At 44.4% G+C, this 107,391-nt stretch overlaps 1 protein-coding gene across 1 annotated transcript; it reads right to left on the reverse strand.

Moving 5' to 3' along the window:
- Nucleotides 1–10,364: 10,364 nt before the first annotated feature.
- SEMA7A (semaphorin 7A (JohnMiltonHagen blood group)) lies at nucleotides 10,365–72,300 on the reverse strand. The gene is made up of 14 exons (XM_069765650.1): nucleotides 72,141–72,300; nucleotides 35,973–36,103; nucleotides 35,846–35,878; nucleotides 35,630–35,725; nucleotides 34,296–34,386; nucleotides 30,149–30,271; nucleotides 22,755–22,891; nucleotides 21,802–21,974; nucleotides 20,843–20,951; nucleotides 20,113–20,305; nucleotides 17,411–17,526; nucleotides 16,788–16,939; nucleotides 14,662–14,708; nucleotides 10,365–12,168 (listed from the first exon to the last, which is right to left on the reverse strand). Exons 1-14 carry the CDS (start codon nucleotides 72,241–72,243, stop codon nucleotides 11,888–11,890), a joined length of 1,785 nt encoding a protein of 594 aa, XP_069621751.1. The 5' UTR covers nucleotides 72,244–72,300; the 3' UTR covers nucleotides 10,365–11,887.
- Between the last annotated feature and the right edge of the window lie 35,091 nt (nucleotides 72,301–107,391).

Consider the following 107,391-nt stretch of genomic DNA (forward strand, 5'->3'; position numbering starts at 1 on the left):
AAGAACTGAACAAACGAGAATAGAAGTTGTGAGGACTATCCCGAGTGCTCAGCAGGGAAGCACTACAACACACAGGCGCTAGTGGTAGGCAACGATTTCCACCTGCAAAGGGAACTCTGGATGTGCCTTTGGACCGGCCGGTCTCAGACAGCCCTGTTGACAGTGCTCTGGATTGAGGATCCTGAAGCCTTCAGTAAAGAGGTAAAGAGACTGCAACCCTGTGTCCTCGTTATTGACTGCACGTCACACCATCGCCACCTACACTACTGGGAAGCCCTGGGGATATACTTCACCTGTGGGAAGGTATACCATCTAGCTGCCATTCCATCACCCCAGCGGACCCCTAAGCAGCATCGGTCGCCCTGACTGAACACCACAGGTGGTGTCACGATCCCTTGACAAACTACCATCAACTCTTTCATTGGATGCCCCTTAGCAGGGTCACGGACTGGGTCCCGCCACCGTGACAACCCCAGAACTGAGACAGAGAGGACCGGTACCGAGTAACCCATGGCCCTGTGTCTGGGAGCGCTCCACTATTAACCCTGTGTGACCAACTTTTTACTAATGATGCTTACTGTGCAGCATCAATAGTAAAAAGTTCTAATGTTAAAAATAATATATATTATATACTCACCTTCTGTCGGCCCCCGGATCCAGCCCAGGCCTTTCCCGCTCCTCGCGACGCTCTGGTCCATGCATTGCAGTCTCGCGAGATGATGACATAGCGGTCTCGCGAGACCGCTACATTATCATCTCGCAAGACGGCAATGCACTCTTGGGACCGGACCGTCGCGAGGAGCATTGGTAAACACCTGGGCTGGATCCGGAGGCTGACGGAAGGTGAGTATATAACTATTTTTTATTTTGATTCTTTTTTTAACAGGGATATGGTGCCCACATTGCTATATACTATGTGGGCTGTGTTATATACTACAACTCTGTGCTATATACTATGTGGGCTGTGCTATATACTACGTGGCTGTGGTATATATTACGTGACTGGGCAATATACTGCATCGCTGTGCTCTATACTACGTGGCCTGGGTTATAAACTGCATGGGCAGTGTTATACTACGTCTCTGTGCTATATACTACGTGGCTGTGCAATATATTACGTGGCTGTGCAATATACTACGTGGCTGTGCAATATATTGCGTGGCTGGGCAATAAACTATGTGTCTATGCTATTTACTACGTGTCTGTGCTATATACTACGTGGCTGGGCAATATACTACGTGTCTGTGCTATATACTACGTGTCTGTGCTATATACTACATGGCTAGGCAATATACTACATGGCTAGGCAATATACTATGTGGATGGGCAATATACTACGTGGCTGGGCAATATACTACGTGTCTGTGCTATTTACTACGTGGGCTGTGCTGTATACTACGTGTCTGGGCAATATACTACGTGGCTGTGCTATATACTACGTGGCTGTGTTATATACTACGTGGGCTGTATTATATACTACGTGGCTAAGCTATATACTGTACAACGTGGGCTGTGTAATATGCTACGTGGGCTGTGTTATACGCTACTTGGCTGTGCTATATTTCTCTGCTGTATCTGTGCATCATGAATCATGGAATGTGTTAAAGAGGGGGGCCCACTGAGACTCTTTCACCCGGGGCCCTCAAAAACCTGGAGCCGGCCCTGGCTTCACTGATTGGTCACGCCCGGCCGCGAACAATCAGCAACAGTCACAGTCCGCCCGCGAATTGGCACAGAATTTGAACTACGCTTCGCTAATAGGACGCGGCCAGCCGAATCCTTTGTATAAATTGCATTATTCTGAAAACTTCATAAATAAACTACATACATATTCTAGAATACCCGATGCGTTAAAATCGGCCCACCATCTGGTTTATCATAAATAAGCATTAATACTATTATTTATTTCAACATACTATTAAAGGGAATAACCTCAGAAAAAATACATGCCTAGGAAAGGCAGCTTTAGCAATAGATAAATACATCAAAAAAGAGAACAAGAGAAAGCTATGGCCTTAAAATTATTAACATATTTTATTTCAATCAATTAATAAACAAGAGGAAACAGTATAATAAAGATTAAAAGGGCTTATGCAGATACAAAGTGCGACTGATATGATCGATCCAGACTAAAAACAGGCAGTGTCAAGGGTCATTAAATATAACGCATATAAGGTGCAGATTGCAACCAAGAGCGTAGAGGCGCTTCTGATATTTTAATAAAAGTGCTGATGTGCTTTAGTGCAAAAAATCTAAGCAGCAAAAGTAGGCTGATAGGAAAGGGACTATGGGACTTCACATGAATAAGAATGATCTTAGTATGATATGTGGCCTAGCTAGGCTCCAGAAAAGTGAGCAAGTCCTATTTCAACAACCATAGATAATGACCCTAGAAAGGTAAAGCACAGTGGCAGAGACACATTACCTGTGAGCCGTGGAGCGATTCCCCGACGCGCGTTTCGCGTGTAGCTTTTACGAGGGGTGAGGTGCAGAGATGGCGTGTTTGCAGCTTAAAGGGACACTGTCACCTGAATTTGGAGGGAACAATCTTCAGCCATGGAGGCGGGGTTTTGGGGTTTTTGATTCACCCTTTCCTTACCCGCTGGCTGCATGCTGGCTGCAATAATGGATTGAAGTTCATTCTCTGTCCTCCGTAGTACATGCCTGCACAAGGTGCAATCTTGCCTTGTGCAGGCGTGTACTATGGAGGACAGAGAATGAACTTCAATTCAATATTGCAGCCAGCATGCAGCAAGCGGGTAAGGAAAGGGTGAATCAAAAAACCCCAAACCCCGCCTCCATGGCTGAAGATTGTTCCCTCCAAATCCAGGTGAAAGTGTCCCTTTAAATAATGTGCGGACATAATGGGCAGCGGCTGAGGCGGTGCTCCCGCCGGGGGAATCCACAGACGTCATCGGGCCTCGGCGTCATGCGGCAGCGGCGCTCCTCCCCGCTCGACGCGTCAGAGCGGGGAGGAGCGCCGCTGCCGCATCAGGCCGAGGCCCGATGACGTCTGTGGATTCCCCCAGCGGGAGCGCCGCCTCAGTCGCTGCCCATTATTTCCGCACATGATTTAAGCTGCAAACACGCATCTCTGCACCTCACCCCTCGTAAAAGCTACACGCGAAACGCGCGTCGGGGAATCGCTCCACGGCTCACAGGTAATGTGTCTCTGCCACTGTGCTTTACCTTTCTAGGGTCATTATCTATGGTTGTTGAAATAGGACTTGCTCACTTTTCTGGAGCCTAGCTAGGCCACATATCATACTAAGATTATTCTTATTCATGTGAAGTCCCATAGTCCCTTTTCCTATCAGCCTACTTTTGCTGCTTAGATTTTTTGCACTAAAGCACATCAGCACTTTTATTAAAATATCAGGAGCGCCTCTACGCTCTTGGTTGCAATCTGCACCTTATATGCGTTATATTTAATGACCCTTGACACTGCCTGTTTTTAGTCTGGATCGATCATATCAGTTGCACTTTGTATCCGCATAAGCCCTTTTAATCTTTATTATACTGTTTCCTCTTGTTTATTAATTGATTGAAATAAAATATGTTAATAATTTTAAGGCCAAACTTCTGTTAAGCACTTGGGGGCTCAAAGTGCTCACAACACATCTAGATAAGTTCCTTAAGGGGTCTAGTTTCCAAAATGGTGTCACTTGTTGGGGGTTTTCACTGTTTAGGCACATCAGGGGCTCTCTAAACGTGACATGGCATCCAATCTCAATTCCAGCCAATTCTGCATTGAAAAAGACAAACGGCGCTCCTTCACTTCCAAGCTCTGCGGTGCGCCCAAACAGTGGTTTACCCCCACATATGGGGTATTGGCGTATTCAGGAGAAATTGCACAACAAAATTTATGGTTTAATTTCTGTTTTTACACTTGCGAAAATAAAAAAATGTCAAACTTGGTTATTTTCTATCATACAGACCCGTCAAAATAACTTCAAATGTGATGTGGTCCCTAAAAAAAAATGGTGTTGTAAAAATGAGAAATTGATGGTCAACTTTTAACCCTTATAACTCCCTAACAAAAAAAAATGTTGTTTCCAAAATTATGCTGATGTAAAGTGGACATGTGGGAAATGTTATTTATTAACTATTTTTTTATGACACATCTCTCTGATTTAAGGGCATAAAAATACAAATTTTGAAAATTACAAAATTTTAAAAATTTTCGCCATATTTCTGTTTTTTTCATAAATAATTGCAAGTAATATCGAAGAAATGTTACCAGTAACATGAAGTACAATATGTCATGAAAAAACAGTCTCAGAATCAGCGGGATCCGTTAAAGCGTTCCAGAGTTATAACCTCATAAAGTGACAGTGGTCAGAATTGTAAAAATTGGCTCGGTCATTAAGTACCAAATTGGCTCTGTCACTAAGGGGTTAACGCTCATCATTCTCCTCTGCTTGCAGAGCAGGAGAAAATGATGAGAGCTGGCTTCAGCACCAGCCGCCGGGGAACAGCACTTACTGTAGCGCTTCTTCCCCTGCAGCCATCCGTGTCACACGGAGGACATCAATGTGTTTTCTCCATGTTTCAAGTGTGTGGGACGTTTTGCCATCCGTGCTGACGGTATAAAATGGACATGTCAGCGGTGGATGCACTGTTCTATTGGGATAGGCTCTATTCCTGGACCGAGCTCTGAAGCCATAGTGCTTTCCGTGGACCTGCTGTCTGCATGATGCTAGCCACTGCTTATTAAACATAGCCCTAGTCCTACCTTTATCAGACATATTAATTAGTTTAATGGGTGAATTGGAAAGAAAGGCTGTAGTCAACCCCATCCAACAAAAGTATTCATGTTGTGTGTTATTTGTGTTAGCGGGAACACTAACATTGGTAAGAGTTAAAATTTGGCTTCTGCACTCTATTCAAAGCACTTGTATTCTAAGGTATTTGTCATCCTTTTTTCTAATGATGTCAGATGTTCTGCAATCTGTATCTTGAATCTCCTTGTTGTGCAACAACGTAATTGAGGCAGCTCATTGCACAGGATGAAACATATTTCCCAGGATTTTTCACTTCCTCTGGATCAATAGCAGGCCACCCCTTCCCTTCATCCCCATCCTCTCCCTTCTTGGATTGTCTTCATGGACATGTCTATTTTCATAGTATTAATTGTGTCTAAGTGCTTATAATTACTGTACAGTATATAAGTGCATACAGCAAACTGTAATATACATACACACAAAACTATACACATACACTATATTGTTTTGGTAATATAAGTTTTTTGTTTTGTAACAAAAATAAATGAAAGAAATGCAGTTATAAATAAGTCTATAAATGTAACTTTTGTGCAAAAAGATAGATCCATCATTTCCATTGATTCCTGCATTATAGGAACTGATTAAAAAAAACAGTCCAAAATAGAAGTAAAGTTTATCTAGCAAAATAATTTCTTTATTTTATCGGTCAAAAACTTTCTGAATAAAGTAAACATTTAGAACACAGAAAAAATAGGAAGCTGTGTGAATGAACACTTAAAAGAAACATTTTGAAAGACGTTAACGAAGTTGCGTATGCAAAACAACATAAATTATACAAATACAATAATAGAAAAATACTTTACTCTCTGTACATGCACGTTCTGTTAAAACACTGCCTACAGTTTCTATTAAAGGGAATCAGACAGCAGGTTTTTGCTATGTAATCTCAAGACAGCATGAGATAGAGGCTGAAACACAGAATTCAGGGATGTGTTACTTGTCAAAGAGCATGTTGTTGCTTAGTAACTGTATATTATTTATCACAAAGAGATTTACACCTGTGATAAGCACCTCACTGTCTATGGGCTTTGTACACAGAGAGGCTGGTGTGGGCGGGATTAGCTTTCTCACCTCTGCTTCATTCTAAATATAAAAGCTCTGATTGGGTCAGAACTGCTGCACCTAATAAACTGATATATTCTCGGATTATGGGTCTCTGCCTACTTTAGCAAAAACCTGCTGACAGATTCCATTTAAATAGTCAAGTGGAAGTAAACCCCAAACTATGATTGCCTTTAATGTTCAGCTTTAAAACTTAAAAAGATTTTTTATTTTAATTTTTACTTATATCTGGTAAATAGAGTAGGCTTTCCACTGCTCAAGCTAAAGTCTTTTTTTAAGGGAAACTATGACTCGATTCATGCTGACCAAATCATAGGAAACAGAAAAAAGAGTCTGCCTACCTCCGGCATTGTAGAGGAAATATAGTTTGACATTCGGGCAAGGAACCATACGTAGCGACGAAACTAGTCCGATGCCGCACCTAGACAGCTTTTCCGAACATCATATCAGATGACTGACAGGTCTCTCCAGATGGACACACATGGGGTAGACATATCAATCACCTAGGAAAAAGTCATCCTAGGATGGTGCCAGATTAGCCTTGTCGCTCTGCAGGTGGATCTTCAAACTATATATTTTGCTTCAGAGAAAAATATACCTGTCTGCAATCATATTCGGGGTTTGGGCACTATTAATTAGCTCACATGTTTCCCATAACGGACAGTCCCAAGGAATGTTACTACAAACGAGTCTGTCCTTTGAGTGCACTGAGGCAAATGCGTGGAGGACATGGTCGGCTGTTTCTACACAAATATGCTTTTAAGAGAAAAACTTCTAGTGGTCAATGCGTCTGTCTTTTTATGTACTAGTCATATGAAATCTGTCAGAAAAAAGTACATAGGTCTTCATATGAAATCTAATGCTCATGCTCTTGCGCTACAATGGGGGCCTTGGTCTAGAAAGCCTGTTCTGAAATGTTCTTCTAAGAGGCCTGGTTCTTCTGAAGGTCACCCTGGAATAAATATTATCAAATGCATGGAGACTTTCACTGACACTGACGTTCTTCTGTATTTCTGCTACAGCTAAATCAGCATGCTGTTGTGGCTTCCTGTGAGCAGTGTATTTTGGGAATTCAGCAGCTGATACACAAATTCCACTATAAGATAACATGATTGAGATAAACCACTGTCTACTTCCAAGGAACTCGGCAGGGTTTTAGGGTTCGCTCAGACTAGTGTATAAAAAATCAGCCCCATTCTCATCCAAGAGAATAGGACGATCTTTTCTTTCTTGTCATCCGTGTGCAGTCTGTTATTTTTGCTAAGCAGCTATTAATCATTCACAGGAACATTTACAGTTTCCTATGTACAGAACTGTAATGTATTCGCAAAAATCGGATGCCACGCTGATTGTCCGTATGGCATGCAATATTTCTCTAGCACTGTACCGATTCTGGAGTGAAATCGCGGTGTGCTGCAATTTTTTTTTCTCATGCCAAAAACAGGTGAGGAAAAATATGCAGATCTACATGGCCTCATTGAATAACATTGGCCCCAGTGAAATCCGATTTTTACGCTAGTGTGAGCGAACCCTTATAAGAAGCTGTCTATAAATGGAAACCATAAGAATATGGAATAGTGCAAAAAAAGTGTAAAAATAATGAAGCAAAGTTATTCAACTTCTAAGGCTTAGCAACACAGATGTATTGTACATATTCTTTGGTTGAATCATGGACTATCGGTAGGAAAATAACTTTAGTCCTCCAGGCAGCCTCTCTGGCTTTCAGTTACAGAGGCATGCCAGTGTAACTTCAGTCACCGCTCAGTCACTGCCCATGATTTTGGCCCTGTTAAGAAAAAAGAAACCTACACTCACCTCTGGTGATGACGCCATTCCAGTGGAGTCAGCAATCACGTTCCTGGGGCTCACGTGAAGTTGTTATGTAATGTGTGCCCTGCTCCCAATCAGCGCTGGCATCATTGGCATCATTGTCCCCACCTTTAAACAAATCGAACATCAAGAGGAAGTCAGAGAGCAGCCTCAATAATGACTTCCTGTTGATGTTCAACATGTCTGAAGACAGAGAGAGTGATGCTGGCACTAAATGGGCACAGGGCTCGTGTGATGTAACAACTTCACGTGAGCCTCGTGAACACGAGTGCCGACACCGCTAGAACGACGCCTGCACCGGAAGTGAGTGTAAGTGTTTTTATTTAAACGGGGCAAAATATGAGGAATGAGAAGGGGCTGTGCAAGTAGTGGACAACCCCTTTAAATTGGCTGTCACTTGGTTGCTTATACTATATACTGCAATCTTCCACATATGAAGCAAGTTTAATTCCTAAGCCAGCTTTATACTGCCCTTAGCGAACTAAGAAAAATGTACTTCATAGATTGTTGAGGAGTTGCTCTGGTTTTTATAATAAACATTTTTAATCAGTTTTAATACTGGCTATTAGAGCACTTAACTAACATATCCTACTTTCTGTTGATCACTTGCCAATTTTGCTGTTTAGATTGGAACACAGAGAGCAGAGTCATCTCATTATTCTAAGAGAAAATGACACATTCATGTCTGCTCTATCAACTATTGAAAGTCTAGATAAAACAAGATAGCAACACCAAACACTCAGATTAGGCTAAGTCTGTATTTCGGTATGGTGTTTTTTTTTCTGTGGGCGAGAGGCATTGTGGAATTACTAACTGGATTTGTTAAAAAAAAATAACTGATACTTAAAGAAAAAACATTTCTTCTCTATAGAAACCTAGGAAACAAACCTTAAATATATTGCATTATATTTAACATTTCAAAAAAGACCACACTTTTATGTGTTGATAAGAAATCACAGTTGACTGACTTGTCTTTTGACCGACCCACAACAAAAATATAAAGTGCAAGGAGCCAATAGAGCAGTATTCACTGTTAATGGTCCCATACTGTTCACTAAGTTTTAATGGTGAGATTTTATGAATCCATCCGCTATTGCAGCAATGATTCTCTGCTCCATACACTAACTTGGGACAGAGAAGTGAGTGAGTAGACTCTGCCCAGAAATGCAGAATTTGATGGCTCTATGCAGGCTCGGACTGGCCCATAGGGTAACAGGGGAATCCCTCGGTGGGTCCCTGTGCAGATCTGGGTCCCCAACCCCACTATATGGGCATTACCGTATTTTTCGGACTAAAAGACGCACTTTTTCCCCCCCAAAAAAGGGGGCAAAATGGGGGGTGCGTCTAATAGTCGCAATGCAGGCTTACCTAGGTGGCAGAGGTGCGGTGGCAGAGGTCCTTTGGCAGAGGTGCGGTTGCGGGGGTGTGGCGGCAGAGGAGGCGCAGTAAGCGGGGTCCCTTTCCCCGGTATGATGAGGCAGCAGGCCCGGTATGCTGCAGAGCCGGGTGAATCCTCTTGTTATCGGTGGTGGCGGCCATTTTCCGGAGGCCGCGCGTGCGCAGATGGAGCGCTCTGCTTCCCGGGGCTTCAGGAAAATGGCCGCCGCGATCTCCATCTGCGCACGCCCGGCCTCCCGCGGCCATTTTCCTGAAGCCCCGGGAGCAGAGCGCTTCATCTGCACACGCGCGGCCTCAGGAAGATGGCCGCGCCCACCGATAACAAGAGGATTCACCCGGCTCTGCTGCATACCGGGCCTGATGCATCACCATACCGGGGAAAGGGACCCCGCTTACTGCGCCTCCTCTGCCGCCACACCCCCGCCACCGCACCTCTGCCACTGGACCTCTGCCACCGCACCTCTGCCACCTAGGTAAGCCTGCATGGTACGCCAGGGACCCCTCTCACGCCATACCTCTCACTGCACCTCCTGATCCCAGCACCTCCTGATCCCAGCACCAACTGATCCCAGCACCTCCTGATCCCAGCACCTACTGATCCCAGCACCTTCTCATCCCAGCACCTCCTCATCCCAGCATCACCCCACCTCTGCCGACACCTTGCCTCCTGTGACCCTGCTCTGCCACCGCCATAAGATACTGTAAATTCGGACAATAAGACGGACCCCCATGTTATAAAAAATCTTTTTTTCTGCAATTTTCACCCCAAATTTGGGGTGCGTCTTATGGTCCGGTGCGTCTTATAGTCCGAAAAATACGGTATTTGGTATAATTCAATTGATTAACTCTGTGCATAAGAAAGCAGCATCTCATCATTCATTAACCAAACTACCCAGTTTATTATTACATAGAGATATAGGTAAGTTTGTGAACGAGGGTAATGTAACATTTGTATGCAGGTGAAAAGTGGGCCCCCACAGTCAATGTTACTGGTGGGCCCCTAGCATCCCAGTCCGACACTGGCTCTATGTAGGCAACTGTCTGCTAGAGACAAAAATTTCTAAAAATATAAATCTCATTCACCAATTTACTGTAAATCCTAGGACACCGGACATTGATGAACTAGCTACTCCAAAGTTACTTTCAATATGCCGCTTTGTGCATGCTGAAAAAGCATACTAAGGCAAGTCCATTAAGAAAGAAAATCACCCCATTTTCTAGCTGTTGGTTAGAGAGGAAAAACTAGCTGCAGTTCTTTCATAAAAATGATGCATTGATGCTATACTTTCAGTGGAATCAACATTAGTTTTATCTTAATGACACTTCATACATAATCTCTACGTACGGAAACAATCCATGTAAGGTAAGGGTACATTCATACGACGGAATTTTTAGTCCACATGCTGTCCGTAGAAGAAACACTGACATTACATGGACATCACTAGGATCAATTTTACTGAACAAGGCTGCTCAGATGACAATTCACACGTGTAGAAGAAACATTCAGCATGCAATATTCTCTTCTGTGTTTCAGATAAGACTCGCCTATTCAAGTCTATGGAAGCCAAAAAAATGGATCCCATATCTGTATAGCATCTGATTTTTTTAATTACTATATACAGTATACTCAAGTATAAGCCGACCAGAGTATAAGCCGAGACACCTAATTTTGCCACGAAACACTGGGTAAGCGTATTGACTTGAGCATAAGCCGGGTATGCATTGTCCCCTCATCCCTGTCCGGCTATGTGTGACTCCCCCCGTCGCTGTCCTGGTATGTGGCTCCCTCTTCCTGTCCTGGTATATGGCTCCCAGATTTTGTCCTGGTATGTGTGGCTCCCCCAGTCCTGTCCTGGTATGTGTGGCTCCCCCATCCTGTCCTGGTATGTGTGGCTTCTCCATCCTGTCCTGGTATGTGGCTCCACTGTTTTGTCCTGGTATGTGTGGCTCCCCCGTCCTGTCCTGGTATGTAGCTTCCATTTTTTGTCCTGGTATGTGTGGCTCGCCCATCCTGTCCTGCTATGTGTGGCTCCCCCCGTCCTGTCCTGGTATGTGTGGCTCCTCCTGTTGTATGCTTGGCTCCCCCAGTCCCACATGGCTCACCCCCCGTCCCATCATTGTATGCAAGGCTCACCCCCGTCCCACTCACCTTCGCACCGCTGCCACATCTCCGTTGTCCCGGCGCCGCAGCTCTAATGTGCTGAGCGGTCACGTGGTACCGCTCATTAAGGTAATGAATATGCGCTCCACGCCTATGGGAGTGGAGACGCGTGCATATTAATTACCTTAATGAGCGGTACCACGTGACCGCTCAGCACAGGAAGAGCTGCCGGCGCTGAGAGGGAGATGCAGGGACAGAGATGCAGCGATGGCGTGAGGAGGGTGAGTATGATGTCTTCTGTTAGCCTGCTCCTGTCTATGCTATTCCACTCCCCCCATGCCCCCCCCCCCCCGCCGCCGACTTTCTGGACAATGACGCGTGTATAAGCCAAGGGGCACGTTTTCAACACAAAAAAAAGTGCTGAAAATCTCGGCTTATACACGAGTATATACGGTAACTGCTGATGTATAAAATCATATGTCAGACAGATGTAAAATACGTATGTAGCAATAGCATATGGATAACAATACAGATGAAAAGTCATCTGTTTTTTTCCGGATGAAAATCAGACGTTTTTTTTTTTCACACACTTGGGTGAATTTAACCTACCCAATTTGTTGTCGCAACATTGCTTTACACAGTAAATCGTCCATCAGCAATTATATACATTGTGCTCAGAATAATTAGCAAAGCAACTAAAACCTTGGATGTGTCACATCATTATCACTAATTGAACAGTCAATACCAAAAGCCAGATGCACTGAATCTTTGTAGCAGTGTTATCATGCAATTCTGCATGTGCTGGCTCCTTTGCTGTACATTCTCTGGGGTTTTTGACACCCTTGATGATCAGCTTGCAGGCGTCATCGTTGCAGTTTTGGACCATTTCCATCTTGCCATCTTTCGAATTGAAGGAGGGGAGCTTTGATACTTCGAGACATGTCAAAAAAAAGTGAGGTTCCTGATCTCCCTCTTGGTACTCTTTTGATGGCTCTGCAAGAAATTGCAGATCCTGTTTTTAGTATTTATATTTCAGATAAATATTCTAAATATTCGACATGCGCTCTCTTTTTACGTTATCGTATCTCTAATGTTGCAAGCTAAAGCAGACAAAACACATAAAAAATAAATAAATACATTTCAGCAGATACAGCTCTTCAAAGTAATGAACTAGGGAGATTTTTCTGGCTGGTTTCCTGCAGATGCGCTCCAGTACATGTGATACCCTTAACTTGGGGTTTAAGCTGTATCTGGCTCAGAAGTAGCTTGTAGGAGCACAAAACTTAAGGTACCTTCACACTAAACGACGCTGCAGCGATACCGACAGCGATCCGGATTGCTGCAGCGTCGCTGTTTGGTCGCTGGAGAGCTGTCACACAGACAGCTCTCCAGCGACCAACGATGCCGGTAACCAGGATAAACATCGGGTTACTAAGCGCAGGGCCGCGCTTAGTAACCCGATGTTTACCCTGGTTACCATCCTAAAAGTAAAAAAAAACAAACGCTTCTTACTTACCTTCCGCTGTCTGTCCTCGGCGCTCTGCTTCTCTGTACTGGCTGTGAGCACAGCGGCCGGAAAGCAGAGCGGTGACGTCACCGCTCTGCTTTCCGGCCGCTGTGCTCACAGTGAGTGCAGGAAAGCACAGCGCCGGAGGACAGACAGCTGAAGGTAAGTATGTAGTGTTTGGTTTTTTTACTTTTAGGATGGTAACCAGGGTAAACATCTGGTTACTAAGCGCGGCCCTGCGCTTAGTAACCCGATGTTTACCCTGGTTACCAGCGAAGACATCGCTGAATCGGTGTCACACACGCCGATTCAGCGATGTCAGCAGGAAGTCCAGCAACGAAATAAAGTTCTGGCCTTCTAGCCCCGACCAACGACATCACAGCAGGATTCTGATCGCTGCTGCGTGTCAAACTGAACGATATCGCTAACGAGGACGCTGCAACGTCACGGATCGCTAGCGATATCGTTTAGTGTGAAGGTACCTTTACCTCACACCTTTTTTTTGCAATGAGAGTCCAATACGGAAGGCATCAAAAAAGTCTTATTGAGAGTCTGTCTCATAAAAAGACTGTTAAAACAAAGCACATGGACTTGGCACACCCTTGGTGTGATTGAGTATTTCACTGCACCTTCACATTGGTTTTTCATCTTCCTCCTCCCTTCTCCAGCTCCTGTAAAGCCAGAGCTGTCCATCTAATAAGAAAAGGTTGGAAATAGATGGAAAGCAAATAGATAGGAAGGTGCACTGAACTGTTTGACCACACCAAGGGAGCAAGAAGCGCCTGATTTTTGTTTAAGAACCATCCACAACTCCCCCCTTTCTATGTGCTTGGATTGAATATTTGTGTTATATTATGCTAAACGATTCCCTTTAAGTCATTCCCTAATGGTTGCAAAGCAGTTGCATATTATACATAGTAGCATCTACGTTACATCTTCTTATAGTTCCTCAGAACTAATTTTTCAAAAACCATATTGCAAATTTGTAGAAGTTTTCTGAAAGGGGCAAAGTGGTATTAAATGGCAGAATACTTAGGTCTGAAAAGTTATGAAAATTTTATAAAGAATTGGAGCATTCTATATATTTTTATTATACAAAAAAATTGTACTTGCTCAATTCATAATAATTATTTAGAGCGTAACTCTGGTTGTAGGTGAACGCCATCCTGCCCCCCTCTACCCTCTCCATAGACTTTTATGAGCAGCAACCTCCGATCCTTCAGTGAGCAGAAAATCTGTTTTCACTGAAGAGAGATTATATCAGTGAAAGGTAAGTGAGTTTTCTGTCCAGGGGGAAAAAGAGAAATTTTCTCTAACTAGATAAATTAGGATAGGCTAGACTGATGTGCTGTGTTGTTAATAGCAAAATCAGTCATTTTAAAGGGCCTCTGTCAGAACAAAATGACTGTTCAGTTCAAACCAAGTACAGGCGCTTGGTACATCCTAGGCAGGGACAATTATTTAAGTACATCTTCCCACGTGCTTTGTTTCCATCTATCTCCACTCTTCTATGGCTCTAAAGCTAGAGCTGTCAATCAAGGAAGAGGGGGGTGGAGGTTGAGGAACAACAATCAGTTGGCAAGGTGTATGTAGATGATTGGCCACGTCTTAATGCATCGAGCGCCTGTACTTGGTTTGATCAGTCATTCTGTGATGACAGAGTCCCTTTAAAATTTCTATGTCCAACATTCGTCAATAGGAAAAACTACAAATAGTAGTGAAAAGGTTAGGAGAAGCCAGATTGTATTTTTTAAGAGATAGAGAGACACGTGTGTAATTGTACAACTAATATTCTCCATTCATGCTATTGTAGCATGTCCCAAGTGGAAATAAGCAGCCGAGCCCACCATATAATGTGGTAGTCCACTCTGCCTTGGCATTATGTGGTAAAGATCTGTATAAAATGGCACATGACTTTGAATGGAAGTTTCCCTTAAACAGTGATATTCTATCTGTCCATCCTAATAACGCATACTCACCATTTTGCAATTGACATGTTGCGTTCAGGTTCTGCCCTTCCAAGGAGCTGTTCATGGAAATGAATATGTTAGTTGCCTACTACTATTCAGTAGTCAAAAATGAAACAGTTTTTGCAGCACAGCGAATCCAACATGACTAGGACACGCAGCAACATTTCCATCTCCGTTTGACCCATTTTTCATTACATAGGGCTACGTTCAAATATGTTGCTTTCAGGAGATGTATTCTGATTTACAAAAAAAAAAGTCAGAATGCTTGTCAAAGGAACGGCAGTAGGCCTAGACAAGAATCGTCGTGGTCACATTAAGGGGAAGACGTTAAATAGAAACTTCCTGTAATGCTAAAAAAAGATAAGTAAAACATGCTGAATTTTGGTGCTTTATCTGAAAAATAGGAAATGGCTGTAGGCGGTATAGAGGTAGCAGTAACTCGTAGGCCCTGGTGCGTGATAAGTCCAAAGGCTGAACATTTCAGATAAGGCTTTTTCTACCCACATTACAGTTCTTTTCAGGGTAGGAGGAACATACAGAAGTATTCAGTTTTATTCTTGATTCAGGAGTACAAAACTTACAGAATTAGATCATGGCAACATTAAATTAGCAGCGACACCCTGCAACATTGGAGGTAATAATTTCCTATGGTGTCAGTTTGCAACCTGCAATATACCGTGACAGAGTCGCAAATGTTTCCAAAATATGTTGGATTTTTTGTCACTGGTCAGATGTCGCACACTTTCCATAGACTTCAATGCAAGTCACCTTTCTGCAACATCACAGCTCTAAAATAGTCGCACGACAGCAAGTCACAGACAAGTTGCAGACATTTTTTTAGTTGCACGACTTGTCCAAGAACCGCCATCACACGACCCACCTCGCCATGAAGCCCCAGCCTTAATACCGTATATCACCTGTAGGAGAAAAAGTATGGACATACACTGCTTTATTGCCATTGAAAAACTCTGGAAAGCAGTTTTACAGCCCATAGGAGCTGTCTAATAGCTGTGCTTGTAAACAAGCACCTGTTATATCAGTGTTTTTGAGCCTGCGTTACAGAGGTCCGGGGATATGTGGTTGACGCTCAGAGTTGTAGACAGTCTTCAAACACCATGGTTTTATTGCAGTTTTTCCAAGATTGTCAGAAAACTAAGAAAGCTGCTATTTTTTTCTGCAATATAGTCAGAAATCATGGCAATACTGTGATGTTGTGTCTGTCATCGTCTGCGTATTCAGTGTAGGAAAACCCTTCTTGATGCTTTTGTGATTTGTGAGCAGAGACTGTAAGTACGATGGCTCCCTGCTGCGGGATCTTAACCTAGAGAGGGAGCTGCTTTGTAAGTATACCCGTGTGGTTGTACGTGTTCCTGTACGGGTGTGTATACCTGTGTACTAAGGTGTCTGCATGTATTTGAATGTTTGCATGTCATACATTTCAATATGCCTTATAAACACCAGAGCTTAATCACACATAGCAGCTTTGACTTCTTTAGTCTCTTTCTGATATAAGACTAACATCCTCCACTAACCTAAGCTCTTGCTCATGTCTTCAGGACTTTTCTTAACCAGCACTGGTCTGTGGCTCCTTTCACACTGCATTTTTGCCAATATAACCACAATATTTCAGTTGGAGCACAGCTATTGTAAATATACCCAATATACCCACAATATTGTGGTTGGAGCACAGCTATTGTAAATATACCCAACATACCCACAATATTGCGATTGGAGCACAGCTATTGTAATTATACCCAATATAACCACAATATATCAGTTGGAGCACGGTTATTGTAAATATACCCAATATACCCACAATATTGTGGTTGGAGCATGGCTATAATACACTGCCGGGCTCCAGGCACAACATTCGGCATCCAAAACAAGCCCTTAAACAGCAACATTGAAAGAGGAAATTATAAAAAGCTATTGTTCAGTGATTACTGAAAAAAAATGCCTTAGTCACTAATAGATTTAAAGACCAAAGGCCTGGTCTTTATTGGGTTAAGAGGCATCTGAATAGACTAAACAGAGCATTTTGCTCCTATAGTCATTTCCGGGGCTGATCTCATTCATGTGCTATTCATAGGGCTGCGGTGTAATGAATATGTGGTGGGGGTCACTGTATTACGTACCTGTTATGTTTTAGGACTGATTCACATTTCCCTTCATTCCAGCCACAGAAGGGGTCCATTGACTTAATACAGCCTGTGCAATTGTTGTAGGCAGTACAGTTATCCAGTAATAGTCTGGAAAATTCCCGAGTAGTTCCCACATACAGGACGTGCTACACAAAGAGAACTCAGATGTCAGCAACAGAACAATCATTTCATTAACCAGATCTCTCCTCCTTCTCGGTACCACATCCAACCAGAATAAATAATTTATACTTCCATTTTTGTACAAAAAGAACCTACGTCTGCTGACACATCCATAGACAACAGGAGCATATCACGTTACAGAAACAAAAGATTTGTGATGTTTCTTTATAAAAAAATAAAAAAAAGAAGAACTGAGTCACAAACCACAATCAGTCATATCCTACTCAGAACTAAGGTCACAACAGTCATCAATACACTGTTATATCTATATTCCTCCAGTCATCGGTCGTTATAAATGTATGAAACATATGGGTTAATATTACGGTTAACTTTAATCTGGTACAAATACCCTGCAAATAAATAATTGCACATCTTCCATTTGAGCAATTAGCTGAAATGTTGTCTCTGGAGTATCTACAATGTATTGTACTTCTCACCTCATTCGGCTTCAGTTCCATGAACTGTAGTTTTGCTTTTAGTTTGAAAGGCTGCACTTCAATAATTGAAAAGGGTCCATCTTCCCGCTCTAGAGTCTTGTGTACAGCTCCATCATCTTAGATAATAAAATGAAAGGGGATGTTAACTAGTTTTCATCCACCATGTACTATAGCAAATAAATATCACCACAAATATATGATATAAATTCATGACTTCTGCCATTAAGGTATAAAGAATATAAAGTGACTTTTATAGGGGTTGTCCAGGCAAAATCAAAATGTTACTGTTGGCTTGGTGAATTAAAAAAGAGCAAATGAAGCTATGCTACTGGCACTTTGTGGGATCCAGCACAGGCTGCTCTATTAAGACGAGACTGTTCAAAGAGGCAACATGATCAATTTTCACATGTGATTGTCTGCTGAGGTCAGGTGTCTTCAGCAGGTGTCATTGGTGATATCAGCTGCCACTTTGAACAGTGACAACTTCCTTAAGGCCGGTTTCACACGTCAGTGGCTCCAGTACGTGAGGTGACAGTTTCCTCACGTACCGGAGCCACTGACACACGTAGACACATTAAAATCAATGCATCTGTGCAGATGTCATTGATTTTTTGCAGACCGTGTCTCCGTGTGCCAAACACGGAGACATGTCAGTGTTCGTGGGAGGGCACGGATTACACGGACCCATTAAAGTCAATGGATCCGTGTAAAACACGTACCGCACACGGACGTTGTCCATGTGCAGTCCGTGTGCCGTGCAGGAGACAGCGCTACATTAAGCGCTATCCCCCCCGCTGGTGCTGAAGCCGCGATTCATATCTTCTCTGCAGCAGCGTTTGCTGTAGAGAAGATATGAATAATTGTGTGTAAAATCAAGATCCAGGAGCCGCATATTCATGACTGTAATCGGCGGCCCCACGTGACCGCTCATACAGTAGAAGTAGCGCCAGCCAGCGAGGGAGCTGGGTGAGTATTTTCATCACAGCGGGGGGGCGCACAGGGGGTGGGAGGGGGTGGGGACCTGGATCTTGATTTTACACACAATTATTCATATCTTCTCTACAGCAAACGCTGCTGCAGGGAAGATATGAATGGGGCTTCAGCACCAGATGCAGGGGACAGCGCTAAACTTTAGCGCTGTCTCCGGCACAATGCGTGTGGTACCCAGTGGGCACACGGGCGGCACATGTGCCACACTGATGTGCCACAGAAACGCACCGGCACACGGACACGGATAATTCCGGTACCGATTTTTCCAGTACCGGAATTATCTGAACGTGTGAGACTGGCCTAAGTTTGTAAAAGCTGACCACAGAGCAGTCTCTGCTGGATTCTGGTAAGTGGGTTCCAACACTCGGCACCCTTACCAATCAGCTGCGATCAGCACCAGCAGAGGTCAGATGTAAACAGCTGCACAGTTGAACAACTTTGTCACTTGTTTAATGGTCAGCTCCATTTTTTCAGAGCATTCGACCTGTTTCTCCATTTTAAAAGTTCCCCATGTGATATAAAAATTCCTCTTTTTGCCAATCCCAGTATTCAGACCTCCAACAAGTCATTAAGATATCACCTATCCATAACATGCTTGTTACATAATGTTGGTTCACTGGGTGAGGTGGATTCACTAAGCCCAGGATCCGGGTAGGCAAATGGGCCACGAATGATTGTGCAGCAGCTAAGTGGAGCACTCAGATTATGACAGCAGAGGGAATTGCTGGAAACAGCAATTAGACAGGTAGAATGCTGGATGCTGGAAACTGCAGACATGTAGGGAACGTCAAAGAGACCACAGGCAAGCAGGCGGGATGCTGGAAACTGCTGGCAAATGCGAGAAATCCAGGAGATCACAGGCAAGCAGGTGGGATGTTGGGAACCATTGGCAGGCGGATGATGTCCAGATCACATGCAAATTGCAAAGTTACAGAAGACCTCAGACAGTTTGCACAGTTACTGAAGAACATAGGCAGTCTGGAGACTCAAGAGACTTGGAGCTGAAGGCAGATAGGAGGCATCATGGAGATGCAAACAGGTGCAAGACAAAACTCTGGAGCAACAAGAAAGTCCAAATGCCACGGAAGCCACAGGTGGGTTGGAGACGTCCTGAAAACTGCCATACATGCAGCAGTGGTCTTGGAAGACCGGGAACATGTAGTAGAAAGACCTCCAGAGTAACAAGAAAGTATGAAAACCATGGAACCCGCAGGCAGGTAGAAGAAGTCCTCCACTAACAGGTAGCAAGTTTACTGAAAACCGTAGACAAGCAGGCGAAGTCCTGAACTCCACTGAGAGGTAGCAAAGTTACTGGAAACTGCAGACAGATACCTCACAGATGGGAAACCACAGCCAGCCAGAAGATGTCCTGAAGAATGTGGACTGGAACTGTACACAGACCAACTAAAAGAGTTGCTAGAAAGTCTTAATACAATGCCAAGACCCAGGTGTGCACTTTGGGAGGCTTTACATAGGCCCACGAAATACAGCACATTATTCTAAAGCCCAAAATGGAGCACAAGAAAATCTACCAGATCAGAGGTATGGCATAACAATGTTTATCTGCACAACCCTATTAATTATACAGGACAGCTGGGGCCAGAATACCTTTACATTTTGATTGCTATGATGTAAATGAAACAATTTAATAATCATCTGTCTCGCTGCATGTGTCATTGGATATAAAGTTGGATTTGATTACCGTAAGTTACCTGTGCCTAAGATGAGAACCCTAGAGATATTCTGGTTCACGGCAACTATTTCATCCACCACTATCTTCCTGTAGAGGACTAAATTTTGGAAAACAGTCCTATTTCTTGATGGCCACAACCATTTTGTCAGTTCTGGGTGATTGGATACCTCTTCTGAAGTGTCCTCAGGGGTCAAGGTAGGAGGTGGAAGGCACTGAAGGACAAATAATGTTAAGTTAAAAACAAAAACTATAAGTGAATTAATAAAGGGAGCACAGCATAGCAAAATGGTGGCAATTTTAAATGATATTCCAATACACTTAATTTGTGTAATGCATTAGATAATATTTATACTATATGCATTCATTAACCATAACGTCATAATTGCTAGGAGTAGTTTTATCCATGTTCATTAAACGTGCAGCCAGTATAAGAAATATATACTACAGAATCCAGAAGCATCAGAAAAGGACTTTGCCTATATAAGCAATAAATGTCAAGAATTTTTTTTAATGACAGGCATAGACAATTTTGAGGTATTGCCCTCTTACTGCAAAATTCAACCAACTGAAATGAAATATACTCAGTCTAGGAAAGGAGGCTATGTCCTGGTAGAACCTTATGCATCTGTGCTTTCTTTATATCTGTAGCCCTCTTAGATTACTTGAGATGCTGATTCTCACATAAAATATACATCTTATGGTATCGTTAGTATTTAGAAGAAAAGAGATAAGTAGCAATCATGTGTTACCGTCCCAGGACGAATCTTTAGTTCATTTTTAGAAGAGCCCAACAAAGTTGAAGTGTTGAAAAGAAGCTCAATATCCTGAACCTTATAGGAGCACACAGCACTGTGGTTCCTACAGAGATGAAAAAAAAACATAGTCAAATATAATATGTTGAAAAGCCAAAGAAAACAGGGATGTTGCTTGTAATGACAAATCACGTTCCTGCTGTTATATCCACCAAGGCACACTAATTTAAAAGGGTGTTACATCTCATAAAATGGTGGCATATCACTAAGATATGTCATCATTTTCTGATCAATTGGGGTCTGATACTCCCAACCATCCTGACATTGAATGGGTAACCGAGCTGCTCTAGTTCAAATCAAAATTCTCTCTCAAAACCCCAAGACTTGTCAATAAAAAAGAACTATGAGAACCAAAATGCCCAACCCACAACAGCTCTTTTTAAATACAAATTTCATATAATATCTCACTAATTTAGATCCAATGGACTATCTGTTCTCATACTGATTTCATAACAAGCAGGAACTGTTATAATGTAAAAGACTATGTTTTGCCCTGTGGCCCCATTCCCAGTGGCAGTCAAGGCCACCGGTCATTGGACATGCACATTTGTACCATAGTCCCTTCATTCTCAGAAAGGAAAATTTTATGAAAGAGTGGTAATAGTATATCCCAGCAACATGCTTCATTTTCTGTGTTGGAAAGACCCCTTGAAATAAATATTTCTGAAACCTCAAAATAATAATACTACAAATGGTCCCATATAAAACAACACAAGTAAAAAGAGCAATCGTCCATAGCTACCATTCAGTTCCACCTTTTATTTTATCAATGCTAGTTAGAAATGGTATGGAAGATGCCTTCAATGCAAAGATGTATTTACTTATGTAAATTTTTTGCAGAATTTTCTAGTGTTTAAGTGGTGTATAGGTGCATGAGCTACATTCAAGCTTCTCACCATGAATTTTTGAAAAGTCCATAAATCACATTCTCTGTTTTTCCTTGCAAAAAGTAGATGTCTTGTAGGTGTGGATAATATTGCCCAGTTAACTGGTTTCCACATATTAAACGTGATTTCAATGCCGTACTAAATATATAGCGAATACTATTTTTGGCAGATCCTTGATCATCCTAAGGAAGCAAAATTTAGATACAAAGGTTGTAGTATCTTTACCAAATGTGGAAGAAGAAGTGAGCATATTAAACAAAAAATAACTAAATATACCACTGATTTGTATTAAAAAGGGAAGTTTTAAAGAAAAAAGTCGAAATACCGTACTTCCCAAATGTGAAAAATACACTTTTTATTCTTAGCAGTGTTGTCCGGGATACTTATATAATTTGTTATGGAGTTTGACATGTGGAATCCTAACTATGTGTGATGTACGGTACTCACTGTCAGGATTCCTCTTGTTTCCCATTCCCACCGATGGATCACGTGCCAACCACGTTCTCTTCAGCTTCTCTCCGTGGTCTCAATTGGGAGAAGCGGAAGAAAAGCATTAGGGTTCATTACACTCCTTGTCAACTTTATAAATGTCCCAGACAACCAAAAAGGGAACCACAAACCACAAAAAGGGAATTTTAGTATTGTTAATTAAATAATTATGAAGGAGAGATCTAATGGGAAAAATATATTTTTACTAACACACAATGTGAGTGGTATTTTGTAAAAATTTTCCTTCAACTTAGTGTGCACCAGATTATTATCAGCTCAAATCAGCTATTTTGTAGCATCCACCACTTCTTCTAAGTGGAAATGTGGCAACAAATATGGTTCAATTTAAGAGCTTCTGGGCATCTTTCTTTGTAAAGCCGATAAGATGATTGTCCACTTTAACAGTTTATACCAAAGGCTCCTCCTGATATCCACAGCACTCACTGTGCATGGGCCACCACTAACCATCTTACCTTACAAAGTTGGGCCACCATTGACAGCCTATTCTCAGTTGTTCTGGTTTGAGTATTATCCTCATTGAAAAAAAGAAGAATCTTATTTTGTCCTTTGTCTTCTTTCTCTACAAGTAGAGACTTCACAAACTCTGGCTCTGTTACAAAACAAACCAAAACATTTATTCTAAATTATGTATATTTCCCTGCTCCTCTTTTAGGGATGATTCAGACAAGTACTCCAATATCCTGAATAAAAAATAAGTACGGTATATAGAAAAATAAATAAAGAACATTGAAAGGGAATCTGTCCTGTTGTACATGCAGTCCAATCTGTGGATCTCATGGTATAGAGAAAAAGAAGCTGAGCGGAATGGTATATGGGTTTGCTGTAAAAAAAAAAATCCCTGGTGTTTGTATGTATATGTGTCCAGCGGGCGGTCCAACTCAGTGACTGACAGCTATCTCTGCTGGCATAGTCAGGCTGGGAAGACTGTCAGTCACTGAACTGGACCTCCCACTCGACTCATATGCATACAAACAGCAGGGATTACAATGAATAAAATGCAAGTTTTACTGACACTTTTCCCATAATATATATATATATATATATATATATATATATATATATATATATATATACAGTATAGTGATCTGATCAGCTCCTCCTGTTCTATAACATCCTTCCTGCAGATCAGATTTCATTTTCAACATTTGGTTTAAGGGGAAAACCTCTGTAAATGATTCCATCATGTCATAGATAAATATCAGAAGATCATATTGGCATCCTTCAGTTACAGACCCTAGTCCTGGAATTTAGTTCACACAGATCTAGTGACCTTTTTTTTTTCCTTCACTGGATTTTCCCTTTGCACAACAAACAACTGCACTCTGGAAGTGTTAAGGTTCTGTATATGCCACCATTAAATATATACAAATGATGAATTGCATTACTGCAGTATAGTCTACACACATTTAGTCTACACACCCCCTGACGAAGGAACAGTGCGTCCGAAACGCGCGTCGGGGTGCCCCTGATTGTCCTGGCTAGCCACAGTGGCTTATATACAAATTGATCAAAGTAAGTGTCTTCCTACTTCTACCTACCCTCTCTGCATTTGCACTTTGTATACAGCACTTTAGTTTCTCTTGCAAGATACTGCAATTATATTTGCTACATTATATGTACATTACGGCACTTTAGGCACATTGCACTTTTTTTCATTTTCTATTCAATTTAGTGTTTTTCACTTACGGTATATAATTATATATATATAATTTTTTTATATATATATTTTTGGTATTTGCAGTAATGCAGTCACGACAGACGGTACCTGTACTTATATTTAATTTCATCATAGGTGGATTTCTCCTTTAGAAAGCATATCTACTAAATAAACCTTTCATCAATAAATGCACAAAGCTTGTATGTAGAAGTCGAATGGAAAAAATAGTTATTACAGCACAATCGTCACTATTCCGTTTGTACAGGAAAAGAGAGGGAATGTACCGGAACCTTTTGGTTCAGATTGTGTAGCTTCAACATTTGGTAACAAAACAAAATGTAAATTGTGGATAACACAGGAGAACCTCTGTCCACATTGCCATCTGTTGTGAATTCTGTGGCTGAATTCACTCCTGTGGTCACAAGTGGTACTGCAGCTTCTGAGCTTCCTCCCTCAGGTGTTCTGGTGAGCTCGTTAACTGCTTCATTACTTAACTCCGCCTGATGCTGCTATCCTTGCTCCTTGTCAATGTTTCAGTGTTGGATCTGAGCTTCTCCTGATTGTTCCTGTGACCTGCTGCTCTGTATAGCTAAGTGCTTTTTGCTTTTTTGTTGCTTTTTTTCTGTCCAGCTTGTCTTTTGTTTTGCTGGAAGCTCTGAGACGCAAAGGGTGTACCGCCGTGCCGTTAGTTCGGCACGGTGGGTTTTTTTTGCCCCCTTTGCGTGGTTTTGCTTTAGGGTTTTTTGTAGACTGCAAAGTTCGCTTTACTGTCCTCGCTCTGTCCTAGAATATCGGGCCCCACTTTGCTGAATCTATTTCATCCCTACGTTTTGTCTTTTCATCTTACTCACAGTCATTATATGTGGGGGGCTGCCTTTTCCTTTGGGGAATTTCTCTTTGGCAAGTCAGGCCTATTTTTCTATCTTCAGGCTAGCTAGTTTCTTAGGCTGTGCCGAGTTGCCTAGGTAGTTGTTAGGCGCAATCCACAGCCGCTTTTAGTTGTGTTTAGGATAGGATCAGGTGTGCAGTCTACAGAGTTTCCACGTCTCAGAGCTCGTTCTTGTATTTTTGGGTATTTGTCAGATCACTGTGTGCGCTCTGATCGCTAAGCACACTGTGTTTCTGGATTGCCTTCATAACACCTGTCATTAGCAAACATAACAGTACAAGGAGCCTAACTAATGATTCTCAATAGAGGGAAAGAAAAAGTTCTCACATCATTTTTTTTTTTTTTATCTGCTCTGTGTTCACTTTTTTTTTTTCCCCTAGACATTTGGGTGATTCTGGACACAGGTGTGGACATGGATATTCAGGGTCTGTGCTCTTCAATGGATAATCTCGTTATAAATGTACAAAAAATTCAAGATACTATTGATCAGAAATCTATGTTAGAACCAAGAATTCCTATTCCTGATTTGTTTTTTGGAGATAGAACTAAGTTTCTAAGTTTCAAAAATAATTGTAAGCTATTTCTGGCCTTGAAACCTCATTCTTCTGGTAATCCTATTCAACAGGTTTTGATTATTATTTCTTTTTTGCGCGGCGACCCTCAAGACTGGGCATTTTCTCTTGCGCCAGGAGACCCTGCATTGAGTAGTGTAGATGCGTTTTTCCTGGCGCTCGGATTGCTGTACGATGAGCCTAATTCAGTGGATCAGGCTGAGAAAAATTTGCTGGCTTTGTGCCAGGGTCAGGATGATATAGAAGTATATTGTCAGAAATTTAGGAAATGGTCAGTACTCACTCAGTGGAATGAATCTGCGCTGGCAGCTTTGTTCAGAAAGGGTCTCTCTGAGGCTCTTAAGGATGTCATGGTGGGATTTCCTATGCCTGCTGGTTTGAATGAGTCTTTGTCTTTGGCCATTCAGATCGGTCGACGCTTGCGCGAGCGTAAATCTGTGCACCATTTGGCGGTACTGCCTGAGGTTAAACCTGAGCCTATGCAGTGCGATAGGACTATGACTAGAGTTGAACGGCAGGAATACAGACGTCTGAATGGTCTGTGTTTCTACTGTGGTGATTCCACTCATGCTATTTCTGATTGTCCTAAGCGCACTAAGCGGTCCGCTAGGTCTGCCGTCATTGGTACTGTACAGTCCAAATTCCTTCTGTCCATTACCTTGATATGCTCTTTGTCGTCGTTTTCTGTCATGGCGTTTGTGGATTCGGGCGCTGCCCTGAATCTGATGGATTTGGATTATGCTAAACGTTGTGGGTTTTTCTTGGAGCCTTTGCGGTGTCCTATTCCATTGAGAGGAATTGATGCTACACCTTTGGCCAAGAATAAACCTCAATACTGGGCCCAGCTGACCATGTGCATGGCTCCTGCACATCAGGAAGTTATTCGCTTTCTGGTGTTGCATAATCTGCATGATGTGGTCGTGTTGGGGTTGCCATGGCTACAAACCCATAATCCAGTATTGGATTGGAATTCCATGTCGGTATCCAGCTGGGGTTGTCAGGGGGTACATGGTGATGTTCCATTTTTGTCGATTTCGTCATCCACCCCTTCTGAGGTCCCAGAGTTCTTGTCTGATTATCAGGATGTATTTGAAGAGCCCAAGTCCGATGCTCTACCTCCGCATAGGGATTGTGATTGTGCTATCAATTTGATTCCTGGTAGTAAATTCCCTAAAGGTTGATTATTTAATTTATCCGTGCCCGAACACGCCGCTATGCGCAGTTATGTGAAGGAATCCCTGGAGAAGGGACATATTCGCCCATCGTCATCACCACTGGGAGCAGGGTTCTTCTTTGTAGCCAAGAAGGATGGTTCGCTGAGACCGTGTATTGATTACCGCCTTCTTAATAAGATCACTGTTAAATTTCAGTATCCCTTGCCATTGTTATCTGACTTGTTTGCTCGGATTAAGGGGGCTAGTTGGTTCACTAAGATAGATCTTCGTGGTGCGTATAATCTGGTGAGAATCAGGCAAGGAGATGAATGGAAAATTGCATTCAATACGCCCGAGGGTCATTTTGAGTATCTAGTGATGCCGTTCGGACTTGCCAATGCTCCATCTGTGTTTCAGTCTTTTATGCATGACATCTTCCGTGAGTATCTGGATAAATTCCTGATTGTTTACTTGGATGACATTTTGATCTTCTCAGATGATTGGGCGTCTCATGTGAAGCAGGTCAGAATGGTTTTTCAGGTCCTGCGTGCTAACTCTTTGTTTGTGAAGGGATCAAAGTGTCTCTTCGGTGTGCAGAAAGTTTCATTTTTGGGGTTCATCTTTACCCCTTTTACTATCGAGATGGATCCAGTTAAGGTCCAAGCCATCCAGGATTGGATTCAGCCGACATCTCTGAAAAGTCTGCAAAAGTTCCTGGGCTTTGCTAATTTTTATCGTCGCTTCATCTGTAATTTTTCTAGCATTGCCAAACCATTGACCGATTTGACCAAGAAGGGTGCTGATTTGGTTAATTGGTCTTCTGCTGCTGTGGAAGCTTTTCAGGAGTTGAAGCGTCGTTTTTGTTCTGCCCCTGTGTTGTGTCAGCCAGATGTTTCTCTTCCGTTCCAGGTCGAGGTTGATGCTTCTGAGATTGGAGCAGGGGCGGTTTTGTCACAGAGAGGTTCTGATTGCTCAGTGATGAAACCATGTGCTTTCTTTTCCAGGAAGTTTTCGCCCGCTGAGCGTAATTATGATGTGGGCAATCGAGAGTTGCTGGCCATGAAGTGGGCATTCGAGGAGTGGCGTCATTGGCTTGAAGGAGCTAAGCATCGCGTGGTGGTATTGACTGATCATAAGAACTTGACTTATCTCGAGTCTGCCAAGCGCTTGAATCCTAGACAGGCCCGTTGGTCGTTATTTTTTGCCCGCTTCGACTTTGTGATTTCGTACCTTTCGGGCTCTAAAAATGTGAAGGCGGATGCTCTGTCTAGGAGTTTTGTGCCCGACTCTCCGGGTTTATCTGAGCCAGCGGGTATCCTCAGGGAAGGAGTCATTGTGTCTGCCATCTCCCCTGATTTGCGGCGGGTGCTGCAAAAATTTCAGGCGAATAAACCTGATCGTTGTCCAGCAGAGAAACTGTTCGTCCCTGATAAGTGGACTAATAAACTTATCTCTGAACTTCATTGTTCGGTGTTGGCTGGTTATCCTGGAATCTTTGGTACCAGAGAGTTAGTGGCTAGATCCTTCTGGTGGCCATCTCTGTCACGGGATGTACGTACTTTTGTGCAGTCCTGTGGGATTTGTGCTAGGGCTAAGCCCTGCTGTTCTCGTGCCAGTGGGTTGCTTTTGCCCTTGCCGGTCCCAAAGAGGCCTTGGACACATATTTCGATGGATTTCATTTCTGACCTTCCCGTTTCTCAAAAGATGTCAGTCATTTGGGTGGTCTGTGATCGCTTTTCTAAAATGGTCCATCTGGTGCCCTTGGCTAAATTGCCTTCCTCCTCTGATTTGGTACCTTTGTTCTTTCAGCATGTGGTTCGGTTGCATGGCATTCCTGAGAATATTGTTTCTGACAGAGGTTCCCAGTTTGTTTCAAGGTTTTGGCGAGCCTTTTGTGGTAGGATGGGCATTGACCTATCCTTTTCCTCGGCTTTCCATCCTCAGACTAATGGCCAGACCGAACGAACCAATCAGACCTTGGAAACATATCTGAGATGTTTTGTTTCTGCAGACCAGGATGATTGGGTGTCCTTTTTGCCGTTGGCTGAGTTCGCCCTTAATAATCGGGCCAGCTCGGCTACCTTGGTTTCTCCATTTTTATGCAATTCTGGGTTCCATCCTCGTTTCTCTTCAGGACAGGTTGAGTCTTCGGACTGTCCTGGTGTGGATTCTGTGGTGGATAGGTTGCAGCAGATCTGGACTCAGGTAGTGGACAATTTGATCTTGTCCCAGGAGAAAGCTCAACTTTTCGCTAATCGCAGACGCCGTGTGGGTCCCCGACTTCGTGTTGGGGATCTGGTTTGGTTATCTTCTCGTCATATTCCTATGAAGGTTTCCTCTCCTAAATTTAAACCTCGTTTTATTGGTCCGTATAGGATTTCTGAGGTTCTCAATCCTGTGTCTTTTCGTTTGACCCTCCCAGACTCCTTTTCCATACATAATGTATTCCATAGGTCGTTGTTGCGGAGATACGTGGCACCTATGGTTCCATCTGTTGAGCCTCCTGCCCCGGTTTTGGTGGAGGGGGAATTGGAGTATATTGTGGAGAAGATTTTGGATTCTCGTGTTTCTAGACGGAAACTCCAGTATCTGGTTAAATGGAAGGGTTATGCTCAGGAAGATAATTCCTGGGTTTTTGCCTCTGATGTTCATGCTTCCGATCTTGTTCGTGCCTTTCATGCGGCTCATCCTGGTCGGCCTGGGGGCTCTGGTGAGGGTTCGGTGACCCCTCCTCAAGGGGGGGGTACTGTTGTGAATTCTGTGGCTGAATTCACTCCTGTGGTCACAAGTGGTACTGCAGCTTCTGAGCTTCCTCCCTCAGGTGTTCTGGTGAGCTCGTTAACTGCTTCATTACTTAACTCCGCCTGATGCTGCTATCCTTGCTCCTTGTCAATGTTTCAGTGTTGGATCTGAGCTTCTCCTGATTGTTCCTGTGACCTGCTGCTCTGTATAGCTAAGTGCTTTTTGCTTTTTTGTTGCTTTTTTTCTGTCCAGCTTGTCTTTTGTTTTGCTGGAAGCTCTGAGACGCAAAGGGTGTACCGCCGTGCCGTTAGTTCGGCACGGTGGGTTTTTTTTGCCCCCTTTGCGTGGTTTTGCTTTAGGGTTTTTTGTAGACTGCAAAGTTCGCTTTACTGTCCTCGCTCTGTCCTAGAATATCGGGCCCCACTTTGCTGAATCTATTTCATCCCTACGTTTTGTCTTTTCATCTTACTCACAGTCATTATATGTGGGGGGCTGCCTTTTCCTTTGGGGAATTTCTCTTTGGCAAGTCAGGCCTATTTTTCTATCTTCAGGCTAGCTAGTTTCTTAGGCTGTGCCGAGTTGCCTAGGTAGTTGTTAGGCGCAATCCACAGCCGCTTTTAGTTGTGTTTAGGATAGGATCAGGTGTGCAGTCTACAGAGTTTCCACGTCTCAGAGCTCGTTCTTGTATTTTTGGGTATTTGTCAGATCACTGTGTGCGCTCTGATCGCTAAGCACACTGTGTTTCTGGATTGCCTTCATAACACCTGTCATTAGCAAACATAACAGCCATCATTGTAAATTAGTAGTGTTCTGCATTTTACGCATCACTTACCTCTCAAGAACTCATCTCCTGTGTATAGCCATGGTTCATCGCCAAAGATTTTGCTAAATATAGTTTTCTTCCCAATCATGCCATTGTTGGATTTTCGGGGCAATGTAGAGAACACTTGATCGCCTAAAAATAATATATTTTCAGATATAAATAAATCTGTACAGAAATAATAGATCGACAGATGATAAGATGAGGAACAGGTTTGTGAACAGAAAACATGATTAAACAAAGCAAATCGCACTTTGGGGCAGGAGGCAGATTTATTAAGGCTTTTGCACTGGTTTTCTGGCATCAGAAATGTATAGGCAAGAGATTTATGAATCACAAAAAAGTGCCAGTTCCCGATTTATTAAGACCGACATCTTTCATACCAGTCTTGATGAGGGTGTGGGGTAGAGTGCGAGGTTCCTGATTCATTAAGAAGAACATGGGCCTGGAGCAAGATTTGTGGTGTTAACGAACGTCGCCACTCATCATGAATTTGACAAGTTGGGGGTCACCACGCCCCGTTCTGCCACAGCTCTGACAAAATGTCATAAAAAATGTTGTGAGAACACCAAAAGTCGCAACACGTTGTGCAACCTCGCGTTGCGCAAAAATGTTGTGACTAGTGATGAGCGAATATACTCGTTACTTGAGATTTCTCGAGCATGCTCCGGGGTCCTCTGAGTATTTTTTTAGTGCTCTGAGATTTAGTTTTTCTTGCCGCAGCTGAATGATTTACATCTGTTAGCCAGCATAAGTACATGTGGGGGTTGCCTGGTTGCTAGGGAATCCCCACATGTACTTATGCTGGCTAACAGATGTAAATCATTCAGCTGCGGCAAGAAAAACTAAATCTCTGAGCACAAAAAAATACTCGGAGGACCCCCGAGCATGCTCGAGAAATCTCGAGTAACGAGTATATTCGCTCATCACTAGTTGTGACTCTTCACAGCTTTTTAAACCACAATTCCGGCGAAAAAATTGTGATGAATCAGGGTCACAGTACTCATTTCAGCAGAGTAATACAATATTATCAAAACAGAAAACATAATAACTGTTATAAGTGTTTCAAGGTCCTCTGCCTTCATAGCAGGACCTATACAAACAGTAAATATGGACTCTTCTACCAAGGATGAACACTGAAAAAATGGAGTGTAAAGCCCAAAATAAGGTAAACTTTTATTCTTTATTAAATGTACAAAAGGCAAAACGTGTATTAAATATGTGTCAACAACAAAGCTATTTAACAAAGCTATTTAAAGCACAGATTCGGGTGTACATATGGATCGTCCTCATGGGGCCGAGGGATACTCAGTACCAGGTCCTGCGGTTCTCAGGGGGATGTCATGGTGGCTGACCCGGTCCGTGGCCCTGGGACGTCCGTGAAAAAGGGAGAGGTCTTTAAAGGGATAAAGTTTGTGTTTGTGACGCCACCTGTGGTATTCGGTCAGGATGACCGACGCTGCTTTAAGGGGTCTGCTGGGGTGATGTTATGGCAGCTAGATGGTATACCTTCCCACAGGTGAAGTGTATCCCCAGGGCTTCCCGGTGTGTAGATGGTGAATGATGAGAGGCGCAGAGAAGAACGAGGACACAAGGTTGCAGTCTCTTTACTGAAGACTTCAGCATCCACAGTCTGGAGCACCAGATCACAGGGGAGGCAGAGTCCGGCCAGATTGGAGGCAAGTCCAGAGTCCCCTTGTCCAGGTGGAAATCAGTAGCCTTCCCTTGCGCTGCAGTGTTGTAGTTCCTTACTGCCTAAGGCTTCACATAAGGTCCTCACAGATGTAATGTATTTCTCTCTGTCCCCCATATAGGATAGGACAAACCCGTATGACTGGTGGCTTTCCCCATCTATTCCCCAACCCCTGAAGATGGCTGGACCATGATTGTAAATACATCATTGTAAATACACACCTGTACTTTGCATCTCCCCCACCTCATTGTAGATTGTAAGCTCTCACGAGCAGGGTCGTCTTATTTTGCTTTAATTATTGTATTGTTAACGTTGTTACTTATGACTTTTGTGTTTGAAACTGTTAAACTGTAAAGCGCTGCGGAATATGTTGGCGCTATATAAATAAAGATTATTATTATTATTATTGAGGCTGTTTATAGGGACTCTAGCACACCCTGGCCTCCATGGGTTGCCACTATGCCTCCTGGGTGTAGGGCGGACAGGTAACTTGCAATTAGCTGTCCTGTCGGTCTCTGGAGCAAAGCATAAAGGTCCTTACTCCCTCGGTGTTCCGGCTACCGGGCTTCTGCGCCTCAGAAGCAGGCAGCCTGTGTAGGGCTGGTCCCCTTCTGGTATCCTCTCCTTTGTTATGACTTCCTTTGCATGCTCGCTGCAATACAGTTCTGCCTTCTGTGTGTCTCTTTCAAGGAGCTGCAGCTCTGAGGGCATGCACAGCTCCGTGTCCTTTCTCTTTCGTTCACTGACAGGATCCCACCCCTGTCAGGGACCAACTAACTGAACTGAGCTCAGCCAGTAACTAACTAACTTTCCCTACAGGTGACCAGTTTTACCTATGTGGGGAGTGACCTAATAAATAGGAGCAGAAGCTCCCTTTGGTGGCCTGGAGTGTGAAATGTGTTGCATGTTTGTGATATCTGGATGCAGTTATCCTTCTTTGCCTCCAAACGTAGCATCACTCTCCCCGAGAGGAAAGCAATACCACTGCGACGACCAGGACCCTGGGGTGCCGCACATACCACAAGTGTAGTTAGGATAGGGAGAGCATTATGGTACAGTAAATGTTTATGTAAAGTGACAGTGCCTCAGTGCATAAGATGGTATGAGTACAAAAGATAATGTTGAAGAGGTGCAAAGGCATTAGTAGTGCATTGTATCCAAAGTCTCAATGTCAGCAAATCTAATGAATAAATGCACATAACCAGAAGAGGCTCTTACCCATTATTCCCCACTTGTGGTACCATGCACACAGCCCAACGCATGTTTCGCATTGGCTTCTTCAGGACCATCATCATTATGGCCCCCTGAGGAGGCCAACGCGAAACGCACATAGGGGCTGTGTGCGTGGTACCACAAGCAGGTAATAATGAGTAAGAGCCTTTTCTGGTTTCTGGTTACATTTACTGTACCATAATGCTCTCCCTATCCTAACTATTCTTGTGGTTATAACAACGTGTCCCTCCCCCAGCCTGTGTCCCTGGACTGCCATCTAATCAGGCTTCAGTCAACAACCAGTGGGCGGAGCCCTCCCCCATGGAGGGGTGGATCCCAGGACACAGAACAATAGACTCATGTGTTAGCTGATTCAGTTGTGAGGTGACTTGCGAAGGGCTGGGATCTTATGCTGAGGCGAGATCCTGGTGCCCATGTGTGGAGGGTTAAAAGCTGCCACGTTGGACTGTGTTGTGTCCCTCATCTGCTGTAGCCATTGAATTCACTCAAGGACTATTTCTATTTCCCTGGCGTTGGATTGCCGGGTGGCGCCCCCGGATCTGCTCCCTTTGTGTGGACTCATTGTGGACTCATTGTGGACTCATTGTGGACGCTGCAGAATTACTTTCATTTGCGTTGTCCCAGTTCCCTGTTCCAATAAATCTTGTTGGATTGTTTATCGGCCTGGTGTCTTTTTCTGCTCTGTCGAATACCCCGTCACAGTGGTATGTATACCCTTTTTGTACCCGAATCTCTGCTGTTGATACATATTTAATACATTTTTGCCTTTTGTACATTTAATAAAAACAAAAGTTTTTTACCTTATTCTGAACTATATACTACATTTTTTCAGTATTCACTCATTCCAGAAGAGGACTAGAGAAAAACTTGGAGAAACAATTATAGACACGAGTTGTATTTAAAAGATATGCTAAATTTATCAAACAGCAATAAATTCCTTCACTTCATGTTTTAAAATGGATTTCAGGAAATCCTGAGAACAATCTGCAGTCCTTTTTCTTTCAATAACAGCATTGTTCATAATCTGTGTTTGTTTTTTGCTGTTCGGTGCCATTCACTTCAGTGAATGAAAACAAGAGTACAAGATGCAGCCCTAGGTCAGAAGTGGTGCTGTTTATGGGAACTAAAGCAGATCTCTTTTTTTTTTTCTCATCTCTCAAACTTCTTAAGCTACTTGAAGCTGACATAGAAGATGTTGTATACATTGTAAATTAACAGATTTGCAATAGTTACCTGCAATTAAAATGGTATAATTGGACACTGGAGTGCGAGGAGCCAATTGATAAGCCCAAGACTCTTGAAGCTTGTTAAATGTTTCACCAACCTGAAACACAGACCTATGTATCAATACTTTTACAGTTGATTTCTGTTTGCTTGGGAAAAAAAAGTCATCAAAATGAAGAGCTAGTATCAAAATGAACATGTCTTTTCTGAATATTAAACCATATAAAATGACCGGACAACCTCACAAATAATACTTCAGTAAGAGACATTAGGGACATAACATGCACTTACAGTAGAAACAAATACACAGGCACCTAAAAACTGCCCATATAATGCTCATTATTAATATGAACTTATAGGGTCAGATTTATCAAAGCTTTTACACTAGAATTCTGGTCTAAATAGCTTAGAAAAATCACATTTTGGCAAAATGGAAGGCTATCTGAAAATCTTACGCCATTTTGCCCAGCTCCAGCAAAGTGAGAGGATTTTGGGTGGGACAGGGGTGTGGCAACCCTTGCTCGTCAAATTCATGACAAGTGGCGGTGTTCTTTATGGTGAGGTGCATATGTATTTGCATGCTACTTTTGCCAGATTAATTACTGACTCCAGCACGCCTCTTCATCAAGGTAAAGGTTTGCTTTAATACATTCTTATTTGCATGTGCTATTATCGACCAGTGGTGCTTAACACACATTTAGGCACAAGGCATTTTTCAAATGCAAGAAGGGGAGGTACCATAAAGTGACCATCCGATGGAAACAATGGGTCCAATTCATCAAAACTTTCGTAAAAGGCTTAGTAAAGTCACATAATTTTTTGCAATTGAAGGCTGCTCTAAAATTATGTGACTTTTGACATTCTCACTCCATTTTTGCCAAAGTGTGCAAACCTAGAGTGGGGTGGGATGGGGGCATGGTGACCACCGCTTTTCAAATTCATGATGAGCAGCGGTGTTCGCTACATCACAAATATTACTCCAGGAGGGACTGTGCTAGGATCTTTGGCAAAGGTGCACGCCACTTGTTCGATGCTCATGATTCATGAAGAGCATCTGACTCCAGCACATCTCATCAAGACCGGCATGACCAACGCCAATCTTCATGTATCGGGCTTCATTGTCTGTCTGTTGTGCAGATTTACCAAACTTATGTGGATAAATATCTTAAATCAATTTTTAAAAAACTAGCTGGAATTAAACCATAGTAAACACATTTGTGTTAATCTGTATTCCATTCAAGTTTATAGAAAGTGTAGATCACATGTAGGGTCCATTATACAAGTAAAAAAGTAATTTTGGGAAAATTGATTTAGTGAAGAACAATTAGAATATTGAAACCTACCATAGCCCAGCAGCCAGGCTGGTACGCATTGGTACCACAGACAGTGAGTTTTCCTAATAGCAGACCAACAAATGTTACATAATTCTTACAATAAGGCTGCAAAGAAAAGAAAATCAGTTTAATACATTGGGATTTGAGAGGTAAATAAAATGGTAATTGTGTGTACAGAAAGGGAATACGAGATTTCACATGATTGTGGAAAGACTAGTAACTTACCTTTCCCATACAGTTTTTAGGTTGAGCTTCAAACTAGAAAAATAATGAAGAATGCACATTGAGTATAATAGAAACATAAATTCAATTTTATCTTTTATTGTTTAGTAGTAAGAAGACATTTATATACCGAGTAATTCTGCATTGTCTCAGAATCAAAATGATACAGAATTTCATCTCCTCCAATATACAAAGAATTATTTTCTGATAAGTAGTAGACAGCATTTGGCTCCTCTGTAGGTAGAGAAATAGACCATTCCGCTGTGGGGAAAATGAAGAGTATTAAAAAAAAGAAGACGACTAAGAAGAAATAGCAAACTGACTGCACTAATTAAATATCAGAGAGGGAAAATATGGATAATCAGCAAGGGCACCGGTGTGCAAACGACAGAGACCTGGATTTTATTTGTATCTAAGAACAGAGGGAAATACATTTTATCCTGAATTAAAGAGCATATGACAGTAGGATCAACCCTCCTAAGCCATCTATATGGGCATGTAGGCCATAGGAAGATGAATAAAATGATATCTTGATATCTGTGATATGATGTCTTATTCCAAAGAAATCCACATGTTTCTTATATGTACGGTAAATGAGCTGGTAAGATCTATAGGTGGGACATAGTGCCTCCTGAATATCTGCCTGTCCATCAGCCTCCTCCAATTGTAAAACATTGTACTTGAAAAGCTGCTTTTAATTAGAGGAGGCTGGAAAGGTCTGGTCATATGGCCCTTTGTTAACTGCAGAGGAGAACATAGAATACTTATCGATTAGTAAAAGATACAAAGTCTATTCCAAACACGTTTGTTAAAATAATATGGACAGCCCCTTCAAAACAAAGTGAAAATGTCATTATATTTAACCACTAAAGTAGAGCAATTAGGTACTTTTAATGCCACATAATGTGTATTTCTGTGATTCATAAAAGAGGAATGACACGTAAAAAAAGATCGGTTGCACTTCCCAAATTTGAACAATGTAAATATTTAATTGGTAACAAACACAAACACCTCAAGAAGGCAAAAACATTTAAAATTGTGGCAGAACCTGTTTTCTACATGGAAAAACGGCACTGGGAAACAACCCATACAACTGGCATGATAACCAATAGAACCATGTAAATGGGGTGGATATCAGAGGTACCATATTTTTCGCTTTATAAGATGCTCCGGATTATAAGATGGACCCCAAATTTTGAGGAGAAAAATAGGATTTTTTTTTAATAAAATGGTGGTGCTTCTTATAATCCATGCGTCTTATTGCTTACCGGGGTGGTGGCTGCGGTGAAGTGGGGACCTAGAGTCGCTGCTGGAGGAGGCAGGAGTGGGGTGATGCTGCAGGCCGCAGGCTGGGATGTGGGGTGTTCTGATGTGTGGCGCACCGCTGCGGGTGTCTGACGCTGCTGCAGGTTTCCGGCGCTGCTGCTCGGTGCTCTGCGGGAGTCTCTGGTGCCCGGCGGCGCTGCGGGGGTGTCCGGTGGTGCTGCAGCAGGTGTCCGGCACTGCTGCCTGGTGCTCTGCATGTGTCACCCATGCTGCGGGTGCCCGGCCGGCACTGCGGGGGTGTCAGCCGGTGCTGCCCGATGCTGCTGCAGGGGTCTCCGATGCTGCCGGGGCTCTGCCAACATTTTGTGAAAGGCAAGAGCCCCGGTAGTCCCATGGTTTCCTGTGCGGTGGACTCCAGGAAAATGGCCATACACAGATGGAGATCTCGGCACCGAGATCTCAGGAGATGAGATTTCATCGTAGGTACTTTAAAATGGACAATCTGTATGGTAAGGGATGGGGAAGTAGACATGATGCTGATGATGAGGGCAGAGACCTAGGCCATGGGCAAAGTAAAACTGTGCCTGCCGCGGGAACACAACAAATACACATCATGTCAATCTAGCTTGCTGTCCCACTTTGTAGAGGGGCGCGGAACACCATTCTTGAAGCCAGAACAGTTTGAAAAGGTTGTTGGATGGATAGCAGATAATGCTTCCAGTCACTTTGCCAGAACAACCCAGTCTTCCACATGGTCCAGTCTCAGCAGCCATGATTCTGGACCACACAATCCTCACACTCATCCTCCTTCCTCCCACCATGCTGAGTGCCCGGAGACAAGTGATTCCACACTTGGACACTCTGAAGGTCTGTTTACATTTCCATTAATAGATTCTGGCCGTCTGTTTACATTTCCATTAATAGATTCTGGCCTCTTGCCCTGCCTGTTTCAAGGGGGACATGAGGAGATCAAAAGCAGCGATGCCCAAATATTTGAGCAGCCACGCTCACCAGAAGGCGATGGCGAGAAAATGCAATTACTGGTGCAAGAGCTGGATGATGAAGAGGCACAATTGCCAACAAGTGGTGTTGTTATGTCAGCAAGCTAGGAGGAGAACCAGGGTGCGGAAGTGGAAGACAAGGTGGTGGACGATGAAGTCACTGACCTAACCTGGGAAGGTGACATACAGAGTGAGAACTGCAGCTCACAGGGGGAGGAATCCGCAGCACCACAACAGGCAGTGGGGTGGCCAGAGACACAAGATGGGCAAGTGTTCCCCAGAACACCAACACAAGCGAAGTTGCCAAGCCAAGGGGTAGGTGTTCCCAAGTCTGGTGCTTATTTAAAGACAGTCCAGTTAACCCCAAAAAAGGCCATTTGCAACATCTGCCATGCCAGCATCAGCAGGGGCAGCACAACTACCAACCTTATCACCACCAGCATGCTCAGGCACATGCAAGCAAAGCACCAGACTACTTGGGCTGAACGCAAGGGTCTTGAAACAGTGTCTGTAGGTGACACCACTGCCTCTTCCCTTGTTCTTGATGCAGGCGAAGATGAATCCCACTCTGCAACTGTCGCTGCATACTTGCAACCACCGTCAGCATCCAAGTCCTTGCCCAGTGCAGCATTCAGTTGTCCCTACCCCAGTCCTTGGAACAAAGACATAAATATGCAGCCATCCACCCACAGGTCTTGATACTAAACGACCACATTTCTAGACTGCTTGCCCTGGAAATGTTGCCTTGCAGTTGATTTTTCCGATGGATTCATTGACCAATTAATGTTTTTTACGGTGGTCTGTAATAAAAAATTCATCAAAGCTGTCAGTGTTACTTGCACTCATCTAGTGTTTTTGCTGCCGTGTACAAGAAAATATATTTTCTGGGCCAGTTAAAATCCCTTCTATATATTATACAATAATACCGCTCTTATTTGCACTTTGTCTACAGTGAGGTTTGGCAGTAGGTATAGCATATGACAGTTTTCTAGTCAGGGATTACTGCCTTGTAAATTCTAAGCCTTGCTGCTGATTTTTTCCATGTACTCATTGACTGATTCAGGCTTTTTATGTTGTTTTTTACTCAGAAAATCATCAAGCCTAGCAAAACTAACTGACTTAATGTGTCCATTCACAGTTTCTCTCTAGCGTCTGTATGTAAGAGGTAGTGGTGGAACACTTTACTGTTGCTGGAATTACCACTTCTGAACTCTCGAGTGATTTGCTTCTATCTATTTCTGGGAGCTTCTTTAAGTATGTTTTGGGTCATTGTCCTGCTGAAAGATCCATATCCTGGGATGTAAATCCAGCTTTCAGACTCAGGGCACTATATTGTGACTCAAAATCCTCTGAGAACCTTCACATTTCATGATGCCCTGAACACAGTCAAGGCACCTAGGACCAGAGGCAGCAAAACAACCCCAAAATATCTTTGAACCTCCACCATATTTCACTGTAACTACCGTGTTCTTTTATTTGTAGGCCTCATTCCATTTACAGCAAACAGTAAAATGGTGTGCTTTACCAAAAAAACTCTATCTTGGTCTCATCTGTCCACAAGATGCCTGGCCCTCTAAAAATAGTGGGAGATGCCTGCTGTACCTCTGTAAACTGAGATGGCTGCCTGCTGACCATTCAAGTTTTAAACTTTCCAGTATTAATACGAAAAAGAAAATTTGCCTACCTCAGATCCATAAATTATATTGCAGTAGCAATATATGGCTAGGGAACGCATAGCCATTTGCTGACCCTCCAAAAATGCTTAGTGAGGGCTGGCTGCTGGCCCTCTAAAATTAGAGTGATGACCCTCTGGCAATAGTGATGGCCGCCTAATGACCCTGAAAAAAAAATTGTGAATTTCAGGGTCTCTCCTTCATAAATTAGCAGGATGTATCTGATAATGTCTCTCACATCACATGGACAGATAAGGTATTAAAATAATCAAATTAAATTTTCTGTAGAATGTTTTTATCACCACTGAAAGCAATGCAAATGTGCAAACAAGCAGCAAAACACTATGTGTAAATAATTTAGTAGTGATAATTTTTTTTCTATTATTTATTTTGCGTTATATATACAAGTCATTATCCTGGAAAGAATATTTCAAGTCAGACACGCTTCCACGGGTCTACCTCATGCTGTTTCCATACCATTTCGGCACTGTTTCTATCATTTTCAGCAATTTTCAGACCCCATCCGACCTTCGCTGAAAATATGCTTCAGTTTCCCATTGATGTCAATTTTACTCGTTACTCAGGTCGAGCACCCAAGCATTACGCTTTGCTCGACTCAAGTAATGAATACTAGAGCATTTTAGTGCTCGCTCATCACTAGTTTTCATTAAACCATATAAAAGCAATGCTTCAGCTGTGAAGTAAGCAGCCAGTTACAGTAAGTTACAACATTGTCGTAATGTCGCATTAGGTCTGAAATGTTTCCTGATAAATTTCTAGAGCATTACTTCACTTCCTCTATTATTAAATAATACTGACCGCATAGTTCTCTGTCCTATTCTTTCTTTTTAGCTAGAAAGGCCTCCTTTGCTAAATCCTGATTTCAGTCTGCGTATGTCATTTCCCTCTCCTCTCACAGTCAATATTTGTGGGGGGCTGTCTATCCTTTGGGGATTTTCTCTGAGGCAAGATAGTTTTCCCATTTCTATCTTTAGGGGAAGTTAGTCCTTAGGCTGTGTCGAGGTGTCTAGGGAGTGTTAGGTACATCCCACGGCTGCTTCTAGTTGTGGTGCTAAGTTCAGGGTCTGCGGTCAGTACAGGTACCACCTTCTCCAGAGTACGTCACATGCTGCTCCTAGGCCACCAGATCATAACAGTAAAGAATAGGACAGAGAACTATGCGGTCAGTATTAAAACACTAGAAAATATCCACCACAGAAAATACAAAACTCCACATCTGACTAAAGACATGGAGGGTATATCTGCATCTCCAGAGATACAGCTTGGCTGCAAAAAATCCTTACACAGACAAAGCTGGACAAGACAAAACATGAAAATGCACAGAACTATAAGGCCCACAGCATGTGGACAGCAATAACAAAGCCAGAACTTATCTTTGTTGAAAAGAACAGCAAAACAGGAGAGACCAGTCAGGAAAACAAGGGCTCAATTCTGGCTTTACTAGCAGGGGGATACAGTGAGCGTCATTTTGCCTCCATCCTTAAAATTTCTATGATGGCAGTCCATAACAACAAGGTCAATCAGCAGACATTGGGGACAACGAAGCTACAGTCCAGCAGAGGGCCAAAATGACTCTCCACTGCCCGGGATGACCGTCATCTTATTCAAATGTCACTCAGCAACCGCAGGATGACTTCAAGAGACCTACAAAAGGAGTTGTAAATGGCAGCTGGGGTGAAGTGCACAGCAAGAACAGTTTGTAACAGGCTCCTAGAGGCAGGGCTGAAGTCATGTAAAGGTAGAAAAAAGCCTTTCATCAATGAGAAGCAAAGGAGAGCAAGGCTGAAGTTTGCCAAAGACCATAAGGATTGGACCAAAGAGGACTGGAGTAAGGTAATCTTCTCTGATGAGTCTAATTTTGAGCTTTGCCCAACACCTGGTCTTCTAATGGTTAGACGGAGAACTGTAGAGTCGTTAAAAAAAGCCACAGTGTCTTGCACCCACTGTGAAACTTGGTGGAGGATCGGTGATGATCTGGGGATGCTTTAGCAAGGCTGGAATTGGGCAGGTTAATCTTTGCGAAGGACATATAAATCAAGCTGCATACAAGGTTATCCTGGAAAAACAGTTGATTCCTTCTGCTCAGGCAATGTTCTCCAACTCTGAGGACTGTTTTTTTCCAGCAGGACAATGCACCATGCCACACGGCTAGGTCAATCAATGTGTGGATGAAGGACCACCACAGGGGCTGACTGGCAAATTTTAGCCTGGGGGGCAAGTACACAGCAGTGGCCCATGAGTAGCGGCCCATCCTTAAAGGGGTTGTCGGATCTTAAAGGGCACCTGTCACCCCGAAAATCGCGGGTGAGGTAAGCCCACCGGCATCAGGGGCTTAGATAAGCCCCCGATGTTACCTGAAAAAGGAGAAAAAGACGTTATATTATACTCACCCAGGGGCGGTCCCGCTGCTGGTCAGGTCGGATGGGCGTCTCCGGTCCGCTGCGGCGCCTCCTATCTTCTTTCCATGACGTCCTCTTCTGATCTTCAGCCACGGCTCCGGCGCAGGCGTACTTTGCTCTGCCCTGTTGAGGGCAGACAAAGTACTGCAGTGCGCAGGCGCCGAGCCTCTGACCTTTCCAGCGCCTGCGCACTGCAGTACTTTGTCTGCCCTCAACAGGTAACATCGGGGGCTTATCTACAGCATTACAGAATGCTGTAGATAAGCCCCTGATGCCGGTGGGCTTACCTCACCCGCGAATTTCGGGGTGACAGGTTCCCTTTAACCCCTCTGTGACCTTAGACGTACTATCCCGTCGAGGTGCCCTGGGCTTATCTGACCCTGGACGGGATAGTACGTCATAGCCGATCGGCCGCGCTCACGGGGGGAGCGCGGCCGATCGCGGCCGGGTGTCAGCTGCTTATCGCAGCTGACATCCGGCACTATGTGCCAGGAGCGGTCACGGACCGCCCCCGGCACATTAACCCCTGGCACACCGCGTTCAAAGATGATCGCGATGTGCCGGCGGTGCAGGGAAGCACCGCGCAGGGAGGGGGCTCCCTGCGGGCTTCCCTGAGCCCCCCGCAGCAACGCGATGTGATCGCGTTGCTGCGAGGGTCTCCTCACCTCCCTCCCTGCTCGAGCCCCGGATCCAAGATGGCCGCGGATCCGGGTCCTGCAGGGAGGGAGGTGGCTTCACAGAGCCTGCTTAGAGCAGGCACTGTGAAGGCTGCAGCGCTGCATGTCAGATCAGTGATCTGACAGAGTGCTGTGCAAACTGTCAGATCACTGATCTGTGATGTCCCCCCCTGGGACAAAGTAAAAAAGTAAAAAAAAAATTTTCCAAATGTGTAAAAAAAAATAAAAAAAAATATTCCAAAATAATGAAAAAAAAAAAATATATATTATTCCCATAAATACATTTCTTCATCTAAATAAAAAAAAAAACCAATAAAAGTACACATATTTAGTATCGCCGCGTCCGTAACGACCCGACCTATAAAACTGTCCCACTAGTTAACCCCTTCAGTAAACACCGTAAGAAAAAAAAAAAAAAACGAGGCAAAAAACAACGCTTTATTATCATACCGCCGAACAAAAAGTGGAATAACACGCGATCAAAAGGACAGATATAAATAACCATGGTACCGCTGAAAGTGTCATATTGTCCCGCAAAAAAAGAGCTGCCATACAGCATCATCAGCAAAAAAATAAAAAAGTTATAGTCCTGAGAATAAAGCGATGCAAAAATAATTATTTTTTCTGTAAAATAGTTTTTATCGTATAAAAGCACCAAACCATAAAAAAATGATATAAATGAGGTATCGCTGTAATCGTACTGACCCGAAGAATAAAACTGATTTATCAATTTTACCAAACGCGGAACGGTATAAACGCCTCCCCCAATAGAAATTCATGAATAGCTGGCTTTTGGTCATTCTTCCTCACAAAAATCGGAATAAAAAGCGATAAAAAAATGTCACGTGCCCAAAAATGTTTTCAATAAAAACGTCAACTCGTCCCGCAAAAAACAAGACCTCACATGACTCTGTGGACCAAAATATGGAAAAATTATAGCTCTCAAAATGTGGTATTGCAAAAAATATTTTTTGCAATAAAAAGGGTCTTTCAGTGTGTGACGGCTGCCAATCATAAAAATCCGCTAAAAAACTCGCTATAAAAGTAAATCAAACCCCCCTTCATCACCCCCTTAGTTAGGGAAAAATAAAAAAAAATGTATTTATTTCCATTTTCCCATTAGGGCTAGGGTTAGGGCTAGGGTTAGGGCTAGGGCTAGGGTTAGGGCTAGGGTTAGGGCTAGGGTTAGGGCTAGGGCTAGGGTTAGGGCTAGGGCTAGGGTTAGGGCTAGGGTTAGGGCTAGGGTTAGGGCTAGGGTTAGGGTTAGGGTTAGGGCTAGGGCTAGGGTTAGGGCTAGGGTTAGGGCTAGGGTTAGGGTTAGGGCTAGGGTTAGGGCTAGAGTTAGGGCTAGGGTTAGGGTTGGGGCTACAGTTAGGGTTGGGGCTAAAGTTAGGGTTAGGGTTTAGATTACATTTACAGTTGGGAATAAGGTTGGGATTAGGGTTAGGGGTGTGTCAGGGTTAGAGGTGTGGTTAGGGTTACCGTTGGAATTAGGGTTAGGGGTGTGTTTAGATTAGGGTTTCAGTTATAATTGGGGGGTTTCCACTGTTTCGGCACATCAGGGGCTCTCCAAACACGACATGGCGTCCGATCTCAATTCCAGCCAATTCTGCGTTGAAAAAGTAAAACAGTGCTCCTTCCCTTCCGAGCTTTCCTGTGTGCCCAAACAGGGGTTTACCCCAACATATGGGGTATCAGCGTACTCAGGACAAATTGGACAACAACTTTTGTGGACCAATTTCTCCTGTTACCCTTGGGAAAATACAAAACTGGGGGCTAAAAAATAATTTTTGTGGGAAAACAAAAAGATTTTTTATTTTCACGGCTCTGCGTTATAAACTGTAGTGAAACACTTGGGGGTTCAAAGTTCTCACAACACATCTAGATAAGTTCATTGAGGGGTCTAGTTTCCAATATGGGGTCACTTGTGGGGGGTTTCTACTGTTTAGGTACATTAGGGGCTCTGCAAACGCAATGTGACGCCTGCAGACCAATCCATCTAAGTCTGCATTCCAAATGATGCTCCTTCCCTTCCGAGCCCTCCCATGCGCCCAAACGGTGGTTCCCCCCCACATATCGGGTATCAGCGTACTCAGGACAAATTGGACAACAACATTTAGGGTCCAATTTCTCCTGCTAACCTTGGAAAAATACAAAACTGGGGGCTAAAATATAATTTTTGTGGGAAAAAAAATATTTTTTATTTGCATGGCTCTGCGTTATAAACTGTAGTGAAATACTTGGGGGTTCAAAGCTCTCACAACACATCAAGATGAGTTCCTTAGGGGGTCTACTTTCCAAAATGGTGTCACTTGTGGGGGGTTTCTACTGTTTAGGTACATTAGGGGCTCTGCAAACGCAATGTGACGCCTGCAGACCATTCCATCTAAGTCTGCATTCCAAATGGCGCTCCTTCCCTTCCGAACCCTCCCATGCGCCCAAACGGTGGTTCCCCCCCACATATGGGGTATCAGCGTACTCAGGACAAATTGGACAACAACTTTTGGGGTCCAATTTCTCCTGTTACCCTAGGGAAAATACAAAACTGGGGGCTAAAAAATAATTTTTGTGGGAAAAAAATTTTGTTTTATTTTTATGGCTCTGCATTATAAACTTCTGTGAAGCCCTTGGTGGGTCAAAGTGCTCACCACACATCCAGATAAGTTCCTTAGGGGGTCTACTTTCCAAAATGGTGTCACTTGTGGGGGGTTTCAATGTTTAGGCACATCAGTGGCTCTCTAAACGCAACATGGCGTCCCATCTCAATTCCTGTCAATTTTGCATTGAAAAGTCAAACGGCGCTCCTTCCCTTCCGAACTCTCCCATGCGCCCAAACAGTGGTTTACTGCCACATATGGGGTATCAGCGTACTCGGGACAAATTGGACAACAACTTTTGAGGTCCAATTTCTTCTCTTACCCTTGGAAAAATAAAAAATTGGGGGCAAAAATATAATTTTTGTGAAAAAATATGATTTTTTATTTTTACGGTTCTGCATTATAAACTTCTGTGAAGCACTTGGTGGGTCAAAGTGCTTACCACACCTCTAGATAAGTTCCTTAGGGGGTCTACTTTCCAAAATGGTGTCACTTGTGGGGGGTTTCAATGTTTAGGCACATCAGTGGCTCTCCAAACGCAACATGGCGTCCCATCTCAATTTCTGTCAATTTTGCATTGAAAAGTCAAACTGCGCTCCTTCCCTTCCGAGCTCTCCCATGCGCCCAAACAGTGGTTTACTGCCACATATGGGGTATCAGCGTACTCAGGACAAATTGGAGAACAACTTTTGAGGTCCAATTTCTTCTCTTACCCTTGGAAAAATAAAAAATTGGGGGCAAAAATATAATTTTTGTGAAAAAATATGATTTTTTATTTTTACGGTTCTGCATTATAAACTTCTGTGAAGCACTTGGTGGGTCAAAGTGCTCACCACACATCCAGATAAGTTCCTTAGGGGGTCTACTTTCCAAAATGGTGTCACTTGTGGGGGGTTTCAATGTTTAGGCACATCAGTGGCTCTCCAAACGCAACATGGCGTCCCATCTCAATTCCTGTCAATTTTGCATTGAAAAGTCAAATAGCGCTCCTTCCCTTCCGAGCTCTCCCATGCGCCCAAACAGTGGTTTACTGCCACATATGGGGTATCAGCGTACTCAGGACAAATTGGACAACAACTTTTTGGGTCCAATTTCTCCTGTTACCCTTGGTAAAATAAAACAAATTGGAGCTGAAGTAAATTTTTTGTGTAAAAAAGTTAAATGTTCATTTTTATTTAAACATTCCAAAAATTCCTATTAAACACCTGAAGGGTTAATAAACTTCTTGAATGTGGTTTTGAGCACCTTGAGGGGTGCAGTTTTTAGAATGGTGTCACACTTGGGCATTTTCTATCATATAGACCCCTCAAAATGACTTCAAATGAGACGTGGTCCCTAAAAAAAAATGGTGTTGTAAAAATGAGAAATTGCTGGTCAACTTTTAACCCTTATAACTCCCTAACAAAAAAAAAAATTGGTTCCAAAATTATGCTGATGTAAAGGAGACATGTGGGAAATGTTACATATTAAGTATTTTGTGTGACATATCTCTGTGATTTAATTGCATAAAAATTCAAAGTTTGAAAATTGCGAAATTTTCAAAATTTTCGCCAAATTTCCGTTTTTTTCACAAATAAACGCAGGTACTATCAAAGAAATTTTACCACTATCATGAAGTACAATATGTCACGAGAAAACAATGTCAGAATCACCAGGATCCGTTGAAGCGTTTCGGAGTTATAACCTCATAAAGGGACAGTGGTCAGAATTGTAAAAATTGGCCTGGTCATTAACGTGCAAACCACCCTTGGGGGTAAAGGGGTTAAGCTACATGTCTACAGTCACTATGTGTGAATCCTCATATCATGCGCACTATGCTCTGTGAGGATTCTCCGGTGCCTGCGCCGGGAACAGGTTGTCCTGTGACGGCAAACATGCGAGAGATATATATATATATATAACACACACGCACAGTCCCAATGTATAATTGACACACGCACAGCCCCACTGTATATATAGTGCACACACGCACAATCCCACTGTATAATCACACACACACACACAGGGCCGGACAGGGACAAAAAAGCAGCCCTGCCACAAAAAACCCCACCAGTCCACATACTCAAACACTCCCCACCCCCAATCAGTGAATTTTGCTATACTTTGTCCTGCCCTTCAACACTCCTCTTAAAGGCGTTATTTGAAGAGCCACATGTGAATGGCGCCGAAGTACGCTTGATCGACCACAGGTCCATTTACATGGTGCTCTTTAGCCACGTAGCATATTGCCCAGCCACATAGTTCACATAGTATATTGCCCAGCTACGCACAGAGCCACGTAGTATACAGCACAGAGCCACGTAGTATACAGCACAGAGCCACGTAGTATACAGCACAGAGCCACGCAGTATACAGCACAGAGCCACGTAGTATACTGCCCAGCCACGTAACTGGGCAGTATACTACGTGGCTCTGTGCTATATACTACGTGGCTGGGCAATATACTACGTGACTGGGCAGTATACTACGTGGCTGGGCAATATACTACGTGGCTGGGCAATATACTACGTGGCTGGGCAGTATGCCCAGTTACGTAGTATACAGCACAATCACGTAGTATATTGGCCAGTCACGTAGTATACAGCACAATCACGTAGTATATTGGCCAGTCACGTAGTATGCACCATATCCCTGTTAAAAAAAAAGAATTAAAATAAAAAATAGTTACATACTCACCTCCTGGAGCCTCCGGATCGAAGCGTCCGTTCCCCGATGCTTGGCGCGCGGTCCGGTCTGAAAATTGCATTGCGGTCTCGCGAGAACGTACGTCATCATCTCGCGAGACCGCAATGCATGCAGCGGTCACCGGGACGTCACGCGGAGCGGAAAAGGCCGGTTCCTGATCCGGGGGGGCCACCGGAGGGTGAGTATGTAACTATTTTTTATTTTTTTATTATTTTTAACATTAGATATTTTTACTATTCATGCTGCATAGGCAGCATGAATAGTAAAAATGTGGTCACACAGGGTTAATAGCAGCGTTAACCGAGTGCGTTACACCGCGGTCAATGCTGCCATTAACCCTGTGTGAGCGCTGACCGGAGGGGAGTATGGAGCGGCCATTTTCTTCCGGACTGTGGCCGTCGCTGATTGGTCGCGGCAGCTATGACAGGCAGCTGGCGAGACCAATCAGCGAATGAATAACCATGACAGAAAGAAAGAAGGACAGACGGAAGTGACCCTTAGACAAATATATATAGATATATATATAAGACAGCATTATACTATGTTTTGATGCATACATCACATAAGAGACACTGCGACTGCTGAATAAATATCACATTGAAACTACTGTATATACAATATATAGTTGATACTGCGACTGATGTGTATAGTTGTAGTATCACCTATATATTGTATGTGATACTGTGACTGCTGTACATACATTATATAGGTGAAACTGATTATATATATATATATATATATATACTGTATATACACTATATAATTGTTGTCTAAGGGTCACTTCCGTCTGTCTGTCTGTCACGGTTATTCATTCGCTGATTGGTCTCGCCAGCTGCCTGTCATGGCTGCCGCGACCAATCAGCGACGGGCACAGTCCTTACTCCCCGCAGTCAGTGCCTGTCGCCTGCATACTCCCCTCCGGTCACCGCTAACACAGGGTTAATGCCGGCAGTAACGGATGGCGTTATGCCGCGAGTAACGCACTCCGTTACCGCCGCTATTAACCCTGTGTGTCCCCAACTTTTTACTATTGACGCTGCCTATGCGGCATCAATAGTAAAAAATGTAATGTTAAAAGTAATAATAAAAAAAACCTGCTGTACTCACCCTCCGTAGTCGCTCGCGCCGGCCGCCTTCTTCCGTTGCAGGTTCCGGTGGCAAAGATAGTATGGGAGAAGGACCTGACATGACGTCACGGTCATGTGACCACGACGTCATCACAGGTCCTGCGCTCATACCAACCCTGGGACCGGAAGCTGCCATGGACTACAAGGGGCCCTCGGAAAGGTGAGTATATGTTTATTTTTTAACCTGTGACAAAACTGCCTGGGTAATATACTACGTCACTGAGCAATATACTACGCGGCTCTGTGCTGTATACTACGTGGCTGGGCAATATACTACGCGGCTCTGTGCTGTATACTACGTGGCTGGGCAATATACTACGTGGACATGCATATTCTAGAATACCCGATGAGTTAGAATCGGGCCACCATCTAGTGTGTGTGTGTGTGTGTGTGTGTGTATGCATAGATATATACTGCGACTATACACAGCAGTGTCGCCTATATAACGTATATGCAGTAGTCTACATATTATACAGGTGATACTGCAAATGTTGGATACACATTATATAGGCGATACTGCTACTGCTGTATATGATAGTATCACCTATATAGTGTATATACAGCAGTCTATATACATTATATAGGCAATACTGCTACTGATGTGTATATACGTTATATAGGTGATACTGCTGTGTATACAGTGGTGTGATATATATACACACACACACACCCCAGTGTCACCTATATAAGGTATATACCCATCAGTAGCAGAGTGTCACCTATATAACATATAGACTGCTATACGTACATTACATAGGTGGTATAGTGATTATATACAGCAGTATCACCTATATAATGTATATATAGCAGTCTATACACATTATATAGGTGCAACTGCTGTATATAATCACTGTAACACCTATATAATTTACATATAGCAGTCTATATGTTATATAGGCAATACTGCTACTGATGTATATATGTTATATAGATGATACTGCTGTTGTGTATACATGTACATATATATATATATATATATATATACACACATAAACACACCCCACAGTGTCACCTATGTAAGGTATATATGCATCAGTAGCTGTCACCTATATAAGATATAGATTGCTATATATACATTATATAGATAGTATAGTGATTATACACAGAAGTATCACCTATATAATGTATATATAGCAGTCTATACACATTATATAGGTGATACTGCTGTATATACATAAAAAAATCCATCTTGGGACTCACCCAGGTCCCTGGTGAGGTCGGGAGGATGAAGGGCTGAGGTGGGACGGGTCCTGTCCAGCGTGACAGCGTCGGCGGTGAAGAGGATCCCAGGCATTGGTGAGCAGTTTTCTCTGACGCTGGTGCAGGCTGGCCAGCGTCAGACACACACAGTCAGGTGGAGGCGCCGGACATTTCAAATCTTTCAATGCGCGCGCGTGGTCTGATATCCTGCGTGCCCGCGCTGGCACAGGCAGCAGACGAGCGCGCGCAGGACCTAGGAACGCGGCCGTGCTCGTGCACTAGCACGGCCGCCGCGGCGCTTCTCAGCGCCGGCAATGCGCGTGCACACACAGGACCTGACTTTACAAGATTTAAAGGGCCGGCTGGCGGAATGCGCTACGTATTAAAATCGCTGCCGGTCCACCAGCGGCCCTGTCCAGCTGCTCAGGCACCGGCCCGGGGGGCATATGCATTCCTGCCACCCGGCCCAGTCCGCCCCTGGACCACCACATCAAATCCCTGTCATGGCCCGCCCAATCTCCAGACCTGAACCCCATTGAAAACCTCTGGAATGTAATCAAGAGGAAGATGGATAGTAACAAGCCATCAAACAATGAAGAACAGCTTAAATTTTTGCACCAGGAGTGGCATAAGGTCACCCCAAAGCAGTGTGAAAGACTTGTGGAAAGCATGCCAAGACGCATGAAAGCTGTGATTAAAAATCATGGTTATTCAACAAAATATTGATTTCTGAACTCTTCCTGAGTTAAAACATTAGTGTTGTTGTTTCTAAATGATAATCAACTTGTTTTCTTAGCATTATTTGAGGTCTGCAAGCAATGCATTTTTTTGGTATTTTGACCATTTCTCATTTTCTGAAAATACAAAATTTAGTGCTTGGAAATTCAAAGATATGTTGTCAGTAGTTTATAGAATAAAAAAGCAATATACATTTTACACAAAAATATACATATAGAGAGAAAAATCAAACAAACTGAACATTTTGCAGTGGTCTCTTAATTTTTGCCAGAGCTATATGTATGGAGAGGTCTCCAGAACTGAGGATAAATTAGAGTCCAGCACAATCAAAATTAAAATAAGATTAAGGAAGTTCAAAAAATGTATCTGTAAAAAGGACCTTGTACATTTTTTTCTGCTGGATTTTAATTTGGATGTATGGATCATTGCTTTGTTCTGCATTATATAATTAAGAGCTGATGAGGGATTCAGGAACTTCTGTCCACACAACAGCTTGGCTAGATGCTTACTGACAGTTTGCCTCTAACAGATATAGCTGTTTTTTCTATAAAGACTTTCCTACACTTTGTCAAATCACAAGCCATTTATAAAAGTAGTTCTTTATGCAACCATGGAACTGTTACATTAGTAATAGCATAAGACAATTACAGGTTGAGAGACAATGAGAACATAAAAAAGAAATAACAGCTGTACATACATTGTTCTTGGTGATACAAAATATATCCATCTGAAGGCAATTATGCAGTTACTTAAAATTAAAATTGAATTTGATTGCAATGTAGCAGCGACCAAAAAACATAATTCTGGCATTTTGAATTTTTTTCTCGTTACCCATTTAGCAATTGGGTTAATTTTTTTATATTGATAGATCGGGCGATTGTGAACACGGCGATATCAAATATGTGTATGTTTGATTTTTTTTTTATTGCTTTATTTTGAATGGGGCGAAATGGGTGATTTGAACTTTTATATATTTTTTTACTTTTTTAATATTTTTAAATATCGCCTGTATGTAGCAGAAATGCTCACTACGTATGGGTGCCGACCACTGGGCGGCCCTCAAAGCTATCCGGCTATGACAACCATAGAGGTCTGCTGGAGACCTCAGGTTCTCATGCCAACCCATCAGTGACCCGCGATCACGTGACGGGGTCACCGATGTGCGAGATTTCCGGCGAGCTTGCCAAAAGCACAAGTTAAATGTAGCTGTAAGAGATTTATAGCGGCATTTAACAGGTTAACAGCTGCATGTGGATTACGATTCCATCCGCGAATGTTAAAGGTACATCTCAGATGTTCAAAACATCTGACATGTGCTGGGAAATATGTGGGCTCACCGCCGAAGCCCACATTAATGGGAAGGATTCCGACGAGGCCGTACTATTACGCCCAATGTCGGAAAGGGGTTAAATATTCTCCTGATCTTCTCCAAGAAAGGGTCCAAAATCAGCAAACACACCCTTAGGCCGGCTTCACACTTGCGAGTTTTACGGACGTAAGAGCGCAGAAACTACGTCCGTAAAACTCGCAAAAAATACGGCACAATTATTCTCTATGCCCCTGCTCCTATCTGCCGTATTTTACTGATCATATAGCTTTCTACGGCCGTACAAAATCGCAGCATGCTGCGTTTGTCACCGTACTGCGCAAGAAATACGCCAATGAAAGTCTATGGAAGCGTGAAAAATACGGATTTCACACGGACAAGCAGTGTGACTTGCGAGAAATACGCAGCGGTGTTAGAGAGAAAAGCCGGTAATTCAGTGCCTTTCTAGGCTCCCAGGCTTTCTAGGCAAGTTCCCACGATCTATAAACAGCCAGCAGAGGGCGCCTCACCGCAAATGAAGCTAAATATAGCTCATTGATCTATATTTAGACTCATTCCCCGGGGTTTTGCAGTGAGGAGTAGCATTGCATTAGCAAAGCTCCTTGCTGCAAAATGTTTTAACCCCTTCAGAAGGATTTACATCGTTGGACATTACAGATCTGCGGAGGGTAAGTATATTGTTGGTTTATTATGTTTTTTCTTTCACAGAACAAGGGTCTTCAGTGACTGGATTGGGCGTAGAATAAAATACTCCAACAACCATTGTTTTTATTTCATTAAAATAATTTTAAATAATGTGTTTGTGTTTTATTTAACCCTTTACTACAATTGGATTAATAATGGATAGGTGTCATAATTGACGCCTCTCCATTATTAATTAGGCTTAATGTCACCTTACAATAGCAAGGTGGCATTAACCCTTCATTACCCCATATCCCACCGCTACACGGGAATGGGAAGAGAGTGGCCAAGTGCCAGAATAGGCGCATCTTCCAGATGTGCCTGTTCTGGGGTGGGTGGGGGCAGATGTTTTTAGCCAGGGGGGGGCCAATAACCGTGGACCCTCTCCAGGTTATTAATATCTGCCCTCAGTCACTGGCTTTACTACTCTGGCGGAGAAAATTGCACGGGAGCCCACGCCAATTTTTTCCGCCATTTAACCCTTTATTTTAAGAGCTAGAACGGCCAAATTTTGCAGATACACTCTACTGACATTAGTAGTGTGGAATCTGCAAAAAAATGGAGAGAAGACATGGTTTACTGTATGTAAACCATGTCTCAAATCATGTCGGGTTTTAGGAAGGAGAAAGAAAAAGCCGGTAATTGAATTACCGGCTTTCAAGCTGTATAGCGCTGGAAAAAATATTAATATATATACATATATGTGTCTAATGACATATATATATATATATATATATATATATATATATATATAGACAGTATATATATTTTTTTTTTTCTTTTTGGGACACATGGATCATTTCTATAGCGGTATGTTGGTTTTGCAAGCCTGCGAGAAAACCACGCAGTACGGATGCCATACGGATTACATACGGAGGATGCCATGCGCAAAAAACGCTGACACACCCTGCCTACGGAGGAGCTACGGACCACTATTTTCGGGACATTTCAGCGTATTACGGCCGTAATATACGGACCGTATTTTCATACGCTGAGTGTGAAGCCGGCCTTAAGGGTATGTGCACACCCTGCGGATTTTGCTGCCTGCGGATCCGCAGCAGTTTCCCATGCATTTGCAGTACCATGTAAAGCAATGGGAAATGAAATCCGCAGTGCCCATGCTGCGGAAAAAAACGTGCGGAAAGGCAGCGGTTTATTTTCCGCAGCATGTCAATTCTTTCTGCGGATTCCGCTGCGGGTTTGCCCCTGCTCCAATAGAAATCTGCAGGTGAAAACCCGCAGAGGAAACCGCAAAAGAAACCGCGGTAAATCCGCAGTAAAAACCGCAGTGGTTTTTCACTGCGGATTTTGTAAATCCGCTGCGGAAAATTCCGCAATTGAATCCGCAGCGTGTGCATGTAGCCTAAACCATTTTATATGTGACTCTTAAGAGGTAAATTTGAGGGAAAAGAATATCAGCAAATTCAAAATAACAGACAGCAGGACCAGAAAATAAAAACGAAGAACCCAACAGAGATCACATCAGAAATATGTGTCTAAGGGTGCTTTCACCCTGTTTCTTCGTCATGTTTAGTGGTCTCATCACTCATCAGGGCTTAAGGCCGAACCCCCCGCAAAACAGGTTTTGGGCATATGCTCCGACAGGGCCATTGACTATAATGGTGCAGACGTAGTTTCCATCTGCTCTGTCATGCATCATTTTCCGGTGTGCCTACTGAAGATGGACACCCAGGCACAGTCTACTAACAATCATTTTGCAGGGAGTTCAGACATAAGCCCCTGTGAAAGTCTATAAAGGCACGGATGATTGACCTCGTGGAGACCAAATCATCCAACACCGCGGAGACACCATCACGTGTTTCTCAACGCAGTGATCCAGAACACTGCCCCCAAATATGCAAATGCAAGTAGAGGAGCTGCGGAGACACCATCACGTGTTTCTCAACGCAGGCAGTGAATAGCCAGGCCTTTCACCGGGAAGGAACAACCAAGGGAAGGGCAGCATCCAATAAAGGAAAACATCCAATAAAGGAAAACCACCTATGCCAAGCATGGTATCCATCCACAGACAGCTGTTTCGGCCGCTCAAAACTCGCCACGCGTAAAACTCGCCACATGCAAAACTGTGCTCACGCAAAACTCGCCACACGTGCAAAACTCACCTCATGGAAAACTCGCTACACGCAAAACTTGCACACACGGAAAAATTGCCAACTTGCACAAAAGTTGCAACACATGCAAAAGTTGCCTCACACAAAACTTGCACATACTCAAAACGCACCACACATAAAACTCGCCACGCGCAAAACTCATCATGCGCAAAACTTGCTGCACACAACTTGCTACACTAACCTGTCACATGCAACTCGACACAAAAAAAATAGCTACAAGTATGTCGCTACACAAAACTCATCTCACAAAAGTCACTACATGTATGTCGCCACACGCAACTCAACACACACAACTTGACACATGAAGCTCGCCCTAAAACACACAAGTCTGGTATTATCCTTCAAAAATAAAAATCTGATTAATAAGCAGACAAGCTACAAGAGCAACAACTGTACCATATAGGAAATACGGCAGCTGTCAGTCACATGACCTGTCTATTATGTGTGTGTGTGAGCTAATATATACTACCAGGGGGGAGGCCTTCCTGTTGGCTGGGGATTTATCAGGCTGCCAATTTAGCTTACAAATATGGAGGTAAAAATACTGACCAAATAACGTGTGAACGAGGTCTAATACAGGAGATGACACACAGATATACAGTACAGACCAAAAGTTTGGACACACCTTTTCATTTAAGGATTTTTCTGTATTTTCATGACTATGAAAATTGTATATTCACACTGAAGGCATCAAAACTATGAATTAACACATGTGGAATTAAATACTTAACAAAAAAGTGTGAAACAGTTGAAATTATGTCTTATATTCTAGGTTCTGCAAAGTAGCCACCTTTTGCTTTGATGACTACTTTGCACACTCTTGGCATTCTCTTGATGAGCTTCAAGAGGTAGTCGCCGGGAATGGTCTTCCAACAATCTTGAAGGAGATCCCAGAGATGCTTAGCACTTGTTGGCCCTTTTGCCTTCACTCTGCGGTCCAGCTCACCCCAAACCATCTTGATTGGGTTCAGGTCTGGTGACTGTGGAGTCCGGGTCATCTGGCATATCACCCCATCACTCTCCTTCTTGGTCAAATAGCCCTTACACAGCCTAGAGGTGTGTTTGGGGTCATTGTCCTGTTGAAAAATAAATGATGGTCCAACTAAACGCAAACCAGATGGAATAGCATGCCGCTGCAAGATGCTGTGGCAGCCATGCTGGTTCAGTATGCCTTCAATTTTGAATAAATCCCCAACAGTGTCACAGTGTCACCAGCAAAGCACCCCCACACCATCAAACCTCCTCCTCCATGCTTCACAGTGGGAACCAGGCATGTAGAGTCCATCCGTTCACGTTGTCTGCATCGCACAAAGACACGGTGGTTGGAACCAAAGATCTCAAATTTGGACTCATCAGACCAAAGCACAGATATCCACTGGTCTAATGTCCATTCCTTGTGTTCTTTAGCCCAAACAAGTCCCTTCTGCTTGTTGCCTGTCCTTAGCAGTGGTTTCCTAGCATCTATTTTACCATGAAGGCCTGCTGCACAAAGTCTCCTCTTAGCAGTTGTTGTAGAGATGTGTCTGCTGCTAGAACTCTGTGTGGCATTGACCTGGTCTCAAATCTGAGCTGCTGTTAACCTGTGATTTCTGAGGCTGGTGACTCGGATAAACTTATCCTCTGAAGCAGAGGTGACTCTTGGTCTTGCTTTCCTGGGGCGGTTTTCATGTGAGCCAGAATCTTTGTAGCGCTTGATGGTTTTTGCCACTGCACTTGGGGACACTTTCAATGTTTTCCCTGACCTTCATTTCTTAAAGTAATGATGGCCACTCGTTTTTCTTTACTTAGCTGTTTTTTTCTTGCCATAATACAAATTCTAACAGTCTATTCAGTAGTACTATCAGCTGTGTATCCACCAGACTTCTGCACAACACAACCCCATTTATAAGGCAAGAAATCCCACTTATTAAACCTGACAGGGCACACCTGTGAAGTGAAAACCATTCCCGGTGACTACCTCTTGAAGCTCATCAAGAGAATGCCAAGAGTGTGCAAAGCAGTCATCAAGGCAAAAGGTGGCTACTTTGAAGAACCTAGAATATAATACATAATTTCAGTTGTTTCACACTTTTTTGTTAAGTATATAATTCCACATGCGTTAATTCATAGTTTTGATGCCTTCAGTGTGAATGTACAATTTTCATAGTCATGAAAATACAAAAAAATCTTTAAATGAGGTGTGTCCAAACTTTTGGTCTGTACTGTATACTATATACAGGAGGAGATGACACACAGGTATATACTATATACAGGGGAGATGACACACACATATATACTATATACAGGGGAGATGACACAGATATATACTATATACATGAGGAGATGACATACAGGTATATACTATCTACAGGAGGAGATAAAACACACATATATACTATATACAGGGAAGATGACACACAGGTATATACTATATACAGGAGGAGATGACACACTGGTATATACTATAAACAGGGGAGATGACATACAGGTACATACTATATACAGGGAAGATGACCCAGGTATATACTATATACAGGGGAGATGACACACAGGTATATACTATATACTGGGGAGATGATACACAGGTATATACTATATACAGGTGGAGATGACACACAGGTATATACTATATACAGGAGGAGATGACATACAGGTACATACTATATACAGGAGGAGATGACACACAGATATATACTATATACAGGAGGAGATGACACACAGGTATATACTATATACAGGAGGAGATGACACACAGGTATATAATATATACAGGGGAGATGACACACATATATATTATATACAGGAGGAGATGACACACAGATATATACTATATACAGGAGGAGATGACATACCGGTACATACTATATACAGGAGGAGATGACACACAAGTATATACTATATACAGGAGGAGATGACTTACAGGTATCTATGTATAATTGTCTAAAGGTTTTTCCGTCTGTCTGTCCTGGAAATCCCGCGTCTCTGATTGGTCGAGGCCGCCAGGCCTCGACCAATCAGCGACGGGCACAGCATGGCGACGATGATGTCATAAAGGTTGCCTCGACCAATCTGCGACGGGCACAGTCTGCCGCGAATTCGCCTCGACCAATCAGCGACGGGCACAGTATCGACGTAGATGTCATAATGGTTGCCATGGCGACGATGATGTCATAAAGGTTGCCTCGACCAATCAGCGACGGGCACAGTCTGCCGCGAATTCTGGAATCATCATTGTCCATATACTACGGGGACATGCATATTCTAGAATACCCTATGCGTTAGAATCGGGCCACAATCTAGTATACTATATACAGGAGCAGATGACACACAGGTATATACTATATACAGGAGGAGATGACTTGCAGGTATATACTATATACAGGAGCAGATGACACACAGGTATATACCATATACAGGAGGAGATGACTTACAGGTATATACTATATACAGGAGGAGATGACTTACAGGTATATACTATATACAGGAGGAGATGACACACGTATATATTATATACAGGAGGAGATGACATACAGGTATATACCATATAAAAGAGGAGATGACACAGGTATATAGAGGAGGAGATGACATACAGCAGGTATATACTGTATACAGGGGAGATGACATACAGGTATATACTATATATAGGAGGAGAGTGACATACAGGTATATAGTATATTCAGAAGAGATGACATACAGGTATATACTATATACAGGAGGAGATGACACATAGGTATATATACAATATACAGGAGGAGATGACATACAGCAGGTATATACTACTTACAAGGGAGATGACATACAGGTATATACTATATACAGGAGATGACATACAGGTATATACTATTTATAAGGGAGATGACAAACATGTATATACTGAAGGGAAAAAGAGAGGGGTGAGGTGAAAATGAGGGGTGTGAGATGAAAATGAAAAGGTGTGAGTGCAAAATGAGAGGAGTGAGGGAAAATTGTGGAGTGATCGGAAAATGACAGATGTGAAGTCGAAATGACAAGTGTTAGGGGGGAATGAGAGGAGTGAGGGGAGAATGAGTGGAGTGAGGGGGGAATGAGAGGAGTGAGGGGGAAAATAAGAGGAGTAAGGGGGAAAATGAGAGGTGTAAGGGAGAAAATGAGAGATGTGAGGGGGAAAATGAGAGGCATGATGGGAAAATAAGAGAAGTGAGGTGCTATAACTAACCACAGATATTTACTATGCCCAGGCAACGCCAGGCTCTTCAGCTAGTCTACTATATAAAGCTGAATGTGTGTGTGTATGTGTGTATGTCTGGGATTGGCATCTGCACCGTTGCAGCTACAGCCACAAAATTTTGCACAGTCACACGTCTGGACCTCGAGAGCGTCATAGGCTATGTTGTGAGGTGAAATTTTAAACCCGTGCATTCCAATTCACCAAACAATTTTGCCCCTGTCTACATAATGGGGAAAAAGTGAAAGGAAAAGTGTTGGAGGCAAATTGACAGCTGCCAGATGTGAACAAGCAGGACTTAAAGAATGAGAGCGATGGTGCCAAAGAGTATATACCGTACAGTTGCTAAGGTGGGGGCCCGACATGGGATACTCACCACCCACGGGGATATGAACAAACACACAAAATGCGCCACACACTACCACGTGCTTGAACACATATACCACCCTCAGCACACATTTTACCACACATGCACCAACCTCAACACATAAATGTCGAAACACAAAAGTCGCTACTCAAAACTTGCTACGTGCAAAATTCACCACATGCAAAATTCGCCACCTGCAAAACTAGGATCACGCAAAATTCGCCACACGTGCAAAACTCACCCCAGGGAAAACTCACCACATGCAAAACTTGCACACATGGAAAAATTGCCACATGCACAAAAGTTGCAACACATGCAAAAGTTGCCTCACACAAAACTTGCACATACTCAAAACGCACCCCACATAAAACTCGCCACGCGCAAAACTCACCATGCGCAAAACTTGCTGCACACAACTTGCTACACTAACCTGTGACATGCAACTCGACACAAAAAGTTGCTACACGCATGTCGACACACAAAACTCATCTCACAAAAGTCGCTACATGCATGTCAACACACACAACTTGACACATGAAACTCGCCATAAAACACACACAAGTCTGGTATTATCCTTCAAAAATAAATATCTGATTAATAAGCAGACAAACTACAAGAGCAACAAATGTACCATATAGGAAATCTGGCAGCTGTCAGTCACATGACCTGTCTATTATGTGTATGTGTGAGCTAATATATACTGCCAGGGGGGAGGGCTTCCTGTTGGCTGGGGATTTATCAGGCTGCCAATAGCAACCAATCACAGCTCAGCACCAAATCATTATAGTGCACAAACTTTGCAATTACTGGTGTTCTTACACAAGTCTTGGCCAGCTCTGACAACATTTTGAAAAGTTGGTAGAGCTTGTCCATGAGGGACGTGGCTGAGCGCACTCTACAAACTCAGCATATATTCCAATGGAAACCACAGAAGGTCCATACAGATGTTGAACCCAAAGCCCAAATGCTCCAAAGTCACAATGCTATCTTCTACTTTGCTGCCAATACTGGCTGCAGATCATTTCTGAGGGCAAGCAAATTAAACCATGTGCACACACAACAACAAAAACTGCTTCACTACTGATAAATCATCCTTTATGTGAACAAGATTTCCAAAATACTTTACTTGCAAGATTACATTTATAGAATTTCAATTAATGATAAGGCTTTGCTTGCACAACGTTTGACACCATGTATGGGGAAGCTATCATCAGCAAATGACCTATTGTTTATATCAGGTTTTGGTGTTAAATGTGTTTATAAATACATTTTGGCATTTTTTCTACACATCACAATCTATTAAGAATAAAAATAGAAATCTTGTAATTTTCTGGCTACTGGATCTTTTTTTTTTTACAATAACTTCCTCTTATTTAAGGAAACAACACATGTACCTAACCACAATGAACAGAAGCCAACCCTATCTTTTGTATTGAAGCAACTAATGAGTGATTGCAAAGGTCATTGTGGGACGGACTACACAGGGAGAGTGCAGGGCATGTTTGTACAGGGGTAGCTGTGGACTGCCCTTGTAAGGGCAGGAGCTTTGGGGATAGTCTATCGATAGCCCCATAGGGACTGACATAGGGACTGTCGTCTCATCTATTTTTCCGGATCATCTTCTGACCAGAAACTATCCGGTGCTCCTGTGCCCTCATCCTGGAACCGGTGAGATTGTTCCTTTTTTACTATTTATATAGCCATCAGTGGCATTGCCTACATGCTACTATTGATGGTATTTTTTATTGTTTGTTCGTGTAACTAGCTTGACGCCGAGTGCTGTGGACGTTATTTTACTCCAGCTTCATACGTCATAATCTAGTTTATTATGATATCCCCAACATGTTGTGGAGGATTTCATTTAGCCCTATCTGCGGATAACTAGTCTCTGTGGTCACCATACCATTTGTCTGAGACTTTGCCCCAGTGTTTTTATTCACTTGGGTGTTTGGTTTAGTTTTTGTGTGGCTTTAGTTATAATAAAAGTTACGTTTTATTTTTTCCACTTATGCTTTGTTAGATATATTATTTATAGTGGTATCGTCTATGTGACCTGCAGTCAGTATATAGACTCTGCTTTGTTCCAAAGGTCATTGTGAAAGGAGGATAAGGGTCAGGTGTCACATTGTGATTGGTGGATCCTGTGTTATCAGATGTGTATTTATTTATATGAATTCCATCCACTTTGCTGGAAATATAATAGTCTGCATTGTTTGTGCACAAAAATATGTGGAAAAAAGGCACCAAATACTAAATATGGGGACTTAGCTCTAAAGGGAGGAGGGGATCAAGCTAATAGAAATGGGTTTCACAAATTGAACCATTAGTGAACAATACAAAGACATGTTTTCATCCAACTTTATAAAGTACATATGTGGCACTCCAGGAGTCCGGTTGCCACAATGGCATTGCCTTCCTCACGGGGGGTGATGTCATGTCTGGAGGTAAGGAGGGATCCCATTAGCAGGTAATACAAACATACAACACCTTCCTGACTCCTGACCAGAAAAGGGAGCGCTAAACCTGGTTTCAGGGGAACTTCCCTATAAATTCTGGTCTGGAGGCAGGGTTAGGGGGAGTAGTATGAGACTGTGAAGGGAGAGGAAGCTCGTGAGGAGAGAGATAGGGAATGAAGATGTGACTGAGCTCTTCCCAGGAATGAGCACAAAAGAAACTGGACACCGGAGTCTGGGGTTGCACGAGTACTAAAGGCCCAGCAGCTAGAACCGGAGGGCAGGAGATTGTAGGTCTCCTGGCTCATCTGACACCTGGAGGCACCACAGCAAGTCAGGAGCCTTGGGCTGCCAGTGAGAAGACTGTGTCCATGAAAGGCTCATGCTGTCAACCATGCGGGTTAGGAGTAACAGACACTGAGAGGAACTTGTGTAAGGCTTCAGGCAGCAAGAGACAGAGAATACAGCGTAAAGGGAAGGCTTCTGAACCCACCTGGCTAGGTGGATCCCAAGTTACTTCCAGGCTGCCCGGACCCCATCATCACTTGTAACCTGTGCCCCGGACTCACCTGCAATTCACCAGTAAAAGGTGAAGGAAACAGTAATCCTCGTGTCCTCCAATCATTTCCTGCACCCTCAGTCCTGCACCCCACCGTCAATCATCCATTACTAACTGTATCGGTAGCCCTGGGGACTAAGCTCTACCTGTGGGGAGCTATACCAACTCTGCTGCAACACCATCAGCCCCAGTGGTCCCCTTTAAGCAGCGTCGGCCATCCCTGTCCAAGTACCACAGGTGGCGTCACGAACATTCCCCCATAGACTTTATTTTCCATTTGCCTTTGTCATTTTGGCTGGACGCCCAGGACCATGGACCAGGTCACTGCTTCCGTGACCACTCCTTTAAGTACTGCCGTACCCGGCCCGAGAACCCCACGGCTCTAGCGGGCACTTCATTTTGGCATCATGAACAGGATATTGCAGCCCTTTACCACCGGGTCCTGTGTGCCATAAACTTTATTGAGCTGTGTGATAACCGCCATTGCTGCGCCACGCGGCGTGCAAGGAGAAAGAGGTGTGTCTTCATGGGCGGAGCCTGGGAATAGAGCGCGAAGGATGCTGCACTCTGTGCTCTTCTGTGCGCCGATGAAAAGGAGGCCACTGACTTGAGAACCGGAAGGAGCACCGTCCAGACCGCTGACTCCGGTAACAAAATGCCAGACCTTGCTGAGGTTAACTGGGGGGGAGGAATATGTCCAATCCAGGTAGAGATTCAGCGGCGGCCACAGCTGCAGCCCCCATGATGCGGCCAGATCCAGCGGCATCCGCAGCCCCCATGGATCGGCTGCATCCAGCGGCAGCTGCAGCTACAGCTTCCATAATGCCATTATCAATGCCGTACATACTGGGAGCAGCCTGGTTACTGCAGTATTCAGGGGAAGCACCCCTGAGCAATTTTAAGGAGAGACTCTGCAGTTTGTTTGAAGTGTACCCCCTGTCTGAGAATCAAAAATTCAGCATCCTCACTGGCCAGTTAACTGGTGCAGCTCAGAGGGAGGTAAAGTCCTGGCTGGACACTGATAAAAGAACTGTTAAACAAATCTTGGCCAGGCTAAAGGACATCTTTGACACCCGCATTGCAGCAGAGATAAAGCTGAGATTCTTTGGGTGCAAACAAAGGGTGCAGGACAGTATACGGGACTATGCCCTTAATGTCCAAGAGGCACTGTGTGCCATTAAGCAGGTTGATCCTGACAGCGTGCAGGATGGGGACAGATTGTTAAAGAAACAATTTATTGAGGGACTCCTGTCCATCACCCACAGGACACAGCTGCGCATCTTGGCCCTACAGAACCCTGTCCGGGACTTTGCACATTTTAAAGATAGGGCCATCCGGGTGCTGCATGAACCAAATTCCAGCCGCACAGCGCCCCCTAGGCACCCAGCAATTACATACCACCAGGCATCCTTTCTTCAGGACCCCATTGAGGCTGACATGCAGACCCTGGCTAATGACCCTGTTGCAGGACTGCGCCTCAAGGCCCATCAGCTGACCAAAAGTGTGGCTGCACTGACCAAAACCATGCAGTTCATGCAAGTGTCCCCAAAGGAGAAGATCCAGCAGGCCTCCAGTCCAGATAACGTCCCATGGAGACAGCAGAAGAGGATCCCACCGATCAGAGGGAGAGACAACAACTGCTACGACCAGGACCGACGACCCATTTGTTGCCGCTGCAGCAAGGCGGGACACATCGCAAGATTCTGCGATTTAAACAAGCAACCCCTGGGGCAGAGGGCCATCCCCCAGGAGTAAGACGACCAGGCCGACAAAGCTGGCGAGCCAAGTACGTCTGAGGACAACCGGTTCTCCCAGTTGTGATTGATGGCAACCCGATGAATGCTTTACTGGACACCGGCTCTCAGGTGACGACTATGCCATATATTCTTTACAAGCGGTACTGGGCTGACTCTGATATTACCCATGGCCCAGATAATGATCTGACAATAGTTGCCAGCAATGGTCAGCCTTTGCCACAAGTGGGGTACAAGGAGGTGACCATTATGGTGGGGCGGGTATAGTTGAAAGCCCAAGGTCTGATAATTGATTGGCGAGAATGTAACCCAATGATGACCTTAGGTACTAATGTCATAGAAAACTGTCTTGGCGAGATTATTGTTTTGTTACAACAGGTAGCCGAAACTGTTGGTTCCAGTGAGCAGCATGTCCAGCAAAAAGAGATCAAAGACATGATGCAGAGACAACAGGTAGAACTGTCTGGTGGAGAAGTCGACAGCGTTAGAGTGAGTGATCCAATCCCCATTACAATACCCCCCTGGAGTGAAATGTTAATCTGGTGTCAAGCAGCAATAGGCCAGACCCTGGTAGAACCTGTATATTCTGATAATAGGCCCACCATCCTGACAGCCAGAGGGGTAGTTGATGTCCGCTAGGGGAGGGTACCAATACGCATCCTAAATTATGGGGAAAGAGAGGTCCATTTACCCAGGTATGCTACCCTTGCTAAACTGTTCACTGTCAGTAACAATGCAATACAAGCAACAGAACCCTTGGTCCCGTCCGACCAGGTGGAGGACAATAGTTATGCAGGACAGTTGGAGGATTGGTGTCAGAAGTTACACGTAGGCACTGACTCCACTCCTTTGCACCAAAAGCATGGGGCTTACCGGGTGGTCCAAGAATATGAGCAGGTATTCAACAAACACCTACTAGACTTTGGGCAGGTAAAAGGGGTCCAACACCATATCCTCACTGGAGATCATCTGCCCATTAAAGAGAGGTACCGGCCTGTGCCTCCAGCTCACTATCAATGTGCCAAGGGTATGTTATGGGAGATGAAGGAAGCTGGGTTATCAGAGACAGTTGTAACCCCTGACCCGCTCCATTAGACCTCATTAGAAAGAAGGATGGTACAATAAGAATGTGTGTTGACTACAGGCAGATTAACTGCATTACACATAAGGATGCCTACCCATCACCCAGAATAGAGGAATCATTGGCTGCGCTAAAATCCGATAACTTTCTCCACGTTAGATCTCACCAGTGGGTGTTGGCATGTTCCCGTGGCAGAGGCAGATAGAGAGAAGACCGCCTTCGTGACACTAATGGGCCTCTGCGAGTTCAACTACATGCCATTCAGACTTTGCAAAGCATCGGGGACGTCCCAGAGGATGATGGAGTGTTGCCTCGGGCACAAGAACTTTGAAACCATTCTGTTGTACCTGGATGATGTCATCATCTTCTCCAAAACCTACGAAGACAACTTGAAGCACCTGGCTGAGGTGTTTGAAGCCCTGTTCAACTTTGGCCTGAAAGTAAAGCCGTCTAAGTGCCACCTGTTGAAGCCCAAGGTGCAGTACCTAGGTCATGTGGTAAGCGTGTGGCACCAGACCCTGACAAAGTCACCGTTATCAGGGACTGGCCAAAACCCAGCAACATCCATGAAGTACGGCAGTTCATTAAGGGCTTTACCAAGATAGCCACACCCCTGCAAGACCTACTAGTGGGCCAATGCAAGAAGGCCAAGAGTAAGAATCCTCCATTCCAGTGGAATGACAGTTTGGAAGAATCCTTCATCCGGTTGAAGTTGGCTCTCATGGGAGATGAAGTCCTGGCCTACCCTGACTATGACCAGCCATTCCTACTTTACACTGACGCTAGCAACATGGGATTGGGAGCAGTGCTGTCCCAGGTGCAGAAAGGCAGAAAGGCAAAGAGAGAGTGATTGCCTATGCCAGCAGGAAGCTTTGTCCCACTGAAAGGAACCCCGACAACTATAGTTCCTTTAAGTTGGAGTTTCTCACCATAGTCTGGGCTGTGACCGAGCGATTCAAACACTATCTGGCTTCAGCAAAATTCACCATCTTCACGGACAATAATCCACTGACTCCCCTTGAAACAGCAAAGCTGGGTGCATTGGAACAGCAATGGATAGCCCGGTTGTCCAACTACGAGTTTACCATCAAGTACCGTGCGGAGCATAAGAACGCTAATGCTGATGCGCTGTCAAGGATGCCCAATTTACCAGAAGAGGGAGAAGATCCGGAAGCACTAGAAGAGATCAAGTTACCAGCCTTCCACCGCCCCGAGGTGGCCCAGTGCTCCCATTGTGTGAGGAACAAGCGTTATGCTAGGCAAGAAGCCACACTGAACCCGTTGCCCCATCATGGATGGGCAGAGACGCAGGATAGTGATCCAGCAGTCCACCTGGTAAAGGAATTGCTGACACAAGCTGATTCACACCCTGGTCCAGATGCTCCACAAGAAACACAACAGTTGTGGAAGGAGATGGCCAAGCTATGAGGAACATCAACTCGTACTCATGAACTGGTCTGGCAAGTGGTAGCCCCGAAGTGGGATGCGCCAATGGTCTTGGAAGAGTTCCACGATGGAGCAGGACACTTCCGATGGAAGAAGTTGGAGGTCCTACTACGTGAAAGATTCTACTGGATTGCCATGAGGAAAGCCATTGAGAAGTGGTGCCGAGACTGTAGCCCATGCAACCTGCGCAGGAAAGACCGCAACAGCCAGTGAGCCTCACTACAGCCCATAGTCACCAAGCAACCGCTTGAACTGGTAGCTTTGGATCACGTCACGTTAACCCCGAGTAGGACTGGCTATACCTACACTCTGACCATAGTGGACCATTATTCATGGTTCCTAGTAGTCGAGCTTGTTAAAGACCAAACAGCAAAGACGGCAGCCAAGGCATTTCAACAACACTTTTGTTGACCACATTGTTACCCTGAATAGGTGAACACCGACCAAGGCCCATGGATGCAAGAAGATCAGGACAACACCATACCATCCGCAGACAAATGGCATGTGCGAGAAAATGAACCAGGTGGTAATTGGCCTGTTGAAGACCATGCCCCTGGAAGAGCGAAACCTGTGGCCAGAGAAGTTGCCGGATCTGGCAGATCTATACAACCATATCCAGGTGAACTCCATCAATTGCACTCCAGTTTACCTGATGAGAGCGAGACCTAGCAAGTTTCCCATTGATTTTGACATGGGAGTCCTAACACCTGAGATGACATCACCAGATGCAGACTGGGATACAGAGTGGCAGCAATACCGCAAAGTGCAAGAATGTGTAGAGAAAAGTTTGTCCCAGGCAAGACAGAGACAGGAAAAGAGCTACAACCAACAAGCTCCGGCTACTGCTTTAGTACCTGGAGAACAAGTTCTCAAAAGAAAGAGGATGCACAAACTGGATGATCAGTGGGAGGCTGAACCATATACCACCATGCCTTCAACTTTGATAACACTAAGGTGTGCCTCATCAGTAAATATGGAGGAGAAACCTCAGCAGCAGTGTCAAGAGATAATCTGAAGATATGCCCTGACCGATTGAGAAACAAGGAGGAAGAACAAGATGCCCCTCAAGCCATGGAAGAGGTGGAAGAGAAGATCCATACTGTTCTTGGAGACTTTCCCCAGTCTTGGACGCAGGTGAATCAAGCCATCGTAGTACCTGTCCTGATCTTTCCCCAACCTACTGCACCTGAAGTGTGTGCACATGGGGTGTGCTTCATTTTTAATCTTATTTTTATATATTTTGTCTATTATTTTCTTCTAATATTTGTCTATTATTGCAGCAGGACATCAAATGTGATCTTTTTTACCTGTTATTGATGTTTGAGTGGCAAGACTATCGCCATGTTGGAAAGTGCATATGGTGGGCAGAACATAACATCAAAACATCGTTGGAATTGAAGAAGCATGCATTTTTTGGACTGATATATTTTGTTGTGGACATGCTCTTAATCAAATATGATGTAATTATATCTAAAATTGTATTATCTGACCCGATTTATTTATATTTTGGTGGCTAGTTTAGACATTTTATTCCAATGGTCATCTGTGTTATGGAAAGAAAGATATATTATGTCTGTATAAATATATTCCATTGTTGATACAGTGGCTGTGCGCATGCGCGCCACCGCCCTGGATTCCTGGCGTGCAGCGGCACATCTTTTACCTTGCTCGCACGCACGGGGACTTCATTCTCACTGTGCATGCGCAGCAATGTTGACGCTCCGTGGCATTTGCCAGGACCTGGGATGGACAGTGCGCATGCGCCAACTTCTCCTCTGTTATTGGCCAGCTTTGTACCACATGCCTTGTCACAGGATCATAAAAGGTCCTGGTTGTTGTATGCTATTATTCCCCTTGAGAAAGCGGTGTATTAGACACGCGAAATGCGTGTCGGGGTATCTGGGGTATCCACACCCGGTTAAGGACCCTTCAATCCCTGACTTTGGTAAGCATTTTTTCTCCCTTGGTCCGTATTTTTGAATCACTTGCACTTTATGCAATGTATTTATTTGCACAAATTGGGCAGGTGCAATTGTTTGGTTCCTGATTTCTTTACCTTCTTCCTGCATACGTTTTTCTTATATACTGGATGGTGCTACTTATGATGTACTTTTTGTGTATTTTGAAAATACTAATAAATGACTTTTTTTTACTTATTATACCTGATTGCTCCTATTTCTCCTTTTGATACAAATGGACCAGTGTTGCCCCCAGGAACTTTGCTGGCCAATTCTTACCGTCTTGTTTTGGTTTTTGTAATTTTTATATACTGTATTTGAAACCCTGTAAACTTTTACAATAGTTCATCTGTTGAAATGTTTTATTTCCTTCTTGTTTCCTCAGTCCGGGCATACTGAATTGTACTAGGGGGGAATGTGGCACCCCAGGAGTCTGGTTGCCACAATGGCATTGCTTTCCTCACGGGGGGTGATGTCATACCTGGAGGTAAGGAGGGATTCCCTTAGCAGGTAATACAAACATACACCTTCCTGACTCCAGACCAGAAGGGGGAGCTCTAAACCACATTTCATGGAAACTTGCCTATAAGTTCTGGTCTGGAGGCGAGGTTACAGGGAGTAGTGTGAGACTGTGAAGGGAGAGGAAGCTCATGAGGAGAGAGACTGGGAGTGGCGCTGTGACTGAGTTCTTCCCAGGATTAAGCGCAAAAGAAACCGGACACTGGAGTCCGTGGTTCCATGGGACCTAAAGGCCCAGCAGCTAGAACTGGAGGGCAGGGGATTGCAGGTCTCCTGGCTCATCTGACACCTGGAGGCACCACAACAAGTCAGGAGCCTGGGGCTGCCAGTGAGGAGACAGTGCCCATGAAAGGCTCATGCTGTCAACCATACGGGTTACGAGTAACAGACACTGAGAGGAACTTGTGTAAGGCTACGTGCACACGTTCAGGATTTTTTGCGGGTTTTTTTTGCGTTTTTTCAGCTGTTTTCCGTGGAAAAAATGCTAAAAAAACATACAAAAAACATCATTTTTAATGCATTCTGCAATTTTTGTGCACATGCTGCTTTTTTTCCACGAAAAAAACGCATAGCGGTAAAGAACGCAGCATGTTCATTAATTTTGCAGATTTTTCATGTTTTTGCAGCTATTTATTGCATTGGGAACCTCCGCAAAAAAATGCGAAAAAACACTCAAAAAACGCTATAAAAACGCAATAAAAATGCAAAAAACGCAAGCTGATTCCTGCAGAAAATGTCCGGTTTTGTTCAGGACAATTCTGCACACTTTCCTGAACGTGTGCACATAGCCTAAGGCTTCAGGCAGCATGGGACAGAGAATACAGCACAAAGGGAAGGCTTCTGAACCCACCTGGCTAGGTGGATCCCAAGTTACTTCCAGGCTGCCCGGACCCCATCATCACCTGTAACCTGTGCCCCAGACTGCACCTGCAATTCACCAGTAAAAGGTAAAGGAAACTGCAATCCCCGTGTCCTCCAATAATTTCCTGCACCCTCAGTCCTGCACCCCACCTTCAATCATCCCTTACTAACTGTACCGGTAGCCCTGGGGACTAAGCTCTACCTGTGGGGAGCTATACCAACTCTACTGCAACACCATCAGCCCCAGTGGTCCCCTTTAAGTATCGCCGGACCCGGCCCGAGTACCCCACGGCTCTAGCGGGCGCTTCACATGCAATTGTTAAACAGCTTCTTGATAATTAGTTCAAACACTGCAATTTTGAAAATCATCATATACAAATTGCACATTTTTTTTTTACGGAACCTGTCCGTTCTGAAATTAGGCTCACAGGTGCTAAAACATAAGCATAAAAATGTACTTGGGTGGCACATCTTGACTGCCAGCCATCCAGCAATTCCATAAAATTGATCACTCTTTTGCTGTCCGTAAAACAATTTTGATTTTTTTATGCTGAAGGAACTTATACAGATTATTTTGACTGTAATTATCATCATATTACAGTTTATAGTGAATGCAGCTGATGTCTCCATATCAAAATTTTGGGCTGTAGACATGGATCACTTATAATCATAATGATTTATTATGGCTTCCCAATGTGTCGGTAAAAGATATGGTCTGCCCATGAGTTTATTGATAAGTTGTCCAGGAAATATACGTATTCAGGTTGTAGAGTGTGAGCCCTCGCGGACAGGGTCCTCTCTCGTCCTGTACCAGTGGTGACTTGTATGGCCTAAGATTACTGTATTCGTTTTTATTATGTATACCACTCTCCACATGTAAAGCACCATGGAATAAATGGCGCTATAATAATGAATAATAATAATAACCCTGTGGCACATATTGTGCTATCACATTTTAGGAAATGAAAGAGAATGCAAATATAATAAGTAAATGTGTTTTCCGCAGATATTACTGGTGACAGCTCAGAAGTTCCCCTGAAAAATTCTACAATAAAAAAAACACGAGTTTTACAGTATCATTACCACATAATTGAAAAAGATCAAAAAATCCTTGTACTATAGGAACAGAAACTTATAAACTGCAAAAATGTTGAAATGTGAGTTGCAATAAGAGAAATATTAGTAAACTGTAAAGAAGAACTAGAAGAATCGCACTCAATTCTAGAGAAAAGCTGAAGTATGAGCTGAACGATAAGTAGCCCCCGCAGCCATTTACAGTAAGGGGATAACACGACTCCGTACACGGGTAGCATTACCAGATTATTACTATTTTACAACCATCTGGTCTCCATGCCTCAGTGTTATTAGAATTACATCATCCTTATAGGATACTAGACTTATCATTTATAGTAATCTATTCTCTAGACACTGCACAGTTACCGATAAAAACAATTTACTAAAAATGTGAAGCCGGCCCTATCGTGTATGCCATTCTATGGTATTCAGCAGCCACAGATTTATATCCAGCCTTGCAGTGTATTTCCAGTGACCCAGGCTCATCTGCTCACAGTGTGACGTACAGAAGCCACTCACCTTGAACACTTGTGTGGGTTATTCTTGGATCCCTCCATGTGTCAGCAAGACTTAGACAAAGCAAAGAGAAGAGAACCAGGAGCACAGGTACATACAGCTTCATGGTGGAGCTCTAAATGATTAAATGAGGAAGGAGGACATTCATAAACCAGATGGATGTACATGTAGATGCAGTTGCCCCCTCTAGTGTTCAGGGAGCGTATACTAAGAATACACTGAAGATTTTTTAATCCCATGAAGAGGATCTGCAGGGACGGCTTTAGGCTTAATGGTACCCTGTGCAAAATTGCCTTCAATGCCCCCCACTCCATTGCTTTTTCTACTCAGTTTGCCCAGGACCCCTACATGTCTTTTATACACTAAGAAAATTGATTGAAGTTTTCTTCACATATACGCCCCTTTTCAGCAAGACTGTCATTTAGTACATTTTGTACGTCAGTTTTGAGGGGGTTATACACTACTTAGACAACCCCTTCTCACGTGCTATATTCCCTCTTGACTGCATCTGCTCTTTTGTGGCTCACATGATGCTTTTATGCCACGTGAGGGTGGCACCCCAGGAGTTCGGGTACCACAGGGGTACTGCCTTCCTTTCGAGAAGGTTAATGTTATGCCTGGAAACGAGGAAGATCCCTTTGACAGGTAACCTGTACATGCAACATGTTCTGACTCCAGGCCTGAAGGGGGAGCTCGAGACCTGGTTTCAGGGGAGCTTCCCTGGATATGTATTCTGGCTTGGAGGAGGAGTTAGGGAGATTGTGTGAGACAGTGAAGGAGGAAGGAGCACAAAAGAATTGAGCTGGAGGAGAGCTGTGATTGGGCTCCCTCCACGCTGAAGTGCAGAGACCGGACACCCGGAGTCCTAGGCTGTGTGGGACTGTATGCCCCACAGCAGAAACCTACACCTACACCCCTGAGGTACAGCAACATACAGAGCCTGGAGTCACCGTGAATAGAGACTCCTATAAAATGGCTCACGTTGCCTACCATGCAGGTACTGTCCCAGAACAGAGAGTGAGAGAGGACCTTGAAAGAAGCCATAGGTAGTAAACAAATATTATACAGCGCATAGTGTACGGCTCCCAATCTGACCTGGCAAGGAGAATTCAACTCGTTTCCAGGCTGCCTGGACTCCACCGTCACCTGTTGCTGGTACCTTGGTCTGTGTCCGTAAACCACCAGTAAACAAGGTAAAGAGACTGCAACCTTGTATCCTCTGATTCTTGCTGGCACCACACCATCTTTTCCTACTACACCAGGAGCCTTGGGGACCCAGCTTCACCTGTGGGAAGCCATACCATCTTTGCTGCAGTGCCATCACTCCCCAGAGGATCCCTTTAGGCAGCATCGGTCACCCCTGACCGAATACCACAGGTGGCGTCGCAAACATTTCTTATTGTAATAATCCCTTTAAAGACCTTCCCTTTAATTTGGACTCCCAGGGCAATGGACCGGGTTGCTGTCACTGTGACTTCCCATTTAATGACCACCGGATCCAGTTCCGAGTAACCCCTAGGCCCTGGCAGGCGCTCCATGAGCCTTGCAGCCAATCAACAGCTGCTTCCATAGCTACCAACCGTCATGGATTTGATGGAACCGTCCTGATTTGAGGGCTCAGTCCCGCTTCCCATCACGTCTCAGCTGTTCTATACTCACCTCTCCTATATCCTCCTCCTCAGGGGGCGGGCCACTTCTCTCTGCTGTGCATAAATTAAATTATATATTCACTTCTTCACCCTCCTGTGATCAGACTCCCCGTGTCTCAAGTTCGCATCTCAGTGTCTGCAGCCTGTTGCTTTACCAGTGACCCACAGCTTACAGTGCTAGAGAAAGGATAATTTGGTTATCTTGGCCTCTTTATATATTGTGCATATAACAATGTATTTTTATGGTGCCTGTATAGTGAGGTTAAGAAAAACATTTTTTTTGTTCCTATAAAAACATTACAAATAGTATGAAATTACAAAAAAAAGTGAGTCTCCAGATCTTGAACTCATAACTTTAACCCCTTCCCGACCTGTGACACAGCGTATGCGTCATGAAAGTCGGTGCCAATCCGACCTGTGCGCATATGCTGTGTCACAGAAAGATCGCGTCCCTGCAGATCCGGTGAAAGGGTTAACTCCCATTTCACCCGATCTGCAGGGACAGGGGGAGTGGTAGTTTAGCCCAGGGGGGGTGGCTTCACCCCCCCCCGTGGCTACGATCGCTCTGATTGGCTGTTGAAAGTGAAACTGCCAATCAGAGCGATTTGTAATATTTCACCTAAAAAACTGGTGAAATATTACAATCCAGCCATGGCCGATGCTGCAATATCATCGGCCATGGCTGGAAATACTAATGTGCCCCCACCCCCCCCCCCCACCGATCGCCCCCCCCCCCAGCCCCCCCATCTGTGCAGCGCTCCCCTCCGTCCTGTGCTCCGCTCCCCCGTCCTCCTGTCCGCTCCCCCCGTGCTCCAGTCAACCCCCCCGCGCTCCGATCACCCCCCCGCACAGCGATCCCCCCCCCGTGCTCCGATCACCCCCCCTGCACAGCGATCCCCCACCCCGTGCTCCAATCCACCCGCACGCACACCGATCCTCATCCGTGCTCCGACGCCCCCCACCCCGTGCTCCGACGCCTCCCCCCCCCGTGCTCCGACGCCCCCCCGTGCCCTGATCTCCCCCCCCTTATACTTACCGAGCCTGCCGGTGTCCGTCTTCTTTCCTGGGTGCCGCCATCTTCCAAAATGGCGGGCGCATATGCAGTGCGCCCGCCGAATCTGCCGGCCGGCAGATTCGTTCCAGAGTGAATTTTGATCACTGAGATATAACCTATCTCAGTGATCAAAATAAAAAAATAGTAAATGACCCCCCCCCCCTTTGTCACCCCCATAGGTAGGGACAATAAAAAAAATAAAGAATTTTTTTTTTTTTCACTAAGGTTGGAGTTAGAACTAGGGTTAGGGTTAGGGGTAGGGTTAGGGCTAGGGGTAGGGTTAGGGGTAGGGTTAGGGGTAGGGTTAGGGGTAGGGTTAGGGGTAGGGTTAGGGTTAGGGTTAGGGCTAGGGTTAGGGGTAGGGTTAGGGGTAGGGTTAGGGTTCGGGATGTGCACACGTATTCTGGTCCTCTGCGGATTTTTCCGCAGAGGATTTGATAAATCCGCAGTGCTAAACCGCTGTGGATTTACCGCGGTTTTTCTGCGCATTTCACTGCGGTTTTACAACTGCGATTTTCTATTGGAGCAGTTGTAAAACCGCTGCGGAATCCGCAGAAAGAAGCGACATGCTGCAGAATGTAAACCGCTGCGTTTCCGTGCTGTTTTTCTGCAGCATGTGTACAGCGATTTTTGTTTCCCATAGGTTTACATTGAACTGTAAACTCATGGAAAACTGCTGCGGATCCGCAGCGTTTTCCGCAGCGTGTGCACATACCTTTAGAATTAGGCTATGTGCACACGGTGCGGATTTGGCTGCGGATTGGCCGCTGCGGATTCGCAGCAGTGTTCCATCAGGTTTACAGTACCATGTAAACATATGGAAAACCAAATCCGCTGTGCCCATGGTGCGGAAAATACAGCGCGGAAACGCTGTGTTGTATTTTCCGCAGCATGTCAATTCTTTGTGCGGATTCCGCAGCGTTTTACACCTGTTCCTCAATAGGAATCCACAGGTGAAATCCGCACAAAAAACACTGTCAATCCGCGGTAAATCCGCAGGTAAAATGCAGTGCCTTTTACCCGCGCATTTTTCAAAAATGGTGCTGAAAAATCTCACACGAATCCGCAACGTGGGCACATAGCCTTAGGGTTGGGTTGGAATTAGGGTTGTGGTTAGGGGTGTGTTGGGGTTAGGGTTGTGATTAGGGTTACGGCTACAGTTGGGATAAGGTTTAGGGGTGTGTTGGAGTTAGAATTGAGGGGTTTCCACTGTTTAGGCACATCAGGGGGTCTCCAAACGCAACATGGCGCCACCATTGATTCCAGCCAATCTTGTATTCAAAAAGTCAAATGGTGCTCCCTCACTTCCGAGCCCCGACGTGTGCCCAAACAGTGGTTTACCCCCACATATGGGGTACCAGCATACTCAGGACTAACTGCGCAACAATTACTGGGGTCCAATTTCTCCTGTTACCCTTGAGAAAATAAAATATTGCTTGCTAAAACATAATTTTTGAGGAAAGAAAAATTATTTTTTATTTTCACGGCTCTGCGTTGTAAACGTCTGTGAAGCACTCACTTGGGGGTTCAAAGTGCTCAGCACATATCTAGATAAGTTCCTTGGGGGGTCTAGTTTCCAAAATGGGGTCACTTGTGGGAGGTTTCTACTGTTTAGGCACACCAGGGGCTCTGCAAACGCAACGTGACGTCCGCAGACAATTCCATCAAAGTCTGCATTTCAAAAGTCACTACTTCCCTTCTGAGCCCCGACGTGCGCCCAAACAGTGGTTTACCCCCACACATGGGGTATCGGCGTACTCAGGAGAAACTGGACAACAACTTTTGTGGTCCAATTTCTCCTATAACCCTTGGGAAAATAAAAAATTCTGGGCTAAAAAATTATTTTTGAGGAGAGAAAACGTATTTATTATTTTCACGGCTCTGCGTTATAAACTTCTGTGAAGCACTTGGGGGTTGAAAGTGCTCACCACATATCTAGATAATTTCATTTCGGGGTCTAGTTTCCGAAATGGGGTGACTTGTGGGGGGTTTCTACTGTTTAGTCACATCAGGGGCTCTGCAAACGCAACGTGACGCCCGTAGAGCATTCCATCAAAGTCTGTATTTCAAAACGTCACTACTTCACTTCCGAGCCCCGGCAAGTGCCCAAATAGTAGTTTACCCCACATGTGGGGTATCACCGTACTCAGGAGAAACTGGACAACAAATATTGGGGTCAAATTTCTCCTGTTACCCTTGGGAAAATTAAAAAATTCTTGGCTAAAAAATTATTTTTGAGGATAGAAAACGTATTTATTATTTTCACTGCTCTGTGTTATGAACTTCTGTGAAGCACTTGGGGGTTCAAAGTGCTCACCTCACATCTAGATAAGTTCCTTTCAGGGTCTAGTTTCCAAAATGGGGTCACTTGTGGGGGGTTTCTACTTTTTAGCCACATCAGGGGCTCTGCAAACGCAACGTGACGCCCGCAGAGCATTCCATCAAAGTCTGCATTTCAAAACGTCACTACTTCACTTCCGAGCCCCAACATGTGCCTAAACAGTGGTTTACCCCCACATGTGGGGTATCAGCGTACTCAGGAGAAACTGGACAACAACTTTTGGGGTCAAATTTCTCCTGTTACCCTTGGGAAAATAAAAAATTGCGGGCTAAAAAATCATTTTTGAAAAAAGAAATTTTTTATTTTATTTTCATGGCTCTGCGTTATAAACTTCTGTGAAGCACTTGAGGGTTCAAAGTGCTCACCACACATCTAGATTAGTTCCTTTGGGGGTCTAGTATCCAAAATGGGGTCATTTGTGGGGGATGTCCAATGTTTAGGCACATAGGGGCTCTCCAAACGCGACATGGTGTCCGCTAATGATTGGAGCTAATTTTCCATTTAAAAAGCCAAATGGCGTGCCTTCCCTTCTGAGCCCTGCCGTGCGCCCAAACAGTGGTTTACCCCCACATATGGGGTATCTGCGTACTCAGGACAAACTGGACAACAGCATTTGTGGTCCAATTTCTCCTATTACCATTGGCAAAATAGGAAATTCCAGGCTAAAAAATCATTTTTGAGAAAAGAAAAATTATTTTTTATTTTCATGGCTCTGCATTATAAACTTCTGTGAAGCACCTGGGGGTTTAAAGTGCTCACTAGGCATCTAGATAAGTTCCTTGGGGGGTCCAGTTTCCAAAATGGGGTCACTTGTGGGGGAGCTCCAATGTTTAGGCACACAGGGTCTCTCCAAACGCGACATGGTGTCCGCTAACGATGGAGATAATTTTTCATTCAAAAAGTCAAATGGCGCTCCTTCCCTTCCGAGCCTTACCATGTGCCCAAACAGTGGTTTACCCCCACATGTGAGGTATAGGTGTACTCAGGAGAAATTGCCCAACAAATTTTAGGATCCATTTTATCCTGTTGTCCATCTGAAAATGAAAAAATTGAGGCGAAAATAATTTTTTTGTGAAAAAAAAGTACTTTTTCATTTTTACAGATCAATTTGTGAAGCACCTGGGGGTTTAAAGGGCTCACTATGCATCTAGATAAGTTCCTTGGGGCGTCTAGTTTCCAAAATGGGGTCACTTGTGGGGGAGCTCCAATTTTTAGGCACACGGGGGCTCTCCAAACGTGACATGGTGTCCGCTAAAGAGTGCAGCCAATTTTTCATTCAAAAAGTCAAATGGCGCTCCTTCCCTTCCAAGCCCTGCCGTGCGCCCAAACAGTGGTTTACCCCCACATATGAGGTATCAGTGTACTCAGGACAAATTGGACAACAACTTTCGTTGTTCAGTTTCTCCTTTTACCATTGGGAAAATAAAAAAATTGTTGCTGAAAAATCATTTTTGTGACTAAAAAGTTAAATGTTAATTTTTTCCTTCCATGTTGCTTCTGCTGCTGTGAAGCACCTGAAGGGTTAATAAACTTCTTGAATGTGGTTTTGTGCACCTTGAGGGGTGCAGTTTTTAGAATGGTGTCACTTTTGGGTATTTTCAGCCATATAGACCCCTCAAACTGACTTCAAATGTGAGGTGGTCCCTAAAAAAAATGGTTTTGTAAATTTCGTTGTAAAAATGAGAAATCGCTGGTCAAATTTTAACCCTTATAACTTCCTAGCAAAAAAAAATTTTGTTTCCAAAATTGTGCTGATGTAAAGTAGACGTGTGGGAAATGTTATTTATTAACTATTTTGTGTCACATAACTCTCTGGTTTAACAGAATAAAATTTCAAAATGTGAAAATTGCGAAATTTTCAAAATTTTCGCCAAATTTCCGTTTTTATCACAATTAAACACAGAATTTATTGACCTAAATTTACCACTAACATGAAGCCCAATATGTCACGAAAAAACAATCTCAGAACCGCTAGGATCCATTGAAGCGTTCCTGAGTTATTACCTCATAAAGGGACACTGGTCAGAATTGCAAAAAACGGCAAGGTCTTTAAGGTCAAAATAGGCTGGGTCATGAAGGGGTTAAAGGGAACCTGTCACCAAGAATAACGGTGTAAGGGTATGTGCACACGTTCAGGAATTTTCAAGTTTTTTTGCGATATAAACGCACAAAAAACGCATACATATGCATACTATCATTTACAATGCATTCCGCAATTTTTGTGGACATGATGCGTTTTTTTCCGCAAAAAAAAACGCATCGCGGTAAAAAAAAAAAAAGCAGCATGTTCATTAATTTTGTGGATTTTTACCGCTATTTAATGCATTGGGAAATAAACGAGCAAAAAAAGTGCGTATTTCTGGCAGAAATGTCCGTTTTTTTGTCAGGAAATTTCTGCAAGAAATCCTGAACGTGTGCACATACACTTAACCTGCAGACATGGGATTAATCTGGAGGTTAAAAGCGCTATTTTGCTGTCCGGCACCTGCACACAGCCAAACACAGTGGGGAGAAAATTATTTTTTATTGTCCCTGCCAGTATTCAGACATGGGGGCGGCACTGGTTCAGTCACGCTCTGACTGACAACAGGCCTCAATGTGCACCCAGTGTCAGTCAGGGCCAGGGGCGCAGTTACAGCGGTGTATACTCAGAGTATGCCAGCGGTGCCAGCACCGCCTCCCATGACTGAATACCGAATGCTGTCAGGGAGAATAAAGATAATTTTCTTCCAACTGTATGCCCTCCTTCTCCCATCATCCCCCTATCAGCGTCTGACTCAGACACTGACAGCGGGCACGATGACGTCACTACCTGGCGCCCGCTGTCCGGAGATGTGCAGGTGTTCGGAGCAGCGGAAGAAGAGAGGTGAGTATTCATTTATTTCTTTTTATGGCGTCTGCCTTATACTACAGCGTCTGCCTATGGAGGGGTCTGCTTTATACTACAGAGTCTGACTATGGGGGTCTTCCTTATACTACAGAGTCTGCCTATGTGGGGTCTGCCTTATACTACAGAGTCTGCCTATGGGGGGTCTGCCTTATACTACAGAGTCTGCCTATGGGGGTCTGCCTTATACTACAGTGTCTGCCTATGAGGGGGTCTGCCTTATATTTTCAGAATCTGCTTATGGGGCGTATGCCTTATACTATAGAGTCTGTCTATGGGGGGGTCTGCCTTATACTACAGCATCTGCCTATGGGGGGTGTGTGTAATACTACAGAGTCTGCCTATGGGGGTTGCCTTATTACAGAGTCTGCCTATGGGGGCTTCCTGATACTACAGTCTGCCTATGGGGGCTGCCTTATACTACAGAGTCTGCCTATGGGGGCTTCCTTATACTACAGAGTCTGCCTATAGGGATCTGCCTTATACTACAGAGTCTGCCTATGGGGGCTGCCTTATACTACAGTCTGCCTATGAGGGGCTGCCTTCTACTACAGAGTCTGCCTATGGGGGCTTCCTTATACTACAGTATACCTATGGGGATCTGCCTTATACTACAGAGTGTGCCTATGGGGGCTTCCTTATACTACAGAGTGTGCCTATGGGGGGGCTGCCTTATTAGAGTCTGCCTATGGGGTCTGCCTTATACTGCAGTCTGCCTATGGGGGCTGCCTTATGCTGCAGAGTCTGCCTATGGGGTCTGCCTTATACTACAGAGTCTGCCTATGGGGGGGCTTCCTGATACTACAGTCTGCCTATGGGGGCTACCTTATACTATAGAGTCTGCCTATGGGGGCTTCCTTATACTACAGAGTCTGCCTATGGGGATCTGCCTTATACTACAGAGTCTGCCTATGAGGGGCTGCCTTATACTAATGGGTCAGCATACTGTGTGGGTGGTACTATACAGTGAGGGGGCATTATACTGTGCTTAAGAGAGCATCATACTGTGCATAGGGGAGCTGTACAGAGGGGAGACTGTTATGATCCGGCGACCTTGGAGCAGCATGAGAACTTTCACTGGAGAAGGTGGTCACTATACTGACCGCAATCCTGAACTTAACACCGCAACTAGAAGTAGCCGTGGAGTGTACCTAACAATCCTAGACACCTCGTCACAGCCGGAGGACTAAATACCCCTAAAGATGGAAATAGGAATACTATCTTGCCTCAGAGCAGATCCCCAAAGGAAAGACAGCCCCCCACAAATATTGGCGGTGAGTTGGAGAGGAAAAAACATACACAGGCAGAAAAACAAGATTTAGCACAGGAGGCCACTCTAGCTAAATAGGACAGGATAGGACAGAGTTCTGTGCGGTCAGTATTAAAACCCTTCAAAAATATCCACAGCAGAATATACAAAAACTTCCTACATCTAACTAAAGATGTAGGAGCGTATATCTGCAACTCCAGCAAATCCTACAATCAGAGCAGGAATACAAACAAAAACAAGCACACAGCAGTGTGCCACAGACACAAAAAAACCAAACACTTATCTTTGCTGAATTTGGCAGCTAGCAGAAGAAGCCAGAAAGTGATCCAACACTTCACAAGGAACATTGACAAAACTGGCAAGGGCTAATGAATCCTGCACACCTAAATATCCCAGTCAGAATTGTAATCAGCAGATACACCTGGCCAGGACTGCGACTCAGAGACAACTGCATTCCCACCTACAACCACTGGAGGGAACCCAAGAGCAGAATTCGCAACCGTACCCCCCCTTGAGGAGGGGTCACCGAACCCTCACCAGGGCCCCCAGGACGATCAGGATGAGCCAGATGAAAGGCAAGGACCAAATCAGCAGCATGGACATCAGAGGCAAAAACCCAAGAATTATCTTCCTGGCCATAACCCTTCCATTTGACCAGGTACTGAAGCTTCCGCCTCGAAAAACGGGAATCCAAAATCTTCTCAACAACATATTCCAACTCCCCATCAACCAACACAGGGGCCGGAGGATCAACAGAGGGAACAACGGGCTCCACATATTTCCGCAACAAAGATCTATGGAAGACATTATGGATAGCAAAAGAGGACGGAAGCGCCAGTCGAAAAGACACCGCATTAATAATCTCAGAAATCCTATAAGGACCAATAAACCGAGGCTTAAACTTAGGAGAAGAAACCTTCATAGGAACATGACGGGAAGACAACCAGACCAGATCCCCAACCTGAAGCCGGGAACCAACACACCGACGACGATTAGCAAAACGTTGAGCCTCCTCTTGAGACAACACCAAATTGTCTACCACATGAGCCCAAATCTGCTGCAACCTGTCCACCATAGAATCCACACCAGGACAGTCAGAAGGCTCAACCTGCCCAGAAGAAAAACGAGGATGAAAACCAAAATTACAAAAGAAAGGCGAAACCAAGGTAGCTGAACTAGCCCGATTATTAAGGGCAAACTCGGCCAATGGCAACAAAGCCACCCAATCATCCTGATCAGCAGACACAAAGCATCTCAAATAAGTCTCCAAAGTCTGATTAGTTCGCTCGGTCTGGCCATTTGTCTGAGGATGAAATGCAGAAGAAAAAGTCAAATCAATGCCCAGCCTAGCACAAAAGGCCCGCCAAAACCTAGAAACAAACTGGGAACCTCTGTCGGACACAATATTCTCCGGAATACCATGCAAACGAACCACATGCTGAAAAAACAACGGAACCAAATCTGAAGAGGAAGGCAATTTCGGCAAAGGCACCAAATGAACCATCTTAGAGAACCGGTCACAAGAAACCCAGATAACAGACATCTTCTGGGAGACCGGAAGATCAGAAATAAAATCCATCGAAATATGCATCCAGGGCCTCTCAGGGACTGGCAATGGCAAAAGCAACCCACTAGCACGGGAACAACAAGGCTTGGCCCGCGCACAAATCCCACAGGACTGCACAAAAAAATGCACATCACGCGACAATGAAGGCCACCAAAAGGACCTACCAACCAAATCTCTGGTGCCAAAAATGCCAGGATGACCAGCCAACACGGAACAGTGAACCTCAGAAATCACTCTACTAGTCCATCTGTCAGGAACAAACAGTTTCCCCACAGGACAGCGGTCAGGTTTGTCAGCCTGAAACTCCTGAAGAACCCGTCGTAAATCAGGGGAAATGGCAGAAAGGACCACCCCCTCTTTCAGAATACCGACCGGCTCTAAGACCTCAGGAGAATCAGGCAAAAAACTCCTAGAGAGGGCATCAGCCTTAATATTCTTAGAAACTGGAAGGTACGAGACCACGAAATCAAAACAGGAAAAAAACAAGGACCATCGAGCCTGTCTAGGATTCAGCCGTTTAGCAGACTCGAGGTAAATCAAATTCTTATGATCGGTCAAGACCACAATACGGTGCTTAGCTCCCTCAAGCCAATGTCGCCACTCCTCAAACGCCCACTTCATAGCCAACAACTCCCGATTGCCGACATCATAATTGCGTTCAGCAGGCGAAAACTTATGGGAAAAGAAGGCACACGGTTTCATTAAGGAACCAACAGGATCCCTCTGAGACAAAACGGCCTCTGCCCCAATCTCAGAAGCGTCAACCTCAACCTGAAACAGAAGAGAAACATCCGGTTGGCGCAACACCGGAGCAGAAGTAAATCGACGTTTAAGCTCCTGAAAGGCAGAGACAGCCGCAGAGGACCAATTTGCCACATCAGCGCCTTTCTTCGTCAAATCGGTCAAGGGTTTAACCACGCTGGAAAAATTAGCAATGAAACGGCGATAAAAATTTGCAAAACCCCAAAATTTTACGAAGGCTCTTCACGGGTGTGGGCTGAATCCAATCATGAATGGCCTGAACCTTAACCGGATCCATCTCTATAGACGAGGGAGAAAAAATAAAGCCCAAAAAAGAAACCTTCTGCACCCCAAAGAGACACTTAGACCCTTTCACAAACAAAGCATTGTCACGAAGGATCGGAAACACCATCCTGACCTGTTGCACATGAGACTCCCAATCATCGGAAAAAATCAAAATATCGTTCAAATATACAATCAAGAATTTATCAAGATAAGTCCGGAAGATATCATGCATGAAGGACTGAAAAACAGATGGAGCATTAGAGAGTCCGAATGGCATCACAAGGTATTCAAAATGGCCTCCGGGCGTGTTAAATGCAGTTTTCCATTCATCACCCTGCTTAATACGAACAAGATTATATGCCCCTCGAAGGTCAATCTTCGTAAACCAACTAGCTCTCTTAATCCTAGCAAACAAATCGGAAAGCAAAGGTAAAGGGTATTTGTTATGGCTGGCAATCAGGCAACACAGCGTGCAGTAATCAGCGCACATACAGAGATCTGGCAATAACCCAAAACAATAGGACGAGCTCTGAGACGTGGAATCTCTGTAGACTGCAGTACCTGATCTATCCTCACACAACTGGAAGCAGCAGTGGATTGCGCCTATCAACTACCTATGCAACTCGGCACTGCCTGAGGAGCTGACTAGCCTGAAGATAGAAATACAAGCCTGACTTACCTCAGAGAAATACCCCAAAGGAATAGGCAGCCCCCACATATAATGACTGTTAGCAAGATGAAAAGACAAACGTAGGAATGAAATAGATTCAGCAAAGTGAGGCCCGATATTCTAGACAGAGCGAGGATAGCAAAGAGAACTATGCAGTCTACAAAAAACCCTAAAACGAAAACCACGCAAAGGGGCAAAAAGACCCACCGTGCCGAACTAACAGCACGGCGGTGCACCCCTTTGCTTCTCAGAGCTTCCAGCAAAAGATAATAACAAGCTGGACAGAAAAAACAGAAAACAAACTAGAAGCACTTATCTAGCAGAGCAGCAGGCCCAAGGAAAGATGCAGTAGCTCAAATCCAACACTGGAACATTGACAAGGAGCAAGGAAGACAGACTCAGGTGGAGCTAAATAGCAAGGCAGCCAACGAGCTCACCAAAACACCTGAGGGAGGAAGCCCAGAGACTGCAATACCACTTGTGACCACAGAAGTGAACTCAGCCACAGAATTCACAACAGTACCCCCCCCTTGAGGAGGGGTCACCGAACCCTCACCAGAACCCCCAGGCCGACCAGGATGAGCCACATGAAAGGCACGAACAAGATCTGGGGCATGGACATCAGAGGCAAAAACCCAGGAATTATCTTCCTGAGCATAACCCTTCCATTTGACCAGATACTGGAGTTTCCGTCTAGAGACACGAGAATCCAAAATCTTCTCCACAATATACTCCAATTCCCCCTCCACCAAAACAGGGGCAGGAGGCTCCACAGATGGAACCATAGGTGCCACGTATCTCCTCAACAACGACCTATGGAATACATTATGTATGGAAAAGGAGTCTGGGAGGGTCAGACGAAAAGACACCGGATTGAGAATCTCAGAAATCCTATACGGACCAATAAAACGAGGTTTAAATTTAGGAGAGGAAACCTTCATAGGTATATGACGAGAAGATAACCAAACCAGATCCCCAACACGAAGTCGGGGTCCCACACGGCGTCTGCGATTAGCGAAAAGCTGAGCCTTCTCCTGGGACAAGGTCAAATTGTCCACTACCTGAGTCCAGATCTGCTGCAACCTGTCCACCACATAATCCACACCAGGACAGTCCGAAGACTCAACCTGTCCTGAAGAGAAACGAGGATGGAAGGCCGAGGAAAAAGATAGGTCAATGCCCATCCTACCACAAAAGGCTCGCCAGAACCTCGAGACAAACTGGGAACCTCTGTCAGAAACAATATTCTCAGGAATGCCATGTAAACGAACCACATGCTGGAAGAACAAAGGCACCAAATCAGAGGAGGAAGGCAATTTAACCAAGGGCACCAGATGGACCATTTTAGAAAAGCGATCACAGACCACCCAAATGACAGACATCTTTTGAGAAGCGGGAAGGTCAGAAATGAAATCCATCGAAATATGTGTCCAAGGCCTCTTCGGGACCGGCAAGGGCAAAAGCAACCCACTGGCACGTGAACAGCAGGGCTTAGCCCTAGCACAAATTCCACAGGACTGCACAAAAGCACGCACATCCCGTGACAGAGATGGCCACCAGAAGGATCTAGCAACCAACTCCCTGGTACCAAAGATTCCTGGATGACCGGCCAGCACCGAACAATGAAGTTCAGAGATAACTTTACTAGTCCACCTATCAGGGACGAACAGTTTCTCGGCCGGACAACGATCAGGTTTATTAGCCTGAAATTTCTGCAACACTCTCCGCAAATCAGGGGAGATGGCAGACACAATGACTCCTTCCTTGAGGATACTCGCCGGCTCAGATAACCCCGGAGAGTCGGGCACAAAACTCCTAGACAGAGCATCCGCCTTCACATTTTTAGAGCCCGGAAGGTATGAAATCACAAAATCAAAACGAGCAAAAAATAACGACCAACGGGCCTGTCTAGGATTCAAGCGCTTGGCAGACTCAAGATAAGTAAGGTTCTTATGATCAGTCAAAACCACCACGCGATGCTTAGCACCCTCAAGCCAATGACGCCACTCCTCGAATGCCCACTTCATGGCCAGCAACTCTCGGTTGCCCACATCATAATTACGCTCAGCAGCAGAAAATTTCCTGGAAAAGAAAGCACATGGTTTGAACACTGAGCAACCAGAACCTCTCTGTGACAAAACCGCCCCTGCACCAATCTCAGAAGCATCAACCTCGACCTGGAACGGAAGAGAAACATCAGGTTGACACAACACAGGGGCACAGCAAAAACGACGCTTCAACTCCTGAAAAGCTTCCACGGCAGCAGAAGACCAATTAACCAAATCAGCACCCTTCTTGGTCAAATCGGTCAATGGTCTGGCAATGCTAGAAAAATTACAGATGAAGCGACGATAAAAATTAGCAAAGCCCAGGAATTTCTGCAAACTTTTTAGAGATGTCGGCTGAGTCCAATCCTGGATGGCCTGAACCTTAACCGGATCCATCTCGATAGTAGAAGGGGAAAAGATGAACCCCAAAAATGAAACTTTCTGCACACCGAAGAGACACTTTGATCCCTTCACGAACAAGGAATTAGCACGCAGTACCTGGAAAACCATTCTGACTTGCTTCACATGAGACTCCCAATCATCTGAGAAGATCAAAATGTCATCCAAGTAAACAATCAAGAATTTATCCAGATACTCACGGAAAATGTCATGCATAAAAGACTGAAAAACAGATGGAGCATTGGCAAGTCCGAACGGCATCACCAGATACTCAAAATGACCCTCGGGCGTATTAAATGCCGTTTTCCATTCATCTCCCTGCCTGATTCTCACCAGATTATACGCACCACGAAGATCAATCTTAGTAAACCAACTAGCCCCCTTAATCCGAGCAAACAAGTCAGAAATCAATGGCAAGGGATACTGAAACTTAACAGTGATCTTATTAAGAAGGCGGTAATCAATACACGGTCTTAGCGAACCATCCTTCTTGGCTACAAAAAAGAACCCTGATCCCAATGGTGACGACGATGGGCGAATATGTCCCTTCTCCAGGGACTCCTTCACATAACTGCGCATAGCGGTGTGTTCAGGTACGGACAAATTAAATAAACGACCCTTAGGGAATTTACTACCAGGAATCAAATCGATAGCACAATCACAATTCCTATGCGGAGGAAGGGCATCAGACTTGGACTCTTCAAATACATCCTGAAAGTCCGACAAGAACTCTGGGATGTCAGAAGGAATGGATGACGAAATAGACAAAAATGGAACATCACCATGTACTCCCTGACAACCCCAGCTGGTTACCGACATAGAGTTCCAATCCAATACTGGATTATGGGTTTGTAGCCATGGCAACCCCAACACGACCACATCATGCAAATTATGCAGTACCAAAAAGCGAATAACTTCCTGATGTGCAGGAGCCATGCACATGGTCAGCTGGGCCCAGTACTGAGGCTTATTCTTGGCCAGAGGTGTAGCATCAATTCCTCTCAACGGAATAGGACACCGCAAAGGCTCCAAGAAAAATCCACAACGTTTAGCATAATCCAAATCCATCAGATTCAGGGCAGCGCCTGAATCCACAAACGCCATGACAGAATATGATGACAAAGAGCACATCAAGGTAATGGACAAAAGGAATTTGGACTGTACAGTACCAATAACGGCAGAGCTATCGAACCGCCTAGTGCGTTTAGGACAATTAGAAATAGCATGAGTAGAATCACCACAATAGAAACACAGTCTGTTCAGACGTCTGTGTTCGTGCCGTTCTACTTTAGTCATAGTCCTGTCGCACTGCATAGGCTCAGGCTTACTCTCAGACAATACCGCCAGATGGTGCACAGATTTACGCTCGCGCAAGCGACGACCGATCTGAATGGCCAAGGACACAGACTCATTCAAACCAGCAGGCATAGGAAATCCCACCATTACATCCTTAAGAGCTTCAGAGAGACCCTTTCTGAACAAAGCCGCTAGTGCAGATTCATTCCACAGAGTGAGTACTGACCATTTTCTAAATTTCTGACAATATACTTCTACATCATCCTGACCCTGGCATAAAGCCAGCAGATTTTTCTCAGCTTGATCCACTGAATTAGGCTCATCGTAAAGCAATCCCAGCGCCTGGAAAAATGCATCAACATTACTCAATGCAGAATCTCCTGGTGCAAGAGAAAACGCCCAGTCCTGTGGGTCGCCGCGCAAAAAAGAAATAATAATCAAAACCTGTTGAATAGGATTACCAGAAGAATGAGGTTTCAAGGCCAAAAATAGCTTACAATTATTTCTGAAGCTCAGGAACTTAGTTCTGTCACCAAAAAACAAATCAGGAATCGGAATTCTTGGTTCTAGCATCGATTTCTGATCAATAGTATCTTGAATCTTTTGTACATTTACAACGAGATTATCCATTGAGGAGCACAGAGCCTGAATATCCATGTCCACAGCTGTGTCCTGAAGCACTCTAATGTCTAGGGGAAAAAAAAGACTGAAGACAGAGCTAAGAAAAAAAAATGATGTCAGGATTTCTTTTTTCCCTCTATTGGAAATCATTGAATGGCTCCTTGTACTGTTATGGCTGGCAATCAGGCAACACAGCGTGCAGTAATCAGCGCACATACAGAGATCTGGCAATAACCCAAAACAATAGGACGAGCTCTGAGACGTGGAATCTCTGTAGACTGCAGTACCTGATCTATCCTCACACAACTGGAAGCAGCAGTGGATTGCGCCTATCAACTACCTATGCAACTCGGCACTGCCTGAGGAGCTGACTAGCCTGAAGATAGAAATACAAGCCTGACTTACCTCAGAGAAATACCCCAAAGGAATAGGCAGCCCCCACATATAATGACTGTTAGCAAGATGAAAAGACAAACGTAGGAATGAAATAGATTCAGCAAAGTGAGGCCCGATATTCTAGACAGAGCGAGGATAGCAAAGAGAACTATGCAGTCTACAAAAAACCCTAAAACGAAAACCACGCAAAGGGGCAAAAAGACCCACCGTGCCGAACTAACAGCACGGCGGTGCACCCCTTTGCTTCTCAGAGCTTCCAGCAAAAGATAATAACAAGCTGGACAGAAAAAACAGAAAACAAACTAGAAGCACTTATCTAGCAGAGCAGCAGGCCCAAGGAAAGATGCAGTAGCTCAAATCCAACACTGGAACATTGACAAGGAGCAAGGAAGACAGACTCAGGTGGAGCTAAATAGCAAGGCAGCCAACGAGCTCACCAAAACACCTGAGGGAGGAAGCCCAGAGACTGCAATACCACTTGTGACCACAGAAGTGAACTCAGCCACAGAATTCACAACAGGTATTGAAACTTGACCGTGATCTTATTCAAGAGGCGATAATCTATACAGGGTCTCAAGGAACCATCTTTTTTAGCAACAAAAAAGAACCCCGCTCCCAACGGTGAAGAAGATGGTCGAATATGCTCTTTCTCCAAAGACCCCTTAATATAGCATCATGTAAGTTATGCAACACCAGAAATCGACAATCTTCCTCATGGGCTGGCGCCATGCGCATGGTCACCTGTGTCCAAAACTGGGGCTTATTTTTAGCCAAGGGTGTGGCATCAATGCCCCTTAAAGGAATAAGGTTCTGCAAAGGCTGCAAGGGAAAACCACAACGCTTGGCAAACTCAAAGTCCATTAAATTCAAGGCGGCGCCGGAATCCACAAACGCCATGACAGAAAATGATGACAATGAGCAGATCAAGGACACAGATAACAAAATTTAGGTTGTACAGTACTGATGGTAATTGAACTGGCGATCCTCTTTGTCCGCTTAGGGCAGACAGAAATGACATGAGAAGCGTCGCCACAATAATAACACAACCTATTTTGACGTCTAAAACTTTGTCGTTCCGTTCTAGACAGAATTCTATCACACTGCATAGGCTCAGGAATTTGCTCTGAGGATAACGCCACAGCGCGCACAGTTCTGCGCTCCCGCAAGCGCCGATCAATCTGAATGGCCAGAGACATAGAATCACTCAGACTGGAAGGCGTGGGAAACCCCACCATAACATCTTTAACGGATTCATAAAGCCCCCTTCTGAAAATTGCCGCCAAAGCATCATTATTCCATTTAGTCAACACAGACTATTTTCTGAATTTCTGACAATACAATTCTGCCGCTTCTTGACCCTGAGACAGGGCCAACAAGGTCTTCTCAGCTTGATCCACAGAATTAGGTTCATCATATAATAATCCCAAAGCCTGAAAAAAGGAGTCAATATTAAGCCAAGCCGGATTCCCAGATTCCAGGGAAAATGCCCAATCCTGCGGGTCGCCACGCAGCAGGGAGATTACGATTTTTACCTGCTGAATGGAATCATCAGAGGATCGAGGTCTCAGAGCAAAAAACAGTTTACAGTTGTTTTTAAAACTCAAAAAATTGGACCTGTCACCAGAAAACAAATCAGGAGTAGGAATCTTCGGTTCTAAAGCAGGAGTCTGAACAATATAATCAGAAATACCCTGCACCCTAGCAGCAAGCTGGTCTACACGAGAAGCTAATTCCTGAACATTCATGCTTGCACCAGGCTCCTCAGCCACCCAGATATTAAGAGGGAAGAGAACACAAAACAGACTGGAGAAAAAAAAATGGCTCAAGACCTTTCTTCCCTAAGATGCATTTAACTCATTGTGGGCCAGTTGTACTGTTATGATCCGGCGACCTTGGAGCAGCATGAGAACTTTCACTGGAGAAGGTGGTCACTATACTGACCTCAATCCTGAACTTTACACCGCAACTAGAAGTAGCCGTGGAGTGTACCTAACAATCCTAGACACCTCGTCACAGCCGGAGGACTAAATACCCCTAAAGATGGAAATAGGAATACTCTCTTGCCTCAGAGCAGATCCCCAAAGGAAAGACAACCCCCCCACAAATATTGGCGGTGAGTCGGAGAGGAAAAAACATACACAGGCAGAAAAACAAGATTTAGCACAGTAGGCCACTCTAGCTAAATAGGACAGGATAGGACAGAGTTCTGTGCGGTCAGTATTAAAACCCTTCAAAAATATCCACAGCAGAATATACAAAAACTTCCTACATCTAACTAAAGATGTAGGAGCGTATATCTGCAACTCCAGTGAATCCTACAATCAGAGCAGGAATACCAACAAAAACAAGCACACAGCAGTGTGCCACAGACACAAAAAACCAAACACTTATCTTTGCTGAATTTGGCAGCTAGCAGGAGAAGCCAGAAAGTGATCCAACACTTCACAAGGAACATTGACAAAACTGGCAAGGGCTAATGAATCCTGCACACCTAAATATCCCAGTCAGAATTGTAATCAGCAGATACACCTGGCCAGGACTGCGACTCAGAGACAACTGCATTCCCACCTACAACCACTGGAGGGAACCCAAGAGCAGAATTCACAACAGGAGACTCAAGACATTATGAAATGTAAAATGGGAACTTATTGTTATAGGGGAACCCAGGTTACTGTGACTATCAAAGGGGCGCACAGAGAGCATTATAACTTTCTAGGGGGCAAAATATGGGTACTGTTTTCTAGGGCACTTGCACCCGGCATTACTATATTCTAGAGGGTAGCTTTAGAATTTAGAGGGCACAGAAAACCACCCAGCAGGTCCAGTAATAGCGACAAATATGGCAGCAGCGGCTTAGTATTGGCATATCAGCAAGATGAGGAGTTTGTGCAGGTTGGGAATAGATGGTGAATAAACGATTCCATCAGGAAGAAAATCAGCAGTATGTCATTATCTGTAACAGAGCTGTGATCACTTATATGCTCTGTAGGACTGGTATCTACCACTGACCATATGGCAGTAATATCCATGTTGGTCTTTGTATAGAGATTATTTTCAGCAACAGCACGGTCATCTGCTGAGGTCCTGCTCCACTATTAGGGTGCGTCACTGAGTTGTAATCAAGGTTACCTGGTTAGGGGCCCACTCAGAGAACTAGCGGTGCTGTCATCTGGTCAAGGCTACCGTCCCCCTGGTCCCAATTAAGTCGATGGCTTACTCCTTCGGGCCTCGGAGTCGGCAGAATCGGTAAGGGGCCTACCAGGGTGTAGTCTAGCGCAGGGGTTGCAGTGGGACTTAAGGCCGACGTACTCTCGGTGTACGGTGACATTTCACCGAGGGACCCAAAACCCTGGTCGGGAGTGTATAGTGGTGGGGGTGATAAGGGCCTAGCCGCTGGGTCTTCTGTCATCGGGGTCAGGGCCGCACTCCTTATTTACTCCGCCAGGGTGCCGGATCTTCTTCCCTGCTCGAAGCCGGACAAGGTTGCTGGCGGTTGCCTGGTAAGATTCCCCAGGAAGGCCTCTTTCCATCCGGTCACTGCCTCCAGCTGTATCCTTACGAGCTGCTGGGTAAGTGCCTCCACTTCCATGCTGAGGAGGTCTGGGTCCAACACTGGTGACCTCGAAGGAGCATCTGAGGGTCGGCTGGGGGAGTCCTCCTGCTCTACCCCACACATCAGTGCCGGTCCTCCTCTCCCCACCATGTTGCTTTCCAGTTCTTCCTCGTCAGTCTGATTTCCTGTGGTTTCACTGCACCATGCTTTTCTTTGTGGGCGGTTCCTCTCTTCCTCCCGCCATCCCAGACCAAGAGGTGGACCTCTCTCATTGAGGGACATACTTCTCTCATATAATAGTATTGGTGAGGGGCGGCCATGGCTTTTGCGCCATTCCTCCAAGCTCCACCCACGACAACATGCCCTTCTCCTCCTGCGCGCCTAACGGTGCTGTAATGGCGGCAGTTTAACAGTTCAATGATCTCTCAGTTAAGCACAGTCTCTTAGGAGCACAAGACCAGTTTGCTGGGTCGGTCCATCCTGTTCGTGACGCCAAGTTGGAGTGCCCGCTAGGACCCTTAGGTACTCGGGCCGTGTCCAGTGGTCATTAAAGGGGTAGTCACGGTGGTAGTGACCCAGTCCGTGGCCCTGGGCATCCAAGTTAAAAGAAAAGGTCTTTAAAGGGGTTGTTATGAATAAAGAATGTTTGTGACGCCACCTGTGGTATTCGGTCAGGGATGACCGATGCTGCTTAAAGGAATCCACTGGGGATGATGTTATTGCAGCAGGGATGATATGGCTTCCCACAGGTGAAGCTTAGTCTCCAGGGCTCCCGGTGTAGTTGGCAAAGATGACAGATGGTGTAGTGCTGGAAAGAATTGGAAGACACAAGGTCGCAGTCTCTTTACCTTTTACTGGTAGTATGCAGCCACAGTCCAGGGTATGGATCACAGGTGATGGCGAGGTCTGGCCAGGTTGGAAGCCTTCCTTACTGCGCTGTGTTGTAGTCCCTTGCTGCCTAAAGCTTCACACAAGGTCTTCACTTTCTCTTTGTCCTATTAATAGGACAATATCCGTATGGCAGGCAACTCAAGCCTTTTTACAGGTGTCCCTATTTGTGGCGACTCCGGGGCTCTATATGCTGCTGTGTCTTTGGATGTAATGCTGCACAGGCGACTTGGAATCTCCTGCCCGCCAGTTTCTGCAAACAATTACCCCTACAACCTCAGAATTCCGGCCTCCTGTATTCTGCGCTGATTCTGGAGTGAGCCCTCTCTCAGCTCCACTCCCAGTATATTCCACTCCTTCACCTATTCTCCCCTCACAGTCTCTCACAGACTGCTCTGACAGGAGCTGCAGAACTTTGTGTCTGCATGGCTCCAGCTCTCCTGCTGACTGACTACCTAACTTTTCCTGCAGCCAGAAAATATAGGGAATCTCCCCTCAATTCGGGTCTAGAGCTCCTCCTTCTGGCCTGGAGTCAGAACAGTGTTGTGTGTACGCGTCATCTGTTAGGCTACGTTCACATTTGCGTTGCTGGGCACAGCGTCGGCGATGGATACCGACGCATGCGTCATGCGCCCCTATCTTTAACATGGGGGGCGCATGGACATGCGCTGGTATGCGTTGTCATGCATTGTATGACGCATGCGTTTCTATCCGTCAGACAGGGCGCGGACGACGCTACAGCTTGCAGTTTTGATGCATCACATTTCCGAAGAAAATCGCATACAACGCACCTGCATCGTAAATGCGCCAAAAAAAACACATTAGTGTCTATGAAAAACACATAGGGCGCAGGTGCCTGCGTTGTGCCACCTTTTTTGACGCATGCGCCTTTTGACTTAATGTATTTTTTGGGGGCGTTTTTGATCTTCAATTGTATAGGACAACGCATGCGTCAAAAAACGCTGCGTTGTGTATGCGTTTGACATGCGTTGTGCGTTGCGTCGACGACGCTGCGCCCAACAACGCAAATGTAAACGTAGCCTTAAAGGGATCTTTGTCGCTTCCAGGCATGGCATCACCCTCCCCGTGAGGAATGCAATAACACTGTAACAACCGGTTTCCTGGGGTGTTACATGTATCTCCTATTTCTACCTGAGATCCGAGCCATGTCGGACCTCATTCAGCAGAACTTAGCCAAGGGATTGATCCTCTTCTCCTGCTGGAGCAGTTTCTTCTTTGTAACAAAGAAGGATGGTTCTCTACGCTCCTGAATAAAATATCGAGCTCTCAACAAAATCAGTACCAAGAACAAGTAACCCCAGCTTCTGATTTCTTAGCTGACAGAATCTGTGGAGTTAAGATGTTCTCTATCTTAGATCTTCGCAAGCTTACATCTTGATCCATAGCCATAAGGGCGACAAATAGAAAATGGCCTGTAATACCCGTGATGGCCACTGTGAGCATCCTGTCATGCCCTTTCAGCTGTATAATGCACAGACATAGTTTGGGATTTCATTAATGAAATTTTCCCGGATCTCCTCTTTGTTTCTGTGGTTGTTTCAGGTGACGGGTTCCCTTTAAAAAAAAAAAATCCAAAGTTTGAAAAAAAATGGACCCATTTTCTAAGACCAGTAGTGGCTCCATTTTTTGGGATCAGGGGCAGCGTGAGGGCTTATTTTTTGGGCCCTGAGCTGATGTTTTTATTGATACCATTTTGGGGTAGATATGATGTTTTGATTCCCTGTTATTGCATTTTATCACAGTGTTGCGGAGACCAAAAAAAGTAATTCTTGTGTTTTGATTTTTTTTTCTCATTATGCCATTTACCTATCAGATTAATGAATTATTTTTATATTTTGATAGATCAGGCAATATGTGTATTTTTTTTATTGTTTTCTTTTGAATGGGTTATATATTTTTTATTTTCTTAATAATTTTAAAAATATTTTTTTTTTACATTTTACTTGCTTCAATAGTCTCCATGGCATCTCTACATGACCGCAGGCTCGTAAATCCTCACAGCGCATACAGTGCGCTCTGTGAGTAGCAGGTGTGTGACTGTTGTTAAGTGTTGACTAGACTGTGTGGCCTCTTGGGTGAATTGAGTGAGGGCGGACACATTTAGTCGGAATGTGGCTCAAAGTATGCAAATACATGACCATCCACTCTCGGAATCAGGAACTGCAGACTTGTAGCGCAAGGCCGGACAACCCTTTTAACTGGGAGCATCTTCTAGTGCAGTCAGTCATGGAACGGTCTATTAATTGTAAGTAAAACTCTGTATCAAACTCTGTTCTACTGTAATTTTATTACATATTTACTGCATTTCCAACCTAGATCCATGGTGGACTTTTCCCACAGAACGCAAACTTAGGCTCATTGATCACTGTGTTTAGAACACTTGTTTTAAAGGGAACCTGTCACCCCGTTTTTTGAGATTGAGCTATAAATACTGTTAAATAGGGCCTGCGCTGTGTGTTCTTATAGTGTATGTAGTGTACCCCGATTCCCCATGTATGCTGAGAAATAACTTACCAAAGTCGCCGTTTTCGCCTGTCAATCAGGCTGGTCAGGTCGGGAGGGCGTGGTGACATCGGTGGTTCTTCCTCAGCTTTACGTTGGTGGCGTAGTGGCGTAGTGGTGAAGACACAGCGCGCGATCTGCGCTGTCATCCCTTTCGTCGGTGGGGGCGGCCATCTTCCTGGGGCCGCGCGTGCGCAGATCGAGTGCTCTGCTGCACGGGGCTTCAGGAAAATGGCCGCGGGATGCCGCGCGTGCGCATTAGAGATCGCGGCGGCCATTTTCCCAAAGCCGAGTTTGCATCTCGGCTTTGGGAAAATGGCCGCCGCGATCTCTAATGCGCACGCGCGGCATCCCACGGCCATTTTCCTGAAGCCCCGTGCAGCAGAGCACTCGATCTGCGCACGCGCGGCCCCAGGAAGATGGCCGCCCCCACCGACGAAAGGGATGACAGCGCAGATCGCGCGCTTTGTCTTCACCACTACGCCACTACGCCACCAACGTAAAGCTGAGGAAGAACCAGCGATGTCACCACGCCCTCCCGACCTGACCAGCCTGATTGACAGGCGAAAACGGCGACTTTGGTAAGTTATTTCTCAGCATACATGGGGAATCGGGGTACACTACATACACTATAGGAACACACAGCGCAGGCCCTATTTAACAGTATTTATAGCTCAATCTCAAAAAACGGGGTGACAGGTTCCCTTTAAGAAAATTGTTGTATGCAATGTGAATTCAAACAGAGCTAGACATAAAAATGCCAGACTTTCCTGGAATTGTTTCTGATCCCTGAATACACATCATTGCAGCCAAAACATCATGTATGACACCATGCAGACACACCCTTTTGCTGCCAGACGATTACTGAGATATTTTAAAAAGTGGATCCACTTCACTAGTTAAAACAGAGAAAGTGCATCAGAGAACCCATTTATATTTTAGAAAATACTACATATTTTATTGACATACAAACACAAACCAGTTATATCAATTTTTAAGCAACATATTACGGTTAGGTCCAGAAATATTTGAACAATGACACAAGTTTGGGCATTTTAGCTGTTTACCAAAATATATCCAAGATACAGTTAAATAATCAATATGAGCTTAACCCCTTAGTGACAGAGCCAATTTGGTACTTAATGACCAGGCCAATTTTTGCAATTCTGACCACTGTCACTTTATGAGGTTATAACTCTGGAACGCTTCAACGGATCCCGCTGATTCTGAGATTGTTTTTTCGTGACATATTGTACTTCATGTTAGTGGTAACATTTCTTCGATATTACTTGCGATTATTTATGAAAAAAACGGAAATATGGCGAAAATTTTTAAAATTTTGCAATTTTCAAACTTTGTATTTTTATGCCCTTAAATCAGAGAGATATGTCATGAAAAATAGTTAATAAATAACATTTCCCACATGTCTACTTTACATCAGCACAATTTTGGAAACAAAATTTTTTTTTGTTAGGGAGTTATAAGGGTTAAAAGTTGACCAGCAATTTCTCATTTTTACAACACCATTTTTTTTTAGGGACCACATCACATTTGAAGTCATTTTGAGGGGTCTATATGATAGAAAATAATGAAGTGTGACACCATTCTAAAAACTACACCCCTCAAGGTTCTCAAAACCACATTCAAGAAGTTTATTAACCCTTTACGTGCTTCACAGGAACTGAAACAATGTGGAAGGAAAAAATGAACATTTAACTTTTTTTTGCAAACATCTTAATTCAGAACCATTTTTTTTATTTTCACAAGTGTAAAAACAGAAATGTAACCATAAATTTTGTTATGCAATTTCTCCTGAATACGCCAATACCCCATATGTGGGGGTAAACCACTGTTAGGGCGCACCGCAGAACTTAGAAGTGAAGGAGCGCCGTTTGACTTTGTCAATGCAGAATTGGCTGGAATTGAGATCGGACACCATGTCACATTTAGAGAGCCCCTGATGTACCTAAACAGTGGAAACTACCCACAAGTGACACCATTTTGGAAACTAGACCCCTTAAGGAACTTATCTAGATGTGTGGTGAGCACTTTGAACCCCCAAGTGCTTCACAGAAGTTTATAACGTAGAGCCGTGAAAATAAAAAATCGCTTTTGTTTACACAAAAATGATCTTTTCGCCCACAAATTCTTATTTTCACAAGGGTAACAGGAGAAATTAGACCACAAAAGTTGTTGAGCAATTTCTCCTGAGTACGCTGATACCCAATATGTGGGGGTAAACAACTGTTAGGGCGCACCGCAGAGCTTGGAAGAGAAGGAGTGCCGTTTTACTTTTTCAATGTAGAATTGGCTGGAATTGAGATTGGACGCCATGTCGCGTTTGGAGAGCCCCTGATGTGCCTAAACAGTGGAAACCCCCCACAAGTGACCCCATTTTGGAAACTAGACCCCTTAAGGAACTTATCTAGATGTGTGGCGAGCACTTTGAACCCCCATGTGCTTCACAGAAGTTTATAACGTAGAGCCGTGAAAAAAAAAATTGCATTTTTTCTACCAAAATAATCTTTTTGCCCACAAATTTTTATTTTCACAAGGGTAACAGGAGAAATTAGACCACTAAAGTTGTTGTGCAATTTCTCCTGAGTACGTCGATACCCAATATGTGGGGGTAAACCACTGTTTGGGCGCACCGCAGAGCTTGGAAGAGAAAGAGTGCCGTTTTACTTTTTCAATGTAGAATTGGCTGGAATTGAGATCGGACGCCATGTCGCGTTTGGAGAGACCCTGATGTGCCTAAACAGTAGAAATCCCCCACAAGTGACCCCATTTTGGAAACTAGACCCCCCATGGAACTTATCTAGATGTGTGGTGAGAACATTGAATGCCCAAGTGCTTCACAGAAGTTTATAATGCAGAGCCGTGAAAATAAAAAATATTTTTTTTTTCCACAAAAAAGATTTTTTAGCCACCAAATTTTTATTTTCACAAGGGTAACAAGAGAAATTGGACCCCAAAAGTTGTTGTCCAATTTATCCCGAGTACGCTGATGCGCCATATGTGGGGGTAAACCACTGTTTGGGCGCACGGCAGAGCTCGGAAGGGAAGGAGCGCCTTTTTGGAATGCAGACTTTGATAGAATGGTCTGTGGGCATTATGTTGCGATTGCAGAGCCCCTGATGTACCTAAATTGTAGTAACCCCCCACAAGTGACCCCATTTTGGAAACTAGACCCCCCAAGGAACTTATCTAGATGTGTGGTGAGAACTTTGAATGCCCAAGTGCTTCACAGAAGTTTAGAATGCAGAGTCGTGAAAATAAAAAATATTATTTTTTTCACAAAAAAGATTTTGTAGCCCCCAAGTTTTTATTTTCACAAGGGTAACAAGAGAAATTGGACCCCAGAAGTTGTTGTCCAATTTATCCCGAGTACGCTGATGCCCCATATGTGGGGGTAACCCACTGTTTGGGCACACGGCAGAGCTCAGAAGGGAGGGAGCACCATTTGACTTTTTGAGCGCAAAATTGGCTGTCGTATTTGGAGACCCCCTGATGTACCTAAACAGTGGAAACCCCCCAATTCTAGCTCCAACCCTAACCCCAACACACCCCTAACCCTAATCCCAACCTCATCCATAATCCTAATCACTAACCTAAACCATAATCACAACCCTTACCCCAAAACAACCCTAATGTCAACCCTAACCATAACCCTAATCAAAACCCTAAATCCAACACACCCCTAATCCTAATCTCAACCCTAACCTCAAACCTAACCCTAATCCCAATACACTCCTAATCACAACCCTAACCTTAACCCTAATCCCAAACCTAACCCTAATCCCAAGCATAACCCTAATGCCAACCCTAACCCTAATACCAACCCTAATCCAAACCCTAACCCTAATCCCAGCTCTAACCCTAACTTTAGCCCCAACCCTAGCCCTAACTTTAGCCCCAACCCTAACCCTAGCCCTAGGGCTACTTTCACACTTGCGTCGTTTGGCATTCCGTCGCAATCCGTCGTTTTGGACAAGAAACGGATCCTGCAAATGTGCCCGCAGGATGCGTTTTTTGCCCATAGACTTGTATTGCCGACGGATCGTGACGGATGGCCACACGTCGCGTCCGTCGTGCACTGGATCAGTTGTGTTTTGGCGGAGCGTCGGCACAAAAAAAGTTCAATGAAACGTTTTTTGTACATCGCATCCGCCATTTCTGACCGCGCATGCGTGGCCGTAACTCCGCTCCTCCTTCCCAGGACATAGATTGGGCAGCGGATGTGTTGAAAAACTACAGCTGCTGCCCACGTTGTGCACAATTTTCACAACGTGCGTCGGTATGTCGGGCCGACGCATTGCGACGGCCCCGTACCGACGTAAGTGTGAAAGAAGCCTAACCCTAAGTTTAGCCCCAACCCTAACCCTAAATTTAGCCCCAACCCTAACCCTAAATTTAGCCCCAACCCTAACCCTAAATTTAGCCCCAACCCTAGCCCTAACCCTAGCCCTACCCCTAACCTAACCATACCCCTAACCCTAACCTAACCCTACCCCTAACCCTACCCCTAACCTAACCCTAACCCTACCCCTAACCCTACCCCTAACCCTAACCTAACCCTACCCCTAACCCTACCCCTAACCCTACCCCTACCCCTAACCTAACCCTACCCCTAACCCTAACCCTACCCCTACCCCTAACCCTACCCCTAACCCTACCCCTAACCCTAACCTAACCCTAACCCTACCCCTAACCCTAACCTAACCTAACCCTACCCCTAACCCTAACCCTAACCCTACCCCTACCCCTAACCCTACCCCTAACCCTACCCCTAACCCTACCCCTACCCCTAACCCTAACCCTAATTTTAGCCCCAACTGCTGTTCTCCTGCCGGCCGGCAGATGGAGACAGATGGCGGGCGCACTGGGCATGCGTCCGCCATGTTCTGCTGCCGGCGGCCAGGAGGAGCAGCAAGAGGATCCAGGGACCTAGGTGAGTATGCTAGGGTCCCCGAATCCCCCTATTTCTCTGTCCTCTGATGTGCGATCACATCAGAGGACAGAGAATTACACTTTACTTTTTTTTTTTTTTTTTTTTTTGCGGTCGCCGGTAAACAGTTAATTACCGGCGATCGCAAAACAGGGGTCGGTAATACCGACCCCGATCGTGCTCTTTGGGGTCTCGGCTACCCCCGGCAGCCGAGACCCCAAAGATTCTCCCGGTGCCGGCCGGCGGGCGCACTGCGCATGCGCCCGCCATTTTGAAGATGGCGGCGCCCACCGGGAGACACGAGGAGCATCGGGGGAGCTAGGTGAGTATTGGGGGGCCACCTGGGACCCCTTTTCTCTGTCCTCCGATGTGCGATCACATCGGAGGACAGAGAAATTAAAAAGAGATCGCTTTTTTTTTTGCGATCGCCGGTAAACGGTTAATTACCGGCGATCGCAAATGCGGGGTGGGTTAAAAAACCCCCGAATCATGTTCTCTGGGGTCTCGGCTACCCTCGGCAGCCGAGACCCCGGAGAAAATCGGCCTCTGGGGGGCGCTATGGACTTTTTCCACAGCGCCGTTAATTAACGGCGCTGTGGTTTAAGTACCCTTAGCGGCCGCCGTTAAAAGGCGTATCGGCGGTCGCTAAGGGGTTAAAGTGCAGACTCTCAGCTTTAATTTGAGGGTATTCACATCCTAATTGGAGTAAAAGTTTAGGTATCACAGCTCTTTACTATGCAGCTGCCTCTTTTTCAAGGGACCAAAAGTAATTGGACAGTTATCTCAAAAGCTCATTAATGGGCTGCATGGGCTATTCCCTGGTTAATCCATCATCAGTTAAGCAGGTAAAATATCTGGAGCTGATTCCAGTTGTGGCATTTGCATTTGGAAGCTAATGCTGTGCACCCACAACATGCAGTCAAAAGAGCTCTCAATGGGAGAGAAACAGACCATCCTTAGGCTGAAAAAAGAAAGAAATACATCAGAGAGATAGCAGAAATGTTAGGAGTGGCCAAATCAACAGTTTGGTACATTCTGGTGCACTGGTCAGCTTGGAAACTCAAAAAGTTCTGGAAGCCTAAAACATGGTTGATTGGGAGCGATCAAAAAGTCATATGTAAAAAAAAAAATGGTATAAATGAAAACACCAAACTGTCCTGCAAAAAATAAGCCCTAATATGGCTCATTTGGCAAAAAAATTAAAAAGTTACATCTCTCAGAACATGGTGATACACAAACAAATTCATTTTTGTAAACTATTGTTGATTTTAGTCTGTAAAAAAAGTACAAGGCATTAAAAATAATATAAATCTGGTATCGCTATAATTGTACCGGCCAGACGAAAAATCGATCTTATCACTTTTACCGAACGGTGCAAAAAATAAAAACAATAACTGAATTGCTGGGTTTTGTTCATTCTGTGTCTGAAAGTGATCAAAAAATATTATGCACCCCAAAATGGTACCAAAAAAATCTACAACTTGTCATGCAAAAAATTAGCCCTCACACAGCTGTTCGCAAAAAAAAATTATAAAAAAGCATTTTTACTGTGTGATAATGGCAAAACCTAAAAAAAAATAGAAATCTGGTACTGCTGTAATCGTGCCAATCCACAGAATATATTCGCGTTATCACTTATATGGCACTGTGAACCGTGCAGAAATAAAAATAAGAACTATTCTTGTACTGCTGTCCATTTGTTAATTCTACCTCCCAAAAATCAGACTAGGACTTGTCTGACAATTATACTGCGCTCTCCGCTGAGCGCGTACATCGGGGTTTCCATGTAAATTCCCTAAAACTGCGATTCATACAAAACCCAAGACAAAACCACTGACTTATGAAGCACATGGAGTCACTTTGGAATGGTCTGTGTTCTGGCAGTGTCCCATCATTTTAGGCATCTTTTTAGTGCCCAAGTGTGGGTGACCACAGATCTGTGCACGCCTAAAAAGATGGATACCACCGGAGCAGACACCAAACGGACTCACAAGTGTCTCCATCTGCCTCATTATGGTGGGTAGCTCCGTCAGGGGTTTTGTCTGAATTGCATTTTTGTGGGATTGATACGGGAACCCTGACATAAATACTCAGTGTAGAACACAAGAATGTGATCCCAGCCTTATACTGGGATGAACCCCAAAATGTTACCAATAAAAACCCTAATTTATCCCGCACAAACCCAACCCCCACTCAGGTCTGGCATCTGTCACTGGAACTATAGGGGGTTCCCACATTACTGATAGAACAAAGACTCTGAACAATCGGCATGGCTCCCACCCCCATAAATAAAATCCAGTGAATTCTGCGCTCTCAAGTCAAAATACCCCCCTTATTGTGATCCCCACTGTACCTAAACCATAGTAAGCAGCCACATATTTGGCATAATTGTAATTGAGAGAAGGCACTTAATTTAAGGGTGCGCATCGCCAGAAATACAAGCTGGGCACAATGTATGGGGGCGATACAATATATGGGGTCTCTCCACTGTATAGGGACACAATGTATGGGTACTAGACTGGCAGATTTGCAATTCTCCAGAAAAACAAGCTGGCATGGATGTTACCAAATAGTCACTGCAGCCATAGATGAATTCATTGAGAGGTGCAGTTTCTACAATGGGGTCACTTTTGGGAGTTTTCTGCTGTTCTGGCACCTTTGGGGCTCCACAAATGTTGCCCGCAAACTATTCTAGCAAAATCTGTGCTGCAAAAGCCAAATAACGCTCCTTCCTTCTCAGACCTGATGTGTGGCCTAACAGTAATTTCTGACAAACATATAGGACAGCAACATGTTCAGGAGAAATTGCTCAATAAATTGTGTGGTTTCATTTTACCTATTAATCCTTGTGTACCTGACAAATTTACAGCAAATACAAAAATTACATTTTTACCACTAAAATCTCATATTTCTACATCTCAATGTTATAAAATTCTGTGAGGCACCTAAGGGTTCAAAATACTCATTACACCCCTAGATGAATTCCTTAAGCGGTCTAGTTTCCAAAATTGGGTCACTTATGTGGGGTTTCTGTTGTTTTCACATGTCAGGGGCTCTTCAAATGCGACATGGCATTCGCAATCTATTCCAGGAAAATAGCGCTCTTCCCTTTCCTGCCATGTGCCCAAGCAGAAGTTTTTGACCACATATGGGGTATAGTCGCCTTCGGAACCAATTGCACAACAAATTATGAGGTCCGTTTTCTCCTATTATCCATTGTGAAAATTACAAACTTTACAAAAAATTTTGTGAAAAAAAAATTTAAATTTTCAATATGACGATCTAATGTTATCATATTCTGTGTAATACTTATTTGTTCAAAATGCTCACTATACCCCTTGATAAAATCCTTGAGTGGTGTAGTTTCCAAAATGGGATAACTTTCACTGTTTGAGCACATCAGGAGCTCTCCAAATGCAACATGACGCCCGCATATCATTCCATCAAAGTCTGCACTCTAAGGCTATGCTCACACGTTCCTGATTTCCCTCCTTTTTTTTCAGGACTAAAAACCGCAGCTCTTGGCAGAAAACGCAGGTCCTTTTTTTGGTGCTTTTTTGGTGCGTTTTTTGATGCGTTTTTTGATGTGTTTTTTGATGCGTTTTTTTATGCAGTTTTCTATGCAGAGTCTGTGTGTTTTCTAGGAAGTTTTTTAGGGTTAAAATGGCTGAAAATACCCTAACCCTACCCCTAACCCTAACCCTACCCCTAACCCTACCCCTAACCCAACCCCTAACCCAACCCCTAACCCAACCCCTAACCCTACCCCTAACCCTACCCCTAACCCTACCCCTAACCCTATTCTAACCTTAGTGGAAAAAAAAAATTCTTAATTTTTTTATTGTCCCTACCTATGGGGGTGACAAAGGGGGGGGGGTCTTTTACTATTTTTTTTATTTTGATCACTGAGATAGGTTATATCTCAGTGATCAAAATGCACTTTGGAACGAATCTGCCGGCCGGCAGATTCGGCGGGCGCACTGCGCATGCGCCCGCCATTTTGCAAGATGGCGGCTGTTGTGAATTCTGTGGCAGAGCTCCCTCCTGTGGTCACAAGTGGTACTTCGGCTGATTCTCTCTGTGAGCTTCCGTTGGTGGAGGAAAGTGGTACTGCGGCTTCTGAGTTTCCTTCCTCAGGTGATGTGGTGAAGTCGTTAGGTGCTGCTCTATTTAACTCCACCTAGTGCTTTGATCCTGGCCTCCAGTCAATGTTCTAGTATTGGACCTGTTTCCTCCTGGATCGTTCCTGTGGCCTGCTGCTCTGCATAGCTAAGTTCTGCTTTGCTATTTTGTTTGCTGTTTTTTTTCTGTACAGCTTGTCTATTTGTTTTTTCCTGCTTGCTGGAAGCTCTGGGACGCAGAGGGTGTACCTCCGTGCCGTTAGTTCGGTACGGAGGGTCTTTTTGCCCCCTTTGCGTGGTTTTTGTAGGGTTTTGTGTTGACCGCAAAGTTACCTTTCCTATCCTCGCTCTGTTCAGAAAGTCGGGCCTCACTTTGCTAAATCTATTTCATCTCTACGTTTGTCTTTTCATCTTAACTCACAGTCATTATATGTGGGGGCTGCCTTTTCCTTTGGGGTATTTCTCTGAGGCAAGGTAGGCTTATTTTCTATCTTCAGGCTAGCTAGTTTCTCAGGCTGTGCCGAGTTGCATAGGGAGCGTTAGGCGCAATCCACGGCTGCCTCTAGTGTGGTTGGAGAGGATTAGGGATTGCGGTCAGCAGAGTTCCCATGTCTCAGAGCTCGTTCTATGTTTTTGGGTTATTGTCAGGTCACTGTATGTGCTCTGACCTCTATGTCCATTGTGGTACTGAATTACCTTATCATAACAGTACTGGAGGCCCAAAGTACTAATGATTCTCAATAGAGGGAAAAAAGAAGTTCTGAGACCATTTTTTTTTCTCTGCACTGTGTTTTGCCTTTTTTTTTCCCCTAGACATTTGGGTGGTTCAGGACACAGGTGTAGCGATGGACATTAAAGGTCTGTCTTCATGTGTGGATCAGCTCACGGCAAGAGTACAAAATATTCAAGACTTTGTGGTTCAGAATTCTATGTTAGAACCGAGAATTCCTATTCCTGATTTGTTTTTTGGAGATAGAACTAAATTTCTGAGTTTCAAAAATAATTGTAAACTATTTCTGGCTTTGAAACCTCGCTCCTCTGGTGACCCAGTTCAACAAGTTAGGATCATTATTTCTTTTTTACGTGGCGACTCTCAGGACTGGGCATTTTTTCTTGCGTCAGGAGATCCTGCATTAAGTAATATCGATGCGTTTTTCCTGGCGCACGGATTGCTGTACGATGAACCTAATTCAGTGGATCAGGCAGAGAAAAATTTGCTGGCTCTGTGTCAGGGTCAGGATGAGATAGAGGTATATTGTCAGAAATTTAGAAAGTGGTCCGTACTCACTCAATGGAATGAAGGTGCGCTCGCAGCTATTTTCAGAAAAGGTCTCTCTGAAGCCCTTAAGGATGTCATGGTGGGATTTCCTATGCCTGCTGGTCTGAATGAGTCTATGTCTTTGGCCATTCAGATTGGTCGACGCTTGCGTGAGCGTAAATCTGTGCACCATTTGGCGGTATTACCTGAGCTTAAACCTGAGCCTATGCAGTGCGATAGGACTTTGACCAGAGTTGAACGGCAAGAACACAGACGTCTGAATGGGCTGTGTTTCTACTGTGGTGATTCCACTCATACTATCTCTGATTGTCCTAAGAGCACTAAGCGGTTCGCTAGGTCTGCCACCATTGGTACGGTACAGTCAAAATTTCTTCTGTCCGTTACCTTGATCTGCTCTTTGTCATCATATTCTGTCATGGCATTTGTGGATTCAGGCGCTGCCCTGAATTTGATGGACTTGGAGTATGCTAGGCGTTGTGGGTTTTTCTTGGAGTCCTTGCAGTGTCCTATTCCATTGAGAGGAATTGATGCTACGCCTTTGGCCAAGAATAAGCCTCAGTACTGGACCCAGCTGACCATGTGCATGGCTCCTGCACATCAGGAGGTTATTCGCTTTCTGGTGTTGCATAATCTGCATGATGTGGTCGTGTTGGGGTTGCCATGGCTACAAGTCCATAATCCAGTATTAGATTGGAAATCCATGTCTGTGTCCAGCTGG

Source organism: Ranitomeya imitator, chromosome 4, assembly GCF_032444005.1.
Source record: "Ranitomeya imitator isolate aRanImi1 chromosome 4, aRanImi1.pri, whole genome shotgun sequence".
NCBI classification, from domain to species: Eukaryota; Metazoa; Chordata; class Amphibia; order Anura; family Dendrobatidae; genus Ranitomeya; species Ranitomeya imitator.

Excerpts from the sequence above, each read along its gene's own strand:
- SEMA7A (XM_069765650.1), bottom strand. The coding sequence starts at position 72,243 with ATGAAGCTGTATGTACCTGTGCTCCTGGTTCTCTTCTCTTTGCTTTGT. Across the intron at positions 30,272-34,295 it reads TTATACCATTTTAATTGCAG|GCGATCAAGTGTTCTCTACA; the intron begins GTAACTATTGCA and ends TATTATTTTTAG. Across the intron at positions 21,975-22,754 it reads TGGTGGCCCAACTTTGTAAG|GATGATCAAGGATCTGCCAA; the intron begins GTAAGATGGTTA and ends TTGCTTCCTTAG.